General features: G+C 34.8%; 8 protein-coding genes across 13 annotated transcripts in view; 3 read left to right on the top strand and 5 right to left on the bottom strand.

The window, feature by feature from the left end:
* Positions 1-4,201: 4,201 nt before the first annotated feature.
* Positions 4,202-14,577, bottom strand: RB195_026130 (uncharacterized protein; the record flags this gene model as incomplete). Its single annotated transcript, XM_064214547.1, has 12 exons — positions 4,202-4,352; positions 4,712-4,770; positions 8,397-8,542; positions 8,604-8,818; positions 9,800-9,950; positions 10,018-10,114; positions 10,453-10,542; positions 10,608-10,683; positions 11,501-11,627; positions 11,991-12,092; positions 12,730-12,822; positions 14,493-14,577. 12 exons carry the CDS (start codon positions 14,575-14,577, stop codon positions 4,202-4,204), a joined length of 1,392 nt encoding a protein of 463 aa, XP_064070428.1.
* A 2,675-nt stretch (positions 14,578-17,252) lies between these two features.
* RB195_026129 (uncharacterized protein) lies at positions 17,253-52,083 on the bottom strand (the record flags this gene model as incomplete). Of its 4 annotated transcripts, XM_064214545.1 has the most annotated exons (17): positions 17,253-17,372; positions 17,506-17,553; positions 18,203-18,290; positions 18,692-18,854; positions 21,182-21,332; positions 22,519-22,655; positions 23,007-23,094; positions 23,328-23,411; positions 23,528-23,626; positions 23,694-23,837; positions 39,521-39,700; positions 46,861-46,984; positions 48,154-48,279; positions 50,357-50,458; positions 50,534-50,629; positions 51,932-52,004; positions 52,068-52,083. In XM_064214545.1, 17 exons carry the CDS (start codon positions 52,081-52,083, stop codon positions 17,253-17,255), a joined length of 1,839 nt encoding a protein of 612 aa, XP_064070424.1. The 4 variants fall into 4 exon arrangements, with proteins under 4 accessions (XP_064070424.1, XP_064070426.1, XP_064070427.1 ...); XM_064214543.1 differs by lacking the exons at positions 51,932-52,004; positions 52,068-52,083 and having other exon boundaries at positions 50,534-50,628; XM_064214546.1 differs by lacking the exons at positions 39,521-39,700; positions 46,861-46,984; positions 48,154-48,279; ... (2 more) ...; positions 51,932-52,004; positions 52,068-52,083 and adding an exon at positions 25,703-26,164.
* Positions 52,084-59,905: 7,822 nt separating this feature from the next.
* RB195_026128 (uncharacterized protein) lies at positions 59,906-75,515 on the bottom strand (the record flags this gene model as incomplete). 2 transcript variants are annotated; one of them, XM_064214542.1, is made up of 7 exons in its annotated part: positions 59,906-59,974; positions 60,124-60,289; positions 60,351-60,468; positions 61,854-61,895; positions 62,939-63,006; positions 63,532-63,608; positions 75,474-75,515. In XM_064214542.1, 7 exons carry the CDS (start codon positions 75,513-75,515, stop codon positions 59,906-59,908), a joined length of 582 nt encoding a protein of 193 aa, XP_064070422.1. The 2 variants fall into 2 exon arrangements, with proteins under 2 accessions (XP_064070422.1, XP_064070423.1); XM_064214541.1 differs by lacking the exon at positions 61,854-61,895.
* Positions 75,516-79,187: 3,672 nt separating this feature from the next.
* Positions 79,188-90,585, top strand: RB195_026127 (uncharacterized protein; the record flags this gene model as incomplete). The annotated part of the gene is made up of 17 exons (XM_064214540.1): positions 79,188-79,278; positions 80,303-80,427; positions 80,688-80,841; positions 81,649-81,788; positions 82,830-82,971; positions 83,424-83,507; positions 83,701-83,895; positions 84,001-84,089; positions 84,169-84,231; positions 84,298-84,371; positions 84,455-84,530; positions 86,214-86,297; positions 86,370-86,495; positions 87,608-87,764; positions 87,852-87,923; positions 88,079-88,161; positions 90,460-90,585. 17 exons carry the CDS (start codon positions 79,188-79,190, stop codon positions 90,583-90,585), a joined length of 1,881 nt encoding a protein of 626 aa, XP_064070421.1.
* A 10,683-nt stretch (positions 90,586-101,268) lies between these two features.
* Positions 101,269-109,849, top strand: RB195_026126 (uncharacterized protein; the record flags this gene model as incomplete). The annotated part of the gene is made up of 18 exons (XM_064214539.1): positions 101,269-101,305; positions 101,538-101,626; positions 103,303-103,455; positions 103,539-103,586; positions 103,671-103,818; positions 105,079-105,205; positions 105,686-105,795; positions 105,850-105,978; positions 108,144-108,231; positions 108,305-108,470; positions 108,524-108,662; positions 108,729-108,828; positions 108,893-108,946; positions 109,004-109,096; positions 109,152-109,242; positions 109,306-109,419; positions 109,523-109,591; positions 109,685-109,849. 18 exons carry the CDS (start codon positions 101,269-101,271, stop codon positions 109,847-109,849), a joined length of 1,920 nt encoding a protein of 639 aa, XP_064070420.1.
* Positions 109,850-114,447: 4,598 nt separating this feature from the next.
* On the top strand, positions 114,448-116,885 carry RB195_026125 (uncharacterized protein; the record flags this gene model as incomplete). Its single annotated transcript, XM_013437443.2, has 7 exons — positions 114,448-114,476; positions 114,536-114,632; positions 114,727-114,817; positions 115,908-116,016; positions 116,076-116,201; positions 116,601-116,745; positions 116,820-116,885. 7 exons carry the CDS (start codon positions 114,448-114,450, stop codon positions 116,883-116,885), a joined length of 663 nt encoding a protein of 220 aa, XP_013292897.1.
* Positions 116,886-117,192: 307 nt separating this feature from the next.
* RB195_026124 (uncharacterized protein) lies at positions 117,193-120,471 on the bottom strand (the record flags this gene model as incomplete). The annotated part of the gene is made up of 6 exons (XM_064214538.1): positions 117,193-117,233; positions 117,376-117,509; positions 117,973-118,086; positions 119,039-119,172; positions 120,089-120,191; positions 120,380-120,471. The coding sequence occupies 6 exons, from the start codon at positions 120,469-120,471 to the stop codon at positions 117,193-117,195; spliced, it is 618 nt and encodes a 205-aa protein (XP_064070419.1).
* A 2,949-nt stretch (positions 120,472-123,420) lies between these two features.
* Positions 123,421-125,642, bottom strand: part of RB195_026123 (uncharacterized protein) — a gene marked incomplete at both ends in the record, with an annotated part of 7,782 nt that continues 5,560 nt past the window's right edge. For both annotated transcript variants that reach the window (XM_064214536.1, XM_064214537.1), the window contains 4 exons: positions 123,421-123,507; positions 123,968-124,042; positions 124,217-124,309; positions 125,382-125,498. In XM_064214536.1, coding sequence (XP_064070417.1) covers positions 123,421-123,507; positions 123,968-124,042; positions 124,217-124,309; positions 125,382-125,498 — 372 coding nt within the window. The remainder of the gene's footprint in view (positions 123,508-123,967; positions 124,043-124,216; positions 124,310-125,381; positions 125,499-125,642) is intronic.

Raw genomic sequence — 125,642 nt, 5'->3', positions numbered from 1 at the left:
AAAATCCTCGAAGGGAAACCATCCAGAATATTTATTAATGGATTTATTTCTTGTTTACCTTAGATGTATGATTGAACTAATTTATTTTACTACAGCACTGGCTAATACTATTGGATTTCACGTAAAATCATCTACACTGTAGTCATTTTTAGTAAAAAAAAAATGTAGTTACAGAGCTCGTAAACGTTTGGGTTCAAAATAAAAAGAAAGACCATTTATTGTAGTGCAACTGAAAAAAAATTACATTTTACTAAACTCTAATATTTTATGGCAACAAATCTGAATTAATTCACAAAAATCTTCTGGATAACTGTGATCTAACCCTTCGTATAGTAAGGCTGTCAAAGTTTTTTTTGTTAAATGGAATTCTATTAAAAAAACATATTTTTGTAACTGTTCAAATGAAGTTTAAATGGATAGCTGTAGAATAAACTAGATATGCATATGTACCATATATTTTTGTGGTCGCATTTGCAATTTTTTTGACGAATAATTTCTGAAATATTTTACTGTAGCTTTTTTTTTACATTTTTTACTTTATTATTACTATTATTATTATTATTATTATTATTATTATTATTATTATTATTATTATTATTATTATTATTATTTATTGCATCTCTTTTTATTATTTTTTGTTTTTTTATTACTTTTTACTTCTTTTTAATATTTTTTAAATTTTTTTTACTAATTTGAAAGCAGAATTTATTACTTAAAGAATTTTAATCTGCACATTTGTTCCTGGAGTAAAATCTGAACAGCAAAATTTAAGATTTCTCTATAACAGAATTTACCAAAATATATTTAGAATGAATAGACAAAATTTAGCAAAAAAAACATTTGAGTGATCTTAATGATGTTATTGCTCGGAACTTTTCGTTTACATGAATAAGCGTTTTTCAAAACATCATTTTTTTCTTTAAAAATAGCAACTATTTTGACGTTCATAAGGAAAAAAAATATCCTTTTGTTTCCCGTTACATTGAAAAACACCAGATGTTTGATGCACAATTGATCGGATAGATCAGAGAAGAGAAAAACGAAGCTATCTTCAAAAAAAAAAAAAAAAAACTAAAAATACTATTCATATCGTTCCAGAGACTCTCTTAAATCATGAGAAAATTTCTGCATGTTTTTTGTTGTATTTTATATTTTTTAAAACACATATTTTCAATCGTAAAAATGTGCAAAATTTCGGAGTTTCTTCTGTTCTGAGTTATTTATAAGTGTTGAAAAAAATCAATTGATGCACTATAAAAGTCTTTCAAGTCATAATAATAAATTTATTTTCCTCGTGAGTACTATGCAGATGCAGCAAACTAAGCGGATGCATATTTTAACTTAAGGATTAAGGATTCCTCCTCTGAAAATGTTCTGGAAAACATGTAACTTTGAGGCGTTCGAGTGAGGTTCCCAAATACAGTAGCTGATAAGAAAAATTGGACAATTTTTCTTTATTCATTCCTGAAATGCTTCGTTAGATGCACAAATTTCTAACTGTTGCAATTTACGATTCTAAATTCGACATGAGAATCAAACGATTAATGCTGTTTCATCTGCTAATGTTCTGGAAAACTTTTGATTTACTTTACTTTACTTTTAAATCACTTAAAAAACGGCAAACATTGATAAACAACTGAAAATAGAAGTTTTTTTTATTTTTAGCAACACAAAAATTGCTAGGATAGTTGAATGATGAGTTGTTTTCACAACTAACGTGAAAATCCGAAAATTTCCGATCTCTGACAAGAAGTTAATCACATGAGAATGGCTGCTGCCAATTTCCATGCACATCATCTCATGGAAATCCGTGAACACATCACCTCTCAATTCGCACCTAATTTCTGCATCTTCTATTTCTTTTCCGTTTTTTTTCTCTTTTAAACCTATCCACAGAAACCGAATTGGATGAGCGCTTGATGAGAATTCATTCGAATTTCGCCATTAGAGACGCTCACTGTCGATATTTGAAAATCCACAGTAGTCTTAGAAAAAACTCGACCAAACGAGTTATCTAAATCTTTGAGTCCTGCTTTTTTATACTCTGTCAAATAGAGGATCAAAAGCGCTGAAATTTGCTCGCATCAAGCTTAACGAAAAAACAGTAGGTTCTTCCAGAAAGTTCAATGCGATGTCCTGAAATAACGGTGGATATGAGCCAGTGAATGAAGCCCTTATCTAGAGCAAAACCATTAGATTAAATTATCATTATATTATTCATTCATTTCATTTTTATATTATTCTTTTCTCAATAAATTTTCCGTTCAAAAATTCCAGTCTGCAGATATTTACTCAGCACCTGGATACCATGCTTCCGAAAAGCATTAAAAAAAAAGCAGAGGAAAATTTAAATAGGTTTTCTGCCAGCATTTATATGACGCCTAATAGTGAGCGGACGTGCTCAGTAATGGATAATTGTTGGTCGACAAGAGTTTATAAAATATCCAGAGAACCTTTAAAAACAATTTTACTGATAGTTTTGCCCAGCTTAAGAACAATGGTCCCTATTTACCTTTAAAAATTACGCAAGATTATGAGTTGCTTTATGATACAGGATCGTATATTAATCCAGGATAAGCTGTAAATAAATATAGCTCAGATAAACATATTAAAAAGTTAGCAAAACGATCCATAAATTGAGGAGAAAGAAGAAAAAAGGAGTTAACAAGATGTTTAATGAGGATTACTTCGTATCTGATCCTCGAGCCTTTCCTAGATGCACAACACATTCATAAAAGTGAGGTTCTTCGATAGTACTTGTTCCAAGGATCGTATGGATGCTCTCTTTTAATAGTTTCCTTATATAAATAAATATTTCAGTGAATATTACTTAAGCACACGATCCAGAAAATATGGAACATCAGTGAAAAACGGTAGCTTGATAAGCATTGCTGTTTACTTCATTCATTTACAATTTTTTGATCTACTGCATTTTTAACGTCACTACGTTCTCGAAGTTTTCTTTAGAAACGTAAAATAAAGTGAATAAAAATATAGGTCAAAATCAAAGTCACCGCTGTTCGGAGAAATCCCATTGCGACTAATGCTTTAGTGACAAACAAACATTACCAAAAAAGCATATGAGAATGAATGGCGGGACCCGCCTTTTGTTTACCATAAAGAGTAAACAACAAGAATCACGTGTGACTAGAATTTGTGTACACTACTAGTTAATCTAAATCTCTTCCAGAAACACGTCTGTACGTGTGCGTGAGTGTGTGGGAGGAGAACAGTGTGTAGACAGGGGGATTCGTAGACAGGGGGATTCGAAGTTTAGCCACCAATGTGGGGAGGTATATGCTGCTGTCAAACGAGCGAACAAATCCTTGCCGCCAGCTAAAATCCATGACATAGAGGAAATTTACGTCCGCTTTAGTATTTCCAATCGAAAACCGGATAGGACACAAGGAATCTCGAATGTGAAATGTGTAATAGAGGGTCAAAATGAGCCGAACACATTTTTTCGTTCAAAATTTAATTCACTTCTGATAATTAGCGACATACTTATCCCGTGAATTATTTTTGATAATAAATTAATTACTTGCAAATTTTGCGCAAGTTTTTACTCTAAGATGCCTGAATAAAATTTGAATCTCATCTGTAAAAATACGAAAAAAAAAACAGTAAAACGGAACGCTTATTTTTCTGGGAGTTACCTGGACCACTAATCATTCCAATTTTTTCTCTCGAGCATTTGAAATTTAAGACTCAGCAAAGCAGGAATTTCTGGAGGGATGTAGGTGGTGAGTGACGTGGTTCTCTTGAGCATGGACTTCTCTGAAGAAAAGTTGTGAAGTACTTAACGTTAATTAACTCAGACTCGGAGTAGACGTAGACTCAGTGAGGAACCGGACACGGTTCTAATAAAAATAAGCACCTCATTTGAATGAGAAAATAACAGAGCGGATCATTTGCTCATTTAATGAACTTTTCGAATTATCCGGAGTCTATCATAAATCTGGGGAATCTATCTGGAATCTATTTCTCAGTGAATGTTAATAGGATTTCTACCGTAATCATTTCTGCCTTTTGTGTGAAACCATCTAGCATGGGTTATTTAGTCCAGAAAGAACTCTGACAAAATTATATATGTTGACAGTAGTAAAATGAATCCATAAGTTCATTCAAGGAGCATTCGAAGCATAGTACACAGCGATGATCTCTACTACAATAGCAGCGTTGTTAGGAAGAATCCACAAAGTCAGTCGGAGTCACTCGCACGTAACTCTTCACGGGTATAATCTGGTGAGTTGAAGTAAAGTAGTTTCAGTCTTCTCAAGAGACCATCATCATCGTTTTCCCATTTCCTTCGTTCGATCATCGTACGGACCTCGGAGTGAGCACGACGTGGCCTCAAACTCATTTTCATTAGGCACCTGCACCCGGAAATGTGCTTCCTTTAAATGAGCGCACGGTTCCCGCATCCCAAAGATTGGTTTTGCAAGCTCGGGTGGTTATGGCCAGGAATTCCTAGAATTCTCCTCAAAAAAGAGACGACCCTTCAGTTTCTCAACTAACTTCATTATTTCTGTTCAATAAATCAGAGAAAGGAAAGGAGCCAGAAGAGTAGTTGTACCGGGAAAATATTAATGGTGAAGATTGTCCAGAAGGGAAGAATTTTACGGTAGTTTGTTAGTAAATTTCACAGGAACTAAATTGAGTGCGCTCTTTCACCTCCATATTAAGTTACAGTGCAATATTTTAGACTCACTTCCGTATATCCTTTGAAACGTCATCGTCAGATGAAGATAGAGTTTCTTTCAACAACTCCTGAAAAATATTCATGTCAAATTAGGAAGATAAGAAATAGAAGAAAGAAGCATTCATTCCTTTGAGTGAATTCGTGAAGCTCCTAGTGGTAGGATAATGATAATCTTTACGGTTTTTCTTTCAAATTTGAATTTGTGCGAGAAAAATGAGTTAGACGGATACTATAGTTATGCATTACTGTAAAATGCACAGAATGCATAACGACCATTCTGACACACCTAAAACGAAACCTATTGCTTTGGCTTTTCATTCAGATCACAATTCCTATTATAAATTTAATTATGTTGTAAATTTTATTTCGTTCTTGGAGGAAATCAACATAAAATAATTTCTACCGTTCTGAACGTATAAATACCAAAATATGGTTTGAATCGAGTAAGGTTTGTTCGAGAAAATGAGATGAACCTAAACGTAATTACGTAATTTTGCATTTCCAATAAATATGGATAGTAATTATTATGGATAGCAGGAGTGCTGTTGATAAACAATAACAATTAGATGTTTTTGGGATGAACTAATGTGACTTCATGGATATGACGGCCAACAAATAACGAGAAAAGATGACATATAGCAAGGCAACGTGAACTTAGAATACAGCACCGCTACTAACTTGTGTCCCAAATTCCGTTTCCGAAGAATTAATCAATCCGTCGCTCGGAATTTCCGGGAATGAGGAACATTATATATCATGATATGTAATAACGGGGTTATTCTGTCACGTTATGTGACCGTATAATGAAAATATATGAAATCGCGTATGAAATTATAAAAATGCATGTATATGAAATATTTACGAAACAATCTATGAAATAGTATGAGATGTATCTGTATGAAATTCCAGAATAAGACGTGAGACGGGTCCCAGGGCGTGTGCTCGGTGCGTCGACGACAGAAAGCAGAAAATCGGTTCTAAACGGGTCCCAATGTGTCGAATTGGTTCGCCGAGGTGCGGTAGTACCGCAGAATGACTCTAAGTGAATTTGTCCTGAGGTAAATGAGACGTGCCATTACCGTAAAAACTGCAAATGTTTCTTCTCCCCTTATGTACTCTTCCGGATGTCTGTTTCTCTGCACGTTTTCCGCATTAGGTTGGTCAGATCCTTCCTTCAAGAATTGGAAACACGCATGGAAGTGGCTGTTTAAATTGGTCATGTTCACGTCATTTCATGTTACCACATAATTCTCCGCTGAGGAAAAAGGGGAGAAAAACTCATAGTTCGAATTATGTTCCCAAATTGTGGCAGTATCCAAAAAATGTAGGAGCAAAATCAAGTTTGAATACTCTCCAAATGTATTAGCGTGTTCGGAAAGTATCTGCCGAAAATTTCGCAGAAGCGTAGATTTTTCGAGGTGTTCTGGAAGTTCCCGTTTTAATTATATTATATAAAGACACTACTGCTTGTATACACATAACATATAATGGCCGTACATTCCACCCATATTCGACACGTACTCCTTTACGAGTTCGAATCTGGCCACCCCGCTGCTGAAGCCCACCGAAACTTGAGTCAAGTATTCGGCACTGAAGCCCCTTCTGAGCGGTCTGTGCGTGCCTGGTTCCAGCACTTCAAAGACGGAAACAAGAAACTCAAAGATGAGCCTCGCTCTGGTCGACCGACTGCAATATCGTTCGACGAACTGAAGAATCTGGCGCAGCAGCATCCGTATGAAAGTGTGCGGTATTTTGCTGCCAGTCTTGGCTGTTCGCTGTCCACCGTGAGCAATGGGCTGCGATCTCTCAGAATGGCGAAAAAGCTCGGTAAGTGGCTCCCACATGCACTGAGCGACGGTAACCGCCAAAGACGCCTGGACAACTGCACTCAGCTGCTCTACAGAAGCCGCAGATTTGACTGGCTGAATACCATTGTCAATGGAGACGGAAAATGGGTCCTGCACGTCAACCACACCCACAAACGTGAGTGGTGCGCTGGCGATGAAATGCCGGACCCTTTCGAGAAAGGTGAAATCCATGAGAAGGTCATGCTAAGAGTCTGGTGGGGAGTTCATGGAATCTACTGTTTCGAACTGCTGCCGGACAACACGACAGTTACTGCCGAGGTCTACTGCGCTCAACTGCAAAGACTGACCAACAAGATCCGCAAGGAGCACCCCAAGCTCGACAACTGCACGATAACGCGCGCCCTCATATCGCAAAGAAGACTTCTCAGAAAATTCTGAAGCTCGGATGGTAAGTTCTAATGCACTCACTGTACAGCCCGGACGTGCCCCCGAGCGATACCACCTCTTCCGATTGCTTCAGCATTATCTGGAAAAGAAACACTACGATGATCGTGACCACCTGGAAAATGACATTCGGGCTTTCTTCGCCTCCAAGTCGCCGGAGTTCTACGCCAAAGGAATCCGTGATCTTGTGAGATGTTGGCAGAAGGTTGTCGATGTTGATGGAGATTATTTCGTCGAATAATAAAATGTTGCTAAAAAGTTGTGTTGTTTTGAAATTTTGCCGCATTTCTGCAGATACTTTCCGAACACCCTAATAGTATTGACGCATTCAGGAAGAAAACTATGGAATCACCACATCACCAATGCTCAAATTTCTTTCAAAAAAAAGAGAAAAGTTTCATTAGAGAAAAGTAGGAATTTAATTTTACAGAAAATGTCACTACTTTTAAATTCTACTGATCAGTGAAAGCGAGCGGAGGGAGCACCACAACAAGTTTGCGGTCCAGAGGCATTAGTGATGTGAAACGTAGTGATTCGCTGATTAGTGAGACAGATGACGACACCCCAGCTGCTGGTGATACTCAGGTGCACCACTGCATGTTGATACACACAGTTTCACACTGGCTAGTGATGTATAATTCTATTCTGCATACACTGCTGCACTACTGGGTGGTGATACACATTTCTGTAATTCTGCATACACTGCTGCACTACCGGGTGGTGATACACATAACGTCCTGGCAGGCTGCGCACGGTGCTACCCTCAGGACTGCGATTCACCGGTGCATCCACCCGCTGGTGACGCGCGGGTGTATCATTGAGCGGTGATGCATCCACGTATCGTTGGTGTCATCACGAATTCCCGATTTTTTTGCACTCAACCTCTGTACATCCGATATTGCAAAAGATGTTCCGAATGTTTTTGGACTGATGCTGTACATCCAAGAAAACGCCGATTTCCTTGGGCAGTGATGGTGATACACGCAGTGTCCCGTCTCCTAGTGATACACAAGGTCTGGATTTTTATTTGGTGGTTGTTGATACCTTGGTGAACCACCGATCAGTGATACCATGGTGTACCACCGGTTGGTGATACAAGTAGTGCTCCGCTGTTTAGTCTATAGTTTGATGACACTCTGGTGCATCACCGGTGCTTCACTCGGTGGTGATACATAAGGTTTTTTTTTGGTTTTTTTTCCTCTGGCTAATAATTCCATGGGACCTCTCTGTTGGTGATAAACTGGGATGAGAATGAGAGAGAATATTTGGAATACTGCGCTTCCTGTTCGTATTTCCATAAATTACTTTTATCGCTCCTAAGAATTCCGGATATTTCTGACGGATTAATCGGTCCCAAACGGATTCTGGGGCTCATGTAGAGAGCTGCTACATATTTCTCACATATTCAGAAAATTTCTTCCCCACACAATTTAGTAGCAAACCTCGATGATCCGTTCTATTGCGACTTTACTGTCAACATCCAGAGGAAGTTCTTCTTTTCGTTCTTCCTGTTTAGAAGATGACGGGTGAATATCGTGAAACATCACACATCCATATTTCCTTCTCGGCTGTTTTCTCACCCATACTCCTGAAAATGCTCTTCTTTCTCCGGATTTCGATACAGTATGTTGTACATATACCAAACAAACCTGTCGGTGAACTAGGAAGTGGATGTACGAGGGCAACTGGTATTGGAGAAAGTTTTTTGTCGTGAATAAGTTCACGAGAACAATTATCCTTTCTTTCGTCAACGATATCCTGATGATGAGTGACGGTGATTTCAGAGACAAGCCTGTTTACTGATTCTTTACGCGGATTCTCCATGGAATTTTTCATCGACGGAAAATCGTAAATGGATATGGTCCTGAAAGTCAAGATTAAAGGCACCATTTATTTATAGTGCGACGATATGTGTAACCGTAAAACAGCAGATGTGGAGATAAAACAAAGCGATCGTACAAAGCAAGGCAGCGATGAGTTAAAAGTGGCAAGAGGTATTTATCGTAGGTCTCAAATTCGGTCGGTCTCAAATTTGTAGGCGAGGAGGTCCCAAATGGAATAAAAGGGAATAAGAATTCTGTATTTTGTTTTGGTCCAGTAAGTCTGTTGAAATATCTTTGCAAATATCAATTAATCTGGCGCTTTAATGCTTATCTGTTAGAATCATTTATTGTAGACTGAATTTTTTTATTTTGTAGTTATAACCACAAAATAAAACCCCTTGTATCAATGCAGTTCGGAATTTCAGATGCGAATTTCAATCAAGAAACCAATGATCATCTCCTGTTTTTCCAATTTTCCTATTTTGTCGCAATTTTGTAGTAGGAATCGTAGCTTAGCTTCTGGATAAGGGTTAATTTGGGAATACTTAGTTTAAGAACGAACTTTCCTGGAGTGAAAATAATTTTTTCTTACTTTTCTCATTTAATCATTACCCTGAACATTTGCTGAATACATGTATTTTAAGAACCGAAAACCAAAAAAACTCAGTTAACCCGGTTGGTGTTTAAATTAACTTGAATAAATTCGTTAATTAAATAATCCTAAATAAATTCCGGGCTGTTCTAAGAAAGAAAGCTGCTTTGTGTTACATTCCGGAAATAAAAAAGGATTCGGTGTTGGGATTTCTCGTTTTTTCTTGCGGAATGCACCGATAAAACTTTAAATGAGTTCGGAACAAAAAAAATATGAACGGAATTACAGTAGGTCCCACCATTTCTGCTTAACATTCGTGAAACAGTTTTAGGTGTTTTCGATAAATAAATAAATAAACATAAGTTCTGAGGTGAAGCATCCAGAAGAACAAAAAAACTGCATTTCTGCGAGGAGCAAGATCAAACCTTGCCTTGGCAATGTCCTTCGCATCGCAGGTCTATCGATTGGATCAGTTTGTGTTTCTTCGGATTTTCGATTAGTTTCCTCCTTGTGGCTGTCTTTTTTGATAGGTTTTTCATCATCGCTCCGAAATTCCGTATATCCTGGATAGCTTGCAAATGCTGGAAGATCAAGTAAAAAACGTGGTGATATTTGTAATCTAAGGAGTTTCGCCAATTTCCTTATTACCTGTGTGATTACTGTAAGTGACTTTGAACGATGTGGTATAAGCGTAAATATGTTGGTCTTCGGAGACGTTGAGGGCATTACAAAGACTCGCATCAACCTAGTTTTTAGTAATAAAAAGTAACAGTAATAGAAGTAATAGTAGCAGTATAACAGTAAAAATAATAATAGAAGGATAAATAAAATAAAAACCAAACTCTACTGCTCGTCAATTTTTACATCTATTCACTATCGTATCATTGTAGCAAGAAAAATCAAAGCAAACCGAAGAAAATCGGGGAATCGGGGAAACTGCATTGAAAAATAGCCCTCAAAAAGAATTTCAAACTTTAAAGTTGAGAATGAGGATGTGGCAAAAGTGAGGTTTGAGCGAAGTGCTTAATGATTAAGTGAATAATTAAATTAAACAATAAATAATAAGTTACTGACGTCACTTACCTTAAATGTTACTATTCGATAAGCACCCACAAAAGCACAAATCCTCGGTTTTATACAGTTGAGTACATTAAGAGCTGGAGCACAATCTTTCTAAAAAAAATAATAATGTATATTCCGAGTACCTGGATACTAGTAACAGCAAAATCCTCACTTACCATAAGATCTGCAATTTGTGCAATTAGGATATAAAAAAATTGTGTACGTCCGCTAACTTTGCGAAAGAATGAGAGGCTAAAATACAGGATAATAAGATCGGACTTTAATAAAGAATGTAACTCATAACTCAGTTGACAGAAACTCGTTTCACGGATTGCCCTCAGGAATTTCTTTTTTGGAAATATAAGTTCTGAAACTGGTATCCACAAATAGGAAAAAAGCCTTAAAAAGAGACTGTCCGGTGAAATACACTTCCCGTACACATGGTAAGAGATAATTCATTTCTGCAAAACTTTATCCTGAAATTCTTTGAGATTTGAAGAAAAGAAAGGTGCCAGCTTCACCTAACTTTACGCAAGTTTACACAATTTAGTAGCCGAAACTGTCACTTTTGAAAATAAAATTTTCAAGAAAAAAAATACATTGTAGTTGCCTTCTATTTTTCTGAGAAATTTATCCTTTTCTTGATTGTCTTTGTGGGAGTTTCTGTTTGTGAACGATTAATATTCTGCATATGTAATGTTTCACGAAAAAAAAGCACTGAGAAAAAATTCGAAAGCTTGAAAAATTTCATTTCGATATCTTGGATTTTTAAATTGTATTAGTGGTGATATCGTGGTAGTCCTGTAGTTCTAATTATTCAACTTCTGAGACATTCTACTAAAAAGACAGGTATTAAACTAAGATATATGGAGGAGGTATTTCATCTAAATTGAATACTAAAATAAAACAAATAATACCTAATTATAAAATAATAATTAATGAAATGATGTAATGAAAGCGACGAAACGGTGAATTGATTGTAACAGAGAAAGGATGAGGAAAAGTTCGAAAAAAAAACTCCTAAATCTAAGAGAAGTCACTAAAAAATGAACATTGCTCCAGAGCTCACCGTTTAACATTGTATTTGTCAGGAAGAAGTTGGCAAAGTAGCCTCGCACCACTCCACGTTTTCCAGCTTGCAGCAAAATTTCTCGTGCACATGTCTTCCATAGTTTTGTACGCAAAAATTAGGTAACCTAAATATTTGAGTGTTAAGGATACTAGAGTACAAACTTGAAGTCTCATTTTATTTTCTTTCATCAGAAGAGTCACATAAGCTTTGTTTTTTATATGGAGTTTGAGAAGGAACACCTGCATAAATAAATATAAATATAAATATGTGAATACATGTGGTTAAATGGTGAATAAACGTCGCTTCTTTTTAGATGCTTTTTAAATGCGGATCTAGATTACTTAATTAAATTTCATTGCTATCCAAAATGTAAAGAAGCAAATCCTAGAAGATTGTCTTAATAAAAAAAATCATTTCTCGCCCCCACAAATTCGCCTTTCTTCACTTTTGAAAAAGCGATGACGTTCTAATTCAGCCATCATCATACCATCACTACTAATCGTCTGCTTGCAGGAGGAGTCGATCCGGGTTTGTCTGGATTTGGCGGTCCCAGACTGTTGTCGTACCATCTGCACGCATTCGAACAATCCTATAATGACGTGGAATACGGAAGTATAAACAACATTTACGTTGAAGAAGATTAAATACAGTTACATGCAACGTTTCTTAGGGGATAATCCTGGGAGAATTTTTAGGAAACATCATCCTGTATTTTGTTATTCAGTTATATTCTGAGAATTCAGAGTAAACAAATATTAGGGTAAAGAATTCGTTTTTTGCGTGTGATGGAAAGAAGAAGGGAATAAGTTGGAAAATTTCTATATCATCCTTTAAAGGGTAAATATGTGAATAAGTGGATTAATTAATATTAATCTAAGAGTTACTAAAAACTAGATTAGAACAAAAAAAACCAAAAACATTATCTTGGGGAAAAGGAAAAATAGCTGGAAAAATAGCATTAAACTATTTTTTTTTCTCTGCGCGAGTTTGAATTAAGTAAAGGTATGCCATATTGAAAAGAAAAAGATAAGAAATATTTGCTAAATAAACCATATTAATCCCACCGATAAATTATCATTCCCAAATAGTTGTGTTGTTAGTAGTGTTGTTAGTAAACACCCCAAATAATAACACCACACAAAATATTTTTGCTATTAAAAGAGATTTTTATTTGTTAATCAGATATCGAAAAGATATCGAAAGGGAATTTTGTAGTGCAGAATCACCTGAATTTTCATCGCATTCTGGATCGATATTGTTGTTGTCCTGTTCAAACAGTTGTCCTCGTATGAAAATCAAGCCAATACTAGGAAAAATGCCTAAAATACACCTTATATTTCTCTTATTATTTGAAAAAGAAAACACTTACATACATTGTACGTACTGTGTTGTACAGTACTTCAAAAGATTAAAAAATATCTAGAAATTTCATATGGATTCTTAGAATAATGTAGGCGTAGAAGTATTACTCGTTTCTACAGTATCCACTAAAAAAGCATGAAAATAAAAAAAAAAGATCTTTCTTTTTTTTCAGAAATAGCTCAATTATGTAAAACGAAAACATTTCAAAAGTGTGCATAAAGTTGGAGGAATGCTGTCTGGCGCAAATTTTGAAGCCCAGTAAAATCCCAGAATCAGTCCGAAGTAAATTTTTGTGTGAATGGAAGAAAATACTTTTAGTGCATTCCGGTTTTGCTAAGCAGTATATTTTAGAGTAGGAAAAAAATTTGGAATTTTTTTGTTTTCGCGGTTGGAATCACATGAGAGAAATAAGAAAAGAAGAATTTATTATGAGGTAGATAGGTAACTAATTTTTCTTCTTTGATCTTCTAGAAAACTTTCTAGGAGAGACACGAAAGAAGTGCATCTAAGAAATAGAAATTTTCACGGGTGACATTAAAAAAAGTAATGAAAATAGAGGTCAAAATATGCTAGATTAAATAGAGATTAAGAAGTAGAGATTAAATGAAGATTAAATACCAGGACAGTACAAGTTCAGAATTTTCCAGGAAAACAATCCCAGGAAAAACTCAGGACTTTTTCCTCAGAGAGAGAAAAACCGACCAGTAGGTGAGGACAGATCAATAGCAAATGGCTCACTTGTCCAGGTAACCGCCGCCTCGGCTATCGACTGCAGATCAAATCGGATCCATAAGGTAGGATAACAAAGATTGTTTTACGTCGGTTATAAAAATCCAGCGAAATGCAAGAGTTATTAACAAAATAACGAGCAAATAAAGAAGTATTGGAAAAGATTTTTTTCTCGACTTTGACAAAGAAATACGGGAAAAATTTGGTCTTATTCACTATTGTAGCGTAGCAGTTCTGACATCACTATGACCTCAAGAAGCGCTGGATCAATCGGCTGTCCTCTCCTCATGGAAAGAAATTAGAAATTTCGATATATCAGGATATTTACCATCTTCGATAACTATTTTTGTTTATTTTTTATCATTATTTCTTTATTTTTATTTTCTTTAACAACTACTTTTTTCGGCTTTACTGAAAAATAAGAGATTGTACGTATTTACTTATATTAGAACTTTTTCGTGGCATTGTTTGATTAGAATTTCGCCTTTTTTTAAATTTTTTAATCCTAAATAATTATTTTGGATATGGTACGCTTTGGCAATGTGAAAAAAACAAATAGATAGCCAATAATATATAGATTGGTTTATTGCTGAAGTTTAGAGACTGATGGATGGATAGAGACTGATACACACTTTCCGTCTGGAATAATTCCAGAACAAGAACTCAAAAATTTCATTCTCTTTGAAATTCTAAGTCAAATAACGATCAGATCCAAGAAATAAAAAAAGATTTCATCCATGCATGGTCTTTTCATACATATCCAACACATTTTCTGGAATTTTCTGTTTATTTTATTCCATCTGTTTAAGCTTTGCTTGAGAAAGGACACATCCACTAAGCGTTACAATATTACTGCTGCTACTCCAATAAGACTTTAAATACTCATAAATATGCTTACAATTCTTTTCGACACTTTTCACTCGTTTGATGCTTATTTGTTCGAGCGATGGATGATCCAAGTGTAAATTAGCCGGGAATCGCATACTGTTCTCAGCTGTCAATTCGTCGGTATGAATTGAAAAGTGCAAATAGCAGGGAAGAATCTAAAATTTATATTATTCCGCTTTAAAACTGACGTACACCAGTTATGAAAATTTTTTTGAAAGTCTTCCTTGACAAATTTTGATTTTTAATCAACAATACACAATTTCTTGTCTTGATGTTTTGTGTAAAACTTTCAAAAGGAGGAAAAATTTTATTTCTCTTCTCGGCCAAAGTTCCAAAGATTCCCTAACATTTTTATTTACATTTTAGCTGTAAACAACGATAATTAATAATCGTTTGTAAAATGCATTTGTCCTATAACAATGAAATTAAGAACAGTTAATTCATGAATAAAGCTGTATTAATAAAAAAAAACTTGAACCGATAAATAACTGAATTTTTTCTCTATGATATAGGTTAATTTCTTGCAATATCTTATAATCTGTAATAAAACCTAAAAACCAAAAGTGGATCTGGAATTTACTTTGAAAGAATGGAAGGAGATTTTCTCGTTGATCGGTTTCTAATAAGTGTTTTTTGGACGAATCGTACTCTCATAAAATACGTGAAATGTTTAAAACAGAAATTAAATTAAAATGTAAATACCGTATGATCCGTCCAGGTTGGCATGAAATCGCTGGGAAGAATTTCCGGAATAATCCCGCAAAACAAAACGAAATAACTTCGTTTCGCATTTCAACCGCTAACGAGTTGAAACGCATCGTTGATGATCATTCGCCCTAGGAACGTTGTTTCTCACAAAACATTGTGGACATTGTCACTAATATTAAAAAAAGAAACTTATTTTTTTTACTTCACCCCCACCGTATAAATCTCTAAAAATTTTAAGATTATAAATTTTTCATAATTGCACTATATCATCACATATTATCTTATATCAGTTGATATTAGTAGACATAATTCTTTAGTTATTCTTCACATTAATCCGGCCATCTCGGGAGCATTTGAGATCCTAGCTGATTTATCCATTTTTTAAAATCCATATAAAAATACAATGAAAATAAGACAATGAACTTGAACAACTACTGTTTCAAATCTTCTTTTTTCTTCATCAGTTCGTCCACGGAAAATCATTTTCCTCACTATCATACCTATGTGGTGAGGAGAAGGGAGTAATTTTTGGATCAAGAAGTACCTACTGTTGCGTACTTTATTAAATACAGTATCCTGGAAACTGAAAGCAACCATACTTTGACAATCCATGCCTGGGGATGTCGGAGAAAGAACTATCATCGCTATGGATCTTTTTTTTTCTATTCACTTCAGCGACTTTTTTGGATGGATCTGGATGTTATTTGTTGCAGGAAAACAGGAATAACAATCAATTCAAATAATGTTATTTTCAATTGTACAATAAAATTTGTAAAATTCGAGCGATGATATGCATAAAATAGGATAGTAAGTAGGATGAAAATGAGGCAAATTTTATATTGCAGACAATAGAATGAAAGGCTCTTTTCTAGCTTAATTAATAGAAAAAGTTCCGCCATGGTAATGTGGCAGAGGTCCTGGTGTTTTTGTTTAAACGATTTTTTTCTCGTGAAATTGTTCTTGGATATGACGCTACAGGAATCCTTGTAAGTTTCAAGAAATCGTCGGGGTTCTTGAATAAGTGACAAACTATAAATAAACTAGCTAACAAGTGCCTACATTTTTTTTTCAGAAAAACAATCTCAGTTGTTAAAAATAGAAGGAAGATCAGCAACTTCGGAATAGTTATTTTTTTGTCTTTAGCGTCAAGTCTAAAAAAAATAGGATATTACCAAAAAAAAAGTGAAAAATATTGAAAAGAAGAAAACGAAACTCTGAGGAATCGTTCTACGTATGCTTTTTTTTCTTTTTAGATGAATAATTTTACCGAATTTCTCAACGGGACCATCTTCATTCTTTCTAAATTACTATGTAGAAAGAGGTCTACATACTATGACCTGATTGGCTACGGCTTTGAATAAAATGACGACCGAAAAGGGGCGGGACTAACCAATCAGAGCTGCTGACCTCATTTGAAAATTTGGCCTCAAAATCCTGAAAATTAATTTTACACAGCGAAAGGTACAAATGAGAAATGATGGAAGCCGCTGGGATTTCTGCCACATTATCCAGCCTAAAGCGAATTTTACAGCGTTCTAATACATTTACGTGGATATTCTTCTCAAAAAAAGTCTCTAAAAATTAGTTAAAGGAGGAAAAATGATCAATGACACATACATATGGATAGCACTCTCAATCGATTGCTCATATTTTGACTAGAACAAGTGACCTGTTGCAAGGAATCAACAACACATTCACAATTTGCGTATAAAACTAATACATACGTACAATAATGTGATATAATGTACAATGAAATGTGTATGAATCGATTAGTGCACGAAAAAAAACAGACTTCTTTTACGTTGTTAAGGGATTTTGAGCAGTACCGTTATTAAAGGACGAGGTTTTACAGTAAGCACGAAAATACTCTGTGTGGCGTTGATTTAAGACAAGGGAAAAATTAAATTCGTACACAACCATCAAATAACATAACATAACAAATCAATAACCGTCGTATTATAGTCATATTCAAAGTGAATTCGGTATATATTAGAAGAATAATGCTTTTTAAAGCGGCGCATATTGTTCTGGATTTTCATACGGATTTCATTTTTAGAAAATCTTAATCATCACGTGCTGACACGACTTGTTCACTGATCTCAGCCATTGCAGATAATGTGGTATTAATCCAATGTTGTAGAGTGCTTTTCTTTTTCCCATCGCCTTTAGCATTGCCTTCATGCTGGAAATAGAATGAATATTTGTGGACGTTTTGCACGTGCACCGCCCGTGCTGGGTGGGGCTAACGGCTGTCCGTAGGATGATTCTTAAAAAGTTGCTAGGAAACGAAAAAAAAATTGAAAAATATTGCGTACCTTGACAAATTCGCTTGGCACATAAACAAAAACATCATTATCGTCACCCTGAAAACAAATCGATAGTAAATATGAAAAATATAGTCATAAATAACATAATCATGCATTTTAAACATGTTCTATCAGGCTTTTAATTTCCCGGCTTATTTCAAAGGGTTATGCTATTGGAATGAAAATTGCATGCAAATGTGAAATCACAGCAAACAAAAATCACAACAAAAAATATGATCACCTGAATGGATGACGTTTTTAACTTCCAACGATTCATAACGATTCGAACGACACCGATACAATAATCACGACATTTATCTAGTTTTTTTTTTGTTCTCCGACGAAATGTCCTCCATTGTTAATGAGTGGAACGACGAGGAATAAATACAAAATTTCTTCATTTTGGTGTAATGATATAAAAACTATATTGAAAAATGGTAAAGTATATACATGCAAGCATCACAAAACTCGAAGAAATGTGTTGGAAAAAAAAAGTGATAGTAAAAGAGAGCAAACGAAAAAGTAATCCGTGGGACAATTTAATGCTCAACAAAGAAAAAAAAATGATGTAAAAATAAGGTGATGAAGAAGTAACAAGGTAGTTGAGCGTGGATTTATGGGAGAAATGTGGTACTTGTGTGCCGGGTGAATACATTCAAGGGAAAAATTTATAAAATGAAGAATTGTGCTATACAGGTTCCTCTACCTTAACTGGTTTCAGCAATTTTTCCTTTGCTATACATTTTCGCATATCCTTTGCTGTCCATCGATCTTTTATCCGCGGAGTGAGGGTCCTAAACAGAAACACTTTTCATACATTTAATCATTACTATTTTTGTTAAAGTTATTTTTGACTTGGAAGACATTTGATTATTTTTATTTTCTTTAAATGTTATTTTTGTCTTGAGGGGAACGATGCAAGATAATAGATGTATGTAGATGTAGAATTCAATTTAGAAAATTCACTAAATTTATCTGATAGTTCAGGAATGATTTATAGCTGGTGTAGCAAAATTTTTTGCTTAATCAAGTAAAAATTATTCTTAAGAACTATAATTGAAGTTAAAATATTCCGCTCTTTCCTGATTCATCCAGAAACGACCGCATCGTTTTCAATAATGAACTGTTGTTCTTCAAAAAGAGTAAGCGACAAAAAAAAAGGAAAAATTACCCAAAATTATTCATTTATACTCACTTTTTCATGAGCTTCAATGCTTTTTCGCTAAACGGCGTCCATCGTTTTGGTAACGTTGGATTTTTCCGTTTCAACCATTGTTCCCATTCCCAATACGGTTTACACATGATGGATGCTTTTTGCCATGGAAATCTTCCTCTCATACAGTAGTAGAAGATTACTCCTGAAATTAAGGAAAAATTCTCTAAGAGTTTCGAATATTTAACAACTAGTTTTTGTTGTGTCTTTCCTTCTTCAGTCTTGTAATGAGGTCCAGAAAATCTAGGCGCGGAAGTATTCCACTGTTCCAATATTTGATATAGGATTTGTAGCCGACAACATCTATTTACTTGTAATCCGTCTCGGGGAGAAATGTGTTGCAAAGTTCGGAGGATCGAGTACCACCACTCGAGAATGGAGATGTCACTCAAATTAGTTGGATCGCAGCTATTTCCAGGAGGAGGCAATAAAGGAAGTAAAAATTCAAAGCTCACGAATAAATTTAGAACGATTCCAAACCCGTTCTCTTATGAAAAAAAAACAGTTTCAGAGAATATGACCTAAAAAATGGATAAGTATCCGGTACAAAGATTTCTGGATACTACAGGGATTTGTTAACGAAGTGAATAACGTTCACGATAAAAAAGTAGGTCTTTCCCCGGAAATTCAAGAGGATTCGTCAACGATTGCGTCAATCCGTGCCCAGCTCTCAGCACCGATTCTCATTTCTCACGTAAAGGGCATCCAATGATTGAGTGTTCTCCGGAATTTCTGATTGGAAAAGGTCATTATAGAGAGTAATTGCTCAAAGGTGTCAGGATCATTCATCGCCCATCTTTTTTTTTTCTCCCTCCGTTCTCCGTCAGACTTATTATTTAAAAGAATCATTTTCCATATTTTGTTCTAATGAAAAAAAAAACACTGATATGCTGAAAAATAGAAGCCGGTTACTATTTTCGGGGTTTCGTTAAACAGCAAACGGCGTAACTTCCTCGTTATGACGTAAGCAAATAACAGTTGTTCGCTATGAGCCCACGTGTGTTTAAGGGAAGAAAACAAAAATAGACGTAATGTTGCTGGAATTATTTTGAGAAATAATTCAAAACATAAAAATACGCCTCTAAACACAATGTTATCCTGAAATTTCGAATTATTCTTAATTTTAGTGACATATGCGAAAATATTCATTCATTTATTTATTTGAAAACACCCATAAGTGTGTTACAAGAAGAAAACAGAATATTATTATTTCTAATTTTTTATTTATTTTCTAATTTTGATTATTTATTGATAAACTAGTGTTGAAGCTTGGAACGTTTTCATTCTTAGAGGTATTACTTGTATTCTTTGTAATAATAAACTTTACTGGAAAATCCTGGAAAATCTGGGAAATTTGTAGACGTCTGTTCATTGTCCGAGGAAGCGGCATCGATAAGAAGTTAAATCTTCATTGGTTTTTTTAAAAGCTTGTTTTTTTTCCTCAAAATGCTCAGCCTGTTAAATCTGTTAACTAATCGCTGATTCCTTTTTTTCGTGATGGGACAAAGATTTGCAATATCTGTTCTTAGTTACTTTGCAGTCATTGCAAGATGTATGCCAGGAATCCTTTGACGTGAAAGATCAAAAAAAGCGCTTTTCTGGAAACCGTTCATGTCTGTGCAGCTTTTCGAAATGTTCGTAACTGATTCGACACTCTAGGATTATTAGGGGAATAAAAAAACATATGATGGCAAATTAAGCAAAGAGAGTCAGAAGAATATATAATATAATAGACCTGGAACGTGTAGACAAATCCTGAAATTCACCAACATGTCTTTTTTGTTATAGGTTTAGTAGAGAATGAGGTGATGTGAGGCGGATAATTTATGTATAAACTTAGATCCAAGAGATTAGAACCATAAATATGGGCCTATGGATTAAGGATCGCCTAACGTATTTACACAAGTGATCGTAGATAGGTAAAAATAGCAGTAAGTTAAAAAAAACGAGATTTGACAAAAAAAAAGTTGTAAAATATAGAGGTTAACCTGGATAAATTCGGATTTCTTTTCCTGTGGCGCTAAATCAGTTTGCTGGCTAGGTCCTCTTGTCACAAGTAGTGATAATGTTTTGACTTACAGGTATCTCTCGGGAAGAAAATCCATGAAAATGAGGTGATGAAAATCCCACAAAATCACATTTTTAATCGTTGGAATTTTTCAAGTTTTCATGATGTGCATGCGTGTACCCAAACAACGAATTCCCTGAAAACAGGTGTTCTGCTCGACATCCACCCGGTGCCGCACACGCGCATACACACATCAACAACCGATCCCACACTTTCGATCACAACAATCAATCTATTCCTTAAATATGTTCTATGCGCTCCAGAGACGGAGAAAAAATCGAACTGGATCAAATGAAAATGAGTGATGAGGGATGGATCCGAATGGTACAATGATTGTGATAATTGACAGCTGTGGATTTAAGCTGACTATTTTTTGAAGAAAAACAAGGGAAGAAAAAACGTACCAAGTGCCCAGATATCCGTACTTTTATTCACTGTCAGAACTTCGTTGACGACTGTTTCACAAAGTTCTGGTGCATGATAATTATTCACATATTCCAGATATTTCACCGTAGCATCCACTTTTCGTGTTAGTCCAAAATCGGTGAGTTTCGCCTGGAATGGTGTGAGGAAATTAGAAGAGGAACGAGAATGTTGTCGCCAACGTTTATTTTTTCCGAGCTGTTTTTGAATATGTACCGGTTTTTTTTTGTTTCACTGTCGTTTTAAGTATCTCATGGATTCCGACTACAGCTGCGGTTAATGGTTTACGGACTTACTTTTCCTTGTTTATCATTATTATATTTTTGCCTGTTTATCATATTTATTATTTTTCACGGATTTATTATACAAATGATAAGGTGACGAATACTAAATTTATTAAGCAACATATTTGCCAAGAAAAAATAGTGAACAGACAGCAACAAAAAATTATGTAGCACTATATTATTTAGTTATTATTAGTTTATTTATCTATTACTACCACTTATTATTTTAATACTATTTATTATTTACTATTATTTATTATTATTTCACTTTAACAAGTGATGTTAGCAATTGTTTCAGGGGAATCGACTTCCGCTTCGACACATGCGTGTTTAATAGCGGACTTTTCTTCGATAATGATGTGGAAAATGATCGTAAATGTTCGATTCGTGCCATGATTCTTTCGGATGTAAAGTTCTGACTCAATCCACGGAGGAGAAGAGAAATAGTGAAACAACATGATTTATGCGTATTCGTACATGAGCACGAAACGCTGACTATACGGTCATATCGATTGAGTCCATTCATTTTCTTATTTTAATCAATTTTAGACTAAAATCATTTGTCAATCAAAATCTTTACATGAATTTCAATTATCAACTATTCAATTATTATTATCAATTATTAATTAATAATCATTTCTATTTATCTCTCAACGAATTTCATAAAACCAAATTGACGTTCTTAGTAAATTGTTAGTAATAGATTTGTAGAGCAGAAAAAAGCTGTTTCTCAAAAAAAAAAGAAAATAATTACTAAAAAGTAGTAAATTTCATGAATATTTCGGATATTTTCTTTATATTCCCAAAGGACTTCTCATAGAAGAGTACTCATCTTCGAAGTACAACAAATAAAGCTGAGTAATGATGACCTAACGGAAAAAAATAAGCGCATCCTCAAGTGCTTTATCCTTGGCGCTCAAAGAATGGAATCTAAACCGGACTGCTTTCATCACAATTTTTATAAGTCTAACTGAAATTCTGGCTTCATGCTTTTATAATACGGGCAATTAAGTAAAATATTGGCTTAAACTTACTTTGGAGAAATCGTTACTGTCGAAAAGAAGTATATTTTCTGCTTTGAGGTTACGATGAACGAGATTTTCATTGTGCATAAACTCAATTGCGGATAGAACAGCTCCAAAAACTTTTTTCGTGTTTGCTTCACCAATCCCTGAAATGAATTGGAATTGGAAGTGAAACTAAAGCTTGCTGATGTTATATCTTGCTGTAAAAATAGGCCAAGTCATCTGTTTAATTCCATCAATACTTGCGAACATTTTCAGTACAACAAAAAAAAATTCGATGCGATTTGTAAGATTTGTTTTCGTTGGAGAGATGCCAACTGTGCTAGCGCCGGTCTGCGTGATGTTTTCCAGATCTCCTTCGAACAACAGATGTCATTGAATGATGAAGCTCAGCCATATCCTACTGGGACGTGAAGAAAAAGAAGAAGCGCAGATAATTTATGCTACGAAAAAAAAAACGAGGACGACGACGACGACGACGGCGATAAACGATGAACCTTGTTGATTTGTGGCCTCCACTGCTTCCCTTAGTGAGGCTCTTGGACAGAATTCCTGGACGAAGAAGAACGCAGAGTCGTCACCTGCCTATAATAAGTAACATCATCATCAACCATATATAACCATGTTATATCCGATTGAAATATGACAAGAATAAGGAATGAAATAAGACCGTGGAATTTTCGCGGAAATTTTAGACTAATCCCGGAATAAAAAAAAGTCAACCCAATCAATCTCTAACGGTTGCGAAACTAAATGTCTACACAAAAAACATTCTCCTGAGAAATGAAAAAGGAGAATCCATAATCAACGTCAATTACCTGGTACATGCCCTCATATGTGTCAATTATTTGTGGATGTGGAGATAAGAAGAAAGAATAGTTGTACTCTCGCACAAAATCGACCTAAACATAAAATAAATCGATATATTATATATCGATACAAGGACATACAATAGCACCAATTAATTGACTAAATTAATTAAGTGTTTAATTTTGCTTCTAACGACAAAATCACTAACCTGCTTTATTTGAGGTCGCGGAAAAAATTTAATGGCAATTTTTTGTTTCGATTGTTTATGTTCGGCCAATTTTATGTAACCAAATCGGCCTGTTCCAAGCTGTATTGAAAAATACAAGTTTTAAAAAGAACTCGATTACTGGTAATTAGTAGTTTAAGTAATTAACCTGTTTATAAACATGATAAACATCTTCAAGATTGACTTTTTTGATCGGTTCCATACTGACAGATCCTCGTTTCACGAATACACTGCTTCGACGTGGATTTACCACATCTGAGCTTGACGTTTCAGCCATTCGTGACAAGACATTCTGGAATTATGTAGATTGTGGATTGTTCATTTTATTTTTTTCTATTTACACGTGCATAGCTTTAAGCTCATCAAAATTCATAGAGTCAAGCATGACGAGGAAAAAAAACCTAGACGAGTGGTACTTTTTTCCGTCATGCATTTTTTAAAATTAATTTTTTTTTCATTGAAGCAAAATTACTGCATATTGAATGTGAATTTTTAAATTCTATTACTACAATGTTTTTTTTTTGATTGTTTTAACAACATCACTCTGAACCGATGGAACAGATTCAAGTTTTTCCGAAGATAAAATTGAATTTATATTTATATTTACAATTATTTATTATATTATTTAATTCATATTTACATTGACTTCCTTGAGATAATTTTTCTCCTCCTTTTTTTTCTTCCAGAGACTCCCCTTCTTTATAAATGAATATTAGGGAGAAATTTATGGTTTTATTGAGAATATACTCGCATAGAAAATCTACCGTGAAATCAAGGCAAAACCAATCATTCGATATTCTCTTCAAATTTTACGTTTTGTTGATTACTGTATTGTTGAGCTGGATAGCCTTTGATCCGCGTAAACATTTTTTCCATGGATATCTTCGATCAACAAAAAAGCTTGTATAAATAATGCGATAATCGTTCGATAGTCATTAAATTTGCATTGGAATTTCATAAAATGATATCTCGAAATGAACATTTCACGTTTAAAATCTGCATTCATATGCTTCCGAGTAGTTAGGTTAATTCCAGAAAAAGAATCCATAATCCAGGAGTAAAATATTTCTATGAAAATCAATAACACAATGTTTTATCTGATGTGATTACATAGGAGAAGATCGAACATGCATGCTGTCGGGAAAGATATTCTGTTAAATCCGCAATTCTCAAGTAGAGTGCAAATAGACGACATAACTACGTTCGATCCAGGTACCTTCATATAGACTAATTTGTTCAGTACAAAGGATTCTGGATAAGATAATTTGAGGTAAATAACTATTTTACTACACAAAAAAACTCTTTGTGGTCGATCTCATCACGTATTTATTGGCTCATTTAATCGTACTAAATGGTCGCACGTATGTACCATGTTAAATCCTTGCTAGAATATCCTGGATTTCTAGCCCAAAAACGTGGATCGAACATATCAAGGCGAAATTTTGTACTGTGAGAGATGGAAGTGCCTCACTGAGTCTCTTCAAGTTAAAGAAACGAATATTTTAGAAATCTTTGCTTTAAATTCCACAATCACAATAAATTATATTGAAGAATCCTAGATCTATCGTAATATGAAAATCTCTGAAGAACCAAAAACTCAGAAGGAGTTAGTAGGTCTCAAAATCGTGCTGTACAACTCAGTAAAAATCCTGACTATCAAGGAAAAAGAAAACCCCTGTTATGAAAACATATTGAAACAGTAATATTATCTAATAGGAATAAGGAATAAAGCGATAGTACGATAAGGATAAATAAGAAAACCTTTAAAAACTCAATTTCAATTTAAACTTAAATCTTTTGCAATTTAAAACGAGTGAAAAGTTAAGTTAAGAGTATACTTTCATGTCAAATGTTGATGTTAGCTTTGTTTACTTTGCTTCACATCCATAAAAAAAAAAGAATCCGGCATTTAAGTTTTGTGTATAGATCAACATTCAGCGAAAAAAGCTCTAGAGCCTCTGGACAATCGTTCATCAGTTGAAAGCGCACATGTGATCGAGGATTGATCTGGAAGCATCATAAATTCCTTCCAGTAGATTAGAGATTCATGGAATAGATGCACAGATAATGCTCACCAACTGTTTTTACGACAAACCATGATAACTGCATGAAAGGAGAATAGATGGAAGAATACGATATCACTATCGAATAACTCACATCTTCCTTCATAACTCTGTGAAATGAGGTAGATGACGGAGAAGCAGACGTGGACTCCTCATTCGTACTCGATGAATGTTTTTCACCGACTCGATTCACGTTTTTCGACGTTTTCACAGGAACCGCTAAACTTTTCGATGGTGGTGAGGCACTGCTATCAAGGGACGTTTTCGGTAACGGTATCCCGACATTAGTGCTTCTTGCGGGAATCGGTGAGCGAAGTCGTCGTTGAGGTGATGAGGAGGATAATCGTGTCGACGCGTCCATACTACCTCGTGGACGATTTGCGTTGACACCTTCGGATTTTCTATGATTCGACGCTGTAGAATGTGAGAACATCTCGAATACGGCATTCTTCGTATCCGGCAGATCATCGTCATCGTCGTCATCTGCCGGATCGACCGATGGCAGTGTGGGTCGACGTGCGGAAATCCGCGTCCATACACGACCGAGTCGCTCCATTCATTCGTCGCTGCTGCCGCCGCCGCCGCCGGCACCGAGCAGCCGCCGCCTCGACACACGAAAAACACGATGAGGCCGCGCCTCATCGTAGCAAACAGGCGTCATGATGATATGCCCCCTTGGATAACCCACTCATCCAGACAGACTGACATACGGTACTGTTAACATTTCGTCAACGATCAACTCCTCTACGCCGAATCCTGAAGAATCACCGCAATTATTGTAAATTTAGGCGGAAAATCATTGCTTAACATCGTCCACTCACTACTAAACACAATACCCATGGGAATGTCAAAGTTTTTGCCGGCCAAACACTCCTGAATTCTTACTAAGGAATCAAAATACGGTGAGGTTTCCCGTCGCGAAAAGAACACTCTGTCTTCTCTTTATGTTAAGTGTTTCGGACAAGGATAGGAAAATCTAATCAACATACTCTAAGAAAGAAAAGTTCTGCTTGATTTGTTTACCTATACGAATGTACCAAAAACCACTGGGAAGTGCAAGTATTTCTCCGCGGATCTCTTCCGAATCCACTAATAAACGCCAATGTTCCCCTCCTGAATGAAAAACTACTAACAAATTGCAGTGGCACAATTGCTGAAATAAATTCAAGAATGATTGAAAGCATCAGGTTGGTTTTCCAAGCTGAATTCACATTTACAAATATTTTCCTAAAACATTTTAAAATTTTTTTCGAAATTTAACGAATTAATTTAATAGTGTGGATATTAGAAATAGCTCATCACCCATTAGTAAATATCCTTTTTATTTTTAGTGCATATAAGTATTTAATATTTATATTTCAGTGGCTCGAAGAGTTCTAAAACTCCTCGAATTTCTCTCATATTTTTAGTGAAAAAAAAGAAGAGATTCTTTAAAAAAAATACAGGCGTTATTTCCGGAAAATTATATCATTTCTGGAAGTGATAAAGGGTAGGATTGAACAGAATGATCTATTTTTTAACATACAAAACATAAAAGAATAAAATAAATAAAGAATAAGAGAACTTCATTGAAAGCCTAGAGAGCCGATTCTACTATATTCATAAGTTGATAAAATTTCCGTTGTGTTGAGTGGTTGCAAAAAATTATTTAATTGTTTAAGAATAATAATGTAATAATTATCTCTAGTCCTTTTTCAACACGTCAAAATCGTCGAAAATATTTTTTGTGGCATGAAAGCCAAACTATTAATTGTAAACATAATTAGAAAGATTATGTTTATTCATATTTTTTGTTCGTTGATATATTCCAAAAATAACTTAGTTGCAGGCAAAAATAGTTGTAAAACGAGGTCCCTCCACTCAAACCAGAATAGGTTCTATTTTGATCATAATTAGTGGAAAATACATGAGTGAAGATGAAATTTTACTCAATGAGGACTCATTTTTACGGAAGTGTTCTGTAGATCAAAAAGGCATAGTTCTTAACAAAACCGTATTTTTTTTAGAATGTGGGCTTAAAGTGAGTGTCAGCGAACGGGTAAAAATAAGATAATGGAATTTTGGATCGCTAAATTTTTGTGAGGAAATTATTATATATAAAATATTATAAAGAATATGCTTAGCGATGCCCGTGAATCACTTTGATTAATGCTTGAAGGTCTGCAAAATATGTTCATATGAGAAAAAATGTCTAGCTGTAATAGATCAATCGTGTTTATTTTCAGTATTCTGTTGTCTAAAAATATCACTGACGTAAGCACGAGTGTAGCACGTAAATGCGAAATGATCGGGGAGTTGAGATCGTGCTCGGATATGATCCTGGAGCAAAATCCATTATGTGATTATGTGGTGAAGGTTAAAGAAAAATATGAGATCACATGGCTGACAGCTAAATTTAATGATTAACTGTGGCAGTGAATAAATGAATGTGGTAGAGTTCTTATTTTAGAATATCTTTTCTTTCAAGTATCATATGAGATTCTCTGCAATAAAATTCGCATCTGGAATGACTATTATCCAGAATATTGCGAGAAATCGGAGAGAAAAACAGGTAGTTCATAAGTGAATCTCATTTCTCTTCATGTGCTCTACATATATTATCGGAGCAAAATGTTTTCTTTTTCCAAAGTTGGTGTGTTTTTTTTACAGAATATTCATTCATAATTTCTCTTTTCATCTACAAACAAAAAAAAAATCGATTTTGTTAACATAACCTCACTTGTTGCACTTGTTACTGCTATGATATGATTGATATGCTTGTCACGATTAGTAGTTGCATGAAGTCACATTTATTTCATGGACTGAGGAGTGTTTAAAGAAGAAATGTGATCCCAATAGTCTCCTTAAATTATTGATCAACTCTCTAACAGTAAGATCGCACATCCTTTAGCAATTACTCAGAAAAAGGAAAATTCTTTTGTAAAAAAAGAAAAAAAAACCCAGAATACTCTTCTATATGTAGAAGGAATTCTATCAAGCAAAGGTTAGCTGCGCTCATTCGAAAAAATAAATAATTTCATCGTGATAAACGTTTATTTCCTACGCGAAATTTCATCCTAGCCGTTTTTTTTCTAAATATTCTCTAAACACTAAATAAATTCATTGTTTTTTAAAATCAGGATTGCTTATATATTAACTATGGAACAGCTGTTAATGTCACCACATTTCATTGCGGTTGTTTCGGATCAAATAACAAGAGTAAAACTTTGTGAAAACAACATGAATCGAACATTTTGAATGACAGAATAAATTCCATGAGGTTGCTTGCCCTCGTTACTTTTACTGATGAAATTAGATTGTTCCCAGTAACACTGTTAGTGACATATGCAGAAAGGTTTGACGCACATTGCAAACTTTCACTGTAATAAATAATAATATATTGAGAATAATAATAAAATACAAAACTTTACTACCTAAGAATGTCTAAATACACCTGAGAGCAAGTGGTTTCAAGCAATTTTCGTGAGTCAGGAAAGATGAAAATAAAAAAGAAATCAAAGTTCTACACAGAGAAGAACAAAACATTGTCCCTACCAATAAAATTCCTTTTCCCAGGATGATGTGATTCCAGAACTATTACAAGGAGCCAAATTTCAACAATTATCAGAAAATCCAAGAACTTGAAAGGTGAAATCTTAAGCAAGAAACAAAATTTAGCCGGAAAAACTTTTGTCGAACCTTAATTGCGAATATTCCTAGAACATTCTAGGATTTTTAAATATTGGCACATACTCACTAATATTATTCACGTTACTTTAAGCGAATGAGGAGGAAATTGTTCTTCCGCAGCATCTACTGATTCAATGGAATGTTTCTTCAGTAGTCTACTTTTCCATAAAATTCGGATAGAATGGAATTCTAGCATACAGTAACGAACGAGTTTCTCGGAGATCCTCGAAAAGGGAACTGGCCATGGGACCAAGAAGTTTAAGTATGAAATTTAAGCAGAATTAAAAATCAGCGAATATGTTCAATTTCACGGAAGTATTTGCTATTTTTTCTCATTTCCACTTTGGAACGTATGAACATTTTCTGGAACTTTCGAAGCAAAAATAAAAGATGCTAGTTGTTCGAGCTGAAATTCATTGAATAGCTCTCTGGATCAGTCTAAGAAATTTCTAGAAGAAATTTCTTAGACTGATCCAGAGAGCTATTCCGTGGTCGAATGCTGATGTAAAATAATGAAAGGAATTTTTTCAACGAAAAAAAAAACTGAACAAAATTCTAGTTAGCAAGGCAAATCGTGACGTTTTCTGGTCGTTATAAATTCTACGACTGCGCTTGGCAGATGAAATATGCGGGACGAATTTTTGAGAGCAATGACGTCATGCTTGGTGTATTCGCCGTCTATTCAACCCCAACTTCCCATCAAATTCATCATTTCAGGATTCGCGTGCTCTTAAATTACTCCGCTGTATAAAACACCAAGTTCTAATTAAGAGAACATGCCTTACGCAACTTATTTGATGGAAAAAAGGAACCTTAAAAGTTTGTAGAAATCCTATGAAAATTTTTTTGTCATTTTTCTTCGAACGAAACAATACCATACGAAACACGAAGCGAATATTTTCTACAAGAATCCAGACGCATCTAGTATAGAATAGATTAAATGTAACCAGATGTAGTTAAGATTAGATTCAAAAAAATCATATCCTTAAAACAGCGATAATCCTTGAGATTTATCCTGTAAATCCATACGTTCATTCTCGGAATCTCAAACATTATCGAAATTGCTGTTGAAATACTGTTACGTTTGCAAAAAAACCCTGAAAAATTTCAAAATTTGAATGAAAAATGTTGTGCTGAAAAGGTGTAGTGGCTAAACATTGTCTCTAGAAATAACTCTGGATATACGTTAAATGTAATAACAAATTAAAAATAGTAAAAATAACAGTAGGATTGAGGTGACGTGAGGACAACCCATTGTCTTTGAGATGACGTTAGCCGCTAGCCTACTTTATATTTTTATACACGTACAATATTTGCAATTGTCGTCAAACAAAGTATAGAATTAAAAAAAAACAAAAAAGAAAAACAATGAAATCCTCTCTGCAGTAAATAACCCACTACAAAATTACATTTCTGCTGATTAAGTGAACCCGTGGAAACGTCTCAGATATGTTGATTTTAAAAATAAACGTGTCGAAAAATTACCCACAGAGTTTTTTTCCTGAAATTTAAAGAAGGGATACGCTCGCGAATTATACGTAGAAAGTATTTTACAATTTTCGAATGAGTTCTCTGATTGTCGATCACCTGAGCCTCCACGTGTTTTGCGGAAATGTGGATGATAGATAAGAAGAGAAAGAGAGAAGAAAAAAAGGTTGAGAAAGTAACAAAGTTGAGGGGAATTGAGGTAAAACTAAAAGAAGAGGAGAAAAGGAATTTTCTTCTAGTAAATTGCAAAATTCTTAGATTATTCGTAATAAAAGAATAAAAAGGAAATAAAAATAAAAGAAATTGCGACAATAAAAATGACCGAAATAAAATTTTTTCACTAAAATAAATATCTAGCAACAGAAATTCAATTAGGATCTTTGAATTAGTACCTTTCGCTTATTTTCTATTTTTTTTTAACATCAGTTTTTTTCACCAAAAGTTGATGAGCAGCAAATATTAACGTGGAAAAATCTAGAAAAAAAAATTCAAAAATTAACTATACACTGGATTTTTTGTCATCTTAATTATTGATACAGGATAAGCGGTCAGATAATCCATACATCAATGACAGGGAAGAAAAAAGGAGCCTTTTTGGACATCAACATCCTAATTATTAGAAAACGGAAGTGTTTTGTGTGAGTCACCGGTGTCTCACAGGACAAATTAGATAAATTGGGACTCATTATCAGGTAGTTAGGAAATGCTAGCACAGGTTTTGTGTTTCAGTTCTTCTCACCAAAATAAAATTTTCACGAGGAGTCACTCTAATTATCAAAATTATTTTTACGTACGGATAAAAAAGGACGATGCTAAAAACGACATTTGTGGATTAGATTTGAAAAAAAAACACTACAATGTATAACAAAGATTCTTCACACAATTTCTGTTTGTTGAATCCTGGAATTGGTGCGATTCCGCAACAAGTTTAATGCTTTGTATAAGTGCAAAAAAAAATCTGGATTACGATATAATTTCAGCACAACCGCATGTTGACGATTTGCAACCAGATGCTCGACGATCCGGACAGCTATTATCTGCTCAAAGATTTTTCTCACTGGAAAAAAAACGCCAGTACAGCGACAAATTTAGAGAAATTAACGACATATATACGTACAACTTCAAAAAAAGCACTTGAATCAAATTAAGGGTTAAATTTAGGAGTGAACAAGGAAGAGACTAATACTAAATTTGTTATATAAATAGAAATCTAATTTTTTTTGTGTCTGCAGCTCTGAAAATAAACATAAATGAAAGGATATCGCTTTCAGAAAACTAAACTAATTGGAACTTTGGTGAGCAATTAGATAGATAGTCTACTATTACACTTTATTTCATATTTATACCTTCATTGTTCATTCAAATTATCCAATTTCTGGAAAAGTAATACAAGGCTGAAAGAACACGGATCTAAAAATACTGAAATAGTATGGTAACTGAAGGATTTTCAGATAAAAAAAAACTGTGAATTGTAAGATGAATTCTTTCCTATATTGTAAGCAGGAACAAAAATAAAGTTGATTAGGCTCCAATAAAAAATTTAAAAAAGTGTTCGGCACCGTTTAACGAGCAGAACCGTGCAAGGATACTTGAAAAAAAAGTTTGATAAAACTTGAAATTGAAAATAAATTAACGATGATTAAATCCTGAAGACTTCGAAACAACTCAACAACAACTCAACAACAAAAATTAGTAAATTTCAGGAAGACTGTAGATATGAAGAAGGTGTACCGCAGCATTCCTAAAATATTTGGGAAAATTTTAAATTTTTCTAATTTTATAAACTACTTGTTAAAAGGAACTCTTAGATAATTTCATGTCTCCTCCTATTATCCCATCAAGAACTTGCCAATATTGCCATTTTGCGTAATGTTTGGATTCCTTGCAAAAATTTCATCCTATACATACTTCTAGGATGGATGGAAAGGAAATTTTCTAAGGGATTTTCTGGAAGAGAAGATAGCTAAACTGTTGCTATCACATGAATGTCTCCCAGTGCGAAAGGCGATCTCATCATCGCGGGCAGTTCTCTTTAAAACATTTTAGAAAAAATAGGGGATAAATCCAGGCAAAATACGAAATCCAAAAATTTTACGCAGAGATGCAAAGATGTGGTTAATGGATGCCCGTGTACGAAGTCTGTCGTACACAGAGAATAAATATTTACCCATAATTATTAAATAAAAATAGTAGGAAAACAAAAAATGGGAGTATCAGAGCACTTTCTGCCCTGCAACAATGTTGTCCATCACAGATAAATCTCTTCATCCAGTAAAATTGATGAATATTCAAATATGATTTCATTCTTACATCTGTGAATTGACAAGTAAAGGGCTATGGTGCTGAATTGGAATTCTGCTAGGATTTTTCTGAATCGATTTCTGGAAAAAGGACTTTTCGAAGAGTTTTTTTTACGATGACATAGTAACAACGTTCACCCTCTGTCCAAAGACATTTTTTAGCTAATTTTAATAAAACTAATAAATTTGTAGCACAGATTAGAAGTTTCACAAGATGGATCCGCGGTTTTTTGAAATTTTTGACACATCGCTACGAAAAAGTACGGCACAAATCCAGCTATATCGCTCCTAAGCGATAAAAGAACCCGAGATATGAGGAAGACGAGGAAGTAGCCTGTAAAGGAAGAGGATTCTCGAGAAAAAAAAATTGGATATATATGCAAATTAACAATTCAGTTATAAGTGTACGACCAATTTCTTATTAGCATTACTGGATTGAAGTGGTACATGATTATTTATTAGATACTTTTATTATTAGTGCTTTTACTAGTCGCGTTCAGCAAAGGGAAGCATTCTATAGGACTACTGTAATTTTTGCAAGAAAAAAAAACACGAAAAAAAAAAGATTCTGACTGGTGTCTCTTCACAACCTCACGGTATACCTATAATCTAATGAGGAAAGAAGTCAGTAAGTTAAGAAGTTAATCCAGACCTCTGATATTTTTTCGTTTTCTAAAAAAAATCACCAGAATATATTTATTTACGTATTCATAAATTGACATAACAAACAATAAAAGTTGGGTTTATCTAATTTTTTCGAGGCAATTTTTTTTTGAAATCTGCTCAAAGAGTAAGAAAGCAATAAATTCTGTAAAAATAAAATCGCAATGAATGTCATGCAAAATTACCATTGCTTCCGTTACTTCAGTAACAAATAACAGTAAAGTACTCGAATTTTTAATTAATTGCCGTTGCTTGGAAAAAACAACGAGTTTTTCTCTTTAAATGTGATTAAAGTGTACCTACGATGAACGTGGAATAATTTTAAATTTAATAGTTTATTTTCTATGAGAAAAAGTACAATTTTTTTCGATGCACACTGATGAAAATAATTTAGGCGATGTAGCGATTCCTAAAAGAATACTGGACTACTGTGAGACATATAAAATATTCCAAAACGACCATTCTGATCCTTATGATTAAAGATTACAGTAATATTCGGTTCAATACTCGATTACTGTAATCATTTTTCCTCAGATTCTTCACAGTTCACTCTAATCTACTAGAAATTCAATCAGAAAAAAACACTTTTTTCAATTCCAAAAATTTCACTGGAACATGTGAACGAATATTATATAAGTGAGTACTAAAAATTCCACAAACAACATTTAAAGATCATATCTTATTTTATCTATTTTTTTACTTTTCGATTTATATTTATTATATTTAAGAAAAGTATGTGGAATATCCGTCCCTTCTTTTTCTCCAGATTTTTTTCTACGCAATTTCGTATCTTTTCAATCAGATAATCCGGCTCCATAACAAATATTTGGATATCCAGAATTAGAGGAATCTGGTCCTCAATGTTTAGATATTTTAATGAGATCTATCTTCAACGCAGCATTTTTTGAGTTTCTCGTGTTTTTGATGTTTGCTTTCAAGCTTTTTTTTTTAAAGATTTTCTCGATCTCACTGAGGAACGATCTGGATGAATAGGAGGAGGAGGGAGGGGATGGAGAATATTATTTAATATACGCTCACTAATATGCTTATTTTGAGGTTCACGTCATCGTCGCAGTGTGAAAGTGACGTGAGATTTTCTGGATTTCTAAAGAATGTACTAGTTTGTTTGAGAATGTTTTTCCTTAGGGGAACAATCGAATAAATAAAATTTGGAGATTTGTAGATTCGTCGCATTGTCCATATCTGAGAGTTCCTAGATTTTGGCGTAGAAGAAACTGAACTTTAATAGAGCTCTTGGATTTTTATCGAACTTTATTCCCCGGCAAGCTATCGCATTAATCCGGAGCATCCTTGACTGAAAATGATCCTGATGATGATCTTTGTCATCCTGAGTGCGACTAGAGCTTGGATAAATGACAAAACAAAAACTAGCTTTTTTTCTTATGGTCCTTCCATGCAAACACGATCGAGAGAGTACGCTGGATAAATACATCATTTCAACTGGACTAGATGCTTTAAATTTTTCAGTGAAATCGTAAAAATTACGGTAGCTTGTCTCTGTGAGGCTAAAAATATGGTGATATTCTTGAAGAATTCATTCGACTACGGCTACGGACGCTATGAAGAGACCTCATCGCGTCGTCACGGAGGATCTCACGATCCCGCGGGAATCCGTCCGCTGTCATCAGAATCAGAAATAGCAACAGCATGGACGACCGCATATCAAATGCGTCTAACGTATTTAGTACGTCTCAACGCATTCACTTGCTTATAAGCCTCCTATATATGGAAGAGTTCAAAAATCAGATGGAATTGAAATTTCGCAAAACGGGGCGATTCGTAATCCTCAACATATCTGGAAGAATTTCAATAAATCTTTTTTGAAGCTACATGTATCTCCAATTATTCGCAGCATCCTAAAATAAGCAACCCGATTTAAAACTTTATTGAAATAAAAAATTAGAATTTATATAATACAAATAATAAATTAGGAAATTGGAATTACAAATAATAAATTCATATAATACAATAAATAGCAAATTAGAATTCAGATTTAAACTAGAATTTCCGAGTCAAAAAATAGATTCCTTGAAGGAAATAGTTCAACTGAAATAGTACCAGGGATTCGGAAAACCGTAATATGGTTCGTCCACTAGGAAACTATTGTTTCGTGCTGTTCGTACTATTCGTGCTGCTCGTACTGTACTTACTAGTGCACAAATGATTTAAACTTAAAAAAATTTTCTTTGTGAAAAACCTGCAATCTCCAGCTAATGTTTATTACGTTAAAAAAAAACAAAAAGTAGTTCTTTCCACCGAACCTGATACTTTCAAATTTTGCAGGAGGAAGCTCGATTTTCCTCGCACTGATCTTTAGCCTCACGTTGCGAGATGTGTTTGAGCAAACTTTGCGTGTTTAGTAACCACTAGATCATGTCGGATACTCATAACAGGAGAATTTCGGAGGCGCATAGAATTTCTTGGATAAAGATACATGAATTTATGCAGTTTCCAACGTTTTGCTCACTGTTAAGCAAACAAAATCCAGAAATCCTGGAACAAAGACTAACTAATCAGTGTGAAATTGCTCCATGAACCTAAACAAATAAATGAACCTTGATAAAATTAGAGGAATGAAAAAAGGTGTTGAAATCCGAAGTCCTTAAATAATCCTGGTTCCTCTAGGGATTTTCTTTCCAAACTTTATAGCTCTAGACAAGGATACGGATGAAAAAATTAGACAACTTCAAATCCTGAAAAATAGTCGAGAGGAGGCGAAAAACCTATGCAAATTATATTTATATGATTGGTTTCATCTTACTTGTATATTTTTTTAAAATCAATTTTCCACGGTATCATAGGAAAATAGCAGTTTCCTAGTATAAATATATTGATTAATTGAAGAACGGAGTTCTAAAGGCTCGTATATTTTGGATGATATTTTTTTTTCCGAAATATCACCCAAAAAATTACGATGGTACGAATTGGTCCTGTACAAATTTGAATGATTTTAATGTTAAGTCTTCCATTTGTGTTAGTTACGTGTTTTTTCTGGATTGATTCCTTAGGTGCTTCAAACTCCGTGGATTTCCAGGCACTTAAACTTTTCAAAAGCACTTTGGAATTTTGCTTCAAAAATCCTGAAAACCTCATAAAAACATCGAGTCACGTGTGGTCCTCAAGTAAACACATGGGAGGATAAAAAAGCAGCAACACCGAGTTAAAATAAGTTTTTCAAACCCGTCTCTCCAAAAATTTTTATTTTTCGTGTTTTTTTTCTAATTTTACATGAGAATTCTGATAAATTAAATTAAAGTACAGTTATTCATTCATTAAAATTTTATCCATACGCTTTCGTTACTCGTTTAAGAGGGATTTGCAATTGGAACCCACATATTGTTTCCTAAGCAGTAACCTGTTCAAAAACGACTGGCTTCCAGACCTTATTTCTGCCTACTTCGTTAAGAAGGAAAAGGAACGAAATCAAATCACAATGTGATTTTCCACCAGACTTTTTTTTTCCTGCTAAGATACTGGATATTTATGCTCGGATGAAACGAGGCATAGCGAATGTGAAAATGTGGTAAGCTATGGTTGATCAAGCGAAGGATGACGTACATCATGAAGATACAGGATCCAGGAATCAGGATACGGTATGAAAAAGAGTGCCAAATAAAGAAAGGATAAGATCAGCTAAAAATTGTTCCGCTAATTAATAATTGTTTGTTTGTGAACTGTTAAAAATTCGAAAAAAAAATTCTATTTTAGACCGATGCAGTCCGGTTATGATGAGTTGCGTGTTGGAGACTACTGACTTTCGTCACGTCATACACCCACACAGTTGCAAATTTTCCCTCATGGATTTGCAACGCTTTGAGGATAACGTCAAAAATTCCTCAATTGTTTACAAGTTTCGACTCCACCCCACGCATAGTTCTATTTTTAGCGCACTTCGTATAGTTGCAGGCTGGAGATTTGCAATAATGAACAATAACAACAATAAATGCAAGGAAATAAACATTTTCTGGATTCAGATTTCACAAATCCAGGCGAATCCATCAGCCATTTACAATACAACTATCATTGACAAAAGAGAAGAATTATCAATGTTCACAAATCCAAACAGGTACTACAGTATACGGTAGAAATCCTTTTAGACTTTAAGGGTAAACCATGGAATCTCATTATAACACTCCCATTGAGTGTTCTAGCACGCTTAGGAAAAGGTCAAGGATTTTTACAGTATAGAAAATTTCCAACTGATGATGTATTCCATGTTATTTATGCGTATCTATGACCAACAATTCCAAACCATTATGATCCAGAATAGTTCAATGAGAAACGTTTCGATCTTTAAACGACGAGAAGATGGATACGCACAAATAATTTGTGATGTTATGGATTTCTTAACTTGGAACATGGAATCGGAATCCTATAGTATCCTGAATGGTGGAAGATGAGAAATTTTGCACTAGTCCCTTATCGAACATGTATACATAGAAAAATTAATCCCCTAAAATTTAAAGTGGAGTTTTTACTATTTTTTAGATTTTTTAAATTAACAAATGTTTCAGCTCCCAAAAAGGTAGAACTGAACTCTTTGGAAGCAACAAGTAGAAAATGAATATTACTCGTGGTAATATCAAGGATATTTCAATCAAAAGATCCATCAAAAGATCCAGGATTGATGAAGGGCATAGCGCCCGCAGCTGGAATAATCATCATTAGTTGGATAATAGGTTGAATGAAATTGTGAATAATTTTTTTAGGACAATTGAAAAATATCCACAAATTACGAGTGGTACATAAGAGCGAAACGTAATCACGTGTATAAACGGTATTGAAAAGAATTTTACCTTCAATATATCCACTTAATATTAAATTAAATTTAATAAATTTAATGCTTCACATTTCTTTTACAACGGAACAAATCCAGAAACATTTGTTTGCGCACGATGAAGCGGAGAAAAAGTGCTTTAGAGTGAACATTCTACATTGTTCTAATATTAGAGCAAAAGGTAATGAAGTGAATAATCCGGAAAACTAGTAGCGATCAGAGATTTGAATTTTTGATCATTATTTGACGATTGTATGCCCTTTAACGTGAATATTAATGTAAATATGATCGAATATGAGGGTTATGAGGTAGAAAATAGCGATAAAAAAACGTTCAAAATTATTCAATAGAGCTCAATAGGTGAGGTTTGTTTGGATATCGGTGTAAGACGTGGAATCTTTGAACTTAAGCAGATAAAGACGATGTTATATATATTTTTGCGGGATGTCGGTCTGTTCAAACACGAACATAAATGCGACGAAATGCTGGCGGTACTCGAACCGTTGCGACCGACCCGATCCGAGCCGAGTCGACCCGGTGCGGATATGTGGAGGAATATGTGAGGAAGCAGCGATCAGACCGGCGGAGGGGACGAGATAACGAGTGAAACTTGTGGAGAATGACGCGTTCAGTTGACAGATAATTCGTTCAACCAGGATGTGTGAGGTTAGCTAACTCATCATCACATGAACAGCGAGCAATTTCCTCATTTGATTCGATTAATGCCTCTATCTATGCAATTTCGGAATTTCGGCCGGATAGCATCGCGAATGGATTTTCAATTTGTTTGTCATCGCTTCGAGAGGTTCCGGATGTGTGTGTTTGTGTGTGTTTTGAATTTGCCGCCTCGGGTAATTTATCTCAAGTTATCGTCTCACACGAAGCACGTGAACACGAGTTAGGAATTTATCCTCAACAACCTTCAGACATATATAATATACCTCGCGTTATGGTTAATAAACAAACAAATTTTCCAGACCTATAAACAACTCACGCTGGTTTTAATGGATTTTTGTAGAGGATCCTTTGACGGAACACAGAATGTGATCGACTTGGATTTTGGCACACTGGCAGTACATCGGAGGACCGAGGAACTTGGAGTGACCAATGACTCAGCGTCCGGTACAGGTGCGCTTCTCATATTCGGAGACGAAAATCCCCAATGAAATCGGTTCTAAAAATGAATAGATTTTGCGCGGATGAAAAAATTAACGAATCTCTTAGCGTCAAGACTTCACCCATTCATTAACTTGTTTACTTGGCTCATTAAGTGATTTACATAGCAGACGTGCAGAAAATGTTGGCGACCATAGAAAAACAACTATTTGAAATGTATGTACTTTCTCTATCCAGAATTACAGTGCTGCATAGCTGGATAATAATGTGAATGTAGAAAAATCGAGGATCGAGGAATGAGGAGATATTCAACGTATGTAAACCAAAACAAAAACAACTTCATAATGTAAACATAGAGATTGAAATAGAAAAATAAATTCAAGCAAATATTTACCGTGAATGAAACGATGAAATGAATTTGAAATAAAAAGGGTTTAGCAATTATTCATTTTCATTTAAATTTAACTAAAAACCCCGTGAAATCCGTGATTTGTTCTGGAGTCATTCACTTGCTGATTAAATGTATGAACTCCTAACTTTTCTATAACTTCCTCTTCTTTTTGCACGATCAAAAATGTCGGAAGCATTTAAAGGCATCACCCCACGAATCTGAGGTGGTGCAGATTTCAGGTGGAGTATTTGTATACGGGATGGGAGACTACGGAGAGGGAGGTGATTCCGTCTATTTCTTGCTAATTGCCGTAAAAAACGGCCCGGAATATGCCTCGCCGCACAAGACTGGCGCGCTCCAATCGAACCTCTTGTACAAAATGGTGCGCCAAAACGAATGAAACCGTATCTTCCGGGCCGTTTTTTACGGCAATTAGGAAGAAATGGACGGTATCACCCCCCTCTCCGTAGTCTCCCATCGCGTATACGAATACTCCACCTGAAATCTGCACCACCTCAGATTCGTGGGGTAATGCCTTTAAATGAATAATCAAACTAATATAAGTAACTCGCAATGATGCCTCTACTAAAATAAGCCTTAAAAAAGTAAATATCTCAGTATAGTCTTTTGAGGAAATAAACTCTTCCAGAAATGTATTCTACAGCTATAAGGCAAGAAAACGAAATCAGCTGGGAAATTTCCAGGAGTTTTTGATACATACATGCACATGTGCATGTTCAGGAAGAATTCTGGGTATTCCTGATTAGCTAAACAGTACAATATTTACTAACAAAAAAGCTGTATTAATGCTACAGCATTCACATTCTGGAAGGATCCAGGTTGTTGACAGTTCATATATATAAATTACTACTAATTATTACTTATTTATTATTGTTGTTATTATTACTACCGTTATTTAGTTTGCAACTATGTAACAGCTTAGCAATAGTAAAAGAGTGAATAAATTGCTTTAAGTAGATCACTTAACTTAGTAGTTCATATATCAGATCACCACATTTGGGATAAATGTTTAAGATGTTCAGGATAAATTTCTTCTATCGTTTGATTTGTAAGGAAAAACGCGTGAATAAAAAAAGCAAGGAACTCATATTTCCAGAAATTCCATATGTGAAAGGATGAGGATGAAAAAGACGTCACAGGCAACCGACACGAATGTCAATCGTCTATGACCATAATGTATGTGCGCTCACAACAAATTACTATCGTTTAGAATCTGTCTCTAGGGCATAGGTGTAGGAAGAAAAAAATTAAACGTTCAACGATGCGACGATGTGTTCGTATACAGAAATGGCGCCACATTTGTCCACAAACCGAATAACTCATCAAATAAAGTGCTTGTGGTTGGCGAATCATGCGTTTTATATACTTTTTCGTCTTCTTTTTTTGGTAAGGAAAGTGAAAAGAACGGCGAAAACATGAAAAATCGAAAAAAATGGTTTTTAACGGAATAGGTGGTAAAATTTATTTCAGGATCAAATCTTGGACAAGTGTCCATGACAATAATTTTGAATTAAGTGAAAAAAAAACGCTTTGAAAGCCAGTAATGAAATGTGAGACATACTGCTGTCATGACCTTAGCAGTTGTTGCTGTTATGGACAAAGTTTGAATAATACATTCCTGAGAGATTTTTTTTCGAAATATTATCGGTAGGGATGGTTCACATAAATCTCTTCGAGATGTGCTTGATAATATAGGAGTGGACACCAGGAGTGGGTTCGTGGATAGCATTCTATGTAGTAAACTCTTTTATGTAAAATTATGTAGGATTTGAGTTACACTTATTTACCTCCCTATAAGTATTACAAATGAGTTCAAATAAAAACTCTATTAAATCAATTAATTATTATCTGTTTTTTCTTCATAACACAAAAAAAAATAAAAATTCCCATCAATTTAAAATTGTTTGACGTAGCTAACATGGCGACAAAATTAATCATCTTTTTCATTTTACTAAGAATAATTTTTAAAAATTTCTTCCCTATTTTCAAAAAAAATTAGCAATTTACAAGACCAACAAAAGTTTAAGACCCGTGAATTACAGGTCTGTGTATGTTGAGTGTGAAAACGTCTGCAGTAGATTTCGTCCTTGAAATTCAGGATTTATCGATATCCATAAGGTTTTTCGATCCATTCTCCTTTACGGGCGTCAAACAAGAAGATATTCTTTCAATGTTTACATTTCCCTGCAGAATAAAGCTGAAGAATATTTTCTTAATGTTAAGTATTTTGTTACAATATTTTTGTCAAGGGGACCATGTTTATTTTTTACTGTAAATGAATATAAGGATAAGGGAAAAAGAAAGCGAGGATGAAGCTAACAAAAAACTGTTAATAAAATAATGTCAGAGTTAGCGGAAGTTGCTTGATTTTAATCTATTAAGTGGATTTTTCCTGAATTGATTCTCTTGATCCTGGATTAGAAAGCAGGCAGCTGGAGCCAGTTTTTTTTTTCATCTCAAAAAATTTCCGCAAGTCAAAAATTTTTCTTCACACTTATTTACTTTGTTCGATATTCAACTTTCATTTTAGGACAATAAAAAGAAAATTGCACCTAATTATTAGAGTTTAAACACAATTAACCTTTCAAAAATAGATGCGAATATCGAAAAGTCTCAAGTTTCTCGGATATTAAATATTCTTCCTGAACTCTAATAATTACGTTCCGGGGTTTTTCTCTACGTGTATACATAGTATAACTCAGTTAGTGGACATTTACACATACATCATGCCAGGATGGCCGTGTGAAGACATCAGAAATTCCGTAGATGTCCGGGTCCTATGAGGATGAAAAAGACACGAATATCCTAAGCTATATATAAGAAACGATGATTCTTATAAAATTACTCCAGAAACCAAAATCATTGAAGTTATTCAGCTGAGACTAGGATATTCAAAATGGGAAAATCTTTTGTCCTCATTTTTTAAAAACACTTTGCTGACTTGACGTCAACAGCTGTGAAAAAAGATGTTTGTGAAAAATTCACCTACTAATACTTTATTCAGTGAAGATGTCAATACAACGCGTGATGGATAAATAACACAAGGATGACGCCATGCAAATATTAGACAATGGAACATAAATTCTCGTAGACCTTCCTCCGAGACTTTTTCCTCGGATTAGAAATCCTCTTTTGCGTTTGTGGATATGATCGTAACCAAAATACGAAGTGAAGGATAAGACCCTTTCATTTCTCTTTTATTTCTCTTCTTTCTCTTCCTCACCTTATTTTTTTCATCCTATCTTAGTCTACTTCGCTAAAGATATAACCTAAAAAGATAATAAGGATGAATTCATGGGTCCCACGCGGATAACTTTGCAAATTGCACACTTTTGAAGGGAATCACCAAGCAGCTCAAAAAAATATTAATGAAACCATAGAAGCAGTTTTCGAAACAAAACCCTATATTCTTTAGAGAAAAACTCTTGAGACATACAAAAAATCGGTTAAAAAATGACAAAGAAAAGGAAGCGAAGGATCTGGAATTATGCGAAGATCAAATTATGACATTTCAGGAAGAATGTTGAACATCCTAGATGCTTGAAGTTTTCGAAGACATCCAAATCCACTTCCAGAAGATTCAATTAGAGGATTTAGAGGCTCAAAAGTTGGGAATCTCGATTTTTGCAAAAATTCCGCGGATTTCCTCCTATTGGCATGATTTTCACTCGTGCAAAGGCCACAGAATTATCAACGTTTATCAGTCTTCTTTCCTAAAGAATACAACTTAATTTCACTTATTTCTTCTTTAAAAAATAAATAAAATAACTACAATAAGAAGACGAGCTGTATGGAACCTAAAAACTCTAAATCAACTAAAAAACACACAAAGTTAACTCAAAGTTCCTCTTTTTTTTTCGAGGAGATAAGAACCTGGGCTCTGGAAAACATTGTCGCGTGATAACAATTCCTTAAAATAGTTTTGTTTTCTCAGTTTTCCGATATAATTTGACATCATTATCTCTATAGAAAATGGCAACCTTAAATCCTATAAAAACTTTGCAGAATAAATGTGATATCTAAGAGGTCCTATTACGAATACATGAGAAAAGAGGAAAGGAGATTTTTATTTTATATTAATAGCTTCTCAACTTCAACCATTTATTTCACGGAAATAAAATATAATAATATAAAAATAAATTTAGAAAAAATCGGCAAATAGTGATGCTCAGAAATAGTGATGCTGAGGAAATAGGGATTAATTGATCTGGTCCGCCATTTAGAGTATATTTATTTCGTTTCAACTCGGCTTTTCAGGGTTAAACAATCATGGATCTCTAGCAACGATTTCTAGGATTTGATGCATCTCAGGGGAAAAAACAGTTTCTGCCTCAAATGTCAACGACAGTGATGTAAGCGATCTATTTGCTGTCATGGTGACAACGCAAATGTCATGAGATCTTAAAATAGTATAGCATTTTTGTCAGAATCTCGAAGAAGATGGAAGTCCAATTATAATTTAAAGTGATTATTAAAAAAATCCCAAGCATGCTAGGATTAGTCGTTTAATGAGGACCATGAACGGGGAAAGCAATCATTTTGAAAACCTTTGCTGTTGGTGTGGAATTAGGCGTGAGAAACTTGACACCGTGTCCTGGCACGGACACCTGTTTTTGGTGCAATCGTCCAAAGATTGACGACATTTTCTGGATAACCATCTTTGATCAAATGTCTAGAAACGGCAGCAAAATGCAAAACAAAAGGATATGTGTAAATCTCGAAATTGAGGATAAGGAGCACTTCTCCTTTTTCTGGATCTCTTGATCTACTGCAAGTTTATAATAGCTCATGAATATATTGAAAAATTACATAGCTTCGAAAAAAAAAGAGAAAAATGCATTTTAAGAAACAATTACTGTGAATCAATAACAGTGTGCAAATATACAGTGAAGGATTTCTTAGAAAATTAGATAGCGTAAACAATAGGTCCGGAGTACAAAACTCTCACAGTGATAAACATAGAGCTATACTATCAAAAAAATCAATAACTCATTCATAAACAATTAAAGAAGCGGAAAATTGAAAACAGAATTATTGCGAGAAAAATAATCCAAGAAACAGATAAGTGTCGAAGTTCTGTTTTGAAAAATGTATCCTAAGAATTTTTTCAATATTATTATAGATAAATAGCAAAAAAGTTTAAAAAAATAAGTTGCAAAATTAAGGACAAATAAAACCACATATGACAGACAGATGGAACGAAATTTCTAAAGATTTTGGATGCTTTTTGGTCCTATTCCTGGTTATTTTGGCCTTCATAGATGATTTTTCCTTTTCATGGATCATTTTTCAATCTCTTTTGACCAAAGTATCTCAACAAACAAATGTTTAAGATTCTTGATTTATGAAAGGAAAGAGAGAAATTTTGAACATCCGGGAAAGTCTATAATAGAGAAGATAATAAATCCTCACAAATATTTTCCGTTTCTTTGAGAAAGAAGAAAAAAAAAATAGGAAAAAGAAGACGTTAAATCGTACAAAAAACGAAAACACAAGAGATATTTAGTCTGGAAGGAAAAATTCCATTCTTCCGGGTTCTCAGTGCTATGGAATCTCTATAAATGCTCCTGGTAGGCGAAAAAAATTTTCCATAGATTTTCGTGGTTTTCAGAAACCACGAAAATCGTTAAAGTTGTTGTTAGAAAATTGTTAAAGTTACCTCTATGAACCCTTTTTATCAGGAAATTTCAGGTAATCGGATCCGTTAGTTTCGAAAGTAAAAAAAAAAGTAAAAACAAAACCATACTCTCAACACTCTACACTGATCTATACCTAAGAAATTTTTCCTTAACTTAAAAAGATGCGGATATCCTGAAGAATCCTCTTTAAATTCTGTTGAAATTCTGAATTTATTTATTTTTATTTTTAGTGCACATATAACGACTTGTAGATCTCTGAGTTATCCATTTCCTCTGAGGCTCGAACATTTCTCAAAATTTGCACTTCTGGTTCAAATAAAGCTGTGATTTACTTTGGCTGTCCTATAATTATTTTCAAGAAAATTGCCATTCTCAAGCTCTCAAAGTACTAGAATTGTAGTTAAAAATGCGATCATAGATACAAATCCATCCTATCTTTCCGTCTTCTCGGAGAATTAATGTCCGATTATTTCAAGGAACTGCAAAAAAGAATACGCTGATTCATTAAGGAAATCAGGAGAGTTAGTGAAGATCATTAAGGATTCCAAATTTGCCCCAATGAAGGATAGTGCAACAACCTTCGCAATATTGGACGAAAATCGAGGATTTTTTTCTTCCAAAAATAAAATTTTTTGCAAGGAAAGATGATTTCTTGGATTATCTCCAGAAAAAAAAGCTACAGGTTTTTGATTACACGGAATCTCGGTTAAGTGACGCGTCTAAAGTTTGGGAATAAGCACGAATTTACCATAAACTTCAAAAAATCAGGGAAGAGAGTATGATAACTCATCAATTGATGCCTTAAGAAATAAATTTAGAGATTAAGGATTTAAAGGGAAAAGGTCGAGTACATCAGCAGTGTTTTCTAATTTTCAAATTCCTCAGGAAGAGAACTACTTCCGAAAACTGAACATACTTCAATATGACAACGTTGGAACCAAGTCAGGATTGGCTGGACTATAAATTGTACTTGAGAAGAAATGTGAGGCTTATAAAAAAAGGCAAATTTCAACATCTATAGAATTTTGTCTCATAAATTTTTCAAAACCTCTCAAGATATAGAATTTCATTCTCCATCTATCACAAGGAACGACGAAATGCTTTCTGCTTTTGAAATTCAACAACATCCTTTAGAAATAGAATCTCCTTATTTCTGGATTGACTTACTTTCCAAGAATGACGACCTCTTTGAAATCTGGATGGGGTTGAACTTCGCGACGGTAGACTAACTGATGATATTTGAACGCACGGAAGAACAACAGGAGGAAGAAGTCCGTAGTCACTTAACTTACTGAAAATAAATATATAAATATAAAAGGTATTGTTAAAAAATGAATATATAAACATAAGAAATGATTGTGAAACACGATGTGGTGTAAACAAAACACCAACTAACAAACATCTATTGTTGGTGACAATGTCCTGATATCTTTATGGTCCACATTTTCAAGGAATTACCAACAAATCGAAAAAAAAAACAACAAATTTTTCCCTCGGACATACGTTTTAGAGCAAAATTATGGAACTTTGACTTAATCTCGAGAAGCTGTCTTAGCTTTGCGTGCACGCACGGTTCGCAAATCGCCTCGAGGTGCGAAATCCGCCCATAATTTCCACAACGCCTACGAAATCCATTAGTAGGAGTGATTTATTCATGATGATTGAACAACACCCACAAAATTATTCATACAAAAATCATATAAATGGAATGGTTGGAGTAGTGCTCCTGTAAATTCCTGGAAAAGTGCGTAGTTTGGCGAGCGATACACAAAGAACTACTGAGGATGCTTTCGTGGATTGTGCTGGGTGGATGCACGAAACAAATAATATTAACGCACGAATGCTGTTTGCCGCTGGCCTAAACATGGAATCACGAGGAGAAAGCAAAGGAGAACCCTAGGAAAAAATCTTCACTCTGCCCTGTCCTGATTCTCGTTTTGATGACGATTAGAATGTAGAAATATTAGAGAGAAGGGAGTCAATACATGAAAAAATAAATTTGAGTTTACGGAACAGAGCCTAGCGCCTGAAAAAACGCTTAAAAATTCCTTCAATCCTATGTGAATCGACCAGAATGTATCCATGAAGTCTTGAATAGGGTCGCTTTTCATTCGTGAGATTACTTGCAGGCGCTCTACGCTATTCAACATAATTGCTTGTAGTCTATTTTAGTGACGACATCCAGGAAAACTAGGTCTTGCTCGAGAGTAAATCAAGCGTGGATTTCGTCGTGCCTTAAAGAAACGAGTATGCAGCTAACCGCGACATGTCCACGAATCAGATAATTTTTTTTTCAAATTCTTTCGGATGATCGGTAGATTAACTGATGCTGTCTGGCTACAGTTTAGATTAAAGATGTTTATCCAGTAAGCAGAGAGAGAGGAGATAATTCCAGAGTGGTGAATGAATTTTAGGAGACATTCACAGCACACCGGAATTTTTTTTCTCCGTGAAACTCGCCGTTGCTCTTCCATTCGTTGCATTTGCGAAACGATTCCATAATCGCTACGACTTCGCGTTCCTTCCAACGTATGACTGGGTCGTAGTCCACTTCTAGGACTTTCATCCTTGTAGATTGACCTCCTCCTGAAACAATTCCTTAGTTAGTTTTTTTTTTCCATGTAATGGATGTTCTAAACATTTTTCTCTGCTCGAATAGTCTTTGAGTTATACCTGTGTGGATGTAGGTGTAAATCTGAGTCGATGCTCATGGGTCACTTGAAAGTGCACAAAATAGGGCACGCATAGATGCCTAGGATGACGTTGTCGTCGTTCCAGAAAGTCGGTGTTTTTCGATAGCGCGCGCGGATTACGGCAGAAGATGATGAGAATGCTGGTATTAGAGAGGTTATAGAGAGAGGTTTCCCAGCAAATTGCATACTTGTTAGGCGAGCTGATCACGTACACTCAAAAACGTCTTGTAAAACAGAACGCTAATGATAGGGCAGCTAACGTCTGGCTAAAATCCATAGAGAAAATTCCAAACGTAAAGCAAAAGTTTAAAAGAAAAAATTCTGGACACCCACACCGGTCTGCTTGCTTCTCGGTGACAAAAGAATTTAAAAACAAAAAGAATTCTGCGATTATCACGGATGTCAACATGAAATTGGAAGTAAAAATCCAAAGTGAGACTTTTTATTGAGGAGATATTAGATGGATTATCTCGGATGTACACGGAATATTGGATGTTTCTGCAAGAAATTTCGTGGATTTCATGACTGCGGCATAAAAAACAGAATAGAAAAATCATTACCACTTTCAATGTTTATATAATGGAGCGTAAAACCGGAATACTATTAGAGAACAATTTCTGGCAGCTGCCGACAATCAGTGCAGAAAAAGTAGTGAACGCATATTGTTACGTTGGGTTTACTTCTCTAACGTTTGGCTACGTCCTTAATTTTTTTTCTCCTGGAAAAAGGTTGAGTTATTATGGGTCCCGCTACTAACTTGTGTCTAAAAATTTGTCGGCGACAGATTAACCCGTCGCAAATCATCGGAATTCTTGGATGTGGACAAAAATAAATTTTTAAAATATCAATTGGAAGTCCATCGATCGAATTCAAATGATTCTCTGAGTATTTTAGTGATCTTCTCATGATCATCTTCCCTCCTTTAAATTATTATAAACTTCACTACTTTATAAATTTTAAGTTGGAAAAGTTATTAGCCGCTGCTGACTCCAAATAATATTTATGATTTAAAATTTATAGAGTTTATAATGATTTGAAGGAAGGAGACTGACGATAAAGGGAAAATTAAAAGTATTCAGAGAATTATTTGGAGTCTATGAACGAAAAATTTCGGATAGTTCCTAGAGGTGGTTAAAAAAAAAGTTTAAAAAATGCTTAGTTATTATCGCGGTGAATGCTCCCTGATATAGGATTATCCTAGACCAGACATTTAAAAATAACCGAAGCCACATTCTCCTTTACGCTTTAATAGGCATAACAATTATTTTGTTTTGAGAAAAAAAAGTTTGAAAAGTTATTGAAAATGTGATGAATACTGCGATGAACAGCAGCAGCAGCAGTTGGAGCAGTTTCTAGAAAATATGGATCAAAAATGCTTGCATGGTGAAAGGAATGACGCTCTCCTGAAAGCAAGCGCGAAGAGAGGAGGTGAAAAAAAATTTGCCTAGTATGCCTCCATAAGTGGGCGAGTGAGCTCATAGAGTAATTGCTAGAAGCATGCAATGAACGACTTCTTCATGCTTTCATTTTCTGACGTATCCTAAAATGTTTTAAATGTGAACGGTCGTCGTAAAGTTGACGTTTCGATGCACAAAACTGCACATGCTGCAAAACGATGGCACAAAGTATTACTGACGTATGGAACGGAGATCCAATATCTTTAGCGGATATAGAATATTGCGTCAAGAATTTGAGGAGAAAAGAAAGCAGCAAAAAAAAAGTGGGGTGTTACTTTCAAGATGTAACAAATCCACATTGAATTAACTTAAAAGGTAGTTCTGATTGCCTAAAATCATATGTCCAGAAAAAAATCAGCAAGTGCGTGAACTACGTTCGTTGATATAGTGCATAGAAATCCGGAAAAACCTCGACTACATGCTCGAATGTCAGGATGCAGTGTACAGTAACTGAGTAAACGCTAGAGTTGTTTGAAAACAAGGAAAAAGAAAGGATCTTCCGTACAGCCTTACTTTTTGTAGCGAACAATAGGATGAATTGGCGTAGGGGGTGTAGTATCCTGAGTCGATCTGGATGCTTTGATTTCTTTCTCATATTCTCTTCTGTATTCCGCTCTAAACATTGAAAATTTGTTAAAAAAACCATTTAAGAAATAATTGTAAAAATATGAAAAAATCTGTGAACCGAACTTGAGTGATGGAGGGAGTTTTCGCCCTTCTTGGCTGGATAAGGCGGAAATTTTGTGCCTTGATGCGCACATATGCACTCCCGCAGCTCGTCTCATACTAAAAATTAACCTTCTCATCTATAATTACTTTAAGAAAAAAATTTAAAATTACTTTTAAAAAAACTACAAGATTTTAATAACAGCGTATGTAACAACTGAGGGCTTCTCCTACCGATCGAGGATGATTACATGAGTAACATGTAAATGAATACGAGCGCGATAATCATGTGATTTGGATGATAATTTTCGAGTGTATTTACCTCATTCACAAAAATATTTACCTAGTTATTTCCAATTTTTATATAGCGTTTTTTTTTCCGAGCTACAGATGTTAATAAAATAGCAAAAAGCACTGTAGCTGCTTTTCGAAACTCACAACTTTACCGAAAATCAAACAATGAGGAATGAACGTCGGATCATTTCTGGCAGATGTCAATCGTAAATCGTTTGCACAATACGATTAGCGCATATCGTGATTGCTGACAATTACAGAGAGCCACATTTGAAGGATTTCAAGGAAAAAAATCCACCTTACAAGTAACAATCCAGCAATGAATTTACATATTTATTTACAAATTCAAAACGTATTTTAAACAAAACTTAGCATAGATGTCATAAATGTCTTTAAAAGGGAAAGAAAACTTTCCAATTCCGAAAACAAGGACCCGAGTACAATTAAAAATTGAGCAAAGAAAATATTTGAAATTATTTCTCCATCAATAACAATACTCATCGACATTGGAACTTGGTGCTGGGAATTTATTACCTCTGCACAGTGCCGTACAAAAAACTCGAAAAAAAAACTTTTGACAGTGCTGTCACCACTTCTGCGCTTTCTTATTTTTAAAAAAGTAAATAAATATAATAAATATTTAAATCGAAACAAATCCCTATAGTTTCGGTGCCTCACTTCAGTATCCATTTGTAAAAATTTTGCTTTTTTTCCAGGAGAACTGTACAAGATGAAGAATTAAGTCCAAAATATTAAATAAAGTGAGCAACAAATAATTAAAATGGATTTCAAATAAAAGATGTCAAAAGACGAAAAAATTCCATCGAACACTTTTAACATTAGGTCAATGAAACTTCTACATACTCAACAATACTGGCAAAAGGCGTTAAATCCTTTAAAAATTAACTGAAAATAAAAATTAATAACAATAACTTAGTAAAAGTATATTCCAGTGCACATCTATGCCAAACATGAAACACGAAAAATAATATTAAAATCGCGACATTTTCCCTTAATTCATTTTTTGTAGGAATTAAGGAAGCAATAATAAGAATGTAACATTTAATTAAAAATCCATAACTTATAAACTCCTATAGAATCATTTAAAAAACCTATACAGAAACTAACCAAATCCAAGAAACAGGATCTGTTTCATTCACCTTCCTTGTATCTGTTTTACTTCCTACAATGTCCCGTTTTCCTGGAAATCTAAAAAAAAAAGTTTTTCTCAGTGAATAAATTTCTATCGACAGATACGTATAACCAGGATATTTGAACATGTCCAAAGTTCAAAAATTTACAAATACTGAAATAAATCCGCACATAGGGTTAAGTAGAAATAAGTGTAGATTTTATTTTTGAGGTTCCCCCCAAATATTGACTGGTTTGAAGTTCATCGCTTAAAAAAAACTAAGTAATTGAAGTAATACATATGTACGAGAAAGAAAAATAGTACAAATATCAGCAAAACATAAGGATTAAATAAATATGTATTAAGTAAGACATTAAAATACAATTAATGAACGTGTACCAGGTAAGACATTAAATCCAAGATTCAAACACTATTCTTCCGTCAAAAACTTTGATCTCTACTTTTTTTAGAGTTGTAGTCGGATATTTCTAGTGGTCATTAATAAAAGGTCATTATGGTATGTGGACTAAAAATTAACTAAATGCTCCAATAAGCTCATATTTAAAAAATTATTGGAAATAAGACAAAATAAAACTATGATTAGAACCTGGGGGAAGCAGTAATGCGAAAAATATTGGAACATTTTTAAAAAACTAAGTAATTGTCATCATCTACAACGAAATTCCCCGAAAAAAGGTGAAAAAACGATAGAGAAGGATATTTGTCTAAATCCAACATATGCGAATATCGATGTGAGCAGGGGATAAAATTTTTAAAATTCCATAAATTAAAATTTTTAAAGGAAACAAAAATGCTAACTAAAGAGACATTTTAATGGGATTTTGGATAAATTCCACAAAAAAGTGTATTTTTAAATATACAAACAGATTTCTACGTAGGCGTATGAGATACCAAAATGACATGGACGGCTGGAAGGGCAAGATCGTTTGAAATCCAACAATGACATGACATGCCCTAACAGTGTTCATTTTGTCTCCAAAATGACACATTAAAGAATAAAAAAAAAACTCGATGACGTCATAGACGTCAGAAATGAAATTAGAAGCTGCAAAATCCAATAGAGCATAAAGTAGATATCTCGATGACGAACCACCTTCCCGTCGCATTTTCATTTCTGTTCAGGATTTTGGGATAATATTCCCTCATGCACGAATTTTAAGAGACTGAAAGTTTTTTTTTTCCAAAAGCTTTTCTGAATTTCGGATGAATGGTTGAATTGTTCGAATAAGTGTTTAGATTCGAGTTGAGGATTCAAACATAAACATAAACATACATGGAAATTCCCAGTTAAACATACACACATCTAAATAATTGACCTTAGCAAATATTTATGTACTATACTGGATCTTTCACTACTACAATATAGAGCTTATCTAGAAAAGTGTCTTTTTCAATGAGGATAACGCAAAATTTTTGCTGCTCAAAATTTTATTAAGAAGAATGAAGCAAAAATACTTGAGGGCAAAATCTTAAGCAATCCCTCTTCATTAATGAGAAATTAATTAACCAAACTTTATTGAAAATTTACTTGCGGTCGTAAGAAAAATCTTTACCCTACGGCAAAATAAATACGGAGTCTTAAGAAGTAGTTTGAATAAGTAGTTAAAATTTTTTCTGATATTTAATTGCTTTAATGAATTGTGACGTGAACAGAAAAACGCGTAACTCTGATAGGGTTTTTAATGGATAAAACTTGAATTTTTTCGCAGAAAGGATCTAAGAAAAGACATCCCATGATCTTCAAAGGACAACAATGATCCTATATATTTTGCAAAGATCTTTTAATAATATACTGACGTAAAGGCAATTGAAATGTCATATTTTTTGCACTTTGATGAAACTAGTCCACTGCACTCCATCAATAATCTACGGATTCATCCTTTCCTGAGAATAGAGAGTCACTAGTGTTTACAATTTTTTTTTCATTGAAAGAGTAAGTGCAAAACGTAAAGCGAAATGTGCAATACTGCATGGGGTATGGAGCAAAATAGGAAAAAATACGACAATATAGAAAGAAAATAGAAAAAAAAATAAAATAGAAGAATATTGTGAAGAGTTGTCGAAGCCAAAGACGATGAGCTAAATACTAAGCTAAATATTCGTCTTAAATATTGAGTTATTCTAGCTCCTTCAGTTTTTTTCTACAACTTTAGAATCTCGAAAAAAAACACTCCTAGACCGAAAAATTTTAAAAGAAAGGACTTTTTTCAACTTCTACGACAAGTTGTCAATATTATCGCATTTCAAGTCGAACATACTACTACGCACTTGAAAATGTTAACGCGGATAGTGGGATTTGTTTAGTTCCGAAAAAGATATGAGGGTAATTTTTTCAATTTCCAGGAAGAATTGAGAAGAAATTTAAATAATAGTTACAGAAGTTGACTCTGAAAGGAGAACATCGGGCATTTAAAGTAGGATTGATGTATAATCAGTGGTTTATCATTAACGAAAAAAAATTTTGATGGTAAGTTATGGAGTTTTCGCAGAGTACATAGTAATTTAACTAGTTATGTGGGTGTTAGAATGATATATATTTGTTTACGGAGCACTATACTTATTTATTTTTTCCGTTGATCATTTATGAGATCACAGAATGTTCTGTGACAAACTTAGGACCCATTTAAAATATGATAAAAACAATTAGAATAGAAAAAATCAGTGCTAAGAATCAACCATGGAGAACTAAGAAACACTACAAGAATCCTATTACAATTTTGTAGGTACATCTACAAAAATATTCTGAATTTAAAATGTTCTTTAAAGGAGTTATTTCGACATGAGAACTTACATCCATTAAATTTTCTGGACGCATTTCTATTCACTATCCATTCAAAGATATCGTCACGGATAAGGTTATTCCTTAAGACTCACCGTTTAAAATTAATATGAAGGTACACGTAAACTAAACATTTATGGATTTAGCCAGAATGTTTGGTTCAAGTGATGACGTATGTAAGAAGGGTCCTGTGTATATACTACTTACTGGAAATGTCAAATACCACTAGATTTACGCTAGGATTTCATTCCATTTCACATCCGGATGATCATTCAAGCGTGAAAAGAGCGCCAGAAAAGTTTCTTAATGTACGCACAGCAAGGTGAAACGTGGAGAGAATATTATTAAGATTTTAGCCTACAATACAGCAGAAAAATTATGGATCAAAGTCGTGAATCTCAATTGTTGTGCGATCGTCATTATCCAGAAGCATATTCCCGGTTCTGAACACTCAAAAGCCCTTCATAATACCAAATCGTCTCATTAAACTACAGACGTTTTCAAGGAATTTCTAGTCAATTCGTGATAAAAAAGGGTATCCATGAAAAGGGTTATATAACAGACAATTTGTATAGATAGGCTTGGATATAATACTGGACCCAGGACATACACTCAGGGGACATTCCTTTGACTTATGCACTTGCACTTTAGATTGGAAACCAGGACGTCACATACACCGGCTTATCCGTTTTTAACCTCTTCTTCGTCTCTTCGTCAAGAAAAAAAAACACGATCCATCACTCTTATCCTAAACTTATTCGTGTCTGGATAAAAGAAATGCATTCACAATCGCTTCATTTCAGTATCTTTGAGTTGATGAGGTTCAAATACGAGATTTAGAAAAAAATCAATAAATTATCAGGTACAAAGGTGTAATGTTACATATGTAAATGGTTTTAACTAAATTATTGCAAGAATTTTGCAATAGAAATTATCGGAGATGGTGAAAAAAAAAAGACTTGAGGTGGATAATACACAGATAGAAGCTAAAGAAATGTAAATTAATGAATATCTAACAAAAAATGTAAATATACTTCAAAAAAAATTCGAAAAAAAAATACGTAGTATTATAATAAAAGAAAAATATGGTAAAAGAATGTAAACAAATATATAGAAGGAACATTTGAAACATATGGTGAAATAAAAAATAATCCTGAGCTACTGATTCCATGAAACTGTCTTTATTCGTAGACCGAAACACATGTCTGGATTGCCCTTCAAAGACAGACAAAATGAGATGGAACGCATAGATAAAAGAAAAGGTTACACAATATTAGGTCCTGTTTGTCTCTGGAAGAATACAAGAAAAAAAGCTATATGATGGAGTGGATTTCTGGATAGAGAATATTAAGAAAAAGGAGAAAGAGAGAGGAAAACGAAAATTAGTCATTGTTGTTCTTGCGTGAATAATGGGCAGAAATATAATTTTGCCTAGCACATTACTCTTACAGCATTCAATCTCTGCTCTCTGGAAATGTGAACATTTCCAAAAATAGATCGCTATGGTTCCCTCTTTTTCCAGGAAAGGGAAAATAAAACTATTTCACTTAATTCAAATTATGCAAACACGTACATATGTTCCATCTATCTATTTCATTTAAGTATTCAAAAAATTAATTAATTATTTATTTCAATTCATTTTAGTTTTTTTGGATTATTTATTTCAATTAAATATTTTATTTTATTATTCGAAAATTAATGAACTATAAGGCAAATAATAACAACAGATAAACTATTCGGTATAAATGCATAAACAGGGGAAATCGAAATGACAAATTTTATATACAAAATTCTCTAGGACTATAATACAGTAAAAACCTAAGAAAAATTTAATAGAATTGCAAATTTATTTCTTTCTTCTATCATTCCTGCGAAAAAGAAAGTAATAGTGATTCCAGTTGCTTACTGCCCGAAACTGTTTATAAACTAGTGCAACCACGCTTCTTACAAGAAACTCCCATAGGAAATATTCCACAAAATTAATTTTTTTCCATTTTGTTCAATTCAATTTTCTCTGCGAATTATGATGTTTTTCGTAAAGTGGAGGGGAAATTTTCCTGAACTATCTCTTCTTGAACGATTGTTTAGAATCCACCTTTCTTTTCAAAATAATTTGATTTTAAATCTGTAATTTATAATGTTGGAAAGTAAGTGGTAACTTTTTAATTTCCTGTAAATTAACATGAAAGCAAAAAAGAAATGACACGCTTTTGTAACATACATGTAAAGTGAGGTTACCATTTTCTCAGCTGATTTATTGCCTCCTGGAGAGGGGATTATTCTCCCAGGAGTGCATCACGTGAGAAGACGAAGATGTGTTATCCAGAAAAATTTGTTGCGGATTTTCGTGATTTCGGCGTAAATGGCTATAGATCACGTGAGCTGGGCTATTAGCTCTCTAAAATTGGTAGCTCATCGGTCCGGTGAATCCCGAATTTTGTACGAAAAATATATATTACAAATGACATCTGATTTACTAGTAAGTCTTGGTGCTGTAGTTTATGTTACAATTATACCCAATATTTGTTCAAAAAAAGAAAATTAATTGTCAATTTGATATGAAAAAACTAGGTTAAATTAAAAAGGAAGTGAAAATTAGAAAAATGTGAGCTACACGATACGAAACAATTTTTGCGAGCTTTCTTAACTTATAGGTCATATCAGGAGGAACCTTAAAAAAAGAAAAAAACAAAATAGGATAATAATAGAATTATTTGAAATATCCAAGGTTTCCAATATTTGTATGGAATTAAAGACCCTATTTCACTAATCCACTCAGCCAAACATATCCATTGAGGTATGTAGATCTTAGTAGCTCAGAGACAATAATAACTGCAAAAATAAACAATAGCAGTCTAAGAAAACAAAAAGAAAGAGTTGATGGATGAAAACAGGAGCAAAAAAAAATAAAAACGCTTGTAAGCCAATGAAACAACAAGTGTCCATCACGCAAATAGGTATTAGCCTTCTCCAGTAATTTCGGGATAAATTTTTTCTTCGAGGCTTCCGCAGTCTCAAACTCGAGAATTACATAGAATATACGTTATATATATATATATACGTATATACGTTGCCGGTAAATTTATATCTACTCTGTATTTCGCTTCCGAGGATCGATCGAAAATATTTCCTTTCACGGATAAACTCTCTTAACAACTCGAATTTCTAATCTTTCTGCAAGACTAGAAATTAGCACTGGCAAGAATTCTGGGAAATACATTCATCTTCTGGTCATAATTAGCCGATGACATGATGTCATAACGATAACTTGATCTCAAATTAGTAATTTCCGATACGAATTAGGACTAATGACTGAGGATTTCTTCTTCCAGAAAAGCAAGTGGTGAGAATATGGAAAGACACGCTTCCACTAACTACTTCATATGAGGAGTAATTATCTCTTCAATCGTGCCCCCTCTCATGCGGGTAACAATGGACAGGAAACCCGAAAATGACGTAAAACCCTGGTTATTCTACGTAGACAAGCTATATGGGACCCAAATGGAAAGTCATTTAAGTACTATAAGGAGGAGGCCTCCTCAGCTATTTATTCATTGAAGAAATGAAAAAAAAAACTCACAAAGTATGAATGAACTGAGGCCGTCATTGTTTACAAATATACAAAAACAGAAGGAGCAAAAATCAATAGGCCCTTCAGAAGGCATCAATTACAATGTTTACTTTAAAAACCTTCTCTTCTATCGGCATTTTAAAATCCAGATACTCTAAACATAGGGGGTCGTAAGAACCATTTTTTTCGCTTCATTTTCTTAAAGGCATCACCCCACGAATCTGAGGTGGTGCAGATTTCAGGTGGAGTATTCCTATACGGGATGGGAGATTACGGAGAGTGGAGTGATTCTGTCCATTTCTTCTTGACTGCCGTAAAAGACGGCACGGAAGATGCGGCGCCGCACAAGGCTGGCGCGCTCCAGTCGAACTCCTTGTAGAAAATAGTGCGCCAGAACGCCTGAAGCCGTATCTTTCGGGCCGTTTTTTACGGCAATTAGCAAGAAATGGACGGAATCACCCCCTCCACATAGTCTCCCATCCCGTATGCAAATACTCCACCTGAAATCCGTACCACGTCAGATATTATATTAATATTAATATTAATATAATTATAATTATATTATACTATATTAATATTGTAATTTTTTCCTACATCAACGTAGAAAACGTACATTTCGAAGTACATGTCCAAAAACAACAAAATTTGAATAACATACATTTTTACTGGGTTTGGGGAAAAAATACTTGCTCAACCAATGAAAAAGTGTGTTGATGATGAAATAAGATGAATTTGGAATATTAGAAAAGTAAATAAAGTAAGTAACAGCAGATGATTTGTTTACAGAAATCTTGATGTTGGAATAGAAATTAGTGCAAACGAATCCCAGGTTTGTAACGAGAAAAGAAGCTTGAAAACGTTTAGAACGAAAACTTTTAAGAATTTTTTAAAATTACTCATTTTGAACCGCGTCATAAATAATACCAAAGCACTGGAAGGAAAAATAACAGAAAAATCGAAAAATACAAACAAAAATAAGCTGTAGCGAAAAAAAAATCATACACACGTGAACATCGCCGTGAAAACGAGGCCGATGTCGGGTCGATGATAAGATATAATCGATTTCAAGACGGTAGATCAGAACTCAGGGCCACCCACATCGGGCTTTGATCTATTTCAATAACTCTTAACTTTGGAGAAATAACATTTTTTAAAATATCTCTCCGAACTTGTTTTCTTCTACCTTAAATATAATCCCAAAAGAAACATCAAACCTTTTTCATTCTTCCAGAGAAAAGTTTGGAGATCTCGGATGAAGTTTTAACCTTCTCCTGGAGTTCATATTTCTCTTATCCAGTTTCTGTGTAAAGTTTGGGTAAGAAATAAAGAACGGAAAGTGTTTCTTTCTCTCAGTTTCTCCAGAACTCTCTATCTGGATCTGGAGTGAATTGGAAATCCGGGAACACACTCTAAACAAAAACAGGACACCAATTTTTAGACTATTATTTTTTTAATAGTCTTTTGTTGGCATTTTGATAATTCCGTCTTTTAAAATACCAACATGTACACTGTATTTCGTCATTTATTATAAGTAATAATAAATTAAGTAGCAGAAACACGAGTTCGTTGAGACAATTAACACCATATCAGTAATAACGATCAGAAATGTTTGAGGCTTTGAGTATTGCTGAAACCGTCACGAGGATAGTAGGTAGTAGGTCCGCTGATCTAGAAAAAAAGGCGTATAACTCAAAATTAAAAATGATCCTTATTAGAAAAATCTAAGAAAAATTCTATTTCATCTAAGAATTACATAGTGCATTTTTTTTTCAAAAAATTGGAAAAAAAACTTCTCTAGCGATCAATTGTAAGCTCACCTGACTTGCAGCCGAACTTTCACCACCGTAAACAAATTGTCTTTTCAACATTTGATCTTTTCGTCGATTCATTATATAGACAGCAAATATAGCTATTAAAGCAAGAAAAATTGTGATTATTACGATTGATAGAAGAGCTATCGCCCATCCAAACGAATTGCTTTTCCTGAAATTCAAAAATCAATCCCAGGTTTAATCAATCGTAAGAGGAAAATGGAATAACTTACGCAGCAAGATCAGCAACTGTACAACATCCATGATTGCAACATCCCATTTCGCATAAATATGGAATTGGAAAATCATTTGAACTGCCGCTTCGATAATAGCATATCTTCTGTCCAGTCTCTGTAAAAAAAAATTCCTGGATATTACTATTAGCGCCACATAATTGTCACAATTATTTGTGATTTCATATTTATCCATATTTTCACTAGTAAACCCCTAATAAGGTTCTTTATTTTGTTTCATACCTGTGTTTTGAGAGAGCAAATAAAAAAAGGAAAAAAAAAAAGATAAATGAAAGAACTGAAATCCACATTTTCTCTGGTAAATCAATTATTCAACGTTTAGCTTCCCCAGTATATATCTCAAAGGTCCTCAATTTTGTTTCATTTCAGTATCCTAGAAAAGCAAACAAAAGAGTAAAAGTAATCCAAGCAAAGAAATGGATTAAAAAAAAAAACTGAATTTATCTCCAGTGATAAGTGGTGTTCAAAGGCACATTAGTATCGATTCGCTCTGCTTGGATCACAAATGGCCACCACAGATGTGATCACATCCTCGAAGTTAATGGATTCAAAAAATAAGCAGAAGAAGGTGGATCTTTCTTTGGCCATTGACCAATGAGACTTAAGGCTATTTGAAGCAAAGCTCTCATCCAATCAATTAAAAACTGATTTTTTCAGAAGCGGGAGTTTTTTTAAAATCAATTCTCACTAGTATTGTATTGATTTTCAATGAAGAAGTTACAATTTATCATTGGATGCATGTTTAGTCATCTTGGAACTCATATAATGACGTATTACGTTTTTTTTTTTTAAATTCAGGCACCACTCAACGTTCGTGACGTCATGAACTCCTGCTGAGCTTTAAATGAAAAGCATTTTTATTTGCCTATTGTCCATAGAGGAAACAAAAGATAAAGGGGATTTAATAAAAAAAAAGTCATAGCAACAATGGTTGAATATTTCTATTATAATTATTAATTACTAGTACTAGCGGACAAGAATATCCGAAGCATCCACAAGTGCACAATCCATAGAATGTAAAAGGGGATAAAACTGACGTTTCCTCAAACTAATTTCTTTTTTTCACATAAAGAAGCTTTATTTTGTTTTTTTTTATTTTACCACTATATGAATTCTTACAAATAGATATAAACCTTGTTGTTATCGACTTGATGGTCCTTTACAGAGATCAAATATGTTATCATCGATAATGAAGGAGTCTTACGGGGTCAGTGTTTTCTTAATCCAGCATATAGGAGCAGTATACAGGATGAAAACGGTCTAATCTAGTTCAAATGTTTTCGCGTCGTGGAATCATGGCAAACAGTTCTAATCAACCTCTATTTATGTGCCAGAAGACCGTGAAAAAGCTGAAACATCAGGCTAATAAAGGCTCCATCCAAAAACCTTGTAGGCACGGTAATAGAAAAAACAATCCATGTAATCTTTTTCGGATATAATCACTTTTCTACTTCTTATTTGCGAAAAAAAAAACGTGCTTACTTCGTCGGTGATTTGCGCAGCACGTGTCAAACTTTGTTATTTCTTGGGAAATGGAGTGTACCTACGTGGAAACTGAGAGAGCCTTGTTATGGAAGAAAAAAACCAAATTAAAAATTGATTTCAGAAATTCAGGATGAGTACGAAAAGCCACTTTTGCAGGAATAAACAACTGTAGTTGAGAATGGTAGCGTTAATCCATCGATGACAGCGCGGCTCAATGGTGATCCGTGATTTTTTTTTCCTCTGGACATGGAGATCACCGTCAAGCCGCACATTTTTCAACAGTTATTTTTTAAAATGATTTCCCTATTTTTTCATTGGAAAAATTGTTCTTAATGGGTTTCTTATTATTTGTTATTCTTATTTCTTTGTTCAACGGTAGCTCGTAAAATCAGTTGGCGATTATTTATTATGTAGATCCTGTAATGTTCAAGGAAAAGGAAAAACTCTAGTGTTCGCCTCTCGGAATTATAATTAGAGAAGAAAGAAACAAGTTGGAAAAATTTCAAAGAAAGGAGATGTGATCTGAAATATGTTCATGTTTCATTTCTTTGATCTATCGACATAATTTCAAAAACGTTGTTGGTGGCCCAATTCTCTCCACCTATCGATCCGACATGCATAATATTATCTGTAAAATTTGGAGACTAATTTAGGATCTGGTTTTTCTTCATATCAATATTTTCAATCTTTTGTTTCGTTCAAATATTTCCACAAAGATTTCCAAGCTATTCTTATTTTTTTTTTGCAGTTAGAAAAGCTATGCTGAAATTATTCCCTATGCTAGGAAATAATCGTATCTTATTATAAATAATTAGTGTTATTCTTGAGACAGCCAGCAGTTTATTACTAGTAATTTTTGATGATGTGGACTTCAGCCTCCCAATTAAGTCTATTTGGATTTCTCATAACTTACTTGCTATATCGTTTGATATGTGGATAATGTGATTTATCGAAAAAAAATTCCTTGCAATAATTCGTTTTCTACAGAAAATTTGTTAAAATTATTAGAGGTTTTTAGGTCCTTTTTTCACAAATTCATGTAATTTTGATGATTACTCTGAAAAATAGTTTAAGTCTCGTACCAGACATTTCTTGTCGAATCAATCCACCAAGCGCTCTTCTTGTGGTACTCTCCATTGAGTCAAGTGTTCTGAAAAAATGATAATTGTTAGGTTGCCAAAATTTAAAACGTTTCAAAAAGAACTACAAAAATCCCTATCGTCCTTAATTTTTCAGCCATATAACAAGCTCAGATTTCTTTAAGTCTTACTTCTGGATTTTCTAGACGAGTCCCAGAAAGATGTTTTGATTAAATCTTCATATTCTCATAAACCGCTGATTTCCTAGAGCAGTCCTCCACCCATATATGTATAGTATGGGTCCCGGAAGTAAAACACACTGAGTTTATGGATATCTTGTTTGATAAGCGTCCATGCACGGAAGCATGTTGTTGTTTACAGCTATTCGAAGGAGCCATGGAAGTATTACATAAGCATATTTTCGTTAGAAGAAAAAAATCCTCGTATATGGAAAAACTACTTCTAGTTTTTACTATTTTGTATTGCTGCTGTTTCAGCAGATGCGTAGCTTAGACATTTTTCCTTTTTTTTAATTTGTATCTACGGAGACTTTTAATTTACTTGTGTTGAAGAATTTGTAAAAAAATTCCACTTACGTTGTTGTTGTAGTGGATGCCAGATATCTCTGCTGTTGTTCGCTGACTGGGAGGCTCTCCCATCTCGACATATTTCCCTGAAAGTTAACGAAATGATGGCGATACAGAAAATAGCGAGAGAAAAAAGAAAGAGAAAGAGAAAGGGAGATAAAAAACGATTATGAAACAAAAAAAGACACTGACAATCACATTTACAGGACTATATCTCTTTCCGATGTTTATACGATGATATTCTTATGATGATTTGCAGGATGAGGTGATCTTGGAATATAAAATGTGATCAAAAACTATTAAGATAAGCCAGTGCAGAAGAGTAAAAAAGGTTTATAGCCTGCAACGGAACAAAGAGAAAAAAAAACGAAAAAACGGGAAATAGAGACACAGAAAGCTTCAGAGTAGTTTTAAACGAGAATTTAAGTATCCCTTAGATAAATCAGCCCTTTTGTTAGTAGATTTTAAGGATTCAGAAGCGACGCCGACAGGATACTGGAAGATCCAGTTTGTCAACTGACGGCAGAAATCATTAAGATTATTATTCTGCTAGAAAGGCCGAGCTCAAATTAAGGTTGAGGTTAAGCGGAAGGAGAAAGAAATAACCTCAGATCAAAACTTACTGAGATCTAAACTCAGTGAGATTCAGTACAAAAAGAAAAAGAATGTGAACCCATACGGTATGATCAAAAAATAAAATTACTCGCATTATCTTTTTAGTATCTAGCAAAATTAGTCCATTAAATATGCTTAGCTTTGGTTAAAAAATGTAGCATTTTCTATCCATCTATCTATCTATTCTATATACAACTTTTTTTCGTTATTGAATAATTTCCTTCATTTATCCTAACTTTTTTTAACAGAAATAAAATTATCACTACTTGCAGAATAGTGATGATTAAAGGAAATATGCAAAGTTTTTTTTTCAGAAAATAATGAAGTTGCAGAATAAGCCAGAAGCTAAAGTGGAAATTTTCATACGAAAGGTTACAAATAAATATTTTACGTGATAAGTATGCTATCGAGGAAATAAAATATTTATGTCGAAAAATTCATTAGTGAAAAATTTCGCATGTCAGTAAATATCCATGAAGCAGAACTGAGAAAATAAATGGTTAATGTCTTATAACGTCGTACATACGTACGGCTCCTCCCCAAATCCGCGATACGATACAAGTCGTCACTCAATTACGTATGTAGACAGCTCGCTTTCATTTCAATTTAAAAGTATTCATGTGATATTTTCAGGAATTAGTAGAAAAATCAACGTTTCTCACATGAGATTTGAAGAAAAAAACATAGCTAATGGGTACAGAAGGAAAGATTGATAGCAGACAGCTCTAATTAGAGCTATTCAATCCGAAGGGAAATTTTCTGGGAAAATTATTAAGAAACGATGGATATCAGCTATGAATATCTGGGGAGTGATGTGAGGGGAATAACGGTGGGCGATATCAGTGTGCACGTACTTCGATGTCAACGACGACGACGACGACGGCGGCGGCGACGACGTCGTTGACATTTCACTCACGAACGTTCCCCTCCTCCACCCTCCACCCACGGTTATGCAGCTGTCTCGACTGTTGCGAAGTGGTCAAACGGATCCCGACGTTTGTCTAACGAGATACGACCCCACAGCCAAACATTCACTCACTCATCGAATGTTCAACGCGAGATAAGCTCTCAATAATGATGTTCAAGTGAATTTTTGAAGAAGAAAAATCCACGTCAATTAGCTCTTTCAAATTCACTTTGATACACATTTCTCATCGTGAAATGTTCAAAAGAAACTGACTTGTGAATTCAAAGAGAAAAAAAATTACGAAAATGAAATTGAAAATATGAAAAAGAAATCAAAAAGAAGGGAAATTAAAGTGAATTCTTTCAAACTATACTATATTTGAACACAATTTAAAAAAAGAAAACGAGTAAGTAGCTTACAATGACAAAAAAGAGAAAGTTTCGGTTATGAAGTGATTTGTATACGTGGTAAAAAAAAAGAATTTCAAATTTATTGCATATTATATTATTATTAATTATTTTTTATACGGCATTATTTCTCATATTGCATAATATTGAAGGAGAATAATATTTTGAAAGAATTTTTCTCTATAATATAATTAAGATAAACAACTGAACGTCCCATCCAGCCTCCTTGAAAATCATCGAAAAAAAACGAAAAATGACTGCATCTCGGCTCTCTATCGTAGCTGATGCCCGCTACATCTCAAGCTCTTGCCTTCCCGAGCAAACATGTTTACTGCTTGGACAACATCACATCGCTAGCCCGGTAATTTTGAACATATGTCGTAGACGTGCACCGGATACGTTGACATATCAGGATTTATGAGATTACCTCTAAAAACTAATCTACTCTATTTTCTTCTACTCTATCTTAGTCCGTATCGTGGGACCAAGAAAATATTTCTAAAATTTTCAAATATTCACAATTCTCGAATATTGTCTTATGTGTAAAGATATGTAGATGCAAAAAAAAAAACGTACGTACTTCGAATAATTATTGAGAAAATTGAATGAAGGAGGATGAAAGACTATATCACATATTGTATTATATGAGTATGTTCCAAGAAATTTTCAAAAGCAGTAATAACTACATAGTAAGTTAATAACAACAGTAATTGTGAATAAGTACTGGCTACTAATAGCTAATAATTAGCAATAGTTCGATTGTAAATATTTTTCGCCTTATTTTCGTGGAATAATGTCGCTTCGGATTATTCTGCAACGTTCAACATCCTTTTATGTGAGCCTTTGCAAATTTTCATTAGTTTCCATCATCGTTCTGCAAGTGATGACATTTTTATAAGAAGAAAAGTTAGAATGAATGAAAAATTTATGAAAAAAAATGTCAATAAAGCTGGAAATTTCCTTTTCCTTCTTGTTTCCGCTCTGCAACAGCGCACCGAAGAAGCGTTTATATTCATTTGTTTAATTACTTTGTATGTTTACCTATTACTTTTCACTGTATTGTGAATGGGGCCAGTGTAGCCCAGTTGGAAAGGGGTCTGCTACGACCACATCATAGATGGTTCAAAACCGCCCCGAATGAGACAGGACTTTCATGCTTCCAGATTCATTAAATTGGAATCACACTTATACAGGAAGACCAGAACAACGTGATGCGACGTCTAATCCCCGCAGGTCATTGTACATGGTTGACATGCGCTCGAAAACTTCAAACGATCCCGAATCGACGTGAACGCATTGGTTTATCCCAAGCGGATTTTTTGACACCAGGCACTTTATCGCTTTATATAGTAAACAGTTATAGAAAAGATCAGTGGAGTGATTAAAGGAGAAAAAAATACAACTAAAATTTCTTTAAAAAAATTGTAGTTACGTGATTCGATAGGATTACGAGCTGGATGAATGTAGTACGGAGATGGAGTAGTACGAAATAATTCAATTTCAATTCAGACGTTTCCTTTGGATCATATCATAGGTTCTCTCTAATGAAACACACCAAAATCCATGTAACAATGGAGTAAGTACAATATCCATTGGTATAAGGATAGGATTATTGCGTTCTTTCCTTTTCTTTTCTATCGCCTTTACTGTTCCGATTATTATCACATAGTTTTCCAATGAATTACTTTTATTTTTCACCCATTTAACGATTGACCTCAACGAACAGAAGGATTTGAAAAATCCTGAACTAGGCAGAATTCAATTCTAAGGAAATTCTAAGCATAGGAATGTTTCTGATAGTACTATGATACAGTTATTCATGGAAGAAGCAGAATTTCACTGATAGATGCAATTTTTGTGGTAATCAGATATTCAATTCTATCCTACGATTCAACGGTGAGATTGCCGAAATCATAACTAAAATTAAAAAAAGAATTACTATTAAAATTAAAATTATTATTTGGAAACAAAAGTAAGCAAAAGTAACAGAATAAACAAACAAAGAGCTGCTAACTGCTCCTCAATGCCCCTGTCAAAGAAAAAAAAATTCCTTACGGTCCTAACGCGAAATAACAACGATGAATCATAGCTTATCAGATTAAGGACGACTATATCCACACCTCCATTAGCTAATCAACGAAAAATCCTTGTAACACTAATCGGATAAAATATTCAAAGAGACTTTGTTTATCATTTTATGGATGATGAAATGAACGTCATGAAACACTAAAATAGTGGACAGTTAGATAAATATTAGCTAATGCTAGAGCACGATCCGCGTTGAGAGCTCGTACATCCATGGAAAAACGTGCTGACAAAAAAGGTCAGGCATACAAAAGCTGAATAAACAAACATTGATATCAGAATCGCTATACGGTTTGGATTTAGTGGTGAAACGAACTGGAAAATGGTGTTAGCCGTAATTTAAATTTTATTCCAGTCTCAGTTTCCATTAGAGCAATATATTTGTGATCAAAGAAAGCAAAACCTACGAGAAAATCAAACAAAACTCGGGAACAGAATCCGATTATCTTTCAATCCGAGAAAATCGCGAAAAAAGGAGCCAGAAGAAAAAGTGCTGACGCTGTGAAACTATGGATTATTATGATTCTAGGTTTATGAGTTACTGTACGACCGTGCGAATACGAGGAGTGCAAATTTCATTTGAAACTGTTTTACTCAACAAATAACTTAGTAAATTTTAATTTTTCAGATAAAAAAAGCCGCCCCAATGGTCTGAGGTGGGCCGGTTAGAAGAAGGAGGAAAATCTCTAACATCTTTGGATTTAACATAGCAGCTTGACCGCACTAATAAGATACATTGATCAAAATTTGAATCTTTCCAAAAAAAAAACGTAAAATGATGAAAAAATTGGATTTTTGTGATTTTTTTCCAGTAACTGCGACTAACTTATGTTCAATAACTAGTAAGCGTCATATATGAAAGAAAATAAAATCGAATAAACTGCCAAAGTGTTTGGATGTTCTGTGAAGAGGGAAATTTTCAAGCAAAATTTAAAGAGTGAAATAGGCTTCGTAAAGTTGCTGAACATTTGAAAAAAGAAAACCACACTTTTTGGAAAGATCAACGCAATAAATCCGAAGAAAAAAGCGTGGATTTGGCGGGTTGTTGTCATTCACACAGACAAACAGTGAGTTTTTTTTTTGACATTTTCTAGTCATGTAAATGGATACAACAATATCTATGCATGATGAAAAAAAATCGAGTGTCGACGAACCGTTTTCGTTGTTGTCCAAACACGGGCGACTCTACGCAAAACAGCTAACCAATTGAGGTCTCGATTTATTTACAAAACGGATTTTGTCGCGTCACACGGATGGCTAATACGAAAAACGACAAAATGCCACTTTCTCACATCTATTAAATGATGGAGCATTGAGCGAAGTTCAAGAAAATAAAAAATATATTATAAGAATAGAGTAATAATAATAATAATAATAATAATAATAATAATAATAATAATAAGGTAATAACAATAAAAATAATGATAGAATAGAATAGAATAACAGAATAAAATAATAGAGTAGAATTATACAAGGATATATTATGAAGTTTGAGAGAATTTCACTTATTTCTTTTATTTTCTCTTGAAATAAACAAATAAATTTAAATAATAATGGAATAGAATAGAATACCAGAATAGAATAATAGAATACATAAAATAATACAAGATTATACTACGAAGTTAGAGAGGGTTCCACTTAATTCTTTTATTTTGTCTTCAACATTAATGATGCTAAGAGTTACATATGGTATGTATATGGTTTTCCAGAAACATTATCTCGCAGCTTTTAAATGGAGCAGAATCGACGTCACCTCTACCGTAAGCCCCAATGAATGAAAATTTTTACCCATAGGAAATTATGTGAAAGAATAAGAATTGCCAAAATTAGAACTTAAGTAAAGGATAAAGGATAAAGCATCTGGCATTAGTCAATCCGCCTGGGATCCACCGCCACGTTCACTTTAATTCAGAATCGTTTGTGGTTCACGAATGTGTAACTGGCCTATACAATGACTTGCGGAGGTAGCCTATGTGTCAAGTCAGTGTTTTTATCCTCACAGAGAAGTCTAGTACCAATTTATCGACCCCGGAAGGATGAAAGGTTTGGTGAGCGCTAGGGCGGATTCGAACCTCAGATCGATCGTGCATACAGCGGAACCTCTTTCCGATTGCGCTACACCGGCTCCAAAATTCGAATACGAGGTTAAAATTAATTTAAACTGAGAACTGAGAGCAGTAAGCTTTCTTAGCTTTCATATTGAAAATCACCGTAAACAAAACTTCAAATGAATTTTGCAATCCTTCAGCACTAAGAATCGAGAATGTAACGTTCCAGGATAAGAGGAATTTTAAAAAGAAGTGGAGAAATTTCTGAGATGAAAGAAACTTTTTCAGTCTCAATTCTTTTTTGTTCTTGATGTTATCTTTTTTTATCTTAGAACGAATGAATTTTACGTAAGAGATAGTTTATAGTATGGATTCATTTAAAATATATAGGTTGTGGGGTTTTTCGATACATTTTCCGTGTAATTGTGCGAGATTAACGTTTGTTGTAGTTGTGGTACTGGTAAAATCCCAAAATCTAATCTAAAAGAATTTCAACTATGCAGTGGTTACACAAAAAAACTAGGCAGAAATTCAACTCCTAAGAATTGAACAATTTGTGGAGAAACTCTGGAATCGGAAGAAACTATCGAACTAGCCAACAAAGGTTTCCTTAATATAACAACTATGATGAATGTCATTGGAGTAAAATTACATGAAAAAAAATGTGAAAAAAATTAAATCATTGTGAGCTATGTGTGATCTTATAGGTGCCCTGGAAGTAGGATTGAGGAGGAACTATTTTAAAAATGATTTCTCTAAGAATACGTAATCCTATTAATACAACACTACACGAAAAAATATAATTTAAGAAGATTTAAATACAAAAATAAAAACAAACAGGGAATGATGTACCCCAGGGAGTCTACCGCACACTGCAGAGAACTCAACTACACCGTGGACGCGTTAGGTCAACGTGTTACAACGCGTTTTACGCCAACTATATTCATTCAAGAATCTAAAGATTTTAAAAGAAATTTAGGGTTCATGTCAGAAAAACGCTATCAAGAGCTTGAAAAAAAGAGCTCCCACTGATATTTACATCTACAAAAACGCCCGACTAAGATCGAAGTAGTCTTTTTTTACACGGGAACTTCTATTGATCACGATCGGCGATCGGGAAGATATGGATTAGTGTACATAATTATGGATAATTAGGTCATAACCTTACGTTAAAAGCAAAAATTCAGAGAATAGAAAAAAGTTTTGTTCATCTATATTATTTACTTGTTGAAATTTATTTCAAGTAGTTTGTTTTGGTGATAGAATAAATCTAGAGCAGATAAGAACGTTCAGAAATTCTATTTAGAAAAGTTATGAGTATTCACATTAGAAGGAAAAATCCATGAAAATGATGAACAACCTAGCACTTTGTCATCTTCATATTGCCTTCAAATGAAAAAAAATGAGGATATAATTAAAAAGGAATTCATGCAGCAAAATACCCTACATACAGAGAATATGGTTGACAGCAATTCATGTTCTACAATTATGTTCTCCAAAATTTTAGATTGTAATATTCCTCACATTTTTCGTTAACAGAGGATAGTGATCCTCACTAACACCCCCTCAAGGGCATCACGAAATTGACAACGTTAGAGGCTCAGTGGGCAAATATAAAGTTGGGAGTGTAGATTACGAGCAAAGTTGTGGCCTCCCACTCAATTCCCCCTAATCGTTCAGAAAAAAGGCTTGGGAACCGTATTAGTTCCTACGACATACGTTTGAACAATATACGTCTGCTGACGGAACCAAAATGTGTGCCACCTTTGCAGACGTTTCGATTCCTTCAGCAGCTTATTCGTTGCTTTTACTTGAATGAAGGCTGCTGAGGAGATGTCATTGATTCTTGACCGCTCGCTTGTGAACGCAGCGCGTTCACAAGGCTGGACGTTCTAACGTACCTCGATGGAACTAAAGCCGTCGCTGCGCCATTTTTCCGAATGATTAGGAGGAAATTGAATGAGGTCACTCTCATACTCATAATCTACACCTCGAACTCTACAGTAGAGTCGCTAATTCTTCGACAGAAGACGATTCTTGTCTTTTTTCATAACTCGCCTCAATTTGATCGCTGTTGTACAGTATGGACAGCATTAGATTCGTGAGTGCGAGCTCTACAGATTAGATATAATGAGAACTCCTAAAAACTACCAAAGAAACAGTTTTTGAAAAAAAATAACCTGTGGCTACGCATTAGCAAGGCTGAACGCCCTAAGGATATATGATTTTTGACGTGAATATATTTTTTGAAAAGTAAAATGATAGTTACACATTCGCATCTGCATACTATTGCGAACAATCTGATATCTTTCACAGCTAAAATTCCATGACTTTGAAGATTCTGAAAAAAAAACACTCTTTGTCCTGTTTCGATTTTTCTATAATATTTCTCAGCTGCGGTCGGTTTTGAACTTGCAAAGTTTCACCTTTTCACGTGATTTTACAGTGTGGATTCAAAATTAAGTCAAGGATCGGTAGCTTAGTAAGACAGAGCACCACCTTTCTTATCAGAATTTTTCAATTTCGAGGGTTTCCAAGGGTTTTTAAGAATTTCTAAGAATAAAGCAGACTATTTCGAAGAATTTCGTCTTGTAGAAAAAATATTCCTTCTTGTAGTTATTCCATTCTTTTCAAATTTAATAATCAATGCAATAACACAGACCTGAGGAATCTGATAGGTCGGCGTACCTAGATGACAGCAGTCTCCCATAGAGGCTAAAGGAGTTTAAGGTGAAAATTTGAATAATGCAGAATTTTTTGAAATCAACTCCATTTGATAGATATTTCCCTCCTGAAAACATATCCGCACGTTTGAAGAAATATAAATCACAGAAAAATGAGCTGTTTGTAAAATTATATGAAAAAAATTTCATCTTTGCAGGCTCGAAACTGACCGCAGCTGAGGAATATTAGCATACTAGAAATAGAAGAAGTCGGAAAAGTTCATAGAGCAAAGATTGTTCTCAAAATTTTCAAAATCTTCACAATCATGGAATTATAGCTGTGAGAGATATCAAATTAGTTCGCGATAGTATGTAGATTACGAATATGTAACTATAATTTTACTTTTCGAAAATTATATTCACGTCAAAAATCATATATCCTTGGGGAGCAATTATCTCGGATTCAGCCTTATCAATACGTTGCCGCTGGTAATTTTTTTTAACTGCTTCACTAGAAGGTTTTAGAAGAGTTGTTATTATATCCAATCAGTAGAGCTCGCGCACACAAATCTATTGCTATCTATGTTTCCCCACAGATACTAAAACATCGTCACTTCCGTGATGTTCAACATCGATCCTCTCCATTCCGGGAATGAAGGACTTAATGTGCGTAATGAAAGAGAATCCGTTCGCTGAAGTCTTTTTTTAAAACCAGAAAAAGAAAAAAGAAGTGAGAAGAGAAAAAGAAGACTGAGAACGAGACTATCTTTAGGATTTCGTCTCAATTTGAACTTGTTGGGATTATTTTTCAAAATGATACTCTTCACTTTTGAAAATGGGATAGAAATACAGCATATTCACAGGAAAGAGATGTCCAGAATTCTATTCTTTCTTCAGGGTGGTTCTGTCATTCAGGTGCAGTTGTTATTAATAGCATCACCCTACGAATCTGAGGTGGTACGGATTTCAGGCGGAGTATTTGGACACGGGATCGTAGGTTATGGAGACGTGGGTGATTCCGTCCATTTCTTGCTAATTACCGCAAAAACGGCCCGGAATATGCGGCGCGTGCACAATGCTGGCGCGCTCCAGTCGAACTCCCTGTAGAAAATAGTGCGCCAGAACGCCTGAAGCCGTATCTTCCGGGCCGTTTTTTACGGCAATTAGGAAGAAATGGACGGAATCACCCTCCTCTCCATAGTGTCCCATCCCGTATGCAAATACTCCACTTAAAATCCGTACCAAGTCAGATTTTATATTAATATTAATATTGATATTATTATTATATTATATTATATTATATTATATTATATTATATTATATTATATTATATTATATTAATATTGTAATTTTTTTCTACAATAAATTAGAAAACGTAAAACAATTGAACTTCTTGTAGAAAATAGCGCGCCGGAACGTTCGAAGCCGTATTTTCCGGGCCGTTTTTATACGTAATTAGGAAGAAATGGACGGAATCGTCCTCCTCTCCATAATCTAATATCCTGTACACGAATACTCCACCTGAAATCCGTACCACCTCAGATTCGTGGGGTGATGCCTTTAAATGACGGGAATTGGGACACCCCTATTTTTTCTAAGAATTGCATTTTTCAGAGTCATTTTTTCTCAAAGTGTTTCGTATTTTGAAGATTACATATGTTTCCAGATCCCCGGGAATCTCGTGGAATAACAATATGTTTTAATGAAAATAATCCTTAGAGTGGGATATTTGTAAAGTCTGGATCTCTTGGGATCGCTTCAAAAAGATATAATACCGGATTTTAGATTCTCCCATTCCCGAATTAGCTCATCATAATCGGTTTACTGCTAAGGTGGAAACATGGTAGTGAAGTGGATTACATCAAGATCATTATACGGAAATAAAAAAATTGGCATTATTGTTGAAGTTCGGAATGTTCCTCCAGAAAAAGAGAACTTAGCAAAAAATTTACTGCTAAGTTCACCTATGTAGCTTTCTTCGCAACTACGCGTATCTGCACTGGAACTAAAAAAAGAAAATATAGCGAACTATTCACCAATTCTTCCAAGATTTCCTTCCAGAAATCGACTGCACCTTGGTGTGAACATACCCACCCAAAGAACTCGCAAATTACAATTCTGCTTTAAAAGCTTAAGGAAAACTCCATAATATTTTCAGGACAGCGATAATCTTTCAGAAGATCCTCCAAGTTATATGCTGTAAACTTGCAGCTTTACACTGAAATAATCACTTGAATTGAATTCGATGGCTCGGGTGAATTCGCGCTCCAGCCGGTCTCACGCAGAAAATTTGTATGCTGTAGCTCCAGCTGGGCGTTGCTGCCAGCTGGGAGGCTCCACTTTTCCATAGTTTCATGCTGGTATTTGAAAGCGATGATATTTTAAATGCGGTAATGTTACGTCCATTGAAATTTTTCCACGTAACTGCACTAAACTGGATCCTGAATCAAGGATTTCTAATTTGTTATGGAACAAGTTTCATTGGAGTTATCAGAGTGGTTGAATCTTGGAAAATTCTAGCTTTTTCAGTGTGGTTCTGGAATTACCTCTAAAAAAAAAAACATTTTTAGAAGCTATCCTCAGTTATACAACGGTGTTTTCTCTGAATTCGTATTGTTGGAGCTGAAAAGGAAGTTCTGGGCTGGAGTAGAAGAATAGCGAATGGGTTGATTCCGGATGGAAAGAGTCAGAAAAAATGTGGGCAGCCACACTGTCCAGTGAGGTCAGATTATGCTAAATAACTCATGGATTCTCTTATGTCCTCATATCAATCAACTATCAGCTAGCTGCTAATTACTGCTGGATTCAGGATTTGCAACTTTTTTTTCGAAGTAATAGCCTAGAGTTATTTTTTCCATCATCGATTGAGTAAAATCTAGGACCATTGGAAATGTTAAGTTCGATTTAAGAAGGAAAGCTATGAGGACAACATTATTGAGGAACAGAGCTTAAATCTTTTTTTAATCGCAGATTTCTGGAAGTACCTAAGCAATATCAACCACGCTCGACTATTACTCAAAAAATCCTATGATGATACATAGACTCTTATAAATGTTGGTTAAACAGTATCCAGAAACGCTATCACATAACAGAGGTTCAAAGATAGAGAAGAAATGGGACTAGACTCATACCCCCTCCTCTCTTATCCGTTTACTGATCTACGAAGAAAATTCACGAGAAGTTGAAAGAAAGAGAAATCACAATAATTATTAAACTTGTCACTCACCTTCAAATGCAGCCGAGCAGAACTTTTTAGGATCACCGACATCCAGATACGAATAGAGTGGAGTGGAGGAACGGATTGAGAACATTTTCCAGTTTTTCAGGCGTAGATCGAAATAACCACCGATCGAATAACGGCGCGAAATCAATAATTGCGGGAACCACATTGCGGTCCATTCTGGACATTTCTGGACTGCTGGTGTTTGTTTGATGGCAGTTTGTTGTGCTGTTCTGACTTCCTATTTTCTCTTGCAGTTTCGTGTACACTCAAATATGGGATTGTTTTTTCTATACTTAATTTTACGGATAACTTCTTGACGGTTGTCCTTAAAATCTTCCTCGTTAGCATTTAAGGGTTAGTGACTAACTGGTTCAGTGGTTGTTGCGATTGGACTCATAAATTTCATTTATTCTTTATTTCATAGGTTCTGAGGAATTGTAGGTCCGTATTGTACTAAATGAACCCTTAATGTTTGCCGTAAAGGATTAGATGCTTCTGTAAACACTAAACAACTCACGTAGTATTATTTATTATTAGTTCTGGACTTGTCCTACATCCTCGAAGGCTCTACTTCGGACTACAGCACGCATAATTAACGTTTCTTCTACACATATTCCAAACTAGCCCAGAACCTAACATGTTGTTCGGGAAATTTTTATGGATAGTCTGGATCTGAATATGCATAATTTTTTCACATTTTAATAAAAGTCACACCTATGTTGACCACTTTTTAAATACTTTACAATCTTTTATACGCGATTTTCGGAAGACATTCACATTTTGTTGGAAGAGTAAAATTGCTTGCGGAAATAAACTATAAACAAGTTTTTTTTCCATAGCAGTGGGTACGTTAACAATAGACACCGGTACGTATTCGGATACTTTACTCATTTGTCACTTTTACTGTCTATCGTAGCAGCGGAGATTCTGTAAAATCAATTCGAAAAATTTCGGGTTTACTATTCAGGTAAGTCCTCAGAACCATTCTAAGAACAATTACTGTTTAGATGATAAGAACTATAGGAAAACAGGTTTGTTTGGAGAATTTTCAAGGACGAAAAAGGCGTTGACCTCCGCAAAATTGTGAAACTTTAGTTGTGACTGATCTTAGTAGAAATTATGGGATCTTATCCGGAAACGCCTTTCTTCATATCTCGCTTTGCCTGTCTAAAAGTACCTGAACCACACAGGAACATGGTTTTTTTATCTGCTGGCAGGAAACGGTAATGAGCTGTGCAAGCCAGCAGATAAAAAAAACGATGTTCCTGTGTAGTACAAGATTCTTCGAGGATGTGAGGATGTCATTAGGCTTTTCCCGAAAAAAAAAAAAACAACGAAAGTTTGAATTCCGTGAACGAAATCATTGCTGCGGAAGATCCACAAAAAAACATAGCAGATGAAGATGCGATCCAGCTATTATCAAGTTCTTAATTGGCGGAAGCCTCATGAATGCTTCGTTTTCGTGGAAAAAAGATGCGAAGAGTTCGATGAAAGGAAATATAGAATCGAAAATTATTACTCTTAAAATAAAAAAAAAAATCCTTTAAGATTTTCAACACTTCTTGAGTTCATTTTTTCTAAGAGGAAAAATCGAAAGTTGACTAACAAATTCTTCTAAAAATTCGATATTTTTAAATATATTTCCGGTTGCTTCTCGATAATGTTTTGTTGCGATAGTTACGAAGCCAGTTAGGCTTTGACATGATTGTTCTTTCTCCTAAAAAAAGCTTCTACATCTTAATTCTGGAAGACGTCCTTGAATAAATCCACCACATAACGTTTCACTTAGAAGGATCGATTCATGTAGTTAGCACTTTAACTTATGGATATTCGAGTATCCAATTTTCTTCGAAGAGGTGAATTTGTCGGGGCAAACCCGATAATATAAATAAGATATATAGATAAAATAATTATGATGTTGACCTTCAAAACTGTAATATTCAATTTTATTTGAATACAAATTTATTATTATTATGTTTGATATTAAGTATTTCTGACCATCATCGTCCAAATTATGGATGCTACCAGAACTGGAATTAATCCAATGCAATTTTCTATTTTATATGAAGACATTAGGAAGATATGCTTGGATTTTTCATCTTTTTTGAACCCATATAATTCCCGTAACGGTTTTGTATTGACACAATTGACGTATTCTAAATGTATATCTCATTAAACGCGATTGAATGTTTCCTTTATAATCCGCGAACGGTATGACACAGTTTTTCTACGATATCCAAACGGTTCATGATGGATTATGAGAGTATAGGCTTATCGCATAGTCGAAAAGCATCACATTTAATTCTGTTTTTTAGAGGATTTCCTCCAAAAAACTTCACCATAAAATTCCTAAATGTTGTTTATGAGGGAATTTCTCGTCAAGAATGCATCCTTATCGCTGTGTTCCATCGTGAACTTCAACCGTAAACGGATCAGGGCGCGTTCAATGGTTATTCCGTCACATTAACGGGATAGAAATGTGCGGATTTATGGCTTGGAATAACTGCACGGAAGAATTTGTGGAAGAACCGTGACATTTCTGAGAAGTTTCGTTTTGAAAGATGTCAAAATAAAATTAAATTCGTTAGATTAGAATTAGATTCAAACAACGTTTTTCTGGAACTGTATAAAACATCGCTAAATATTTCTCGGAAAATTAAAAAAAAATACAAGCATGAAATAAGCAGCTTTAAGACATGATATCTTATTACCACAACAACACATGATATCATTCCAGAGTTTTTGAGGATTGCGATCCGTTTTCGTTACATTGCGAGCTTTTCAAAGAATCTCCTGAAATCCTTTCGGAAAGAAAATGTTAAATATTTCGTTTTCAGCGATGAAAAGCGAAAAAAACATCGCTGTAGGGTTATCCTGCCTTTCTTTCCTGATTCTCAAACTCTTCGATTTTTTTTCTAGAATTCGTCAGATACCATTGAATTCTGTTCACTACATAGCTTTAAGTATTTTTGTATATTTGTAAATAAGGATGTATTGGTGTTTTCGCAACTACTCTGGAAGAGAACATAGTAGAAAAAAATATTTATTTTAATCTCTGTGCTTTATAATGCTGCTCTACAGTTTTTGATTTTACAACTGCGATTCGTTCAAACATTTGAAAAATTCGGGAAGCATGGCTTCAGTAAAGAAGGGAATATAAAGAACTCCTCAGAGAAGCATGGATCGAATGTTCCTTGCTTTAAAATTTAATTTTATTTCCGCTTCTATCCATTGGGTTCAGTGCTATCCGTCAGACTTGAGACTCCTATCCTTTCTTTTCGTCTTATTGTTCAATGTGGTCGACCAGCGATCCGGTTTCTCGCATGATTAAGCCGAATATCCAATCGCATGAACGTTTTTATCAGATATGCTTCGAGTTCCTTTCGCTATCCAGTCAGAATGATCGAGGATGTTTTATAGTAGGAACATGTTCCAATGCTGTGTAGCATTCGGGATGGAATTTCGCGGCGCGATGGCCCATTTCGATGCGTATGGGTGGCCGGAGGTTGAAGCCGAGCTGAAGGCGTTTGAGGTAGGCGAGCGAGACATGCGGGAATGTGTGTATGTGTGCACTTATCCGGGGATCGGATCGCCTGGATGACCCGATTTCGGGCCGGACGACGACGAATCGTCCACAGTCGGCGGCCATCAGCAAACGCCCTCTCCGCCTTAGCGGACTGACCACCACCACACTCGGACATCGTCGTCGATCCAGCGATGCAGCTCGTCACTGCTTCGCTTTTCACCTTATTCGCACTAATTCGTCCCGCCTACGCTGCCGATAGGCCGTTGATTATTGAGAACGGGGGTGAGCAGTTCACATTTATTTCATTTTTATATCTTTGTCAGTACCAGTGCTTTTAGCTATCTGGCCAAGGAATTTCTAATTATTGTCTATTATATAATATTTAACTGACTTTTTAAATTTTTAAAATTGGCGGACTTGATTTGATTTAAAAAAAAAAATTATGCGTTATTGTAAAAATTAGATGTAAGGTCTAAGGAACATCACGGAACAAAGTGATTCTACTACTAATAACAACTCTTGATTGCAAATTTATTTTTGAAAACTTAATGATAATTTTAGCCGTTGTGTTGGAAGTTTTTTCCTTATATAATTTCCTTCATGGTTAGCAATGTATGCCTTAGGAATGAGCAAAAAGATTTAGATTATTTGGTAATTTCTCGAAGTACTTCCTTTACTGGGGCAATCCAGATGGCTCAAATTTATATTTTGTTGTTAAATTGATACAAGAGAAGTAAAATTTGTGTCTTTAACATTTTGCTAAAATCATTTATTTAAGGGAAAATTAAGCAGAATAACCCGTCAAGTTTCACTTTTTTCCAGATTTTTTCTCTATTTTTTTTCCGGAAATGCTAGGAGAAAGTTGTTGCGTTCACATTCCATGTGACGTGGTTTTTTCCACGTATGACGTCGTCGTCTCCTTTTCGAACGGCGTCCACGATCATACGCGTCGGATAGTGTGTGGATGTGAGCGAGAGAGACAAAGAGAGAACGTGTGCTCCTCAGTTTTTCACCACCGGATTTGGCGGCGGCTATCGAAATCGAAATTGAATTGAATGAAATGTCTCGATTTCAATTATCCGTGTTGACCTATATTAGATCCGTATTTGAATTCGATCCAGATCATCACTTTTTCGTCGAATGTATCATTATCAAAAGTGGATCGGGATATGCTAATCACACCATTCTCCAGTCATCTTTGGACCTAGAAAATCGGGAAGAAAAGTGGAGCACGCGCGGATTTTCACACACAAATTCCTTTTCCATTGAAATTCACAAACAGCGAATTTCACCGAATTTTTTTCAGCTGTATGCGAGAATAAGGCCACTGGATTTTTCGTGGTCGATAATACGATCCTTGGTACGGCTGATTCGATTGTGTATAAGGATACACCGGAAGAGGATTGTTTAAATACATGCTCAACAAATAGAGTGAGTTTATTGATTACTTAAACATCCTTGTTTTTTTTGTACTCTTTTTAATAAGAAATTAAGTGAGCGATTACCTCTTTCTAAAATTTGCCGTTACAGATTCATTATTAATATCCATATCCAGCTAGGATTATTTCTAGCACATTCCAAGTGACTCTATGAAAACTTGCTTCCTTTAGTGTTTCCTCTCGCTACCTCTCCCTTATGCCTAGGTTAATACAAGACTGGGAGAAGTCTTCCACGCTATTTATATTTTCCAGGATCGTTATGGTCGTTCCGTTCTGTGCGCATCGTTCGTCTACGATCATGTTTCCTTTACATGTACCATCTTCAAGGAGAAAGCTAAACCGGAAGGGAAAGCGGATGCTGTACAGGCTGTTGGGAAACGATATTTCGAGAAAGTGTGCTTAGGAGGTTGGTTACTGTAGGAATCGTTTTTGTTTCATCTACCAATTTCGTAGTAATTTATGAAAAATTTTAAAATGTTCGAAATCTTTTCCGAACGTATCCTAATTGCATTTTCTCCAATTCAAACGCTTCACGCTTCAATCCTGAACAACTTTTTCTCACTGTTTTTCGACTTATGACCTTACTAGTGTCATTAATTGTCGTTAGTATTTCCAGCGATAATTACAGTACTAATCTAAATCCATATCTGCCGTTGATTATCATTACGAAAAGAAATATAGAGGGATTTTCATGGAAATATACTGTATACAGGATTTTTTTTAAATGTTTCTGTTCGTTAGTCAGTACGTAACATCAATTTCCGATTTCCTGTTTATTTTGGAATGTACTTCTTCCTGGATTTGCGAACTGAAGTCCTATCTGCAAACTTTCAAAACCTAACAGGTTGACGTTGTACATGATTCTTAGGCTCTTATGCAATCACCTTCATCTAAAATTCTCTCATATCTTTTCCCGGAACTTCTGGAAGTTCGTTCGTTTGTCTTCTTCTCTTTTCTCATTTTTACTCCTTTTTTCAAGAACTTAAACAACAAAAGTTTGTAGATGTCCATAAAAAATCATGTGATGCTTCCTTCTTTCACCATTGAATTGGATATTATTTCAAAAATAATATTTCATCGTTGTACATACGATGAGAAACCGGTCTCCGTATCTATCTGTTTTTCTTTCGACTAATTTTCCTTTTAAATTAGGTGAAATCGTGGAATTTTCCATGTAAATGCGATAAAAATTGAATTTTTCCTTCTCCTTAAGATGCGGTTCCAATGGAATGTGCGGATTCACAGTTTATACGCGCTGATGATTCGGTCCTAATTGGATTTGCACGTAATGTTACTCTTGTGGAAACTATGGAACAATGTGTGGAACAATGTATTAAGGAGGATGACTGTAAGGTTAGTGGTTATAGCTATACATTCTAAATTTCCTTTTAAAAATTATTAAATGTACAACAATTTCTTTTTTGCTGTAGTTTTGTAATTCTTCGAAAATATCATCTTCACTCATAGATCCTCTTTTTTTTAGATAGTTTCCCTTATTTTTGTTCAATTTTACAATAATATTGCGATTTCACGAATAGATTTTGAATGGTGCGAGATTTGAAAAGAAAAACTAGATAATCCTTCGAATCTTGAATTAAATTAGATCGAATTTGTAATTTCTCGCGAAAATTTTTGAAAAAAAAATCGCATTAGACACTAATTGGTGTCGCGATCAAGGATTGAGTGGCTAGTCTTTTGCGCAAATTGAGGGTCATAATAACAGTCCCGCTAGCACTTTTTTTTACAAGTCCAGTTTTCTGGAAACTTTCCCGAATCGCTTTCAATGAGGGCAATTTCCCATCCCTGTAAGGATATGAAGAGGTTTCTTTCTTCCAGAATGCATACAACCGTTCAAATAGACGGAATATACTATCCATTATACATCAGTGTTGTTTCTTCCACAGCGTTTTACTTATCTTAAGGAGTTTCGAGAAATTTCTTCAAATTTTTTATATAAATGGAACAAAAGTAAAATGATATCGTTCTAGATAAATTTTCTAATATTCTAATAAAAAGGCTTTGGATTCCAAGGAGGTTTATATGTACTCGGTAAGAGTTCGCCGAAAATCTCTCCCAGTGATTCCACTGGACGATTCAATATGTTTCCTCAAGCCATTTGTATCCTTAAAAAAATACCAACGGAGCAAAATCCAGAAAGGCTTATGGGAAGTGAATTGAAGTAACCTACTACACAAACTTTTTTCTAAACGTGTCGCAAGTTTTACCTTTTCGTAAAAGTGAAATTACTTCTCAGGGTGAATATGATTTTCCAGTTTTGGAAAAAGAAAAGAATTTGTAAAAATAAGTATAAAATTATTCTAAATTATTAATATTTGACATCAATATCAAACATGTCATATATGTTTACTAATAAATCATGAATTTTTTTTACAGTCTGCCATGTATTTTTACGAAGAAGGCGAGTGCATTACGAATACGGAATCAGCGTTGTCAAAACCGAATTCTTTTGCAAAGGAAGAAAATGAGAAGGTTGTCTACTTCCAGAATGGATGCCTTACCAAACTTCAATCCCATGGTAGGAATTTCTTCACATATATTTTTCTTTGTTTTTTTTTTAAGGGAAATAACGGCAGTCACAGTGCATGAAAGAGTGTAGTCTTTTTGATAGAATTATACCATTGATAAAATCATTAATAAGATTAAAAATATGAAAATGATGCTGATGGTTAAAGAATTTAACCCGTAATTTGTATAAATAGTAATAAAAAGAAAAAGAATAGAAAATAGTTTTCAATCACACATGAATATTTACGTTTGTTTATTGTTTTTGTTTTTTGTTTTTTACTTGATGTTCTTAATTTCCCTCCTTTGTTCGTATGACTGCGTAACTGTACCGAGTAATGATTCAAGGAATTTCATTCTAAGCCAAAAAAAAAATGTTTGTAAAGTAGAAATTGTGGGATTATTTCTAGAATTTCAGTTCTGTTTACTTTTGTTTACATATTCTTAGTATAGTATTCTTTTTAGACACCACTACATCATCCACTGAATCAAATCCTGCAACCGAGGTCGTGGAAAAAGCAGAGGAAATCGAAGCTAACACTGAAAAAGGTTCAGTTATTATTTGTTTGTTTTTTTTCGTTTAGAATTGCAAAATCAAAAATATCGTTATATTTCACTGTGTTATGTGTAGCACATGTCTAACAGAATATATTTACATCACTGCTTTGCTTTAAACACATTACACATTTTTTTTACACTTCAGCCAAGTAAAACATAGTCTGCACTAGCACAAAAATTTTAGAACAAACCGACAATCGCACAACCGTACACCCATCCGAGCATAATGACGGAGAGACGGAGTCGAAAAGCGGTGAAAAATCCGGAATCGAAGACGAATCGTCTAACGTCGGTGAACAATCGTCTGATACTCGCTCAACGGAAAAAACCACGAGTCAAGAGAGTTCAACGGTGAACTCACCACCTATCACTAGCGGAAGTAAGATGCATGCGATTTGCTGAACATTGTGATGTCACTGGATTGTTTACTTGGATTCCAATCCTATCCGAGTAGATCACCACATTTTATTCGAACTTCTTTAAGGATCAAGTGACGAGGAAGACGCTGAAGATGCTACATCGACCGAGTTCACTTCCACAACTACGGACGCAATCGCCACAACAAATTCGGAAGTAAGTCTTCTCCACATCCGGATATGTGGAAATGTCCTTTCCTTTCCTTAAAAATTCCTTAAAAATGAATTTTTCTTAGCCTGTTGAGAAGAATGGAGAAGACGACGAAGAATATGTCAACGAAGATGAGGATGGCGGAGAAGTGAGCCCTATCCAGAATTCTCATGTGTTTCCTTGCGTTTATTTCTTCTTAATTTATCGATTGTAGGTCGAAACTGTTACATCCTCCGATGGATCATTCGAAAAGATAAACAAAAAAGGGGAGAAAGCAAGTTACATCAAGTAAATTCCTTTTTTCTTCAAATTTCTTTTTTCTTGTATTTGTTTAGAAAGCCTCGTAATATCATTTTGTAAAGTTTTTCCAGGTTCAAAAAACATCCGAAAAATTTTGCCTCAAAGACGGCTAAGCTTTCTGAGAAGGAGGCGGAAGTAACGGAAGAGGTGAACCTTTTTTCCTTTCAACAGTAATTGATGAGATCAAAAGTTTTTTTTTACAAAGAAGATATTATTTAAAGAGATATATCAGTCAGATTGTTAATATTTCAAAAATAAAATAAATCTGCTGAGAAAGGAGAGCGGAATCTATTCGGGTTTTTTTCAGAGAGAAAGTAACCATGTATGCTATCAAAAGGGTAGGAATCGCTAGTAAATCCTTTTTACCAGGATTTTATGATAGATGTCAATTTGTCTCCTTTTTTCATTCGTTCTAAAAAATTTGATTTATAGTTTTCTAGCGTTATTTAAGCTGCAGTGAGGTCCTGAGGGGGGAAGAATATGGATTTAGACATTGGTAGCCGGATTTTTCTCATCAGTACTATATCTGCAGCAGAGCATAGCTTCAGAAATTTATTTTTCTATTCAGTTTAAATCCCTGCAAACCAAACTATTAGAAATATGTGACTCCCTGCCCTCTTAATACTATGAACCTTCCATACCTCATACCTCTTTTCCTCCCGTGTCTCGCGATTCAGTTCCAAATGAACTTGGAAACTTGATAATTAACGAACCGACAGCCTCCATTGCGGATTAAAAATTTTTCTCAACAAAAGAAATAAAATCACTGCCTCAAAGTGTATTTTGATTCGACATAATTTTACAGAAGTTAGAAGTTGTTATCCAAGTTATCCACTAAAAATGTCATAGTTTTGAAGTTAATTAAGCTGACATCGCTATGTCAATTGTAAAAACAATGAAATGTAGACATTAAAATTAATATCTCAATTTTTTTCTCTATCACTCACTCCGTGATCACATCATTAGTGGCCAGACATGAGTTTTGTTTTTCATCTCGGATCATCCTTTCGCAATCCTACAAAATCTGCGGAAGTCTTACTAGTGTGAACATTGTCTTTAGGAAGGAAACGTATATTATTAATACAAACATTACAAACTCCTTCAGGACCGTCATCAATCACTTTGAGTTACTGATATTTTTATAGAGAAAAAGTGGAAACGAAACAGAACTGTCTATCGCTTAAGGGTCTTTTACAACACTAACATTTATCCGAGAATAAACAGTAATCTCAACGGGAAACTGTAGGTATATACAGTAAACGGGTTAACAGCACATGTGCATGTAATGTAATTGTTTTCCTGGAACCTCCCCCCCTCCCCCAGAGCAAGTTCTTAGTTTCCATTAGTAATATTTAGCGAAATACAAAAAGAAACATTTTATATGTACTTGCCTAAAGGCTTTAGAGTACTTCTATGGATTGTAGGTGGCAAAACATTCTAAAAAACGTTCATCTTCTCAGTGCTTACTAGACAAAATTTGAGATGATTTTTTCTGGATTTTATAGTGTTTAAAACTTGAGATGAGATTGTACAAGTATTTCTTGTCGTAGTATTCTGTCATTCAATTATAATACAAGAAGGTATTTTTTAATTACTTTCAACCTTAAGGACTTATTTCTTGTTTGTTTCTTATTTGTTACCTCAAAAAAAAAACTCCAAATAGCACTGAGAAAAAGGAATTAGTAGAATTTGACCACGTCTTTTAATTGAATCAGGGAGTCACTTCCCTTAAATTTAATTTTTACAACCGTAAAAATTGAAATAGGATTTGTTTCATGTCTTACACGCACTATTTTTCTATCATTCCATTTAATGTTGTAGCATTTTCAGGCAACTGAAAAAAAAGAAGCATCGAACAGTGAAACACCGACAGATGAGACAATTTCTTCGAATGGTTCAAGTTTTGAAGAGGAGGTCTACTAACATCGAACTTTTTTTTTCATATTCACCTCTTCGAATCTGATGTTTTTTCTTCCATGCTTGCAGACGGCCGAGTCCCTGGTCAGTGACGAAGGAGGCGAACCAGTTGAAGGACAAACATCACCTCTCGACAAAAACAAGCATTTGTCTATCAAACGAGTGCTAGAGAGTGCCGAGAAAGAAGAAACAGAGGTATGAAATTTTGGCATAAATTGATCACATGGAATTTCCTCCACGAGCGTCCCTTTCCCCACTTTTAATATGTTCTCAAATAAGAGTACTTATTTATTGATGTATTTCGCTTTTTTTGCTGAAAAGTTGGGAATGAGAAATCATCCTTCCTTTACAAGGTTACAAGTTTCATGAGAAAAAAGTAACAATAGGGGGAATACTAAATAACCATCCGAAAAATCAATTTCTAGCAACCTCTTTTATTCTTGTTTTTTTGAGCGACAACTTGCTTCATTTCCGTTTTCCAACTGCCTTTACGTGGGGTCCTTCACTTCCGGATGGAATCCGTGCAAATTTCCTATAGCGGATTTAGTTTGATCAGCCGAGAATCCGTAAATGGACTCGGGACAGTGTTCGTGTATAGCGTAGGTGTAGTTGAGCTCAGGAAGCTGGAGAAATCGCAAAATCCCCGAATATTTGGAATTTTCAGGAGACGTGAATTAAACAGAAACGAAGAATAAAATCTTGATTCATTGAAAGTGAGAAGTGATAGCAGGAAGAGAAAGGAATGTAAACGATGCGCCAAGTGATATGTATCTGGTTTTATCCTGAATGTTCGCGCTTTTTATATTATCCTTTCACTTGCATGATAAGGATCTGTCATTTAAGAGAATTTTGTCCTCGCATAGCCAGGAATTCAAATATGTTATTTGTCGGTTGTTATATATGCACTTTATCTAGAAGTAATTACTCGACTTTTAAATTACTCAGTGAGACAAGATATTATACATAATCTCTTAAAAATCGGAAAAGTTTTTTTTTCTAATTTATTGTTTTTCATAAGGAAGAAATCTCAAAATTAGAAAATTACAAATGCATTTAATCGCCCATGTCTCTTATATACATTGTCCCTTCGTCTAAAGTTTAATTAATTAATTAATTATTTACTTATTTATTACACTCAAAGGTGTGCCAAGAGAGAGTAGAATGAGAATGAATGATTAAATAAAATAAATTAATCAAACTTTAAATAATTTAATTGAAATTAGTAATTACATGGTAATAGAATGGCGGGACTATTTTACTGTGTGTACGATTAAATAGGGAAATTCCGGAACAATTGGCTATTCCAGCAATATCCAACCTACTTCTCTGACTGGTCCGATTGGACTCCTTGTACGAAAGGAGGTGAACGCCAAATTCGTCGACGTAAATGCTTGGATCTACGTCGTTGTCTCGGCGCTCTCATGCAAGTTCGCAATTGTCCGGCCGTTTTACCGGAACCAGCACGTAAGTTTTCAAAGTAAAAAGTTTTGGTCAACTGAATTTGGTGAAATGAGTTTATACTTATTCGAAACGATTTTCACATATATATAGAATCTGGACCAATTGAATCTGTACGTTCTGTGATCGAAGTGCCACGAATTCCCGAATATGATGATGCTGATGGTATGTGTGTATGTATCTGTATATGTATGTGTGTATGTATGTGTGTATGTATATATGTGTATATGTATGTGTATGTGGTGCAATGCTTATGATGTCATTACATTCTTGTTTATGCTGCCTTCGAGCGACTTTTTGTTGAGTGTCTCTTCTCTCAGGAAATCAATTCGACGCTCGCTCGCCCTCTGTTGTTCAACAACCTTCGGAAACGGTGTGGAGTCCGTGGCTGGGAGTGTGCCAGGTACAGACCAACCTAAATTGTGACAAATTCATTCTCGATCGTGTACTTTTAAGTGTTCATCAAGTAGAACACATTAACGTCGTGAGCACAGACAAACACACACACACACAGACACACATACACACCCATATATATACACACATACATAAGCGCATGTTTTTCTGTACTCTAAACGTACTTAGAACGAGTTAGTTCTTTTTGAAACTACCGTAATAAGCAGTAACAGCAGCGCACAATAGACTCCCGTTCGCTACCATTACATTATATATCCGTTCACCGTATTTTTTTCGCCTCCATCAACGTCAAATAAATATAGAATTGAAAATAACGTAATGCCCTTTAATTTGCTATTTTATCTACATAAATATGAGTGCCTCATATTTATGTAAATATTCTTCATTGTCATCTACTATTACTGCCTGATCGTTGCTTATTTTAATTTCTGTTAAAGAGCGTTAATTTGTAGTAATGACTTTTACAGTAACGAACGTTTTGCAAAATATTTTCGTCGACGTTATCGTCTCTACGATAGTTTCAATAACAAAACGTTCGGTGTTATTTTCGACCGAAGTTGTTCTTTGAAAGAAATCGACATTTGTTATGCAACGTTTTGCATCTTTTTAAAACGATTGTTTAAAGCAGATATCTGCAGTTTAGTTAAATTTTTTTATGAAACGTTTTCCTGCCAATAACGAGTAATATCCACCAAAGAACATAGAAGATTACCGGTACACGTATGTGCATATAGTAGCTTAAGGAAAACTCAGTGAAATAAAAACAATCCGTAGAAATTTACTATGTCCCAAGACAGCATTTACAGTCAAGCATATAGTTGATCATTAGAGAATACTGTAAAAGTTTTAATTGAAGTTCTTCGTTCTAGAAATTCCACAAAACCTTCCCTATGCATAAGTGATATAAGATTTTTTTTTCAAAAAAAACCAAATTTTATTTTTGACAAATTTGCCAAATTTTGATTGAACGACTGTACAAGAGTAGAAAATAACGGGTTTTTATTATACTAAACAAAGTGGTCAGTGTAACGTTCACGTTTTGACAAGCCTATTTTTTAAATTTGTTGCAAAATCCACTGGAATGGTTTAATTTTCAAGGATCCAATTTCCCGGTGCATCTCTTGTGACAGCAAAAACTACATACTCTGCAGCACAGCAACGATGAATTGTATCCGTTTGGCTGGCGCGTTGTATTTAAATTTGAAAAAATTTCTTCAAAAGCATCAGAAAACGTTGCTGAACTATTTGTACTTAGAGATAGGAATTTCCGGTATTTTTCACTAGTAATTTTCTTTTCATAGAAAGGTTTAAATTAGAACTATGTACTAGTTGCGTGAGTTGTAATAGTTTCTGTTGAAATCTAATGCTGCTGATTTTTTGGATTTTTGGACGGGCTCCTAATCTTTGTGTTCGAGTTTCGAAATTTGTAGAGAAGCAAAAAAATGAAGAGTGGAATAGTCAAATTTTTGAAATGATTAAGAATTGCTCGAAGAACATAATGTTTTTTATTGAAAAAAAACTACCTGGCATCTTAGAATCTCAGCATAGGGGTAGTGCAAGAGCGTTTTGATCATCTACATTCCGATTTCATTACAGAAATCAGCTTCTTTTTTTTCTCGGAGAAGAAATTTCTTCTTAAGAAAAACTATCGTGACCTTTCTTTTGCTAAATTGAAAGTGATAGGAATATGACAAGGCCACGATGTCCTCTTTGTTTCGTTACACCTAAAAAAAATGTGTGTAATTTTTTTCTATTTGGATCGGTGCCGAAACGAATTCGTTGTTGTTTTTTTTTTTCTGCAGAAAATAAGCAGCAGTTCCGGAAATGAGGGAGATTTTAAAGCTGTGACATATCACGTACAATATGTGCACAATCATTTGTCTATTGCACGTTTTCATTATGTTTCTCGTTGCTGTTTCGTACGATGTCAACGAACACACCAAACCATCATGTTTTTCTAATTCGCAATTGACGTGAGTGGATACGGGCGCGTAGAGAGAAGAACGTTCTGCTGAAGGTTTTCGTGTGTGTGTGTGTTTTTTTTTCTTCCGTTTTTTTTTTCTCACCTCCCACACAAAACTCTTCCTTACACCTAACCATCTCTTCAACATTTCCACTTTACCTTACTGAGTGATCGTTTAGATGACGATATTCTATCTGTATTTTTTTTAATTTTTCGGATTTTCAATCTTACTATACTACATACAAATATATGTGCATACGTATATCCATACATATATTTCCCTCACTATCCGAACAATACGATCTCGTTCCTCTATTCTAGCATTTTGCATCCGGTCAGCCGTGCAACAATGGCGAAATGATCGGTTTCGAATCTCGTGAATGTATCGCGAAGGAGCCAAGCCTATGCGATGGCCCATTCTTCAGATATTGTACCTTACCATGCTAATATTCATCGTATATTACAACTAGGATTACTTCACAGATGAATTTTTAATTATGATACATTCACATTACGTACATTTTTTCTCTTGGGTCGTGCGCAGACTTTATACCGTATTTCTACTCACATCTTTCTCGATTACAATACTGTTCTAATGATATTGTGTGCAATTTCGGATCGTGTACTATATATATATCTGCTCGTTGCCGTTTCATTTTTAATATGGGTGTATTTTGAACCGCTGACATTTACATCGACGTCTTTCATTGAAATAAATAACATTTTCATGTGATCATTGATGTTTCCACGTTTTAAAATTCTCATGATGAACTTCTTCAAATAGAAAAAAGAATGGAGCGAATGTAGTGGACAGCTGGAATTCCCAGGATTTGTTCCAGAACTGCGTAAGGACGCAAATAATGATATATGTGGAGGAATGGTAGTCAGTCATAATGGTCAACAAAGTTCTCACCTAAAAATTCTCTGACTGTCCGTCTGATGTGCTTTTTTCAATAGCAATCGGGGAATTCATTGACAAATTTTTTACGGACGTTTGTCCTGGAGTGAGATTTTTTAGAAAAATTTCTGGCGCTTAGTGATTTTGTTATTCTAATGGGAATAATTTCATTGAAACGGTTCATCTGTAACAAAATTCTAGGAATAGAGGCCATGTGTAAGATTATCCCTGATTATCCATGATTCGATGTTGCTTTTCCCGCCCAATTCTTGAGTGTTTTTTTTTAAAATAGAACGACTGACTTTGTTCATGTATTTCTTATCCTGGAAGTCTTTAAGGTCCCATTATTCTATAGAGTAGTGTTTGAATTTTCGCTAATATTCATATACATTTAAATTCATAACGAAGCAAAGTAGGATTTCGGCTGTTTTTTTTTGATACCAAAACGTGGGCGATTATTCCTCATATGGAATGAGATTAGAACGAATTAAAAATGCAACACTTTTCAGATACATCGTTAGCGTTTTCTGGATTTATTGGGAAACTATCATTGATATAATCAGTCTTTTCCATTAGTATTTCCCTGCCACCTCCTGTATATTTTATTTTTGTTCGTTCAGGCGGATTCTTTAGTGAACTAAGGGCTTTTTTTTCCAGTGTTCTGTACGCATTAACTAGGACAACCATCATTCGAACGGGTGACGTCATCCGTATAACATGTAAACATTGTTATTTTGGCGACACACATTCAACATAAAACATACCACGTTTGCACTCCAACAGTCATTAGAGAATATAGAACTTTATACAATATGAATGTATACAATATGAATGATACTTATGCGTCATCACATATGAATTAATTCTTTTTTTTTTGCCCTGTCTATGGATTTGTGTAGAGTGAAGTTCAGGAACGAGCATTGTTACGACAAACGTACCAGCCACAGTTTTTCTAGTGACACTACAACGTGTCACCAGCGCGTTACGCGATTAAACCGGAACAACTTCGGATGCAAATCGTTTAGCTGTTGTACAAATAAAATGAAGGAGATTTTGGGGAATTCTTCTGGATAGACTAAATATATCTGTCTGTGGAACTCCTCATCGTCATCATCATGTCTGTGATCATCTTCTCCCTAACCTAACACCTCTGTACACGTCCTTTTCCTTCTTCTACTATATTCCCGTAGCCCCCGGTATGTGTGTGTACATAGCAGTGCCCTTTCAACCGCACTTTCCTCTGCGTGCCGTGCCTCCTTCGCGGCTCGCTCCACGCTCTTTCGCTTGTTTATGCCGATTGCTCCCTTTTTCTCTCGCGCACCCTCCCACCCCGTATGAAACCTCACAAATCTCTTTCCCTCACTTAATCATCGGTACGCTTACAGGCACAATTCAAAATCAAATACAGTTTCTTGTCACGATTTATTCGCATATACATTAATTTGTTGATTTTCGTGTACACTACGCCTAGAATCCAGACAATAGTTGTACTCCTGTGTCGTCATATGATACGTCCAATTACTTATTGAAAAACTTATTGAAAACCCCCAACTTTTCAACTGTTACCGATTTTTCTCGTACTAAGGAGTTTTTTTTTATTACTTTTTCAATATGTATCACAATCATATGATACTATACTTCATTCCGCTATCCTGTTATCGCTTTAAAGTGCACTTTTTTGCAAGCGTTTTGCGTCTGCCCCCCCGAACGAAAAGTAGTTTTCGTCCGTGGTGGTCTCGCCATTATCATTTTTGATCTACTACCACACTACTCACACTACACTAAACGATGTAGATCACCGTACTAATCAATCATGAAGGTGAATAGAATTAGAAAACATCGTGTAGGCGTTTATTGTACTCATTTTGAACCGTCTTAAAATCCTTAATTTACCACCATCCAACCTCCTCCAAGCATTACGTTTTATTGGATTGATAGCGCCGTAGATCGCGTATGTGGGTACTTTCTCATCGTTCGTCGCCTCCGCATCGGGAATCATTTCACTCAATCGAGTCAATTTACTCGAACACAATCCTTGCCAGCTAGCTAGCACTCATATCCTCCCTCATACCACAAATCACTCCTTATACTACTATACTCAATTTGAAACATGTACTAATTACTGCATTAGCGGCGAATTTAGGTGCATTTGTTAGCCGGTTAGAGGTAATTATTCAAATCCCTCTTCGGATCTCGTAATGTTGTTCCGTTTTTGGTGGATATTCTGCGAATGTATGTCCTTTACGTATATCTACCTCATCTCATAATCAATTTTTACAATTATATTTTCTAAATTCTGTTGTCAAAAATTGTATAGTAACTGCCGCCCATATTTTTCTCCACCTCTCCTCCTACTTCATTACATTATACATTCACATTGTGTGATATAGTGTGAAAACCTATTCTTCACCGAGGTTGCCATGTATACAGCTGAAATAATGCTAATTAAATGCGGTTTCGTTTTTTTTTTCTCGAAAACAATTTATTATGGTTATATTATGTATTTTTTTATACCATTTCTTCTTCATGTTGAAACATTTTTAGAGTTTTATTAGTTTCACTAATTAAAATTTTATTTTTATCTACTACATAACAGTAACATTACATCAATAATTGAGTTGAGCTTAAACGAGAGGAAGAATGCCCTTATTTCTTTCTTATTTCGTTAAATATTTTGCTTTAATTATTTCCGTTCTTTGAAATGATAGCGTGTATTCAAATGTAATACTATCGTAGAACATTAGAATTTACTCCGATGAAATCGTTATCGACTAGCAAAAGAAGAAATTATTGTCCTGAATCTTGTTATTAATTTATTTCACTTCATCACTTCATTATAATAATGTTTTTACAGAAAATTCAGTTTTTGTCGCTTAACTTGATATATTCACATAATTCAGTCAATTCAACTCGAATGTTTATGATTAGTAGTTTGTTTTTATTTTTCTATGTGTGTTTACATTATCCAGTAAGGTTTACGATGAAAATTTGTTTGTTATCTTTTAATTTTACTGTTTTTAACTGTGTTTCTTGCGCTGTTCGTGCTAAAACATGACAAAATAAATGTACGACGATAGCAGGTGCGGCCGACGAGGAAACATCACACACACACACACACACGCACAGTCATACATACACACATACACGTAACATACACATACGTACACACACATATGTATTATACATACACATATGTACGTATAGAAACATATAGACATATAAAGGTACATACTTTTAACTTTAACTTAACGATAATGTGTTCACGTACTAGAAAACAATGTTGGCAGCTAAAAATTATCCGGATCAGTGGAATTATGACAGCTGTTATGATTTAGGTTGTTTTTTTCTTGACGTCTACTGTATTATACTACTGTACTGTTCTCCTATATATTTCCTCGGAATTATTCATGTTTAATTAAAATCTGAGAGGAATATTCCACCTTTATTGTGATATTTCTTCATCATTGATGATTGACAATCAGAGTTCTATCCTGAAAAAGGAATATAATCTTCAACATCCTGCTATTGGAAACTAACTCCGTCAGAAAATCCTCGCGATTCTTTGGTTTTCGTCTGTCTTACCCTTATCATGAGTTAAGGATCTTCCTGTCGTTGTGTTTCTCATTGTTTCCTGGTACGTGCACATTCTTGCTAGGTTTCTGTGAGTGTATGAGTGCGTGTGTATATGGATCTTTTTTCCATGAAATTCAAGAAATCCTCAAATTCGCCTATCGATAAAACACCTGCAGATTCGATTCTGTACATCACAAAACATTACTTGACTTCATTTTCATGTATTATGAACCGGAACTTCTAATTCTTCATACGTTTCTTTTTTCTCGGATATGGTATGGAATGTGTTGGCGCAACGAGTGTCACAATTTCTCAAGTAGTTCCGCTCATTCAAGTGGCCGACCGATCGCGATGATTTGTATTTTCGTGCTCGTTCATTGTAGCATCAATTCATCGAGGAGAAGTAAAAAAAAACGTTTCCGAGAACGTTTCATACATGAAAATCTGTGCTGTAGATTCATTGATCTTGTTGAATGTTGGTGGAGAAGAACGAAAACATAGTCTTTTCGATATGTTACCATAATTCTATTCACTTTTTTGAAAGTGTATTCGGCCAATTCATATGCAACAGAGGTTTCTGCCCTTTTCTAGCAATCTATTAAATATCAAACTAATTTTAATGGATTTTTCTTCTCGAATAATGCCTATTCGTTACCGTAGAAGCGTCGTCGACGATCTATATGTATCGTACATGTATCGTCAAAATAGTTCCTATACTTTCTCGCTACTAAAGTTGTGTGAGTCGTAGAATTAGTTGTCATCTGTGCACTTATCATTACTACAATTTCTTACAATCTTACTCGTTTCAAGCAAATACGTGTATCCAGTGAATTTTTCATATAGTCATAATTTTTGTAGGATAAAATAGAGCTGTGTTATATAGTGTAGTAGTGATAATTCTAATTGAAATAATATTATTAATGTGACGTTATTGGTGCTATAGTGGAACGGCGGGAATCGACGAGTGCAGGTTTGCTGACGAAAATTTTCACGGAATGCATTTGTGCTGTTTCTTAATGTCTTGTCAGCGTTGTGGCGCCTGGCAATGTTAATTTATGTTCATTTCATCTAGGTGCTGCATTGCGTCCTGACTGTGTGTGTGTGTTTTTTTTGCGAGCACTTCCCCTCCTCTTATTCGATCCCTCTCTCCCTCTCTCTCTGTCTCTTTCTATGTTTCATTCACAAAATTTTGTTCTTTCATCGATGCTATTTCTGTCATTTTGACGCATCTCGTGCAGAATATATGCCATCATTGACGTCGTATTAGTTGATGAGTTTCAATTCATAGCTTCTAGAATTTTCCCCTACATTTTTTTCTCTTCTTAATATGACATATATTGTTTAAAGCAATTACTTGAAATAGTTCTAATTCGTTTATACGAATAATTTCCTTTTTTTTCCTCACTGAAATTAAGCCGAATTAAGCAATATCAATGACCGCAAAACTATGAATACTTCAAGATTTAATGTTCTGGTTTGTGTTTTAAAGGAATCAAAGAGGACCGAAAGATATTTCCTTGACTTTAAAGGCATCACCCCACGAATCTGAGGTGGTGCGGATTTAAGGTGGAGTATTTGTATACGGGATAGTAGATTATGGAGAGGGTGATGATTCCGTCCATTTCTACCTAATTGCCGTAAAACGGCCCGAAAGAAGCGGCGCGTGCGCGGGGCTGGCACGCTCCAATCGAACTCGTTGTAGAAAGTAGCGCGCCGGAACGCCCAAATCTGTATCTTCCGGGGGGCCGTTTTTTTACGGAAATTAGGAGGAAATGAACGGGATGTCACCCCTCTCTCCATAATCTACGATCCCGTATACGAATACTCCACCTGAAATCCGTACCACCTCAGACTGGTGGGGCGATGCCTTAAAGCACAAGGTGAATGCTGAAGAACTTGTCATCTTTAGCCGTGGACTCTAGGAGTTTTAAGCTTTTAAAAGATTCTATAATTAATATCGACAATAATCTTCCTTGAAAGAATTGTTTCTTTATATTTATAGAATTCAACCGTTAAGAAAATAAAAATGAATTGAAAATAAAATAAAAAGAACTTTAAAAATCAAGAATTAAATTATCCGTCAAGAAGAGTGTTCAAGAACCATTAGAGACGCCCTAACACGAAATCGAGGTAATTTGAATCTGGAATTGATAGGGTTCGAAGTGCAATTCACGAGTTTGAGTGCGACCTCGCTTGATTCCTCCTAACCACCCAATAAAAAGGCGTGGGAAACGGACTTGTGGAACTGGAGCTTTCTACAAGGCAACAAACAACGTACCACGTCCGCAAGAGCAGGCATCTGCGATCGAAGGGGAGAGACAGGGGACAGCAGTCTACTGATTCTTCGCTAGCTCGCAAAAGCGGCGCGTACCGCTGCTGTCGTAGAGATGCTACGTTATCAGGTGCCTCGTAGAGGGACCCATTGCGACAAGGCCATTTCCCATGCCTTTTTTCTGAGTCATTAAGGGATTCCATGTGATCGTATTCATACCTCTAAAGTACACTTCTAACGCTGTTTCTCATACGTTGAGAGATCCAGACACCCTCATTTTCGTGGCATTCTGCTTTTAAACGTGATTTGGATCTGAGCAGCTGATTTCTGACTTGTGCGTAATTCTTTTCGTCTCGTTAAGATCCGTACTCGTGCTGAATTTACAAATCCGTACGGAAATCCTATCGTTTTCCTTAGTTGAAATTGTAAATTTGCTAAATCCCATTCACCTACCCTGTACATTCATTTTTTCATCTTTTTCGTGAACTTCTACTGATTTTAGTTTCTTAGTAGTCTTATTGTATTCTCGGATTTCTGGTCATATCCACTACTTTGACGTGGCTAAGCAGCTTCGGGTATATGAAAATGAAAGACCATTTTTTAAAATTCCTAGGTGAGAGGCGCCAAACCATCTTTTTCCTCCTTTTTCTTCATTCACAATTTCATCACTTTTAATCGAATATGTTGATTTTCTTCAGCTGAAGGCAGTTCTGGGTGAAAAGAAGGATCTCGTTTTGGTTTAGCTGTGGATTTCTGGACTTCTGGATATACTACTGTATTACTTCTGGTACACACTCTTCATTTTACTCAAATAATGTGGACTAAGTTTCTTTTCCTTGATTTTATTTTTTTCTCTCCATGATTAGTTTTCCTCCGTAGAGGGGGGTGAAGATATACTATCTTACAAATACATGTGAATTTTTACGGGGCTTGCCAAATGTTTTATTGAATTCTTTGCTTTCTCATACTAACTCTATTCCTGTTTTATTCTTTGCCATCTAGATTAGCAAAAGAATACTCAACGAGCCTCACTAACTCCTCTCACTGAAGATTTAGAACACTTTTGGTTTTTGCAGCAAAATTCAGCACAAATTTCCCGGCTGGACTTCAAGGAAACAAAACGGATGTTGTATCCTTATAATTCTTCTGAAATATTTTATTTCAACTGTACTGACTCTCGAACCGCCTCTTTTATTCAATTTCTCTGGATCAATTACCATCGAATCCTTACTTTTTCTGAAAGGTACAAGAATGGAAGTTTCCACGAACTTTGTTGTGTAATGTTACGTAATGGAAAATTGATGAAAAGTTGATGAAAAGTAAGACTCATGAAGAAATTTTTTTTACTTCGCTTTGCGTTTTTCAACATAGGATCCAAAGACGTGCCCTCTCTTGTATCGCTTCCTCCTCTACCCTACTCTTTTGTCTCATTACTTTTCCGGAAGTTCCCGTGCAAAAATTTTTCTGCAATAGTGCAGTGGTATGTAAAGAACGAATATGAAAACCGGATATATTTTTGTGGGGTTACTGTAAGAACAGTGTGAAGAACCCATCTTTGGTATCTTTTTACATTCCACACTGTAATATTTCACATTATGGTGGCATTTATCAAGAACATTTTTCTCAATAAAAGATTTTTACTTTAAAAAAACGGACATTCTGAAAAATCCCTACCATTTGTGTACTTTTAATATTTTTAAGAAGTAAATTAGTTCAAAATCAGCTACTATGTACTGTGAAAGAGTTATTAAAAAATTTAACGCTTGATTTTCCAATCAAAGATTTCCGCGCAGTACTTTAGGTATGAAATTTCTATTTTTTTATTAGCTTTTTGTTCTCGTTTGATGATTTTGTACCAACTTTTTCCAGGAGCACCACGAGTGTGTCTAATGCGTATAGTTATTAGAAGGTAAATAAAGAAATAAATAATTATGTATGGTTTTAACGAGTGGACAACTACGTAATAATTTGTTAGCAATATTTCTCATTAACGGTTTGCTCTAAACGTGGAAGCGTTTGCGTTCACTCAAATTTTCGGTTTTTTTAACTTTCACGTTTTTCTTTCTATTTATTTTTTTGTATAGGCTTCTCTCATGTCTTTTTTCTGTGTGACAACTTTTTTAGTTATGAATTTTCTCGTGGTCCTCTCTTTTCTTCGGGACAGTTCAAAACTCTCTATGTTTAATTCACATTATATTAAATAGTGGAAAACTCTGGATAGTGGAAGCACCACTCACAACTGATCCAGTATTTGTTTTCCATAGAGTTGAAGTTTGAAAGATGCAAGAATTTTTTTAGAAATTAACTTTTACCGTTTTTCGTATTACAGATATACCTTGACTTACTCCGAAAGTTCTTATGAGATGTTTGATCCTATAATGTTAGTATTACAAAGAGAGCGATTCCCGTTGGAATTTGTTTTGTTCTACTCGTTCGCGTCGTCTTCGTCCTCTGCCGATGGATCCCTCGGTATTCTTCATGTTATGTATTTGCTATTACATCTGGTGCAGGGCAGCAGCATTTATTTGTGTGGCTACTTGACGGCCGTTCTATGTCGGATGAACTTCTGGTAGTGGGAACTATACAACCCCGTCATTTTCATGAATGTTATCCGATTGTAATGTTCCCCTTCGCCGAATGCTTTCGTAACTCTGCCTCAACTCTCCTCAATAACGCATCATATTTTCTACCATATTTCGATCACATCTGTCCAAACATATTCATTTGTGAAGTGAACACAATTACGTCCCTTATCTTATTGTTTCGATTTATTCTGGTAGTGCGATTTAAGAAAAAATAGCTGATAGATTCCACATACTTCCTCCTTTTTTAACCACGTGATCAAATATTTTTCATTGATTTTTCAGCCATCTACCTATAACTTTGTTCCCGAAATATCTTTAGAATAAATGAGTTCATTTTTTACTAGGATATTTCTAGGCATTTATATATGTAGGTGCTTCTAATATATAATAATATATCGAAGAAAAATCTCCAGTCCACTAAAAACTCTTTGAAGAAAAAAATTCATAGGATTTCTTCTTTGTAGAAATACTAAAATTATCCGATATCCTTTTCATCTTCTATAAATATTCTGCTAATTTTGTCCTCCAAGCATGTATTTTGTGGAAAGAGAGATTTACTATTAAATGAGCTCTGAAAATCTACATATGAACTTTATTTAATATGTTTTAAAAAATTGTAAAATGCGACATTTTCCACTTGAGGTTTGAAATCTTGATATCAGTAGAAACTCAGAATTTTAATGAGAATTCCACTGCCTTTCAATTTAATCACTAATTTATTCATGTCTTTATTCAATGAATATGTGATAACAAATTAATTGGAAGCTTTTAAGAGCAAAAAAATTGTTAAAATTAATTGGGTTGGAGAAAAAATTGCTGTTCCAATCCTCCTTTTTCTATGCAATTCTTCCCTTCCTTCTAATCCTTTTGTTACTCACTCACCTCTCAGGGTAAGGTTAATGCGGTCTTAATGTCAAGTTCATGTCATTATTTACCGTAATATTGGTTTATGTTAAATAGTTATTTCCAAATTTAATATCTTTTCTTTCGTTTTTGTTGTGGATAAGTTGTTACAAAAACCTCCTACAGTACTCGCTTATTTACGGTAACTACCTGCTCTGTAGTAGTGATAACGTTTCTTTTTATCCGAATCCATGTTAATCAGGATTTGTACTGTCAGTATCTGGATTGTGGACGGCATCATCAGCGGTTTTATACTTTTGTATCCATTTATAGCTTAATCTTTGTTCTTCTTCCATGTTATGTTTATGGAGGTCCGAGGTTTGTGCAACGATCACATGCATCAGCTTGTTTGTTGTTTGTTGTTTTCCTCGTCCCCCCACGATGGCATCACTCTCGCGGCTTCGTGTGCTGTTTATTGAGCATAGGGGACCGTAGTTCAGGCGACCTTTGGCTGAAGCGCGCGACGATCGCGTAAACAACAAGGATTTGCGAATGAGCAGCGAGGAACGTGCGCGCAATTGCTGACGTGGTTGGTAGTGGTGGATGCGCGCTTCTCGTTGCACTCAGCTGTCAGCTCACCGCTATCGCTGTGCATCTACGTTTAGGACGGGATATCAGTGGACTGAAGAAATATTTATATATGTATGTATATGTATATATCGGTGGAGGGACCGTTCTATTGTTTGCTGTGCGCTTTTATATCATGTGCGTAGTTCGCGGCATCGGCGTGATAAGGCGGAGACTTATTTGAAAGCAGCCGCCGTCCACCATCACCGCCATCACGCCGTTGTTACTGCTGCCGTATTCCGTCAGCTCAGACGGACGCGATACTTCTCAGCTTCAGCTGAGCCCTAAACCCCCTTCCTCCTCCACCTCATCCTCATCCTCCCATCCCAGCAATGTTACTCAAATGTATACGACCCGCAAGAGTACGAGGTAGGCACAGTACATCCAATTCCATATCCGCATACCCTCACATCGATATTCTGACTTTCTTTCAATCCACATCGCTTCTTTCCTGACATCATCTTATCCATCGATCCATAATTTATCCTTATTTAATGATTTCTTTACGGATTTACGTGATGTGATCACAATTCGTCGTACCGGTAGTTGTAAGATGAATTTCCTCTATAAAATCTATGCGGTACAACATGTTTTTTTTCAGGCCGGCTAGCTGTTTCCGGTGACATGTCCGATGTCGCGGGACAGCATCAATGCGAAGAAAGTCGGCTACCGTACACGGAAGCAGATGCGGTAAGATTTATTCCTGAATTTTCAGTAAGCTCATTGGATAAATCACTTTCCACCTGTTACTATTTAAATGTTTATTCTCCTACTTTAAGAGCCATTAATTTATATTCTACTACATTTATTGTATTGTAAATGAATATTTGTAAAAATGACAGTTTTTCTAAAGTCACTTATGATCTCTTAATTCTTACTTACTACCTCCTGTTTTAATTCCTTTAGTTTTTGACCATGATATGGATTGTTTCTGCAGTAGTTGCAATTGTATCGTCAGTCTCATAAATTTCGTCTATATCCAGCTATCCACTCGATGGTTTTTAGGATATTTTATAGTCGTTTGAGGATATTTAATTTCGATGCCCTAGCCTTTTTCTTTTTTTTTTGTAGCGATGCTGAAGAAGAATGATTTGAAGATTCTCTTCTTTTCTTTTTCGTTTTGAAAATTCCCTTATACTTTTGATTAATATTCGAGCATGTTTATGGTCTAATGGATTCTATTGGTATTAATTTTACGATATAGCTGCATATTAACGTATTATCCCGTCATTTTGAGCTTTTCCCATTCAGTTAAGTGAACGAACCAAGAGATTGTTTAGCCAACTCGTTATTCCGTCATCGTTATATAATAATGGGGGAAAAAAACGAGCAAATAATCTATCCAACACATTTTCCTGCAAGCTACCCTATAGAGAGAGAATTGAGGGGAACGGTATTAAATCTAATTTTTAGAATAAGTAAACTTAGTTGAAAGGGAATCGTACAACATCGATCGTATTTGTTCCTGCAATGATCTGGCGCCATCAGTCCGGTAGCTTCCTGATAACGTACAGAAATTTGTTTTGATTGATTTAAAACTCCACTTTGTGAAAAGACTTTTTGTGGAATTTTATTTCTGGAGGGGAAATACTACGTGAAAATGAACATTCTACATATCGAGTCCTTGAATGCATCCGAATATCGATCTAGGATTTTCGTCTGATCTCCAATTGTGCTATTCGATGGGATTCCGAGGTGCAACTATCCTTTCCTTATTCTCCTTTTTTTGAGGTCTTTATTTCGCGGCTGTATTCTCTGCATCTTGTATCTTATTTGAACTGATCCTTAACTTTTCATTGGGAACAAGTCTTATAGTAATGTTTTACGATTCTATCATGACTAGTACCATTTTGTTCAAGTTTCTCTTCCAGAAAATCTCATTCTCACAAATCACTGACTTATTCAATAAATTTCCAATTTTTGTTTTAAATCTCGGTCAATCTTTTTTGAGTTATATAACTCATTGATTCAATTTGATCTCCGTTTTTTTTCTCTCGCACCTCTGCACCATTTGAGGAAATCAAGTAACCATTCCGCAAATATAAGTGCAATTTTCTCCTAATTAACGTGAGGCGCGGATATTTTTGGTTTTCTGACTTCTCTCAATTTCCCTCATTTTCTGATGATGTGAACTTGTTTCTTTTTCTCATACCCTTGGATATTTTTCGTTTCTGAATTATTCTGAGCTATTCCATAACGACGGTTTTATCCTGAAAAGTGGTTTTTGAGATTTAGATTATACATGCATATAAACCAAAATTATTCTCTATTATTCTATGTCAACAAACGTCCTTCTTCACCTCACTTTTCTGGGTGTGGCAACTTCCGTAAACGGAACCTGCTAAGTTTCATCAGTTGAATTTTAGTTATCATCGTTTTCGTGTACATTGTTGGAGTTGGACGAGAATAAGGGATTATCGCTGAGGTTACGTCCAAATGGTGTAAAACTTCCACGATTGCGGAAGAAAGCGTCCGATTTTGTGTTCTTACGAATTCTCGGTGAAGGAGCGTACAGTACGGTAAGTTCGACGTGGATAAAATAGTTTTCACTTTTTTAGTTCTTCGATCTAGTTTTGCCGAAAAAAGATAATCACACTTATAGGTCTATCTTGCACGTGAACTTCGTGGTGGACAAACACAAGCGATAAAAGTTAGTTTGTATATATGTGTGTCGATTTTTGTTTTCCGTTTTCATCAGATTTATGTGGAGTATTTTCTCGAAATTCCTTTTCAGGTAGTACAAAAGGATTTCTTGATCCGGCATCAAAAATTAGCCGCTATAATTCGGGAGAAACATGTTCTAGCTTCGTTAAACTACGAACGTGGTGGTCATCCGTTCGTAACACGACTTTACTGCACGTTTCGCGATCCAGAACGATTATGTAAGTTTGGATAGACGTTTTCTTTTTTTTTGAAGTTTTTCCAGAAAAAAGACCGGTCAAGCATCAAAAAATTGAGATGTAGAAGTAGATTAGTGACTCACGTGTACTCAGCTATCTTTTTCGAATGACGTCAGGTTAATTTGCTAGGATTTCTGCTAACTTCCGTCCCTTTCTGCAGCAGCGCTGACCAATTGTTTTGCGTCCGTTTGTTCCTTGTTTCTGACGTTTTCGCTGATGTTTCGATGTTTTCGACTCGAAAACGTCGAAAGCATGTGGACATCTCATTCTATTATTCATTCTAGTTTACGTGTTGATGAAATATGTGAGTACAAAGAACGAGCAAACGTCCGAAGATAAGCTTCGCTTGACATTCCCGCTCACAAAACGTGGATGTCCATCGGATCGGCTCACCACTTTTTTAAGTTTTCATGTACTTACGGAGTTGTTTGCATGCGTCTCATTTTTGGAATTAAGGGACTGACGATTTAACAATGATTTCAATTACTTCACTACGTATATCCCTCTTTGCTTAGAAGTAATAATTGCTTTTTGTCACGATTTTTTTTAACAGAGGGATTAGAGAATTTTTAACAACAGCTACAGATCATCTCGCTCATAGTTATGGGTATCTACTATAGCTGTGTCCACTCTATCCGCAAAGTTGTAATCACAAATCTGAAAGAAATAAGTGTGAAAAAATTAGAAAATAAATGAGGGACAGCGAGGAATGACCGTTTAAAACTGAAGTGTGATCCCATCAGTTTCCGTGAAATTACTCCTGCTCTCTTATTCACTATTTCTTATACTTTCAGATTAGTATAATTCGTAAATTTGCCTCATTTTCAATGAATTTCCATTCAAGGATAGTGTTTCAAGTATTCTAAAAGCACCCACAATTTTCCTCATAAAAGATATCAAACGTCTTTAAACGGTGTTTCTGTTTTTTTTTTTCGTTTTGTTTTTTTTTTTCTGTTAGAAAGTGAAAGAATTGCTGCCTTGGATTTTAAAGTCTTGACCGATGTAGGAGGTTTTGAAGATTAAAGGGAATAATTCGTGGAATATTTCCAGTTGGAGTTGCTGATGAGATCTTCTACAGAATCATTGTTGTTGTCATTTCTTCATCGAATTATTTATTAAATTATCCTTAGTTTGATTATTTTTAGTGAGATTAATGGTAGTTACTTTTGAGGAAATCCTTTGAGTAACTGTCATTGACTGTCATTAGCTTTTTACTTCTTCAAAATATTTTGTAGTATTTAGATTTCGTCACCGACGTAGCTCATTACGGTGAACTTCTGGTCACACTTAATCGGTTAGGATCATTTGATATCCCAACCACACGTTTCTACGCAGCAGAAATTGTCGTCGCACTTGAATTCATTCACAAGTACGTTTCATTTCTCTTGTGAATGCATTTTAACGAGAAACACATGGTTTTTTTTTCATTCCCTTTTTTTCCCTGGCCTGCGTACATCGCGTTTTTTCTTCTGTTATGATATTGTTTGTCTATGTGTACGTGGGTGGTCTATATGTGATGGCATAATAGCATAAGATGACGCGAACAGTTCGTTCTCCTGAATATGTTTGCATTTTGATTCTCGTACATACGTCTGAAGGATTTTCAACGCCCTTCTTTTTTGTGTTGTCATTCTGAATCTGATTTCTTTACGTTAAATGATTGAAACGAAAATTTTAAGGGGTATGTAAATCCTTTGAGGAATGTAGAACCTCGTTCATAAGTAGATTTTTGATGAATGATGTAAGGAAAAAGATTAAGGCTACGCACTTATGAGATGAAGCTACCTATGAGACCTTATTTTGAGCCTGTTACCTCTATGAGGTAACAATCGCACTGCTCGAATTTTAGATATGGTGTCGTTCATCGCGATCTCAAACCTGAAAATGTGCTCATCCGAAAAAATGGCCATATCATGCTCACCGATTTTGGCAGTGCACAAATTTATGATGAGAATTTATGTGAGTACAATCAATTTTCAGCGCTTTTTCGAGCAAAATCCGAACTTATTCCAGTTATTGACTACGAGGAAGAAAACGACTCTCCAGCTCAACTTAAAAAAGTGCGACAAATTAGGAGATTCGCAGAAGCAGTTGCATCCAGTAGTGCTAGCTCGTCAATTGAGTCAGACGAACACCTGGGAGGTTAGTGAGGGATATTGTAACAATGAGGAAAGACGTAGGGAAAATTTTGTAAGAGAAAGAGGAGTTTGTTGTTTTGTGTTGTGTTTTCTACTAATACCTAATTTTTTAATGATATTCTAAGAACTGTGTTTCTTTTTTTCAGACTGATGCATTGTACTGTAAGCGATATAACTGTATTGAGGCTAGACTGTTTGTGGAAATTTGCTTTCCTTTCATACAAAAAGCTTTTGAAAAGGGAGACCTAGTTATGTGCAAATTCTTTGTGTATTTTTTAAAGAGATTTTAAAATAATTCTGGTAACGAATGTGGAAAAGCTGGAGAAATCAAGAGATTTTCTATATGGGGTGAAATATTAGGTTGTTACGTGATTTGAAAAGTTATTTAAGACCGCTGCTTACTTGGATTTGTAATTTTCGACATTCCAGAAAAAAAGGCGGTAGTCTGTCATTTGTCAAACTCAGAATGTGCCTTCAAAAATTTTTTTTTGGTTATGTTTTGGATCATTTAGAGAACGGAATTTTCCAGAACGTAAAAAATGCCCAATTCGAGTTTGTTTCGTTTTTCGACAGAGGCGTACATTGATCTGATGGGGCATTCTACTTGAATAAATACAGAACTTCACAAAATCCAGTTTACTGAGATTTACCGTATCAGCCATTGTAAAATCTAAGTACCGTATCGCTGTTTTTATGTATAAAGCGGCTAATCTGCTTAATCGCTCCTAGTAATCCTTTTGTCTCAAAGATCAACCAGTGCGTAACAAGCGAAAACATAGCTAATATGAAAAAAGTTGAAGAAGAGATTTCTCTTAATTATAATATCCCATTTTTAGGAGTCTTGAGGCTTGTTTATTGTCTTTTATTTTCTGTTTACATTATGTTATTTTCTCATCAAACTTTCAAGGATGCTCTTTGTTTCATTCTGTCTTTCACATGGATCCAGAGTTTGTTTTGTATTTCGTTCAGCAAAAATTGTTATCTTTCTAATCTTTCTATTAATTACTAGAAGAACTCTCCTGTACAAAATTGATTGGATTTTCCAGAAATATACATAGATTTCATCTACTGTACTGATGCCACTGCACATCATTGTTATCGTCAAACTTCATTCAACGTCTTCTTCCGTTTATTTTCCTTATCCTCGTTTTAATGTTCAGCATGAATTTAAGAATTCAAGCAGTTAGTTAAATCGTCACATTTTCATAATGAGGACACCCACGGATTACATTCGTTCTCTGCTTCTTTTTGATAGTTTCGTTATGTGAAATGGGGAAAAAATCAAAAAAGGAGTATACACGTAGTGATCTTGAACTTTCCTTCAAATTCACGAAAAAAGAAGTTTTTTTTTGATTTTTTCCAAGTTTTCCATGTTAAACAATATCTTTCGCTTTTCTACATATGGTTTTCTTCCTAATTTTACTTCCACTGGGTAATTTTCTTTCCATAACAGGTGATTTTCAGACTTTCCGAAGTTCCTCCTCTCATGTATTTCTAGGTCTTTCTAGGAATCATCATTGTTTTCAATATCGAGCGTTCATTTAGGTCTGATTCGTTTCTCCATACTTCATTGATTAGATCACGATCTATGTAATCTCCACGATCCAGAAATTGATCTCTGACATAGTAAAATCGGCTATTTCCTCTAATTCGCTTGTTCTAGCAACTACTGGAAACTTTGGAATTTTTTTCTTTCCAAGTCTAATAGGAAGTTTTGTAAAGTTTGAGATTAGAGATATTTTTGAGCAAATATTCCTGAAAATGCACTTGGATCGTTCACAAACATGTATGACCTTCAAATGGAACCGAAACCGGTGCAAACGACAGTTTAAAATAGTGAAAATCAAAAGAGAATAATTCAAAATCACTATTAGGTCTTATTTATCAAAATCCTGGTTCGTTCAGTGAGGATTTTATTCTTTTCATAAATAAATTTCAAATAGCTAGCCGTGAACGATAACACATAGTCTTTTATCTTTATCATTTAGACCGAAAATTTTAAAAAAATTGGAAAAAAAAGAATGATAAATAAATGTAGTGTAAATGTGTATAAATGGAAGAGCACATCTGCTGTCACAATAGCAGTATGTAGACGGGTGCAGACCGTTTATTTCTGGATTTAATCCTTTCTTTAAGTGAATATTTGTTAATTAAAGATGGTTTTTTAAGTTTCTGAACATGCACGTCGCGCTACTTTTGTCGGCACAGCTCAATACGTTAGTCCAGAGATGTTGAGAGGTGACGATGTCGGACCACCGTTAGTTCTTGCTTCTGAATCCTGGAAAGAATTTTTAAGAAAGCTGTGAACACTTTAATGATTCTATTTATAGGTGTGACTACTGGGCTCTAGGCGCAATGATATTTCAAATGATCTCCGGCCAGGCTCCTTTCCGTGCTATTAACGACTTTCATCTGATGAATAAGATACAAAAACTTGATTTTTCATTTCCACCTGGTTTTCCCGAAGTTGCCAACGATTTGGTTTCGAAGCTGCTTGTAAGCCTTTTTTAGTGCTCTTACTCGTTTTCCTCTTAAAATAAGTGTATCAGGTGCTGGATCCTTCCATTCGTTTGGGATTTAACAATGTGGATTGTTTGAAGACGCACGATTTCTTCAACGGTGTAGACTGGAAGAACATTGTTGAAATGAAACCTCCAGATATTCTTGCTCCTCTTCCTGCTGGTCTGGGTATGTTCAGTATTTCAAATAATATAATAACTCTCTACAAATGATAGGTACCTTGTAATTTTTCAGAAGAGGCCGAAATGAATCCGGAGAGTATGCCTGAACCAGGCCTGGACGAGAAGGCTCTTAATCGTTTGATGAACTTGTCGTTGATGGAAATGGAGCCTTCGTATGTATTATTTCACGAAACTGTTTGCTGTTTTGTTTTGAATCTTCACCTTTCACATTTTCAGGAAGCAACTCTCTTTGGGCAGTGAAATTCTAAACAATGCCGTAGATATCCCAAGGTACAGTAGTCACGTAAGATATCCACTTGTTATTTGTTCGAATCCTATGATTTTTAGTGACATGATCGAACTTCCTAAAGTTGACAAAAAAGCCCTGGCTGCAAGGCAGCGTAAACTGGAAAAGCAAAGAAAGGAAAATCCTTATCATTTGTAGGTTTTGAAGTGTACGTAGCTCTCTTATTTTATTAATGTAACCATTTTTCAGGTTTGTACAAGACAATCTGATCATCCGTTCCGGTTTCATAGACAAAAAGAAAGGATTATTCTCTAGGCGAAGAATGTTTTTACTTACCGAGGTGATCTAAATTTATACTATGAAATTTTGGGAAAGATTTTTTTTTGAAGCTGAATTTTTACAGGGACCTCATCTATTTTATGTGGATCCGAATACGATGGAATTGAAAGGTGAAGTACCATGGTCTCCTTGTATGCGAACTGAAGTGAAAAATTTCCGGACTTTTTTTGTGCATACGGTAAGTAGTATTTTCTGAAGAAGGATCTTCTCAAGAAAATTGATTTTTCATAGATTTAACATCAAAAAATTCTTCTATGATTCCTAGATCTGTTTATTTTCAGCCAAAACGAATTTACTATCTTTTCGATCCAGAATCAAGAGCACTTGAATGGTGCAAGGCAATCGATCAGGTTATTTATTTATTATTTACGTATTCATTTTATGGACTATGTAGTTGTATGATTTTGAAAGAAATGAATAGCGCAATAATAGAATTTGTTCAGCTCAAAGCAAGATATGCGGATAAAATTGCCGAATCCTACGAGAAGGCAGTAAAAGATGGTACATTTGGTGTAAATAAGTTCAAAAAATCCAGTAACTACTTCGGAGATAAGCGAAAGAAGGATGAAACCTTATCCAAGACAGAGGGCGGAGGTTCACATCGATAGATGTAGACTTGTACTCTTCACTCGTATATCTGTAAAGTAGCCCTTATTTTCCACTTGTTTCGCTGGTTCTTACTCGTTTTTTTGAAATGTCGAAATAGGAAAAAAAAATAGGGTAGAACTAACAACCGTTGTTTATATTTGGTGAAATTCTACGATCTGAGAAATCTATTGAAGTCATAACATGAAATTATGAGATTATCTGCAGTTAATTTTGAAGAAACCTTTATCAATTTTTTTTTTTGATGTGATCATCCACGTCATCCGTTCTGCATTCATTCTCTTTGCTTGTGTCATTCATAATTGTAGACTTTAGTATTAAAAAAAACATTGTATTGTGTTTGCTTCCATTTCTTTCGAAATCGTTTTCGAAGTCTAATTTCGGGAATGCCTGCTGTGTTCGAGTTGCGGTTAATAATCCATTCATAACATTTTTTTTTGTTTTGTTTGTGTAACACCTGATATTCTTCCAGTCGCCACATATTTTTTTTCGTATGTTTTTTTTTCATGTGTGATACATTTATTGTTCAATTGTTCTTACTTTAATATATCAACAAATCTAGTTTGTATCCTTACATCTGCCCCTGTATACTACTCACCCAACGTTTAACAGAGAAACTAATACTATTATTATTATTATTATGAAAACTGGTTGACATTTTATTCATATACATATACAGCCCATGACTTCCACGTTGGTCAAGAATTGTATTACGGGATCATTATATTCTATATTATTCGTTCATGTTCTACACATTTGTAGTAGCATACAGAATTCCTCCAACCGGTATTTCATTTTGAGTGTTTTTTTTTCCCACATATATTATTAAACCTAAAAGATATTAGTTTTATTCGTTCATCATTAGCCTTACGTCTCTCTTATTATACTCGCTCTTCTATGCTTTATTAATAAAATTTCCCAAAAAAAAATGTTGATATTTAACTATTATATGGATTTCCAAAGATGAATTGTAGGATAATGTTCCTTAACAGTTGAAGTGAAGAAGAATCAATATGATCTGCAACAGATTTCTTCTATTAAAAGCCTGAAAATTCGCGCGATACCAGGTCAAAATCGGGATTCTTTCCGGAATTTGTGACATCATATAACACGTCACGAATGTGTCACTACGTTGTATTGGGTGTCGTCGAACGATTAGCACGATTGATCCAAGTTAAGGAAAGTTTCCGGAGAAAAATGACTCATTAATGTGTTAAGTGTTGAACGTTTCAGGAAAATTTGTATGTGAGAAGTTCAAAAGTAGAGTTATTTTAACTGAATTCTCCAAGAGACGGATAGCAATGCTTCCAAAGAATTTGTGGAAAATTTGATGAATTTGATCAAGGAAATTTTTTAACGAATTTGAGGGAGAGAAGCAGCTAAAAATTGATAGACCGAGTAGTAAAGAAATGGTTGAAAAGGCTTTCAAAGATGTCAAATGACGTCAATTCAATTTTGTAGTTTTTACGGATACATGGGTACTGTAAAAGTAACAAGTAGGATACTGTACGAAGCTTCCTTAAAAGATACGATCAGTGAGAAATGAATGGCTGATGACATTTATTTTCATATTTATTAAATCATTCAGGATTCCCCGAATTGGCTTTCATTGTAGGTGAAATGGTCGTTATTTTCACCCTTCATGGCATGGCACAAACAATTTTTCTCGAGAAAATTGATCGAAGGGGAGAATTTTATTGCCGATGCTTCCAATCGAATTTGTTGATATTATTAGATCAATAGCGTTCATCGTTCGTATTCCACGCACTATTTTTTTACTGTTGTCATTTTCTGGAGTGATTTGTGATGAAAACGTTATCAGAAGCAAAAATCGGCAGTGTCAGGATCCAAACATGACAGAGACAGAGGTATGTATTTTAGGGATTTGGGGGATTTCATTAGCTCTTTAAGGATTCCTACAATTACTACAATTACACTGTAATTAAGTATACAACCGATATTATAAACAAAGGACTAAAATAATTACGGAAAAGGATCTTCAAAATATACGTAAATGCTGAGATAGAAGTCTCCTTCAGTTTTTTTTTTCGAATTATTCATTAATCCTTTTTATTTACATTTTCAAAATATCGGAATCTCTGCGCATTTGTGTAAATATCTACGGAACCTTTTCAAAATATAAGCAGTAATATAATTATGTTGCTGTTTATTCGACTTCGACAAAAAATGGGGGAAAAAGGGAAAGGGCTAAATTCCTCAGGGGTTTAGGGGTCTTTAGAGGTTCTCAGTTTTTTTTTTCAGACGTCTTAATAAGAACGTGATTATCACGTTTACACTGATAGGAAATAACGCAAAAAATTCGGGAACAACATTCGTGCGAAAAGAAAATCTTGGTAGCAAAAGAATTACCAGTAACATCCAACAATACAAGTATCTGATTCAGAACTTGATTGAAATAGTCAGAACTCGGAGCTAAAGACAATTCAAGAAAAACTAATTCAGATTTTTTTAAAATTCAGTGTCTCTTGCACTTCCGACTTTGAAATAAGCAATATTTATGGATCGGATGCAACTGTTATCATATTTTTCATTTCCGAAGCAAATCATATGTTTTCTGTCGAGAAAACTTTCGCACATTATATTAATTTTTTGTTCCGTTACGTAATCGCATGGGACATCCGTGGAATTATCAGAATGTGGTCTGGTAGCGGACTTTGTCCTTTCCGAGACCGTCGGGAGTGTATAGAGCCGATGAAAAACGGTGACACACTGTGACTCGTAAAGAATTTTCCTTTTTTTTCTCGACATTCCTCAAATTTGAGTGTCATAAAGGGAACTGAAGGGACTGTTCAGGTGGACACGTGATTTGACTGATATCGACATTCGGCGGGAAGAATTTTAATTTTTAGATTGTCACAAAGAAAAAAATTTCCCCGTTAGAACCCGAATTTAAATTCTAATCCTACTCGTTTCTCAATAACATTGCTGTATTAATCTATTTCCTAGAGATGGATTAATTGTTACCTTGGTAGTTTTTTTTTCACCAGTAAAATTTTGTTGGATGAATTTATGGATCGCAAGTGGCAGGTACGGTCAGTCGTTTCCTACATTCTGCCGACTTTTGTTTTCCGAAGTCTTCGAATTCTTGGAGAGCATTAATGTACTGATAGCGATCACCTTATCGCCACCTTCTGAAATGCACACTCGAATTGATTTCAAAATAGAGTCTGTCACGGTGCTTACATCATCATTTTCTGGAATTATTCCTCTTTTTTTCCATTACACATGTTTTTTTAGGTGTGTTGCATATAGATATTAAGATTTCTCTTAGTTACAATGAAAAATACATTTTTTGGTAATTTACTGGCTAATTTGGGCTTTAGTTTTACCTATTTATTTATAGCCTATGTATTTTTTAAAAATATCTTGTTGCTCTCGATTTCTTTTAACCGGTTCTGTCTGGTATAGAGAAAGCACCCTTTTCATTTAAGAAGTAAAAAAAATTCATCATTAAGTGATGGTTGCGCCTTGAACAATTCGAATTTCCCCCTATCATTTAGATCTGATCCCTCAAATACATGCCCTCAATTGACTCAGCTTTTCCTTTAATTTCCCGTTCCCTTCCAAGCCGACAAATACTTGTTCCCTATGATCTTGTTCTTCAATTTGGCAATAGAAGCCACTACATAATGATTTTTTCAAGAAGCGCAGCCACACATTCACGTGGTAAATTTCTGGAGGATTGCAAAAGGTGAATCCCAACTCTGCGAAGAATATCGAACGTTTTCACTTAAGCAAGAATCAAAAGTTCCTGATTATGACATCATATTTCTCCTTCTTTTTCTTCATCTGACATTTCCTTTGCCAATAATTCACGCGTGGTTTCCAGCATTATCCCAAAATGTACAGCTGAATTAGTGCCTACAAATTCTGTAAGGAATTTTTGGGAGGTGAATAAAATTTACAGTGAAACGTACCACAGCAACCAGGATCTTGTATTAACCATTTCATCATTTCATTAATTTACTTTACGAAGGAAATTATCAGGACTAGAGTGGTTCTAACAGCGGTTTCAAGGAAAACATCCAAAAAAAGAGGTAAACAGGAATGATCCTATCACGATTACTTTTGATATCAGAGGAAGGATTGACAGCCCAGTTCAAATAATCTTTAGCTATTGAGTCAGACAGTCAGGAGACTTTGCAAAGAACTTGATAAATTCTTTTGAATTTTTATGTCATATTTTGAGAAGATTAATTTTTTGAGGTCGAGTAGCATAAGATCGACGTGCCTCATAGTTTTTTTTAAATGTTATGCCTTTTTTTCTTTTCTTCAAAACAACAATCTGTTTCTATTTATATGCATCAATGTCCGCCAACGCATAGTACTTTTATCTCAATAACAAATATGTCAACACGTTTCACCTAATGTTAGCGATAACCTTCAGTGACTTTAGAATTCTGGACTCTGGTACCGTAATATTGCACTGTGTTCCACGAAATCTCTTTGTTTTCTTCCTTATTTTCATTACTATCTAATTCTTCTTCTATACCAATATTCCATAAATGCGTAAATTCCTTTTCGCTTCAGTTAGTGGCACGTTCCATAAAGTGTCTCATTTCGGCTGCCTCAAGAAACAATGGCTGTTAAACGTGGTGATATTGACAAGTAACTTCTCACTTATTCAGATTATTTAGGAAATAAGAAATATCAATGCATGTTTTTAGTTTCCCAAATCTTAAGCCCATATCTAACCAAGGAAATGAAAGATTGAGGCTTAAAATGGTTGATTTTGACGCCGAAATATTGCGAATGAACTCCGAGGTGAGATTTTGAGTGATTGGAGTATGGGCTATATTAAAGTTGAAGTAAGGCAAACAAACGTGCATGGATACGAATCGATGTTCATCAATTTCAGGCTCTTGGCTGTACAAATAGAATGGTTGGAGAGTTGGAAAAGATCAACGAAGAAGGTGTGATGACGCTTGCAGCTCTTGAAAATCAGGATGGTAAGATTATAGTTAACTTTATACCATCAATGAACTGTTTATAAAAAGTTACAAAATTACAAAATGATAGCGCTAAAATTTGGTTAGACTATATCCGTCTTTACTCGAGTTCTGTGCAAAAATTCAGCATACCACCCTTTTTTATGCAAAAATTCAGCATACTACATTTTTTTAATTGTTAGATTCAAGGAAAGTTAGATTTTATTTGGTCGTAACCTCTTCTAAAACACTTTTTTCGTTGCTTTCTTTATTTTTTTAATGTTTGTATCAGAAAATTCACAAAAGCCTTTTGGTCTGAATTATTGGATTTGCGGGCATGAAATCCAAGGTATTTCTAGTTATGGAAGCTTTATTGGATAGTTAATGGAAATATTTTAAGGAATGATACTGTGAGAAAAAAAACTATATAGTTTTTTAGTAGAATAAGGTGCAGTTTTTTCTGATTTTAATGGATTTCTAGCAAATACAAAAAGAACAGCTGAAACCGTTCCCATGTAGCATCTATTTTTGAAGTTAGCATTCATTGATTGACCTATTATATTCATTGATAAACAAGCCGTTTCGTATCCGATCGGTAAAACGTCAATTTTGAATCAATTGCTTCGAATTGATGAATTTAGTGAATTTCTAGAAAGAAAAAACTTAAGTCATTACTTCGCAGCTTCAATCAGAATCACTAGAAATTTATCAAAACTGTCGAAATACATTTGTTTGTTTATTTTTTCAAGTTACCTCTCAAAAGTCATATCGGAGTAAAATGTATTTATAGAAGTACTGTACTAAGATATAAACCTCAAACCTTGAAGTTTCGAGTTGTGCCCTTTTCCTATCTTATCTGAATGTTCTTTTTTTTTTACAAATGCGAATTCCATCAGCTGCAATTTAAATGCTTCCTCTTCTTATAGTTCAACACTTCAAAAAAAGTTAGTACCCTTTTTTTATCCGAAGTACGTTGATTATGAGTGATTGAGAGACGTATGTAATCAGCTGTATTTCCTCGCACTTTTGTCTCTCCCAAATTATTACCACAATATTTTCTGTGATTACAAAAATTATACCTCAAAATAAGTTGATAGAATCGAAATTTCAGAACAACTAGATAAGCTTGAGGAGAATCTCCACCAAATAAATGACGACATATCAGCAGTGAAAAATGACATTAAAAAGATGGAACGTTGTTGTTGTTTCAATTTGTTGTGGTAAGTGATTTATAGAGATTTTCCAGAACCGTTCTAATATGTAAATAAAATGTTTTTAGTTTACCGCTGAAACGATTCCGAAGAAACAAAGACAAAGATATGAAAGAACGAATTGTAGCGTCATCAATAGTAGTGAACCATAGATCTTCTAATCGTAAAGGAAGAGATGGCGCTTATATACCCAGGTAAATTATTTCTGGAGTGAACTGATCCAAGTTTTTGTAGAACCTTTTTGAGCATGGACAGTATGAAAATAAAGTTTAATGAGTCAAATAAAAAAGTAAAATATAATAAAGTAATGAGTGTGAAAATTTGACTCCGAGGCAATTTTCGAGCGATTATCTTCTGAAGGCAAATTTATTTGAGAGATTCCTAAAGGGAGAAAGATACGTACAAAATAATAAAAATATATTATATAAGATATAATGCCACATATTAATGCATTTAATAAGAAGGATGTGAATGGAAAATGATCTGAGAATATGTAGAGAGATATTACTGGAAGCAGGACTAATCCGTATAGTATAAGCTTAATTGATCCTTTTTATAACAGAAAAAAATTTCTCTGTATACTCTCCTTCCAGATTAACAGATGACGCTGTTGAAAATGAGATTGAGGATAATCTTCGCCAAGTCGATGAAACTCTCAACTCTATTAAACATTTAGCGGTTGATATTAATGTACAATTGAGTATACAAGAGCCAAAACTTGATCGAATACGAGATTTGGTGAGTTTCTGGAAGAGATAGTCATTGTTTATACACAAATGCTCACACGGTAGCGTTTATACTTTTTCTTTCAGATGGAAAATAGTGATTTGGCGATGGGCGGAGCAAATGAGAGGGTTAAACGATTGTTGTCAGAATGAGTTCAGGATCTTGTATGGTTCTCAATAATCCATATTTATTCAGCATATTACATTTTTTTTTGTTTTTCTTTTTTCTTTTTTCGTCTGTAATGTCCATGACCATCTTTCCAATCAGGGTAACGCTTTATTTTCCATTACAATACATTTAAAAAAAAATCAATTTCATGTACACCTCATTCGTTACTATGATTGCCGTGCAATATATGTACATGACTGTGCCAATTTTTACGCATGTTATCATTGTAATATACAAGTAAACATCGATCCGTTTCGATACTGTTTTCGGCCATTATCGACTTTAAGTCCATTAGGCGAACGAGTAGAAATAGCGATGAGCTCCATAGCGGGCTGAAAATTTCAAAATATCTTATTTTCAAGGTTTTTTCCTAGAATTATATCACAAAATTCCGGAACCTTTTTTTAACACCAATGTATGACTGAAACTATTGGAAACTCAAAAAAACGTTTACTACTGAAATCCGCAACTAACCAGCAGGTAGATAAACATCAGCCCAATCCTTTCCATATCTTCCATACGCTGACGGTGTGATCCATTTCTTATCCAGAGTTTCGAAATCAATGGTACCATTTCGATACATATCAATCGCGCGTTTGATATTAGACCTTAAAAAATTTTTATCCATTTGAATTCTAAATCCTTCCCTAAACAAATTCTTCATGAAGAGTGGATAGCAGAAATATTTCGAGGATGTACTCATGTTACATGACGAACATCAAACAAATCATACGGAAGAGGGTGGGTCACAATTGAAATATCGATCAATATATACTGTAACTACCTCTGGAATGGCAGAAGAAAAGTCAATAACTATGTACTGTTTTTGCAAAGGTTTTAGAGCAGATTTTTGAGAAAGTGGTTATAAAATTTCTTAATTATATTACCATTTACTACTTCTTATTTACACTATTATAATATTTACTTATATATTACCACTTATTCTTTTTTTTATTTCTAGAGGCTTTTTGAAATCAAAATTCAGGTATCCTCGTTCATATTATCAATAACATCCTCCATATCCTCTTGGAAGTATTTCTCTTCTTTTTTTATCCGGGTAAAGATGCTCACCTATCCATTTGCCATGGTCGCCAGCTGTTCCATAGGGGTCTGTCGTAGTTAGGATCACGGTGACGACGCCAGTATGTTGGATTTAGCCAGTCCACATACCATTTGTATCGAGTCCTAAACGAGTTTTGAGTTTACATGAATTCTTGTAATCCTAAACCTGCCGGGCTGGTTCTTTTCTTGATCATTCCTACTTCTTTCGGGAAGTGAAACTTGCTACTGAGGATTTATGGGATAATCAAAGAAAGTAGTAGTTACTGTTCACTCCCATTATAAACTATATGGATAGCCATCTTATATTTTTTCTTATATAAAGCTTAAATTTAACTTCTTCAAGAGTCGTTCATATTTCTCAGAAGGATTACTACAGTTCAACCTATTGCATGTAGTTTTAAAGGATGATTTCGGGAATAAAAGATATATGTATTATGTTCATAAAACATAGATCACTTCTTTTCTTTTGATTTAATGGGGCCACTTCTTTTTAGCAGCCACTGATAAATGTTTAGAACTTATCTCAAGGCTCTGTTTAAAAAAGTCTATAAACACGGTTTTTTAAAAATTTCTGAGCTCAATATGCCAAGAATATTTTTCAAGGAACAAGTATTTACAAAATTGGAATCACCCATTGATCATTTAATAAGAAGGTAAGGTAGAAAAAGTTTGAAAAACTTTTTTTTCAACGAATCTCAAGTTGTTTTTTCTTGCGGATATTCTCAGTGACTGGATCAGTATTGTAATGTTACAGATGTTCAGTTGGTTGCTGTAAAAACCTCGACAACATGAGAGGGAGTTGATCGTATGATTAGTTCACAAATTAGTGAATACCGGTACTTGCTTGTCATTTCTTCTCTCCGTTCATCTACATTTTTTGCTCTTTTTTCTCTTTCGTAGAGAAGTACGTGAGAGAGCTAAGGAAATTCCTAGCTGAGAAATTTTTTTTGTTTTTTTTCCCACTAAAAGAAGCGAGGTTAGGTTGTTGACTCAAATTTATCATTCAGCTGTATTCTGATGATTTTTTGATATTCTAAATGATAGCTTAAAGAAATTGGAAATGAGAACTACTGACCAGTAATCCGGATATGTGAATCCTAGGCTGTGTGGAATTGGATCTACATAAAGAGCACGACGAGCCGCATAACGATACGTTGGCCAGTAGAAAGGTGTGTAGAAATTGTAACGATCGACATTCCAATCGTCTAGCTGGAAAAAAATCCTTATACGATACGAATGGGAACGAAAAGAATGGAATCAAATTTGTGTAATTCCAGGTGGATGCACTATTGATAGGTATTTCTATCTGTTACGGAAAAGCACTTTGACGTAATGTGTGGATAAGCAGCGGCGTGTTACACATCCCAACGAGATTCCTTTGAACGTTTTCCCGAAAAACTAGCTATCGATAGGATTACACTTGTGCTGCTTGACAATGGTTACTTTACGTTGAAGAAATACTTATCGAAGAGAGAAATTGGTTAAGTTGAAGAGGATATGATATGATCCTTGAATTGTTCGGATTCCTGGTTGTCCTGTATTACGTATATTTTTTTGAGAAAAAAATCCAACGAAAGATTACTTTTTGATTGAGGCTGGCAGTTCTACAGATTTTTAACTAAACCAAATCATTTCTGAAATCTTTTGACTTGAGTTACGACGATTAAACAAATCTGAATATCTTTGCTCAAACAGTAGCTCGCTCCACAACTAGTAAACATATGCTGTGTAGCTTTTTTTCCTCCAAACAAAGGAATTAAAGAGGCCAGAGTCACAAGCAGACACAACTTTGATTCCGTTGATCCAGTGGAAGATCCAGAATGATGAAGAATAGGTCAAAAGTTTATAAGGCACGTGTCTAGTTTAGATTAAGAGGAGATCTATATACTGCCCATGGAATATCTTCCACGAGTTATCAAAACGGATAGAACTGAGGAGTTGTATTTACTGAGAAACGAAAAAAAGAGCTCTTCAGTAGCACCAATATTTTGTTGCTACTTCTGTACCCTAATTTATACGGTAATGGAATACTGAGCCATCTACGTCCGCTAAATTTTGAGAAGAACTAAGATTTTAGCAGGAATACTTTCTATACTGTTAAACTGTTAAATACTGGTAAACTTACCGTATCGTAGTTCTTCCTGTACTTGTAGAGCGTAGAACCGGTAGCTCCTGAGTACCTATCACCACCAACATAGAAGGTCGAGAGGTTAGGTACTGAGGAAACTCTTAAATACTATCTATTATTAGGAAGGAATCAAACAGCGAAGAGAGTATGCACCAAAATAACTGATGAACCCCAAATAAAGAAGGATTTTTAAATCTGTGGATAAGCCTAAAAGAGTTACCTACGGATAACCTTTGTGAACTGTTTGATCCGTTTTTACCAAAATAAAATCAGTTAGAGAAAACTCGCCTCGTAAGAGTAGCGACAGTCCCGAATCTTTCCACGGAACGTGATCGTGGAAGACAATGCGGTGTACGTGCTCGATATGCTGGAGCTGACATAGTTGGTCGAGGTCACAAACGACCACCCCCGAAGATGTAAGCACCACGGATCGGGAGAGGAGTTGAGGGCGGTTCCCACCAAGCAGTCAGCCAGCAGTCAGCAGTCACCTCAACGCACATCCCACGCATACACCAAGAAAACATCCCAGTATCACACAAATCCAACAACGTACGATAACACTAGATAAAAAAAGGGATAGCCGGACCATGGAGGTATCGAGTTGTCGTTATAGACACCACTTAAGAGTATTCTTAACTCGCTCTGATACAATAAATTTACCAAATTAGTTATCATAAAGAAATCAAATCATCAAGAATATGTGATTTTTAGTTAAACTAGATGGGAATGTTTCTAACTGTTTATTGTAATAATATTTAAGGTTCCTTGTATTTTACTACAACTATCAATATATCTATCATATTCAGGAGAATAGATTTCGCCTGAACTTCGTTCCTCAGTAGCAGGTGCTGAGCAAGTCCCCAGTAGCATATGAGTGAAGATAAGTCAAATTATGTACATGCAGAAGTACAGAACAGCTATCAGAGGTTATCGCTGAGGATAAGCAGATTTCCATGGAATGCTCTATGAAGTGGAACTTTTTTTTTTTGGTACCGCACTCTCTCTCGTCAAATGTTTGACCGAGGCATTTCATCGAGGCAAAACAAGTGGAAAGAGGAACGTACGTGAGTTTCTCACCAGCGACTAGTCCCCGTATAGCTAAAATTATTCAGAATTTCAAAATACAAACTTTTTTTGAGTACATGATTTCGGCATAAAATCCTAACCTGACCAATCAGGTGTTATTAAGGATGTATTTTTAAGACACCTCTTTCAGTATAAAACAGCCTTGATGAAGTTTGCGAAGATGAATAAAATCTATCCAGTCCAACATTTGGTATCTTATCTCATTTTATTCCTCGGATTTAAAAATCCTCCACTTCTTCCGCTTACTGTTTTAATTTATTCCAGTCCATCAGTTCTCCACGCACACTTTAAAAAAAAATCCGACGTTGCATATTACCCTTATGCTGGAGCTTATTTAGCTGGTATCTAATATCGACTTAATCGATAGATGGATTAATGGATATATGAATTGACTGAAAGTTACATTTATGCAGTTTTATTGGTGATTTGTTTACGGTTTTACCAATAATAAATATCAAAACTGGTTCTGAAAAGAGAAGGGTTGCCGACGAATCGTGGATTCGTCAAAAATACAACGATCCAAACAAAACTCCACTAATGTGAACTGAATCGATGAAAATAAAAAATACAGAAGGCTAGGAATTAAATTTAAAAGTATTATACTCAAATATACGACGCAATCTCCCTAATTAAAATTAAATTTAGATTCCTTAAAATTCCTAAACAAATTTAATTTGAACTGGATCGATTTTATTCATCTTCGCAAACTTCATCAAAATAGAAATTAAATAAGATTTAAAATTTTAATTCTTTAAAAAAACATCCAAACCCCCCTTTTGGAGTCTCTAAAGGAGTCGAGGATGCCTATGCTCTTTTTTCCTTCAAATTTTTTTTTCATTGCTTCACAGGAAGTTGGTACAGCTGTGAACAAAGGCACATACATCTCTACGTGATGTGCTTGCTGCCGAATTTTTCTTCTAAACACTGGTTTTCTCCAGAAAACGGGAAAACCCCTTCATATGAGAGCAGTGTTCACGCACTTCCAAATCCGTCTCACATACATGTACGTGGGGTTTTGAAAATATATCAAAAGATTCAATTTGGAAAAAAAACATCAAAGAAAGTTTGTAAAGGTTCTTTCTTGTTTATTCTTCGGAACTTCAATAGAAAATAAGAGGAAAATTATAGAAAATGATGAATATAGAAGCATTGAGGTTTTCTGGATGTTGAATTGAATGTACATGATTTTGCGAGCATATAACCCCAGCCCTACGCAGACTTTCCATTATTATTGAACGAATTTTTCAGGATTCTAGGAGACTCCAGGCTGACTGATGATGGTTACATGTTAATCTACAACTCTGATAATACATTACTTTTGCATGTATTTAGCGTTAATATTCATCCGATCGTCGTTCATAACTCGGCAACCTTTTCCACGGTTAAATCCATACTTAATTCTAGAAGCAACCACGAACCGTGCGTTCACCGTGCAATGAATAACCACTGGCTTGATTTTGGAACTATTTTCACGGACATTTTGTATTTTTTTAAACCTGTGTATTGTGATTGAGGAGTATTAATATATCCCTTGTACTCTTAGCTTCATGTACTTCTGTATAGATATAGAAAATTTTCTCATTTATTTGAAATTCACTCCAGGGGTGGTGCATCCCAAGAGAGCGAGCTGCAGCTTATGTAAGCCACTCCTGCGAGCCAGGTGTTAAAAGAACGAAAACAAATAACGGATAAAAAAAAAGCCTAAGGCGACTTGTCGCTACGGCAACATTTTTGATGTTATCCACGTGAGAAGTCCTAGAGTAGTACGGGAATTCCAGGCAAAAAAAAACAGACGTAGCTATGGAACCGGTTAAGAAGCTAATCTCGGAGCAAATTCACTCGTAAAACGAAAACAATATGGGAAATGATGACGAAAGATTAGAAGTCTAGCATATAGCGAACAAGTATGAACGATTAGAAACCAAACAATGAGAAACTATAAAGGATAGAAACGTTCATAAAGATCATTGACAATTGACGGCGGATGCTATAGTTGAAAATGCTCGCAAGTTTTGTGCATTTGTGCATGATTTTTTTTGTTTTTTTTTTTTGAACAGAAGGAGACAGTAGATCGGCCAGTATGAAAAGGAAAGAATGGTGATGTGCGGTTGGCATTATGTGACAGCCATGGACAGGTACGCAGAGTGAGGATCATACAAAAGGAGTTACAGTGTCCGCATTTGTGTGTATATGTGGGTGGATGGATGTGCGATTGATTCCCTTCGTATATGGATTGTGGATATTTACGTTTGGCCTTCTTCAGCAAGTATCTCTTCTACCGTTCTTCCCTCTTCTTTAGCGCGTAGATATGTCTGGTAATGAGGAGATTCCTGGAAAAAAGTATTAATTTTGTTCCAAACACTATTAATCGGTTTCGTTTTGATCACAACTACTTTTTTTTCTTTTTGTTCTTCTTACTTACTTTTCACAATATTGCAATATCAATCAATAATCGATGACTAGACGATAAATTCAGGATGTGAAGTGCAGAAAGGTTGGCTGTTTTCGTTATTTTTCGCATCCGTAAAGTTGTAATAAGCACACAGACGTTTTCGACAAAAGTATTCTGCTATTGCAAAAAAAAACCGTTCAATCTATCCAAGAATCATATGTAATGACATGTCCGCCTGAGCTGTCAATATATATTTTTCAAATTAAGAAAAAAAAACAACTTGCTAACTATGCAGTGATGAATAAAACATGACTTTATAAATGAGCTATATGTGTAAATGTAACTCTTACTTCAACAAAGATTTTTGCAAAAAGCGTTGCTTCTCTATACATACATACCTTGAAGATCCTGACTTTTCTCTGGATCGCTCGAGCATTCTCCTTGTAGATATTTCTTGGGTCAGCAGCCATTCCCTGAATTAAAGTGGATTAGTGGACAGTGAATTATTCCCATAAATTCTGAGGCATTCACAATTACTTATGAATGAGCATTTAATTACTTTACTTGGGAATTCTACTTTACAAACTTCTTTGAACTTCCTTAAACCTATAATAAATTTACCTTATTACTATTAAACTTATACTTACAGCATAGTCGTCGCCATGAGTTTCGATCAAACCGGAACAGAAAATGATATCGCGTGGGAGCAGCTTGTACACTCGTTCGCGGTTGGAAGGTGTCTACGACAAAGAAATAAACTCATATTTCCATGAGAACCTTCTATGAGAATGAGAAATTGACTCATAGAACACCTCAAAACAACTGCTTAGAGAATCAGAAGAAGAAGAAGAAAAAGAAGAAGCAGAGCCTGCCCAATAGAAGAAAATATCTATGCCTTTACTACATTGGAATTAACGCGATGTAAAAAGTATCGGGGTAGTAGTAACGAGACGAAAACTCTCCCGCAAAATCCTTTACAATTTTGTTTAGCTTTGAAAAGCAGAAAGTAGAAAGTGTTTTTGCAAATTAAGGGATTTTAACCGCACTATGCCCACATAACCGAGAGCATAATTCTAATTCTAGAGCAAATCAAGAAAAGCTGATCCTTTCCTACAGAAAAAGGAAGGACAATTATACTCTGAGAATAGTTATATATATATATATATATATATATATATATATATATATATATAATAATATATATATATATATATATATATATATATATATATATATATAATGCGCGGTCGGATTTATCATTTGTTTTCACACCTGCAAATATACTGCTAGATGTATTTCTAGAAAGCAATATTACAACACTATTACAAAATATTACAAAAATTATTGCAAAATATTAGAAAAACTACTTGCACACAGCTTTCGAAACTTCTCTACAAAACTTCGTGAGAATTTTATTCTAAGATTTTTATGATGCGGCTATGTATGTTATCGACCACAAAGAACCTTGTAATTCTCTTCAAGTCCTAAAGGAGTGGATATTCCAGAGAGACATTAATTAAATAAAATGCTGTCATTGTTGTCATACTCCTCCTTTTGTTGTCGTCCTTCTGCTTTGTCTTTTTGAAAAATTTATAAGTTTGAGTAAAACGAAATGCTTTCGAATCTGGTAAATATTTCATTATCATATGAGTGTTGATTTATTCCGATACTTTTTTCAACGCGCAGACACATAGAGTTCCGCTTCTAATATTGGTGAGGTGAAGATGGAAAAGGACAGTAAGAAAGAAGTAATAAAAAACAGACGGTGCTGAGTACACTAGAAAACTAAAAGTAGCGAAGCTTTGTACAAACCGTTGGCCTTGAGTAGTGAAGTTCAAGAGGGAGAGGAGTGATGTGTATCTTATGTTCGGTTGATGTTTCCGGCTTCTTTTCCGAGAGCTTCACGAGTTGAGCGTCGATCGTCAGTTTCTGCACACAAAAATGCTACTACTACGCGACTACAAAAGTCTACTAAACTAAAAAAGAAAGCAGTACTGCACCGTGTTGATGATAAGACCTTCTACGAATCGTACAATACGTTAATACTATTTTGAAGAAGGTAACGGTGCAAAA

The sequence above is a fragment of the Necator americanus genome, chromosome X (genome assembly GCF_031761385.1).
Source record: "Necator americanus strain Aroian chromosome X, whole genome shotgun sequence".
In the NCBI taxonomy this organism is placed as follows: Eukaryota; Metazoa; Nematoda; class Chromadorea; order Rhabditida; family Ancylostomatidae; genus Necator; species Necator americanus.
The sequence above is the reverse complement of the archived record's forward strand: the minus strand, read 5'-3'. Positions and strand labels throughout refer to the sequence as shown.